The sequence below is a fragment of the Monomorium pharaonis genome, chromosome 6, assembly GCF_013373865.1.
Source record: "Monomorium pharaonis isolate MP-MQ-018 chromosome 6, ASM1337386v2, whole genome shotgun sequence".
In the NCBI taxonomy this organism is placed as follows: domain Eukaryota; kingdom Metazoa; phylum Arthropoda; class Insecta; order Hymenoptera; family Formicidae; genus Monomorium; species Monomorium pharaonis.
Window position 1 is genome coordinate 3,837,413 of NC_050472.1, and position 117,018 is coordinate 3,954,430.

General features: G+C 38.8%; 7 protein-coding genes across 23 annotated transcripts in view; 3 read left to right on the forward strand and 4 right to left on the reverse strand.

Annotated features, from left to right (window-relative positions):
* Positions 1–10,427, reverse strand: part of LOC105828359 — a 16,964-nt gene extending 6,537 nt beyond the window's left edge. The window contains exons 1-3 of one of the 3 annotated variants that reach the window (XR_004963673.1): positions 9,184–10,427; positions 7,020–7,857; positions 2,344–2,600 (exon numbers count right to left, since the gene is read on the reverse strand). Coding sequence is in view for 2 of the 3 variants with exons in the window: in XM_036288286.1 (XP_036144179.1) it covers positions 7,055–7,857; positions 9,184–9,997 (1,617 nt within the window). In the remaining variant the exon portion in view is untranslated. Of the gene's footprint in view, positions 1–1,689; positions 2,601–7,019; positions 7,858–9,183 lie in introns of those variants that run through there. The other 2 variants (XM_012666652.3, XM_036288286.1) reach the window with 2 other exon arrangements.
* Positions 10,428–15,032: 4,605 nt separating this feature from the next.
* Positions 15,033–17,186, reverse strand: LOC105839868. The gene is made up of 5 exons (XM_012686468.2): positions 17,048–17,186; positions 16,461–16,602; positions 16,154–16,297; positions 15,919–16,070; positions 15,033–15,332 (listed from the first exon to the last, which is right to left on the reverse strand). The coding sequence occupies exons 1-5, from the start codon at positions 17,131–17,133 to the stop codon at positions 15,110–15,112; spliced, it is 747 nt and encodes a 248-aa protein (XP_012541922.1). The 5' UTR covers positions 17,134–17,186; the 3' UTR covers positions 15,033–15,109.
* A 390-nt stretch (positions 17,187–17,576) lies between these two features.
* LOC105839867 lies at positions 17,577–21,592 on the reverse strand. 2 transcript variants are annotated; one of them, XM_012686466.3, is made up of 6 exons: positions 21,484–21,592; positions 20,051–20,283; positions 19,725–19,860; positions 18,313–18,483; positions 18,018–18,169; positions 17,577–17,876 (listed from the first exon to the last, which is right to left on the reverse strand). In XM_012686466.3, exons 2-6 carry the CDS (start codon positions 20,110–20,112, stop codon positions 17,642–17,644), a joined length of 756 nt encoding a protein of 251 aa, XP_012541920.1. In that variant the 5' UTR covers positions 20,113–20,283; positions 21,484–21,592; the 3' UTR covers positions 17,577–17,641. The 2 variants fall into 2 exon arrangements, with proteins under 2 accessions (XP_012541920.1, XP_012541921.1); XM_012686467.3 differs by having other exon boundaries at positions 21,511–21,591.
* A 4,500-nt stretch (positions 21,593–26,092) lies between these two features.
* Positions 26,093–45,983, forward strand: LOC105839866 (phosphatidate phosphatase LPIN2). 4 transcript variants are annotated; one of them, XR_001139344.3, is made up of 13 exons: positions 26,093–26,397; positions 36,879–37,858; positions 38,293–39,273; positions 39,354–39,472; positions 39,549–39,757; positions 40,037–40,213; positions 40,643–41,167; positions 41,277–41,358; positions 41,454–41,718; positions 41,793–42,296; positions 42,397–42,500; positions 43,104–43,527; positions 44,280–44,414. XR_001139344.3 is itself a non-coding variant. In XM_012686462.3 (12 exons), exons 2-12 carry the CDS (start codon positions 37,670–37,672, stop codon positions 44,428–44,430), a joined length of 3,306 nt encoding a protein of 1,101 aa, XP_012541916.1. In that variant the 5' UTR covers positions 26,093–26,397; positions 36,879–37,669; the 3' UTR covers positions 44,431–45,983. The 4 variants fall into 4 exon arrangements, 3 of the variants coding, with proteins under 3 accessions (XP_012541916.1, XP_012541918.1, XP_012541919.1); XM_012686462.3 differs by lacking the exon at positions 43,104–43,527 and having other exon boundaries at positions 44,280–45,983; XM_012686464.3 differs by lacking the exon at positions 43,104–43,527 and having other exon boundaries at positions 40,040–40,213; positions 44,280–45,983.
* A 1,519-nt stretch (positions 45,984–47,502) lies between these two features.
* Positions 47,503–48,905, reverse strand: LOC105828693 (mRNA turnover protein 4 homolog). The gene is made up of 4 exons (XM_012667163.3): positions 48,758–48,905; positions 48,181–48,500; positions 47,799–48,035; positions 47,503–47,710 (listed from the first exon to the last, which is right to left on the reverse strand). The coding sequence occupies exons 1-4, from the start codon at positions 48,783–48,785 to the stop codon at positions 47,576–47,578; spliced, it is 720 nt and encodes a 239-aa protein (XP_012522617.1). The 5' UTR covers positions 48,786–48,905; the 3' UTR covers positions 47,503–47,575.
* Positions 48,906–49,380: 475 nt separating this feature from the next.
* On the forward strand, positions 49,381–102,287 carry LOC105836269 (14-3-3 protein zeta). Of its 4 annotated transcripts, XM_036288295.1 has the most exons (6): positions 49,504–49,518; positions 65,989–66,059; positions 84,074–84,381; positions 91,903–92,026; positions 93,257–93,420; positions 95,248–102,287. In XM_036288295.1, the coding sequence occupies exons 3-6, from the start codon at positions 84,082–84,084 to the stop codon at positions 95,401–95,403; spliced, it is 744 nt and encodes a 247-aa protein (XP_036144188.1). In that variant the 5' UTR covers positions 49,504–49,518; positions 65,989–66,059; positions 84,074–84,081; the 3' UTR covers positions 95,404–102,287. The 4 variants fall into 4 exon arrangements, with proteins under 4 accessions (XP_036144187.1, XP_036144188.1, XP_012535656.1 ...); XM_036288294.1 differs by lacking the exon at positions 65,989–66,059 and having other exon boundaries at positions 49,381–49,518; XM_012680202.3 differs by lacking the exons at positions 49,504–49,518; positions 65,989–66,059; positions 93,257–93,420 and adding exons at positions 73,008–73,407; positions 94,267–94,430.
* Positions 102,288–102,525: 238 nt separating this feature from the next.
* LOC105836268 (ATP-dependent 6-phosphofructokinase) lies at positions 102,526–116,459 on the forward strand. Of its 8 annotated transcripts, XM_036288293.1 has the most exons (18): positions 104,980–106,731; positions 107,070–107,195; positions 107,354–107,474; positions 107,791–107,942; positions 108,023–108,212; positions 108,290–108,500; positions 109,646–109,754; positions 110,323–110,511; positions 110,673–110,863; positions 110,965–111,040; positions 111,257–111,283; positions 111,394–111,414; positions 111,639–111,740; positions 111,814–112,020; positions 112,098–112,250; positions 112,326–112,650; positions 112,744–112,966; positions 113,052–116,459. In XM_036288293.1, the coding sequence occupies exons 1-18, from the start codon at positions 106,366–106,368 to the stop codon at positions 113,194–113,196; spliced, it is 2,934 nt and encodes a 977-aa protein (XP_036144186.1). In that variant the 5' UTR covers positions 104,980–106,365; the 3' UTR covers positions 113,197–116,459. The 8 variants fall into 8 exon arrangements, with proteins under 8 accessions (XP_012535650.2, XP_036144184.1, XP_036144185.1 ...); XM_012680196.3 differs by lacking the exons at positions 104,980–106,731; positions 107,070–107,195 and adding an exon at positions 102,526–103,318 and having other exon boundaries at positions 113,052–113,196; XM_036288291.1 differs by lacking the exons at positions 104,980–106,731; positions 107,070–107,195 and adding an exon at positions 104,515–104,624.
* Positions 116,460–117,018: the final 559 nt, after the last annotated feature.

Below are 117,018 nucleotides of genomic sequence, written 5' to 3' on the forward strand. Positions count from 1 at the left end.
AAGTGCAATCAGAGAAACGATCGTCATTACCGAATGCCGCATGAAAATAATATTAAATTGGCCAGTAATTTTCTAAATGGTTTTAATTTTTCGTCGAGAAAAATTGAACAAGGGATTATGAAGCTGCTAAATGATAATGGAAAGTTCTCAACAGCCACCTTCTTGATTAACTTTATTGCCTTTGATTTAAAAAAATCCCTTTTTATTTACGGATAAATTCGCGCAAAATTATTGGTTAACCCAATAAAATTTGCACTGCTTTTTTTTGCGAATGGAGATTGCGTGAGAAGAAAGATCGAAGGGAACGCCCTACGGCATTATCTCGTAATTTCGTTCTTTTACACTGCAAAATCCAACTGTGGAAAAAAATGTGCAAAAATAACAGCAAAACGTGTTTAAATATGTAAATTCGTTTTTTTATGCGACATAAGTGTGTTATTTTTACACCAAAAACAAAATCACACGCCCACGCGAATGAAGCGTTTTTTTAAAAATACATACTTGGGGATTTAGAATGCAATTATTTAATATAAGCGATGTAATATCTACGGTTATTTTGAATAAGCGTCCGAGCTTCGTCATAACGCTGAGCGTTGACAGAATACACCGGTGCCTGTTTGTTTTTTTTTTACACTCGTACGTCATGCGTGGCGTGTGTTGTGTACACTCCGCCGCTGCCGTTACGCAAGGATACGCCGTGTTATCATTCTCGCGGACGACACTGGAGTGAGAAGGTGATCGCGCGAACCACACCATGCATATCGTCGCAGCATTATCCTTTCGAAGCGCGAACGTTTCTTAACGCTTATCCTCTCGAGTGATCGGATATCTATGATTAACACTTTGCGGGAATTCGTGTCGGCCGCTATTTACATGAATACTTTGCGCGACTGGCTGCTCATTTGAAATTAAATTCGATACGATTGAAATTATTAATTGTCGCGTCGTCACGATCGATGTCACTACGTCGACGATTGATTTTCAAACGTAATTCGCATTACGTTATCAGATTAAATATAGCTTCTCTATTTCTGGGCTTTGTCGGGATTAAAGCGACAAGCGAGTTTTGTTGGATCGTATACAGTTACGAAAATCCCCGTGTCGTTTATTAATGTTTCGTTTATTTCACGAGGCTGCGCAAATGTCGTATATGTCGTGCAAACTATTATAATTAATCGTATTTTCGCGATTATGCGTTGTGTGAATATATATGTGTGTGTGTGTGTGTGTGTGTGTGTGTGTGTGTGTGTATGGTACGAGAAAAAGAAGAACGCCTGACAGGCCTTGCGACAAAACAACACAGGTATGTTTTTATTATTTTTTATTATCATTCTTTTATTACGTATCACTCACAAAACTAACCAGTCGTTCCCCCTTATTTAAAAATTGTAATACTTGGAATAATAATTTATCAGCTTAAATTTCCAAGTAATAAAGAAATCTCATTAATTTCTACTCATTAATTTTTCTCAGAGTTTTGAAATTTTATTTTGTTTTAATACTTTATGCTTTTCTTGAAATATTAATTTTGTTCCCTTATTGTTACAATTGCAATCGTTAATTTTTCATGATTTCAAAAATCAATATTTGAAAAATATGCCACTCGTCTTGGGGACACATAATTTGTCATTTCTAAAAGATTATTTCTGCTACCATGTACTTTTTTCTATTTATGGTACAATTTTTTTATTTCAACTTCCTTATTACGTCAATTTCGATTTTGACTATCTACCTGACGATAATGCAATCACGTTCGTATCGTTGAACAAACTGCATGTCGGTCATTGTTCTATCGTAAGACAAATTTGCGAGATTTATTTTGCCAAAAGAGGAGTAGGATAGGTAATATTGAACATGGAGCCTCGGGTCATAGAGGATGAACTCTTTTATGGAACACGCTGGTCTGACACACGGTAGCGGTAGAAAAAGAGAATAGGAAGTGATTGCATTTCACTTTATGATCAAAGTGAATCTTTGTGATGTCCCGTATTCGCTCGTTTTCGTACTTTGTCGGCCGAACCGAAAAGTAAACGTGTTCCTTGTTCGCGATTAATTGTAGTCGACGGAGTTGCCGTTTTTCGCGTAGAACAATTTCAAAGACGAGCTCTTGAAATATTTATAATATGTTAGAGAAACTGGAAAAGATTTATAATCCGACAACTCTAAATTACATATTTTAAAAGTTCAACTTCATTTTTATTCTGCTTTTCGTTTTATTTTATGTCGCCGATATCTCAATCCATTTAAAATTAATAACGTATAAGGTCCTCTCGGACAATTTGTTAGAGGTTGCAAAAAGAAATAGAACGAAGGGTAAGAGGATAAAAAGAAGGGGGTACTTACTAATCTGCTTTAGTAGAGAAAAACTGAGAAAGCGATGCATTAGGCGCGGGCCGGACTTTCGATTAAGCCATTCAAGTCGGTGCAAAATGCCGTGTTACAGTGCATCTCGTCTAGACGGCCGTTCTAGCCGGGCGAAAAGTTACCTCGTCACGTTGTGAATTCTTGCCTTGGAAGGATCAGGAAGGGAACAGAGATGAATGAGTTTGGGATATATAATCCGCGCGGCCCTCTCTCTCTTTCTCTCGGTGGTTCTTTACCTGAAAATTGGAAAAAGAGGATGGTGATAATCGGGATCACGGTAAACGAATAGACGCAAAAAGGGATGGTTTCGCAAAAAGGGATTCGAAATTAAAACCTAATCGTAATTTTATCTACAATCCTTCGCGAGGGACGAAATTTGCCGATTCTACGAACGCCAGGTCTGTATGTCGAACCAGTTCGTCTACCTTCTACCACCTCGACGGCGCGCCGTCGCGCCGTCCCCTTAATAACCTGGTTTAATTAAACTCAAAGGCGCGCGTCGCTTCGATGTTCAATAACCGGCAGCGTTGCAGCCGCACGCGCGCGGCGCAACCACCTCGGAAACTGGTGCAAACTCACTCAGGACTCTCTCCGCGAACGACGTTATCGGGACGGCGCTCGGGCGAGCGGCACGGAGACGGGACGTCGCACAATACGTCGTATTCAGCGGACCCGCGCGCGATGTCAGTGGCATCACGTTGTTACATAGCTCTCACAACAGTCACGGTGCATCGTGGTATATCGCGCGATTCCAGTCAATACGTAGGGCTGCGCGCCTATATAATGGAGCGACAATTCCGCGGCGATGAAGCCGCGGATGCTGCGCGCGCGTTGTTGAGATGAAAAGTTCGCGAACGATACAATTATCGCTCTCACAGCCCGGAACCTAGCGAAATTCCGAGTGTGCATGGAGTTCTGCTAAATTAAGCTCGATTAGATTAATAGGTGGAAGGAGTAGTGAAAAAAACTGTAACAAATTTTTTTATAAAATGAAATAAAATTCCTTGATTTATCAAATCAACGAATGACATATAGTGTTAGTGCGAGACAAGTTCAAAACAAATCTAAAGAGATTTGATTTGGACTTGTCTCGCACTTATACTACATGTCATTCGTTGATTTGATAAATCAAGAAATTTGATTTTTCAACAAATTAAAGCCTATTTTCTAAAAATTTTCAACAGTTTTTTTGGCTACTCCAACCATATAATGTTACAGTTCGTGGAGGTAGCTCTCGTCACAGTTCATAAATAATTTTGGGACAAAATTGCTTAAATCACGAGTGTGAAATTTTCATACTCACATTAATACGAGCGTGGAATTCTCCACACGCACTCTATACATAAGTTGCCGACCATGATCGCTCTCGTGTACAGCAAGTAAAAACACTTGGCGGCAGATTGAACGATCGCCCTACGGACCGGCGCGGCTCGTGAGAATTCTTTTTAAAGTTCAGAAGATTAACTTTTCTCTCTCTCTCTTTCCCCCCCCCCCCCGAGTTCTTTTCTCGAAAGCTCCAGAAGGGTGTTCGTTTCGTTCTTTCGCCATCAATCAGATTGCCTCTCGAGATTCGATACATCAGTTCGATATATAGAAACGTCGTTCGTTTAAGTGATTGCCATATTTTTCGAAGCCTCTCGAGTGTTCTCGTAAAAAAAAAAAAAAAACCTTGCTGGATTCGAGCGACCTGCGTAAGAGTCGTTTATGCCACAATAAAAAATTTGTGAGGATTAATCAGCCGCACGCGATAGAACAACGAGAGCGAGGAATGCCGGATCGGAATACACGCTCGATAGCCTCGCGAGGAGGCACTCGCCGTGATGCAAACGCCGTGATACAGGGGGACAATGCATGCGTGCGTGCGTACACGTGGCCGGTATCAGGGAGCGCATTGCACATGCACTTTGCATCTCGGTGCGGCTTACCCGGCGCGACAACAAAATTAGCGCTTCCATATCGCCCATCCGCCGCAATATCCATCGGCATTATCCGACGGTCGGGGACGATAGTCCAACATAATAACTGTCCATTAACTTGGCGACGACGTCGGTACATAACGCAATTGGATGAAGTATCGCCGTTAATCGAGTTATAAAATTTACGTTAATTGAATCGACGACGGCTTGTTGTAAAATCTCCAGATCCGTAAAGTTTCGGGAGAAAGGATCGTAAAATTAAGCAAATTGTAAATCATCCGCAGTGTAATAAAATATATCTTTTGATATATCGAAACTTCGTTGTCACTTAAATTTCTAAATATATTTAACAATTAATATGAAAATATTGCTGTAAGTCAAGATTCGACCTAAAAATGGCATTTCTCATTTCTTACGTTATTTGTATATCGGTGTAATATCTTCAACCTATTATTGTAAATTTCTAAAAAGTTTGGAAATCTAAAAAAATATTCCTGTAGCAATTTTTATTACATAATTTGATGCCGTTTTTCATTAATTAAAATTCTTTAAACTTAATTAGTAGTTAATACATTAGAACAGTTAATAATTATGTACTTAATAATAATAATATTACTTTTCTTATCAAACTTAATCATCGTTGTGATAAAGTGAGACGTTTTTTTTTTAAACATGATTGATACGCGCTGTTCTAACACGCGTGGCGCATTAAATGATCGATGTTCACCCATCAACACAATCCGGACAGAATTCTGTTTTTCTATTCCACTTGTAACGTGTAGGGTGGAATAATATCGTGACTATATAACGGCCCCATATTTTACTCACAATCAGTTTTCTCTCGTGCGCACCGAAAAAAAATATTCTAACAAATAGTAGGCCATTTATTTTCAGAACGTATTAGTTTGTTTCGATATTAGAAAAATATGATTAGTTCGCTTAAATCAATTTCATTCGAGATATAAATTCCAGAAATAATGCATATTTTGATAATTTTACTACATGAGTTGATCATTTCATATAAAAGATGAAATACCTTTATTTTAATGTACCATAAAGAGTTTAATTTTTACGAAATTCACTTGTATGAAAGCAGCTTATTAGGTTACTGAATGTAAGATTGCAAAAACATTTTCAGCTTTAATTATTAAAAATTCAAAGAAGCAGAAGAGTCGACAAGCAGAGATTTACGAGAAATATGATCTTTTCAGCGCTGTGAGCGGTTTTACAATTCTCGAGAGGTGTCGTAATGGCGCAGATGGGATAATATACTTCTATTCATGTTCCGTACCTCATTAGTCAGTTTTAAAACTCGTCGAAACATCCAGGATCCGTCATGAAAAGGAAGGACGAGTGCACATAACGTGCGCAAGGCTGATCTCTACTGACGTAAATAGGTTAACATGTTCCCTGAATATATTATATAACGTACATAATTTTAATGAGAATTTATCCTTATATGTCAATGTGAAAATCGCTTATTATTATTCAATTTTATCGGCTTATTGATCCATATGCGTGAGATCGAATTTACATATGCACTGAGAAAATTATTAATTTAACAGAGGTGCATTCCAAAATTCACTGTCAGTACTGAAAATCTATATAATATATGTAACATGAATTATCGATTTTCAGCACCGTCAGTGAATTTCGAAACGCAGCCTTTTTATTTCAATAAAATTTCTTCAGTTCAAGCATTTTATGTTCAAGTTAAATGCATAAGCACTTGAACTGAAGAAATTTAATCGACTAATAACTTTTTTTCTCATTATAAGCTGAATGTTGTAAAAATGCTTGAAAAATAATTTATAATAATAATCACGTGCGGTTAAAATATTTACCACTATTTATGTGTGAAAAGAAAGATATTATCTATATGTTTGATATGATCATATTATAGTCGAGCTTAGATATGTCGCTGTACTAACACGGATTAACCAGTTGCGACCACTTGGCGTAGCGACGGGTTAACGAACGTGATGATCAACATTGGTAAATTTGGCCGGCTTATCCTCTCAGATTGCTTTCCCGCGATCAAGGGATCATATATCCTCTCACGTTGCATTCTCTTTATTTAATTGCTGTGCGTGCGTAGGGTAGAATTAGCTTCAGTGACCGTACGGTGACCGGCGCCTTTTAATCACGAAGAGTGAAAAATACGGCAATACGCGAACCGAGAAATCAATTATCACGGTAGAATATAATTAGGTTTGTCTATGACGTAGATAGGCGAGGCGCGCAGGCGCTAATAACACTAATTGGCGACTGGTGCTTCATTAATTAAAAAGCTTGCCCAGCCGGGGACAAAGGTGAAGATATTTTATATCACTTGCGCAACGTGAAAATATATATGTCATTTATTCACTTTTGCGAACTTTTATTTCACGAAAGATTTAATTTCGCGACGAAATGAGAAGTTACAAAAAGAAAAGATATTTAAAAAATTATTATTTTCGTGAGTGAATTTTTCACTCAATGTTAATGTAAAGGAGAAATACGAACATAACATTCCAGGGTGTTAAAAAAGTTGCGTTTTCTTCAATATTTTTAGTAATTCTGTAAATTAAAAAAATTTTACTGTACAGTTAGGGATTGAAATCGAAAATACGAGTTAAAAGGAATCTGTCGGAGGCGGGATCATCACAAGTGGGGATGAGAAGAAAAAGGCGCCATGATCGGGCGAATGTTACTGAAAAAATACCATCGTTTATTCTCTATTAAAATTATAATTCTTACGTTTATTAGCGAATTAAACTGCAAACGGGCTCTCTTCAGCCGAAGAAGGCATCGTCACCGGTGCCCTCGGCCGTGCAGTTCTGCAGCAACGACACAGGATTCGACATATCGCTGACGACGTCGCCACTGACGACGCCGTTGCCGCCGTTACCGGCGCGCGGGGGTTTCACGTCCTGGCCCTGCGAGGAGGCGTCGTAGGTTCCACGGCTCGCGGTCTGCTGCTGTTGGTTCTGCGAATTGATCTCGTTGTAGACCAACTCCTGAATCTTGAGACGAACGAACATCTGCCTGTCGAGCGGCAGGCTTCTCAGAGGATTCCGCACGCTCATGAGGAAGTGGTAGGTGTCGTCCTCATCCTCGGGCCCGATCGCCAGTCGTTTCTGCAGCGACTCGTACCGTTTCCGATCCACCTCCACGCCATAATCGTTGTCGAGCACATCCATTAGCGCCCGTTTCCGGCCGAGTATCTTGTTCATCTTCGGCGGCGGCATCACCTGATGCAGGCCATCGTCGTTGGACAGCAGGGACTGGCAAGAGTCACCGTCCAGGTCGTCGAACTGCGTCTCCTCGTGGCCCTCGAGAATATCGATCTGCGGCTCGATTTGCGTGCCGTCCGGAGACGAGCGCATACCGATCGCGCCAACGCAATTTTGCGACAGGGCGCAGCCGATCACCCTCGAATTCATTTGGTCCCGCAGGAAGAAGAGGCTCTTGAACCAGACCCACTTGGAGTCGTGCTCGGTGCCGCCGATACCGTCGCACTTACCCCGGTAGGTCTTTTTCAGCTCGTTCCGAAAGTTGTCGCGCAGGTGTTTCCATTTGGACTTGGCGACATCCGCTGGAACAGAGCGACGGCCACGTCTTTACGTGACTTAAAGAGAGCGATCGCACGCAAAAAAAAGGAACAGATTTCTAGAACGTTAAAAACTTTGGCAACATTGCTCGTTGCGTTTGAGTATTATTATTTTTTGATGGCCCAATAAAATTATTTTCAAATCTATATCTAATCAAGTTTTTAGCAAAACATTACTGATAAACGTATAATTTACTTCAAAAACTTGAAAGATTCATCCTAAATAATTCCGTTTCCAGAAAATTTATACGTATAGTTGCTACTCGCAAAGCTTTTCTCGAATTTAACAAGATTAGAGACTCGAAAGTCGACTGAATTTACCACATTATTATTTGTAACTAATGAAGACTACTTCGATTCACTTTTGTATCTTTTACTTTAGCATTCGAGGTTTGCGTACAATAAATGGAATAGGGAACAGGGGACAGAGAATGAGAAGCATTCCATGCTTTCTTCATGCAATTCATATCGAGTTGTTATTCTCTGTGATCCTTGTTATTTATTCCATTCATCCTGCGCAGCCCCTTAAACGTAATCTAATTTCTAAAAGGATCTCGGAGAGAGCATACGTGTACCGTAAGAAAAGCGTCCCTCCTCCGCCCCTGGAGCATTATTCCTACGCTCTCGGCATTACTTTCGCTTGTCGTGACAGACGCGTTAGCATTTCCGCGCGCACGTGCTACCACGCAGCAATTGTGTTGTACACGCTCGCGAAAGAAAGAAAGGAAAGAAAGAAAGAAAAGGAAGAAGACCCCTCTCTCCCCCCCCCCCGTGCCAGAGACGTTCGGTCGGCGCGTATTCCTCGCGCGGTGTATCGGCGTGCAACCTGGCGGAGGTCCGTACGAACTAGCGGCCTATGATCTCTCCGCCTCTCCTTTCGTGAGCTATCGACCTTCCAGACGAGCGGGTTCCAGCGAGCGGTTCGGCCGCCCGCCTCCGCGTTCGCGAGAGACTCTCTTGCTCTTTATCGACGCTTCTCTTTCCCTCTCTGCCTCGCGCGCGATCCCGTCTCCGTCTACCGATTCGTATTATTACGTATCGCGACTATCGCGAGATATCTCGCTCGCGAGATCTCAGGGTCGCGATCATACGTACATTACGTACGGTATCTGAGGCCTGATGACGACCAATAGACACGTATCCGAGCGTATCCCACCCATTGAGCGACCAGCCAATCTCGCGAGCAACCACCCACACGTGCACGTGCGTGGCGACACGTACGCAAAACGTATTTTCCGGGGAACGGGGGGTAAGTTTCGGGGGGGAGAGAGGGGGTCGGTCGGTCCGGTCCGGGTCCCCATATATACTCACTCGACACCTCGCACGCCCTCGCGATCTCCCGCCACATCTTCAGTATGACGTCGCGGTTGTGGTAGTTGACGTTCTTCTGGTCCCAGATCGCGGGCCTCGCGTGCACCTCGTTGATCAGCCGCTGCAGGTCCATCGTCATCGCGCTCCTACGTCCGCCGGCGTTGCATCGCCGTGGCGAGCGCTTGCCGGCGCGTCGGTTGAGAAGCGTGGTGACGCCGGCGGTGGTGCCGACGGAGGAGGCGGCCGCCGCGCGCGTGCCGCTTCCTCCGACGCGTACCTGCTGCTGCTGCTGGACTTCCCCGCCGGCCGCGGCGGCCGCGGCGGTGTGCTGCTCGCCGAGGAGGAGGCGGCTCCTCAGTTTATCGACCCGCGCCGCCGCCGGGTCTGTCGTTTCCGCGGCGGTCGCTGCGTTTGCGTCGGGGTCGGCGTCGGCGTCGGTGACAGCGTCAGGCTCGAGGACGACAACGGCGTCGGCGTCGGTTTCGACGGCGGCGGCGGCGGCAGCGTTACTCGTGGTAGCGCTGCGGGAGGCGACCACGACGGGCACGTCGTCGCTGCTTGTAGCGAGCCGCTGACGCCTCCTCTTCTTCCTCTTGCGTCTCGCGACGCGGTGGCAAGTGGCAGCGGCGGCCGAGGAGGTGGTGGAGGTGGTGGTTGTGGCGGCAACGCTGCTGGCAGCGGTGGCAGTGACGGCGGCAGCGGCAGCGGCAGCGGCGGCGGCGGCGGCGGCAGCGGAGCCGAGCCGAGCGGACGAGCGTAAGCGGGACGAATCCAGGGCTATGTCCTCGTCGGCTCGTGCGCGCGTGTCGTCCATGCACGCGCGCGGGCCAGTCGGAAGGGACGCGGCGTACAACACACGCGCGACGAAACGAGAAGGTTGACGGCGATGACGATGACGTTAACAATAACAATGTCGACGAGGCTGGCGAGGCGACGCGCGAAGCTATACGATAACACAACGACGACGGGACTCTCCCGCGGTGTGTGGCCGTTCTCTCGCGGCCGGGTGCGGAGGAGAGCAGCGCGGTGAAGCGGGCACAGGAGCGCGGAGAGCGAGTTGTAAGCGCGGACAGACGCGCGCGCGCGCACACACACGCTCCGGCGCGGTGCTACTCGCTACGCGCGGCGCGACGCGACGCGACGCGACCAACCGCGGGGGCTTTCGGCTCCGCTCGACCCCGGCGGTCGGTCCCGCTCGGCACCGCTCGGCGCGGCTCGCCCCGACTCGATTCGACTCAGCGCGTCTCCGCGCGGCTCCGCGCGGCGCGCGGACTACGCGCTGCTCCGCATCGCACCGCGCGAGAGAAAGAGAGAAGGCGCGCGCGCGCGCGCGGCGAGGGGGCAGGAGTAGAGAGGAGAGGAGAGGAGAGGAGAGCGGCCCGACGCCGCCGAGCCGAGCGAGTAAACCACCACCGGCTCGAGAGAGCGCGGCGGCAGGGGCGGAGGTAAGCGCGAGCCCCGAGCGGATAACGACATTGGGCTATCGGATCCGCTAATTGGACCATTCGCCCGAATCAAACCGGAGTGGTCGAAACTCGCTTTCGCGAGTAGCATTTAATTGTACCGTGAAACGACATGCAATATCCGACAGAGAGAGGTCGTCGACAATTCAACCCCCTAATAATAGCGTGGCTATTTTCTCTAACGGCTACCTTAAGTCTTGTACAGCTTCCAGAACTTAATGAAAAGGACTCTTACGCTACCCTTTACGTATCCCCCTTTCCCCCCTGCTTCCTGTTTACAGCAAGGTCTCTCTCTCTCTCTCTTTATTTTCTAAGGGAGTAAGCTTTTGCTTTGTCCTTTTTCTCGAGACCCTCGGTCGGTTTTGGAGCTCATTGTTAGTTCGTTATGAGGCGAGCTCCAGACGGTAACTCCTCGTTGCAACTTCGCAGCGATCATCTCTGGAAACCTACGGATTTATTAGCGTTTTCAAATTCGATTATCTTTTCAGCGGGTTTCATCTCGATTTTTTTTTCCTCCACGAGCTGGAGAAGCATTTCCGCTTCTGCCGTGTGCCGAAAACGAACGCGTGCGCCTTGGCGTTTAATACACGTCCGCTACTGAATGGGCGTGCAGCTGCAGTCGCGTCACCCGCTGCGAAGCGGCGGCGCATCCGCTCGTCGGCTTTATCGCCGCTCCGCTCGTAGCCGCGCCGCGCCGCGCGCCGCCTCGAAAACGAACGCTCCGTCCGCTCGTTAAAGCTTGTCTCTCCGCTCGGCTCTGCTCGACCCGGCTCGGCACCACTCGGTCGCTCCCGGCCTCGACATGGGCCGTGGCGAGCCGCGCGATGTCCAGCATCAAGCCCACAATTCGGCTGGAATCTCTCCGCCGTGATTTCAGGACCAAAGAGGAAAATCGATACGGACGCGTACGTAGTCGGAATGTCCAAGGAAACCGACTACCACCGGCCACTTGGATTGTATTCCTTAACAGAGGACTGAAGTTGAAATTTGTATAACTGTCAATGTCCTTAATAACGTTGAAAATATGTCAACATTTTATATACGATATGATAATTTAGTTATCGTTCATTAGAGTAGATTAATATCTAAATCACTATTAGCTCGATCACTTAGACCTTAGACGTTCCGATCAAACTGTCACGTCCCATTGTTGGATCAGGTGAATCCTTTGTAATATACATGCGACGTACTGTAACGCTCCGCGGCATATTGCACCTGTACAAATACCTACGATTAATTTTGCTTATTTAATAGGCGCGCACTCGCGAAGTCGAGTCGAGTCGGCAGCGCTCCTTCGGCAACCTTGCCCCATACGATCTCGCTTCGTGATTCGCGTTTCTATTAATAGTCGTCTCAGTCGCGAAGTATTCAAGGATCTGCCGAAGTAAAGGACATCGCGAATTCACGCGTAAGAGAGAGAAAGAGAGAGAGAGAGAGAGAGAGGGGGGAGAGAGAGAAAGAGTACATCGTGTAATGAGGACATCTAGAGAGAGAGATTACGTTGTCAAAAATTCATTAAAAAACATGAGAGCACAAGTCTGCGAAGCCAAACGTATATAAATTCGTGGAATCAAGGATAACCACAATATAAAAAAAGCGTATACGTATAAACTTATTTTTATTTGGAAAGCATTTTTGCGAGGGAAACACCGCGACGTCCGTTACAATACGGCGCATGAAATCAATTTTATTCACGTTCGTGTCAGCAGTGTCACCACGCGAGAGCGATTCGGAGGAAATTAATTTTCGAACGCGGGAGATCGACTTCGAAGAAAATTAATTTCCTCCAAAATCAGCGTTTTCACGGAGAACAATTTGACCGCGCGATTATCTTCGCCGTATAATCTCGACCGATCTCGCCCTGAGCTCCATCTCCGTTTCGTCGCATTTTCTGCATTTCTCCTGCATATGCACTGCGCCACGTGCTAATCAGCGACCAAGTTGGAAGTGTCTAATATGTCGGCGCGTAGTCTCATATCAGTTTCCGCCCGGTCGGCAAATATAATGGGACAAAGGAGGAAAAGAGAAAATTAGTTACGTCTGTCCTCTCGTCGCGGAACATTTCGGATTAATAATACCGCGTCAGGCTGATGTGGCTACAGAAGTTGAAATGGAGTGTGCACACACACACGTGATATTTTCACATAAAATTATCTCCCATCCCCCGAAAGCTGCTGCTATCATATTTGGAAATCTTAAATCAAAAAATAGACAGAAAATAGATTATATCCTAAAACAACTGAGGAGATACTCAATTTGTTTCCGAGCTAATATTTTGAAGAAATTCCAATTTTACAACCGCGAAATTTTTTCTATCGAGCTTCACAAATTTTGTCATTCATAATGAACCAATTTAATGTGTATTATCTTCCAAGTATTCGAAAGATTAGCGATAGTGACGGACGCGATTGAGGAGTCAGCTTTCCGACAGCTTCCGGTAAACCCGTCGAGAAATACGACAAGTCAGCCTCGTCGAGATGCAACAGGGATATTTGCGTGACGCGGTAGCGGCGAATGTAGTTCATAATCCTTCGGTCTGCAGGCATCACGATCAATAATAGGCCAGGATGTTAGATAAGTACTAGTGCGCGTAGACGGACACAATAGCTGCTTTCTCTCGGTTCCCTACATTGAGTATCTGATTCAGTATGCGAGGCCCAAGCCGGATAGGTATGCCTCGTCAACATCGTGAATAACACAGACACGCGATTTTGACATAAATCGCGCGATTTGTCCTTTTGACAGTAGAGATATTGCGGACTGTGTCGAGTCGAGTAAAATAGAACGCGTAAGAATGGCGAGTCTTAACGTATGTGTCATTCAAGTCTGTATCACTTATATGATAAGTCAAATCTGTAGTGAATGTAAAAAGTATTTGTACGAAGGACTTTTTAAACCATTTATTTTTAGAGAGAAAACAATTCATTTATTAACAACGAATACATTAATGTTTATTTTCTAAAAGTAAAGCTTCAAAATATATCATTTATGAAAATATTTTTTACACTCACTCTATAACAGTTGGATAAAAAAATTGTGTAATTTTATTTAAAAAAAGGAAAATGCAAACGTGGTTAAAATTAAATTTATATAAAACAATTTGACACAAAGTAGAGATGTTTTTTTTTCATTTGCTACGAATGTTGAATCCGTATTTGCAGGTGCTATTTCAATAATGCATACGTACATTGATTACGCACGTTGCAAACATTAATTAATTTATATGGGTAAATAGATAGCCTTTGTATCTGTTACACCTGATAACAGGCAACCACCGTCGCATACACGTATTAACGTGTAATGTTCACTAGGGGAAAGGCAATGCTATTAAGAGCTTTAGCTCTTGTAATATTAAATTAATTTTCTTCGTTAATTAATAACAAGAAGAGTAAAGTGAGAACACTGGGTATAATCTATTAAATTAATATCTTAATTAAAACATTTCATTTATATATAACGCTAAACTTTCGCTGCGCTGTATTAACAAATTGGCTTCTATTAGAAGTCTGAAGCCTTGTAATAAAGTCCGAATAAATCAGGAGATCAGGAGGGATAATTCGACGAACGATATTAGGACGGGCATAAAGCGGGGAATGGGCGAAGTGAAGTACACATAATATTAGCGTTAGTATTACACGCAATATTAGCACATCCAGAATCGGACGGCGCTATCGATCGGCGGCTTGTACTCGTGATATCCACAATGTTGTATGTATAAACAAGATTACCGCGTGCACCTCTCGTGATATCCCCGGAGATCACCCCCCGTGGACTTTCATGGAGCTATCTCTATGCAGATTGCGCTATCGCCGTTCGCGAGACCGGGACAACGGCGCCAAGACGCGAAACGTGCCCGGGAAACCCGGCTAAGTTTAATAAGATTAAGCGGCAGGAGTGCGCGCAAAGTTGCGGCTTAACGATGTTGTAAGTAATGCATATTGATCGGCGCTTTAGACAGTTTGACTACTCGCCGTTTGCCCGTCGAAACTATCGTAGTTTACCGTCGCTCACGTGCACGGTATACACCTCACAAAATAGCTTTCAGTACTCTGCGAATTTTACACCTGTCTATCTTCATGTCATCGATAATTACATTATTCATAAAGATAATAGTTTATCTAACTATTATTTATTATTTCACAGCTCTTATCGTCGAAGTGCTGCAGCACTGCTGGATGATAAAAATAATAATTAATGTCTTTTTTTCTGAACTTTTATCAGATAAAAATAATTGTAAAAATATTTATGTATACTTGCGAGTATACTTCATATCGACACAAACCAGTTTAAAAAAGGAAATTATTTAATCTATTCAAACGTAATTTTAGGAATTAAAATATTTTGGATAATGAAATGCTGGAAATCAATCAATGATAAAGTTTATAATTTGTAGAATATTGTAAAATAATGCTATAAGATTTATTTGCATTTTTGACGTATGTACAAAATAACGAATGCAGAAGCTAAGCGGGTATTTTTACAATGTCCAGCCACTCCTGTATTATATATTTACGATTTGCTCGTGGAATCTTTGTGTTCCATTCCTCGATTTTCGCCCCGAAGACAAGCTTGCCATAATCCTCCATGACCGATAATACGGTATTTCGGAAAACTGTCGTGATTATTTTAGTCACGGCATTGACAATAGAATCCAAAATATGGCCTTCTAATTTTATGTCAAATTTCCTACAAAACAAAAATAAAGATAAAACTATTACGAACACAATTTCGTAAAAGCTTGTGATATGCTTATGTTAATTTGTAAATTAAATTAAACTTGTAAGATAAACTTGCGATACGAGTTAAGAATTTAGATTAATATTTCAACAAAAAAAAAAAAGAACAGGGTACTTGTGAGTACACGTGTCAATAACACAATTACGAAAACTGTTGAGATATCTTGATAAAACTATGATAAAGTTTGCTTGCATAGTTTGATTGCAATTTTTTACAAGGTAATTATTGTTTCTTGATTACCTCATTACCGATAATCAATACACTTATCAATCTGTAACTTCATAGATATCGGTCTGTGATTATTATCTACATATTTTTCCGCTACTACGCACCTGTTTATGTGCGTTGCGAAAACAATTCATTGCACGCTATTATCACAATTGATGGAATTTAATTTACGATACTCGAAACTGATAAATATTTAAATTTAAACTTTACGCCGCATTTGATTACATAAAATCAAATGCGGCGTAAAGTTCCTAGAAGTCTTTTATGCACAACAGGTAAATAAAAGAATATAAAAAGTAGTATTTACTGAACATCAGAAAACTTAATGGAGTCGAGACTCAAGTTGTACTCATTCAAGTCGATCGTCATTACGACGTTGACATCTAGTTCGTACAAACGACCGTATACATCACCCTGTCTCTTATACAGCAAATACCGTAGATAATATGAGTAGTCAAACTGAAAATATAAATATAATTTAAAGATGTATTTTCTTATTAATTATTTTAATTTTAATTAGTATCACGTTATCTTGTTCTTACGTCCATAACGTCAAATCCCAAATTCATATCCAACGTCAAACGTTTGTCTTTGTATATCGCAGTTATGTGTTCGGTGCGTTTTATTAGCGATAAATTTTGCATCCATCCTTCCGTGAGATCGATGTTTCCCTTTAATTTCCCAGGCTAAAAGCGTTATTTCAAAAATGATCGGAATGAAACGCATTAACAAGACCTATCTATCATTGGTATCTTATGAAGATAAGCTTTGATTTATCAACCTTTACTTTTTATAAAATTTAAGAAACCCGAGGAGAAACATTTTATTACTGATTTTATTTTTACATACCAAGTGTGGGAAAATGGCCTTAGAAATGTCGGTGATTTTCATAGGGTCCATTCCATATTTCAAAATCAACTTACGTATGGTAGGCAATAAAGCGTCAACTGTGTTATCAAGATCTGCCCTTATTTCTATCTCTTCATCGCCACTGCATTATACAAAAGTATATGTTTCTTGAATTATTGAATTTTTGAATATATTTTATATTTAATTTATATTTTACGTTTATTTCGATTATATTTACAATTATTACGATTATTTTATTACGATTATATTTTACGTTTATACGATTATTTCACTATCTATAATATTCAACAAAACCGTAAGTACATAATTTTTGTAGTTTATATATAATACACATATATAAACATTTTTAATTTAATTTTTCTTTAATTAAAGAAGTATGTCGTATTACTTTTTAGAGTAACGACAATTGCAAACGTTAATTGCAAGTTACAATATTAAAAATGTATAAGAAAGAAATATCTTCTGCTTTGCAAAACATAATGTACGTGGTTTAACAGTACGAAACGTTCAAATAACGTTCGTTTAAAAGAATAAAGTTGGAGAAAAGTGTCAATATACGAACTTACAGATGCTGTATCACTGAAGGAGGTGCACCATATACCATGCACACTACGATTGCAAGGAGGAAAGTCAGTTGTATTTGACCAGCCATGATTGCGTTAACGATTGAACTACAGAGAAGATATGACGATTTCTTCTATATTTATTGATCATCCCTTGTCTGATCATGTTTTATCAATTCGATAATATTCTAAGTGATTAGATATCACGAATCGTTAAAAAACAATCTGAAGAATTTCTTCTGATTGCAACAGCATTTCCGAATAATGCAGTCCAACATGATTCTAATTATATCGATAGAATTCCACTCTACATCCAAATATGAAAAAACGCCTCATGATTTAGTTTTCCGCGTAAAAATAATAGCAAAACGTGTTAAACATGTTTTGCAAATTTATCTTTTTATGTAGTAATGTGTTATTTTTATATGAAAAACTGAATCACAGACATAAATAAGACATTTTTATATATTCTCTCTTGGATTCAGAGTGAATAAATTAATTTAATTTGCACTGATAAATGAGTACACAAATATTTAAAAAATATATAATATATTTATAAAAACGTAAAATATAAAATTATATTTTTAAAACATCGCATTATAAAATCAACATTCGAGTTTGGATCGCGCTAATTAGATTTTTGGTAATTCCGGGATCTTGTATTTGGTTTGCAGCGATTACATGATTTATTTCATCTAAGTAAGTTCGAATTGCATTTGCCGCTTCCTCCTGAACGGCATCCGTAATTGTATTCCTAAAGAATAGAGTTATGAATTTAGCAATGATACTGTTCAACCATTCCAGTCCACCTTCGATGACGATTTTGACGTCACTGTAATATAACGTATCATTAAATAATTAAGCTCCGAAAAATTTCTTCATATGGGTAATATATGTCAGAAACAAATAAATATATCACAAACAAATAATTTTTACGTAATAACGTATTTTACGTGTAATTAACAGACATTACCCTTGAATTTGTAAATTAAACTCGTCGAGAGATAAAGCGGTATTTTTTATGTCGAATCCAATGGCTATTTTAGCGCGTACATCTGCCGCTGTAGAGAAAATGCGGCCGTACAAATTAAAAAAGACCAATTTTACAGTATAATCGTACGTTCCCTGAACATAAAAGGTTTATAAGAGATTATTTGCAGGACAGAATATTATGACATATCGTAGATGTAATTGCTTAGATATAATGCAATTTTATTCAATACGTTTTCTATGTTATTTTTAAGAAATGAAAAAACTAATCAAATTACCTCTAAAAGTTGGAATTCGAACCCAACATCCAGCTTTAATACATTGTCGTCGTAATTTAAGAAAGCGTTGTCATGACGCTTTAAATTGGACAAATATTTTAATATTCCCGAGTGCAAAACAAGATCGGCTTTGTACATCATTGGTGTGATTTTTTGGCTGTTTAGATCATCCTAGTATAACATTCAAATAACAACTCTCGTGTGTCTTCAAAAAATCATAACGTATCATAATTTTGTTATCATGTAAGTAATCAAGTTAAGTGTACTTTATCAAAACCCAAACGAGAATTTACACGGAGGGTAATTAGACGAGATTTATAGGCTACAAGATTTCGTCGCTTATCGTCACTGCATTATCTATATGCACGCTCCAAAGTCGACAATAAAATTCATTGTAATGTGAAACCGAAAACAATGTAAATGCTTTATCAGCAAGATTTTGCAAACACGTCTCTCTCTTTTGCAGCGGCGTAATTACAAATGATCTTATATACACATTTCAAATTAAGTAATCGCTTTGCTTGTAAAAGTGATGTAACTTTTCGCACAAATATCGTAAGCTGATATAAAAAATTTTATAAAATAATAAAATATTATTCTGACAATTATTTTAATTCTGCCATTCTCGCGAGAAAAGCTTTCAAAATCTTTTCCTCTCTGTTTAATATGCAAACTTATTCAATTTCACGTATAGTACTATGATAAGATAAACGGCTTAATTCGCGTACCCGACGATCCGGGAAGAGTTTAAGCACTTGCGCTGAACAACGGCATTGAACTTGAGCCTCGGGCTCGCCTTAATTCTATCTCGGTCTACCGAGTGAAACCTTGGTTTCACTCTCGGCCAAGTTCAAAGTTATTGCGCGTCAGCCTTCGAAGCATCAAAAATGAGATTGGCGAAAACGAGGCGGGGGGATGACCTCGGCGTTCGACCGTGATCCACCTCGGCCCAAGATCAACGTTCGAAAGTGTCATCTCAGGATCCACTCTCGCTCTCGTTCAAAGCCAAACTCTTCGGTTTCGCTTTCTACGGCCCCGAGGTTAAGCGTGCGCTCGCTTTCGCATCGCGGCCCGCTGACCTCGAATCCCAGATCTGACCCCGAAACCCAGCTTTCACCCGATTTTCGAGGCAACCTCTCGGCGATTGTGAACGAATGTGCACGCGTTCGCCATAATAACGCGAGCTCTCTTACGTAAAGGACTGATTCTCCGACGGTATTACTCGATTTACGCTGCACTTGAGTTTACAAATTTTTTCCGAGTCTTCTTATTTCGTGAAGGAAAATTTGTTATAATGTGTTGTGAATATTTGCTGCCATCGAATGTAATAAATAATCAAAGTATTTCGAGGTTTAATTGAATTGCTTTATCTTATATTATAAATTATGTTTCCCAGAACACACATTACTCACTTGCCATAATTTTTTGTTGGTTGTTGGAAGATTGAGCGGATCTAAGCCATTTTTTATAATAAATTGCGAAATTTGGGGAACAAAGCGATCCACAACATTATTTATATTAGCAGACGAATTTTCGTTATTAATATTCCTATAATTATTAAACGTTTAATTTCAATTAAAATGAATTCTACTTTTTTATAATACTACAGAGAAATCAAATTTAAAAGTAAAGCAGATTTGTTTCTAAAAAATACAAAGAAATTAACGTTAAAATGTTAAAAAATAAAAAATTAAAATAGTAATATTTAACAACAGCATTTAAAATGTTGTACACTTACGAAACTTCTAACTCGGCCGAAACCAAAGAGGTAAATATCACAATAACGTAAACGAACTTCATGGTGTTTGCAACGAGACTATATTAAATTCCTATGACCCTATCGCTTTTATAGGTTTCTTAAATAAATCTTGTGTAATTTTATCAAATTCCTCTCATTAATCTTCCCATTAATCTCATCGACAATCATCAATCAAAGAAATGTACATTCTTTTGATTGAATGTCTTTATCACCTGTGATTGAAGAATAAAGAATAAGCGGAAAAATAAAGAATATTATCAGAAATATTTTAAATATAAACAATGAAGAGGAAATATATCAATATAAAACGCAATTTCTGTTTACACAGTAGTATCGTCTGATCTGAATATTATCTGAACGTGAATATAAACCGGTCGTTAAAATTATAAAATAGTTTGAAAACAATTCAAAACAAGAAACAAAAGTGCGTATAAAAAATCTCATTTATAATTTATATTAAATATTATTTATAATTGTACTAAGTCCAATTTTTTTATTTTTCTGGATCATAAATTTGAATCGATAGAATATTTAGAATTACATAGTTTATTGTAACAGAGTGATACATGAAAAGATTTAAAATTCTATGAATGATAGAAATTTTAATTTAGTTATAAAATCTTTCTCTACAAGATTTTGGAGATTATTTAATTTCTGTCATTTTAATATTTAAATTATTATATGCATATGTATTATAATAATTTTGTTTGTTCATTTGCTCATTATTTTTTATTTAATAAGATAAAGTCGATTTCTACCGAAAGATTTTCAATGTTTGTTATCGACACGGAATCAACCTCGTTACGTGGCGCTCTCTATACTGCAAATCTTAATATAACTCACAAGATGAATTGCGTTATACATTGCATATAATTGCACCATTTAATTTAAAAAATATTTTACAATTTTTTTTCTTTAAATATTCGATGTTGACAATAAATTAAAATGCAAAATGCAGTTATGAATATATTGATTTAAAATACTCAAAATTTTATTTTTTGATTTTATTGCAAAACTTTTCATATATTATATTGTCTAACGAAGAAAACAATAATTTTGCAGTTGTCGTTTATGTCAAGTATATTAAGCTGGCTGAGCCACAGTTATCAGAACACATCGATTTCTATATTGGAATTATTTGCTAATTATTTGCTATTTTTTGCTGAAAAAAAAATTTTTTTGCTCCAGCCAAAAAAATACCAGTGGCTAGATAGCTTGATATTGCTCAGCCAGCTTAATATACCTGTTATTCCGAATATTATTTCGAATTCAGTACAAATTTTTATCTGTTTCTAATACATCGACTTTAAAATTCCTGATGTCGCTAAAATATCTATTTCAATAAAAGAATTGAATTATTTATTCCTCATATTCAATCCTCACAATAAAACTTATAGTTATGAACAGCTTACATTAATAATTACTGATATTTGGCAGACCTGAAACTGATCACTTAATATATCGCGTGTATAGTGCACTGAGAGTGAAACTGTCGCTTTAATTCGAATACTTCATTTTTATAGGCTGAACAGGATATTTTATCTTTCTGAAAAATTCTTAGGAAAACATTACTAATCAAAAGAATTTTTAAAGCATATATAATTATGATAAGTACCGATTGTAAAAACGCAATTATCTTTCACTGGTGTTGTAACCCGTTCTTATATTTCAAGATATTTCAAGATCCTAATGTAACATCTCAAGATACTAATATAGCTCTGTGATTAATTTACGATATCTTTACGCTGTATTTGAGGAGGTCTTAAATTAAAAAAATATAAATATTGAGCTCAGTTATCAGGGAATATATTCTCGAAATAGGGATATATGTAGGTGATGATCGTATTGGCATGTACGACGCACCAGGAAGTGGTCACGAGTGAAAAACAATCTTGTTTGTCGGCCCTGGCGGATTTGTCCTCGACTGATCGTTCACGGCGGACCAATCGTAGCGCGAGAAAAAGTGGGTGTACGTCGTGACGTATCTTTACTACTACGCTTTAATTATGAAATCTGATACGCAAGAGCGTGCGCGCGCGCGCGTTTACCACGATATTAGGAGTCAACATAACTGACGCGATTGTAACTTCATGTGCGCACATCGGAGGTCTCTGTTTTACGTCATCGGCATAACGTGACACTTCTCGATTTGATTACGTCGTCATCTCGCTCCGCACTGTCATATTTCAATGGCAGAAAAATAATACTCGCGGTGTAATCAGAATCCACAACTGTTTAATTATTATTTTACTCATTTCTTACTTTCATCAACTTTATTACCCTGATAAACCTTTATTATCAACGCTGAAAGCTTTAATAGGATTATTTATCACAATAAGATTTATGTTAGTCATTATAAGGTAATAATTTGTTTAAAATCTTGAAAAGTGATTTTATCTAAAAATTAATACGTGTTATTAAGTGAAGAGAAAGAGAGGGAAATTCCTAAATTAAAATTAAATTAATTTTAGATAAACATTCCAAATTCCACTTGGAAACAATGAGTCTGGTTTAAGTCTTTCTTTCTCTTTGGACAAAGAGAAATAGTTTTTCGTGCGCTATCGCGGCGTACTACTTAGGAGATAATTGTCCCGGGAGCACGAGAGGAAAATTCGTTTGGGTAATCGAGATCTCTCATTCCACGAATCGCGGATTACCGCAACACGGAGAGGAAGGTGGCAGAAGATGCGCACATTGCTTTCTCCTTCTGTGCGGTTGAACGATCGAGGTCGTTGAAGAGAAACCCGCGGGCGGCGCGCTCATGTTACATACTCCATTTTCGCCTTCGGAGGAATACTCTTGCGCATAAAGACCGCGGATACATGGTGGTTAGTAATTGCACTCGCGATGTCCACAGGGTCGGCGACCTCGCGAACATGACGTAACCCAGACCATCTGCTATCGCGGAAAGGGATAACGCGAGAAAGTTTTGAGGCTGCATTCGCCAACGCGTTCTCGAGGGAACGCGGGTGAGAAATACGGGGACAAACAGGGTAGGTAGGGTTGGAAAGTTATCATTTAACGTCATTATATTTTTATATTAATAAAATTTTATCATCACTTTCGCAGTTATTTTATAAATGTATAATACATATGTTTATGAACCATAATATTAATCAAAATTAAGTTTCGTATTAAACTGGTCAAATAACGACATAGACAATAAAAAATGCTACATTAAAAAAAGTTTGTAAAAGAAAAATTAACGTCGTTAGTTTTTAACAAACGATAACAGTAACATGTTACTTTGACAAAGTAACGTTCCTAAATCTTGCGTATATATGGAACACATTTTGCAGAAACTTATTTAGCGGAGTAACCGAAATTTTAGGGAGATAAAAGATTGGTTTTGCGATATCGAAAAACTGAGCGCTAAATATACAATATCTCTTGCGAGATATTTTGTAAGACGAAAAGATTTAACGTGAGCGAGATAAGGCGAACTATTGTATTTTTGTTCCAATCGATATTTTTGAAAATGGAACTTTGATTTATTCTGCACCACGATTAATGGTCAGGTTGAAATTTTTATCTACATATCAGCCGAAGTGTCATATGACGTCAGAATCATTATAGTTTGATTACAATCAACGGCGTTCTACTATCAGTTATTTTTATGTGTTACGTGCAAACGGTACCTGTTTCATTTATTCATTATTCAACGAATTAATGTTGGTTGCATAAATCTTTAACAGGGAAGAATGAAAGAGAGAAAGAGAAAGAGATTTTTCAGAGTATATCCTGTTTTTCAAACCGGTTTGAAAGCGCTATCGAGCGTGAAGTGCGTATGTACGGCAATGCTTTTTTTTCTACATTACGTGGTTCATAATTACGCAGCAGAAATTATAATGAGATGACAGTAAACAATATTCCCGTATAATTTTCTTGTATTATTAACGGACGAGCGAGACGTAGCTCTTGTTGTGACTGCACAATAGGAGATAACACGCGATTGCTTTGTTCAACTTTGTGCGTCATATCGATAAGTTTAATGTTAACTCTTAACCCTCTATTCCCACTCGTACATTGATAAATGAAGTCAAAGTACTGTCTTAATTAATTATGATAACTATGATTATGATACGTTAATTATAGCATGCAGTATAGACACATTTTTTATGTGATGTTTGCGTGACTCTTTTCATATTTTATTGAGCCAGTATCAATCCTTTTTGACAAACTAGAGTTAATATTTTTCTTAAGTTAACTTACAAATATTCATTTCGATAAACGAAAATAGAAAAAAACTTAGATACATTATCAGCACTTACTTGCGAAATAGTTAACAAGATTCTAATTAGAACAGAATAATAATATGCAAGTATTACAAAATAGTAATTATGCAAAATTGATGTTACATAAATACTCTTGTACAAAAGACATAATTAAAATATGTTTGATCACCGATCGCAAATTTTAAAGATTATCTCTATAATGAAACTTTCACTATTATATAATGTGCATATAATGTGACATTATTGCAATAGTACGTGATGCCCAAGTCTTATCTTTATTGCTTTGCAATAATTATTCTCTTTTCCTATCTCAAACCGAATATTAAAGAATTCGCACGTACTTTTGAAATTCAACGATCGAAAACAGTATTTCACAAGAGTTAACAAATCTTATATCATCTTTATTATGACATCGAAGTGATGGGCAATCCGATATGGAGAGGCAAGAAAATAACAAGTCAGTCCTTGAATATGACTTAATATGAATGAGAAGGAAACGATTTAATTAAACGATTAGCAACATTTTAAAAACTACAGAAGTAATTATTATATATTTTTATTACTTTTCAACATAGGTGCAATAATATTTTATATTTCTGAGAAAAAAAATTGGTCAAGAAAGGACTTTGTATTTAAATTATCTCGTGGCGATAACAGTCTTTAAAAAAAATACTGTGCTACAATAAGTGCATTCACCCGTCCAAAACGTCTTTGAAGGTAACATTAAAAAATTACTCTGATCTTAGGTGAAGAAGAAGCCTAAAGCAACAAGGGGAAGATGGATTTTCGTTGTCGCGTAATAATTGGTTAATCATTGATGGCGTGAGTCTCACCAAAATGTCTCGTGTTTTTTGGCAGCTAATCGCGCGATACGGCTCGGTGCCTCCAGCGATCTAGGCCAACGATCTTTACGCATTTTACTTTCTTTGGCCGCTTATGTCGAAGTGAGAGAGGCTCGCTGGTCCGACCCATTAATGACCAATCGCCAAGCTCCTCCTCATGTGAAACACATCGCGTGGTCTCTCCACCTCGCATGTTCGCACACTCATCAACGCGAATACACGTATGTTTTGTGTGTACACAGAATGACGCGTTATCCGTGAACACACAACTTTATGTTAACTCTGAATAGATAATCTTCAAGAACGTTAGACGAATAATTGAATTTTAAAAAATAGCTTAAAAATGATTTAAATCTTTATTTTCTAGAAAAAAAAAGAAAAAAGAGAGAACTAATAAAAATGAAAAATATACATCATGACATATTAATATTATATAAATATTAATCATTATTAATATTAATACAATAATTTGCATTATATATTTAAGAAAAATCGTTTTACGTCAATTTTAAATTAGATGATTTGTCCATGTGAGAAATTCAAAGTAGTTTTGTATTTATTATATTTATTAAAACGTATTTTATAATAATTTTGAAAATTATTATAAAATAAAAGGTCTATCAATACTGCATCATATATTACAATTAAGTGTTCACGCATCAGTAATTATTTTATAATTACATCTCTCTTTATGATAAATGGAAAACTTAGCGGTAGGAAAGGGGGTGTTAATAATTGCAGTATATAGGTCTTGAATATAGGGTCTCAACATTTGGAGATAAAAACTGATAAAACCAGCTCGTATCTGCACTTGTTTTGATCGGTGGTTATCTCCGATTTTAACAGCTAAATTTCTTTTCGCACACCCTGTACATAGACAGACATATATTCCCAGCTGTTTCCGTCACAACGATAAACTTCGGACCCGCGCTCGCCAGTGGTTTCAGTTAGTTTCAATCGCTCGTATAAGTCGGACGTGTTCACGCACCGCTCGCGCTCCTTCGCACGCAACGCCAGTCACACGTATACACACGTGTTTGTTACGTATGTAGACCGATTCCGCGACTGGTTCGTGACGATAAAACTTTGAAGTCGCTTCTTCAGTCAAGCGCACCCGCTCGAACAAGCCGTAGACGTGTTCTAAAATAAATTCTCGCAAGCCTATTATTGTTTATTCGAATCCCATTGAGCCACGTGCTTGAAGAACATTCACGTGTAACAATTCGATACTTTTTCAATTTTTCTCAAGGTGAGTAACGTAATATTTCAAACAACATAAACTTTATAATTTGACATGGATGGACTGTAGTGTTGCTATTTAATTAGGTCTTAAAAAATCTTAATTGGTTTTATAATAAAGTTCTAAAGGCAGTTTGTAGAATTAAAAGCAATGGAAGAAGTCAAGGTTCGTTGTGTTTGAAGGTAATTCCTTCTTCCTATAGTTCTTTTTCCAGGAAGATGTAGCACAATTGAATTCTAATTAGCTTTAGTTTATGTAAATGAAGACAAATAATAAGTTTTGTTATTTTATGACTTTATCTTACATTTTATGAGTGAAATCATGTACCATCAGGTACCATGTGATGAAAAGAAATTCGCGAAGTTGCTGTTACATAGTATTTGAAGATAATACTATTTACATAGCCATGTCATTTAAATAATTGTACATATATCTACATTATACGTTTTACTCGCGCGCTAAGAAAGAAATGTTGTTAATTTGACTAAATTTTCCAACTGAATTAAATTTTGTCTATTCAAGTATATATATATATATATTTTTTTTTTTTAAATTAACTATATAAATACTTGAATTGAAATTTGTGCATTCAAGTTAAATGCATAAATTCTTAAACTGACAAAATTTTAATTTAGTTGGAAAATTTGGTCAAATCAACTATTTTTTCCTCAGTGCATCGACTACTGACACACAAGCATTGCATTTATTAACTATCCTCAAACCGACAGTCCTTGCAGAATTTTAAAGCTGAAACAACTTATTTAATTACGGCAAAAACTCTCTGAATACATTCATTATTTATGAATATTATAAATGTAATGCAAGATGTTTCTGAGATTTACTTTAAATTTTTCAAGAAAATTTTTTTATAGAGTGTATAAAAGTTAAAAACGCAATACAAAAAATTCTCTCTAAATACCATCAAAATTTTTGAAGTTATGCAAGAGAGACTCGTCGAAGTTATGCTAATGTCCGTGACAGTCTATTCATGGTCACTGTACGCAATTCATCGCGCCGATCTATGCAAGCTTGGAGCTCGAGGAAGCTCATTTTGATGACATTCGAAGCTCGTCGATTCACTAATGAAAAGCATATGAGTCAGTACAAGGGAAAACATGTTTACACTCTGCTGCGTAATCATTAATGTTGACTATCCTGTTGATCATTTTGCCGGCATAATAGATTGCGATGCAAGTTCAGCGAATTGCACGCAATAGAAATATGTTTGTACTTTGCATCCGAGTCGAGGTGCAATAACAATTTTGCGAAATATAATTTGTGCAACGATACGGTAATTAATACTTGGAAAATATTTTTTATCGTTTGAATATCTCGGAACTGAGTCCTGAAATATTCAGATATTTGAGAATGTTATTTTTCCTTGTTAATTAGATTCTGTAGCAGAAAATCTGTTTGTTGATTTGTTACTTAAGTTACACAAACAAAAATGTATTAAATTACTAAAAAGCGATCATTGAATATTTCCGTTCAATTATATTAGCAATTGTAACAAATAAATTGTCTTAAATGTAATTCTTTGAGCATTACACAATTAATTTGATTCAATATGATGATTGTAATTTAATAATGGGATTTCATAATAATAAGATTTATATATAGTTGGAAAGCATGAATAGATAAAGAAATAATTCTTGAAAATTTTCTCACACACTCGTTTTTGCATAATGTCTCCGTTGGCTGGGCATGCAATGATTTAGAGGGAACTAGCTTCGTGTTTCCTGCGCTTTGATCTTATTTCGCTTGAGAAGCGCTGAATCAGCGAAACTCAAGGCTATCATGAGTGACATATTAAACTTTATATTCTGAGAAGTCTGGGCTACGAAAAGGTCTATTTTGTACAAACGAGACGAGTAAAAGATTGATGTACACAAAAGTACAAAGTTTTTCTTTTGTAAGAACAGAATGGAAATTGTTCAGAATGAACTAATACTATTTCTATATACGATCGATGTACTTTGAACAGAAATTAGTTGTCGATAAATATACACATTTCTCGTCGTCTAAAAAAGGTATTTCAAATTCTAGGGTAATATTTGACACAGACTTTTAAACATTCCGAATGAAAAATTTCTTAAATGACTTTCTTGAATAAGAGACCTTAATATCAAACGTTTAGCCTATGTTCGCTCTTCATTTCGAAAGTTAAATTTGGTACCCGTCGCACGCAAAATTAACAATTTGAATGTCTCACTGTGAAGACCAAAAATAAATGTCACCTCGCAATTGTGCATTCAGTGCCAGGTCCATGGTCAAAGAAATTCACCTGGACGAAGGCCAGTCGTCATCGTCTCTGCCTCATCCGTATATTCTACTTTTGAAATCGTAGGTCGGCGATGTCGGTCACGCGAATTCATTTCGATCTCAAAACAACGTGTCACGAGACATTGTTTTCTCTCGCTTTCACGATAGTGTATCGCGGGAGCAACAACAACACGAGGTATATTGATCGTATATCGTAGCGAGAAATATAGCTTCAGCGTATGTAAAGAGGTGAAGTAAGTTGAGAAAGGGAGGTATACATCGAAACTAACGTGGGACTGAACAACCTAGATTACGAGATCGGAAATGTCAGCAAAGAGTTTGAATATAAATGCATTTGCAGATAAATCAACCACCTTCGCGTGAGCTTGATGTCATGTTATTAAAACGAGACATGAGAATTTTAGAGAAAAAACTACTTCTGACACCTTCAATTCCTTCAGGATATGAAGCAAGCAATTCTGCACACTCAATAATTACTCAATATTTAATTGCCGAATATTATTACGGACACGCGATTCATAAACTAGATTTTCGCAACGTTAACGTTGAAAAGTCACATTATCGCTGGTTATTTCGCGAACAAATCCGATGCCAATTTCGCACATACTCGTTACGCCCGCTTATTATTTTCAAAATTTTCGAAATCAATTTCGTCATTTTTGCGCGACGTTTATTGCTAGCGGCGCACGATTTTTTAGCAGTGGGCTGTTTCACGATCAAATTACTTTCGCTGCTAGTAACAGCCCTCTTTGTCTACGCGGGGCGATCGTGGATAGATTGCAAATGCGTGTCAGATAAAGTTACATAACGCGCGTGCCACGAGCAAATCGGGGGAAATCGATGAACTGTCGAAAAAGAAATCGCTTGGTCGACGGTCATCGCTCGCCGATCGGAAAATTAGCCGATGTCGAAAACCCGCTCTGTCTGCCGGCGATAATCTTTCCGCACGCGTACAACACGCGATACGGACGGTGATTAATCGCGAAAGATAACCGACGACACAGTTAGTCAGCGGTGCATGCCTGTCGAGTGATTGCGCGGGGCAACGGTCGATGAAATTAATTTCGCGATCTAGAGGTATCTTAATTAAAGCCACGTTTTGTAACGTGCAAATCGTAATTTATACTTTTTGTTTATTTTAAGTAGCAACAGAACCGCGAATTTTGTTCATAACGATTACCAATAAAATTTCTGCATTTTTCAAATTTCAGGATAAGATGTTTTTCGAGGTCTTGCAAATGATTTAATAAAATTACTATTTCATAAGGTTTTTAAAGTTATATACATTAGGAAGACAAAGGTCGAATTTGAATTTATGTCACTTTGCGATATCTTTTTTTTTAAATCATTATATTCAAGTGTTTTGACTTTGACCAGTTCTGAACAAGCGATGACTCATATTTTTATTTCAAAGATAAAAAATACGTGTATACCACGTATTTGTCATAAAAAATGCAATATCATTCTTCCTTAAAAATCCACCGCAGAAAAACCCGCTTCTTAAACGCTCTCAACTTTTTCTGGAATTCTAAAAACATTAATCTTTCTTTTAATTGCGCTAAACAAAATTAATTTACAAAAAAGTAGTTTTTATATATAGCTATAAATTTATATTTCCTTTTTCATGTCTTAGTTTATAGTGCTATATTTTTTTTTCTTATCAGCGTTACAATAAATAAATAATCGCGACTAAGCAACAAACGGAGTCGTTTGAGAATGACTTTAAGCGGCGATGATTCAACAATAATTTGTCATGTGCGAAATTTTAAGGCTTCGCATTTCTGGATATGTCTGGCGAGAGTTTTGGCCGTTTGCCAAATGCTCGAAAAGTAATCGCAATATATTCGCAGTTTAAGCATACAGATACAGTTATATAATAAAATCGTTTGGGAGGTCAATGTACCGAAGTAATAACTGCAGAGAACGCGGACGGTGTTTGGTATCTGCTGATACCAAGGGGAATTAAAAGTTCGCGTGCTTCCAACAATTGCCGATTCGTTTAACGAGAACAATCGTTCGCCTTCGCCATTTGGCCGCAGACATGACAGCGTATTCTTGTCAGGCGATCGTCCAAATGTCTAAATTTGCATTTCATCTTGTTCCGAGAAGATTGCAAATTGCATTTTTTTTCGATCACGCTTTTAACGCTTTAATTGTTTGCGTTGACGAAACAAAGTGCGCGTATAATCAGTTTCATTATTATTATCTCATTATCTCACTTTGTTATTTAACGAACAGTGGCAAATTTCAATGTATCAAACTTGAGATACGACATCAACTTAAAAGATAAAACGTATATAAGTAATAAATTATGAGAATAATTACACACAATCGTAAATCTTTTCACTGGGTCGATTTCTATCGACGCAGCTTTATGACTGCGTAGATGTTTTCGAGATTAGTAAATATTTTGCAAGTATCTTTTCTATCTATAAATATCCCAAGCAATTTGCGGGGTATCGATTTGGCTCGTTTTCGGACAGATCGATGTCAAGGACATGTGTGTCACATTTTAATTTATTACCAAAAATTTGAAAATTTTATAGATTACCCTATTGTTACGTTTGTAAAATGTATAAAATTTGATTATAATTGTCCTATTAGTTATTAAAAGTTATTTAATTCTTTTGCTGTTGATTCTTATGTAAAGTCGCATTTTGCAGCACTTATTTGCAAATTTGATAAGAAAATAGAATGACTAATTGAATCAAATTTTTGACATGTATTAATAAAACTCTAATATATATTCGTGCAAAAGTGTATTTGGATCGATTCACTCGGTTGAAAATTATTTTCCTAAAACATCAGCAAAATAGGATCATTTATCATTAAATTTTTCTTCTTTCTTTGGTTTCAGGAAAATTCAGATATTGACAAATTTTTTTATATGAAAAAAAAGAATAACTTAAGAAGCTTGTAGCTTTTTAAATTTCGTTTGATTTTTAACGTTGATATTGTAACAACCAAAACATCTTTAAACATTTATTGTTTGCGACTATTAATAAAGGCTTGAGAACCTCAATCGCCGATAAAACGCACGACGTTAACGAGATTCACATCTGTCAAGTCAAAGCCACGAGTGAACGAATACACAGACGTTACATTGAAAGACTTCAAATATATGTTTATATATGTATATATATATATATATAATTTTGCGAAAATATTGTTCAGAGTTTTGAAATTAGTCCAGCTGTCAAGTTGATCTCTTTCCCTCTTTTGCAGTTCTGTCCGTTTCCGATTGCGCAATATTAAATAATCTTGTCAGAAACTTTTTCATAAGGAATGTTCTCGTTTTGATTTCTGACAACGTAAAAATTTCATTTGCGGAGTAATTTCCAATTACTAATTCGAATGTATTCTTCTACGGAGTTTATATGCTAATTACACGTAATCGAGAGAAAAGTAGTTAAATTACTACATAATAATTGCTGAAAACAGCGAGAGTCGTAAAAAAAAATACTACGGCGCGTTGAGAACCTTTGAAACTTTCTTACCTGTCGGTCACAGAGGCAAATCTCTCTCTTTCTCTCGCTGAGAAGACGGGAGGACTATAGCTCGCGCACGAGAGCTTACATATTTCCTGGGAGAGCGTACGATCGTACGATAACTTTTATGGCTCTCCCCCGACGACCCCGAGACTTGAATTGAAATTTTATTTCTCCCAACACTTTTCACAGATGATCGTTACGTAATCTATACAAAAAGCCGATTTAAACTTTAAAACGTATAATAAACGCGAGCACTTACGCAAGGTGATCGTCACATATTCGTATCTCAATGCATTCGATGCATATTAATGCGCTCTGTTTTCCAGCACTTTTTCCGCAGGCGGTCTCTCTAAGGACAGCTTTAAATTAGAATAAAATGTAGTGCGCGAGGGAGAGTCACGTATAATGATACGTTCTTGAGATCGAAACGAATAACAAACTTAAGTATGCAAATGTCAAGCAATACCGTTCTCGTTTCGAATGAACGCCGCTCGATTTTTATTGTTGTTTGTACAGACGACTCGTCGCAAGGGTTCTATTACACTTGTCGTACGCAAATTTTTCATGTGCATCGATTGGCTGCCGGATAGGAGATTTCGAGAGAGACGAGAGAGAAAGAGAGTGTTCCCTGCACAAATGTAATATATTAAAAGCGCATTTCTGACGGCGGAGAGATGGGGCGAAATAATTTGCGGGTTGCGAGCGTGCAGACCGGTCCAGTCGCTGCGTTTCACTCGCGCGTGCAACCTTCTCTTTTACGCAAGTCCCAGGAAAGTGATCGACCTTTTTGCGCCATTATTCGCCGAGATAAACTAGGCTCCTGTGCCTAACGCAATAACGATCATTTTTCCCGCGCTCGATTCCGAGAATAGAATTAATCTCGCTGACAACTGACCGTTCTTTTTTTGGGGGGGGAGTCAAATCGCGTTTTCCTCGCATTGTGTAAATTTTATCAGTGAACTGTATATGCTTAATGAAAATGCCATTGAATTGTCGGATCTGAACGGGATTTTATCGATCGGTGCAATCGCCGTTTATTGCGATTGTGCGCAATAATTACACAGCTAATGACCGCGAGACTCGGATTGAGTCAACTGATACGTCGCATCGCGGAAAATACGGTCAATTAAAGAGAATAATAGAGAGTGATTCGGATTAACGCTACGCGAAAACAAACCGCTGAGGCACGTGGAAAGATAACATCGGCTATCAGGAAAACCGCGTATTGCTAAATAATCGTTGCGCAGCAGCAAAATTATAAACGAATATTTCTCTCTATTAATACCGAAAATTATTATCAATGAATAATAACATATTTTTAATTTACGACTCACCGTACGAAGAGGGATCTGTAAACATCTGGACCGGTTGCACTGCCAACAGCATCGCGAGGGACCTTTGAGCTCTCGTTCCAACAATTGTGTCCACGCCACACGTGGTCGCGCGCACGCACATATTCACACACAACCTGCGCAAAAAGAGAAAAGAAAATGAACAGCACGTCATTAAACCTTGACAATGTTTGGCTACATGCGATGTTGCATCGGCAAACAAAGTGCAACGTTCATTTTCGCATTGTGCACACAGCCGCCTACGTGCGTACAATCTGATGCCGGCCAAGTGAATACGAAATGTTTGCATTGTCTTTCCATTTTAATCACGTAAAATTCTTTAAAGATACATGTTCTCTAAGGACGTTTCTAATTGTTAATTTACAGCAAATTGCCACATATTTTTATTTGTAACTAAAAGTTCGGAATAAATTTAATTTTAATTTTGATTACAATTCTCTTTTTCTCTTTTGAGATTAAGATCTTAAATAATAGATAAATAAAATAATAGATAATAGTAGATAAATAAAAATAATATTAAAATCTGTTTGTATGAAAAAAATGTTAAATCATAATGTCTAATAATCTAAATATTTAAATTAAAATGAGGTTTGTGTTAAAACGTCGATAACATTTTTCAGATATTTTATTGACATATTATTATAACAGATATTAATCTTTCAATATTTTCAATGTTTTTTAATTGGCATTAAAGATTAATGATATTTCTATTTCATCTTTTAATATTTTTTTCTGTATTGAGAATAGAATGTCTCAAATAATTAAAATTCTTTATAAATTTATAAAATCATATAGAAATATATTCTAAAAAATTCTGAAAGTTATTTAAAAATATGAGAAAAAAAATGTTAATCCTGGTGAACATTTTTCTCGGAATTTTTCATATAATTTTTCAAAATTTCTCTCTTATAACTTTTTAAACAATATTCAAATTTCTTTAATATAAATCTGAAAACATTTTTGAATTCACACATATAAAAAATTATGAAAAAGAGTTTTCTTTAATTCTAAAAAATACTCATTTTTATAAAAATTCTGAGAAGAATGTTCACCAGGATAGGACATATGAGAAATGAGAACATAAATACTTTCAAAATAATAATCTAAGCGAGTGTACATCGTTAACCGTGCTGATATTCTATAATAAAGACTCGTGTTATTTTTAACGAATTATATCGAGACAGACGGAATAGATCGCGACGGCGTTTGCTTTGTGTTTTTCCTCAAGTAGGCCGTTGTGCAGTCTGCTGTGTCATTCGCATCGAGTAGACGCGAAAAGAAAACGTGACGTCTGGCGCGAGCGACCCGAAGAAGCTGTCGCAAGGAAAGAAATCACGCGATCACATTAATTCATACGCCTCGTCTTATGCATATTCTAAATACAATCTGACTTATGTAACCTCGGAATTAAAAATACAACGATCAACGTTTCACGTAATAATCTAAGTCCGACTATAATAATAGTTACATGCTATATCTCTTCGATTTACGATAGACGGATGAATCACGAGAAAAAGTTCTCGATGTTACGAATAACGCAATATGGCCGTCTTCGTCCCGATTAGGCCAAAGGCAGAGAACGAGACATTTTTCTCTGCCTTACTCTACGAGTACGACTACGACACCTACGTCTCGTTCTCTGCCTTCAGCCTTAACACGGCCGGTGAAAGAGGGGGGGGGGGGAAGCGCAGGGGCAAGGAGGATAAAAGATGATCGAGCTTCGTGGCCACGTTTGCCAGGATTTTAGATCCTGTCTCGCTATTACTTAACGCGATGAGGCTCTAAACGTCGATCGAACGACAGATCTAAAAACAATAATCTACTATCTTGAACAAAAGAACTGATCATCGGCGTAATAAAATCGATCGTGATAATTCGGCCGCTACTCGGAGATACTTTCGCCTCTCTCCCTATTCGAACGAGAGCGACTCGTCGGGCACGAAAATATCTCGCGATCGCATCGATCGTCGCCGCTTCCGCCTGATTACTTCCCCGACTTCTGCGCGACGAGATAGCCCCGGTCGGGGGCACGACCGAAATAACTTGTGATCTTACCTAATGGCCGTTAATGGCGCGAGCTCGCCCGGCTTCGAGAGCGGTTAGGTTTCCGCGAAGTTCGACCGGTCCGCGTCGGCCGGGCTTCGCTGAACGTTGGGTGATGCGTCACGTCGTCATGCCCTCGTCATCGGGTATCGTCAGATCATCACACGAGAAGGACGAACGTTCGACAGGATTTACGCGCCCGCGTGACGAACCTTCGGTCCCGAAACGCACGGCACAATAGCGCGAAAGCCGTTAACGTCGGTTAACGTCCGATTGGTTCAAATGAATCGAGCGTGAAGTTGGCCGATTTCTCATGTGACCGAAGTTAACGCCGAGCGCGGCCGCGCGGCAAATTCGCGCTGCTCCATTTCGATGGCGCGCGATTTTTTTCAGAGTTCCGCGAGACCGTGCCTAATTATGAGATCAAGATCCGTGAAATCTTATTATGCAGTAAGTCGTGACGCCTCCGGTCTGAATGTTTCTTTCCAGGAGTAGAACAACAAGTCACGATAACATTAAAATGAATCGAAAAGTGACATTTAATAATTACTTTGGAGCCAAGCAGTAAGAAATAAAAGGTCAAGAACGGGCACGAAAGGCTGTAAATTAAAAGATAATTTTTTTTATTTGACAATTATTTAAAAAAAAAAACAATTTTAACTTACGGAGTAAATTCTTTTTATTCTTTTACATTATTACTTTGCAAAATACAAATTGTGAATGCTTATGCATTATTAATGTATGCTGACCTTAAAATGCATTGTAATAATATCGACTCTTGTTCTACTTATTTTACTATTTCATCTTCTTTTGATATTAATTTCATTAGTCATCATTTTGGTATTATTTTGAGGTCACGATGACTTTTCGTCCGTTTGAGTTTCGTGAAGGATCGACCGTATTTTTTGGTCGGCAGGTGGAGAGAATAACGGCGTGAAATATCAAACAAGAGAAACGTATTACTGTTTAAAATTCTATTTTGACCATTATTTTATTTATTCTCGTTGCAGAAAAAATTTTGCAAGATTAATATTAAGATTAATATAATACTGAAGTATTATTAATCTTAATCTTAATATTAATCTTAACAAGTATTTGAGATTATGCATATTCGAGATATTTTTCCATTCTCGCTGTGAAAAAGAAATATCGAAAGATGAATAACAACGCGAAGAATGTCGGAAATTGTCTCGTCAGTGGCCGGATATCGCTCGCGGGTCTCTTCGCACGAGGCGAAGTTGATCGATCGATGCCAGTCGTGCACACGCACGCACCCGAGCAGGCGCACAGGTGGGCATGATGTCACGTTTCTTTGTTCCAGGCGATTCGCGCCGAGCGAGACCTCGAGGTTCGAAACGCGCGCTAACGCCGCCGGCTGATCACGTGGTACGTCATCGTATCGACCAGCGGTGCGGCCGCCGCGCCGATTGGCCCGGCCGGGGGACACGTGACCGCGCTCAACGTCAGTCCGGAGTACCGTCTGCTGGCGGTGTCAGGCTGCACTTGTCAGTGCTTGTTGGTGCTTGTTAGTGTACGTTCCACGAGTGAACAAAGGATACCGTGGGGCAATAAAAGGTGACCCTCTGATTCTCGAATCGTTCGAATTCGTCGGCGTCGCGTTTCCATTTCGCGTCGAGGTATCGGCCGGGATCGTCTCCGCTCGCCTCGCGTCTCGATCCCCGAGCGGAATTCGCGTACAACGTCACGGTGCTGAAGATCGCGTCTGCGGTACAGGCGCTTTTGACAGCTCGCCGTGACGTGCATTGTCGGCGAACCGCCGATCGGTGAGTCGGCTTCGCCGTGACGGTGGTCGATCGTGCTCGAAGGGTTCGAAGGGAGAGCCCGTCGACGAGACGTCACGACTCGAAACAGATCCGTCGAAGCGATAGCCTCGATTCTCCTCCTCCTCGCAGCTCTCTGTAGTCTGTCTCTCTCGCACGCGGGAGACCTTCGGACTGAAGACAACCGCGAGTACGCGTTTTCCTTTCGCCGCGCGCCACGAATTTTCGAACGACACTCCGCCCGATCGCGTGTCTCCTCTTCCTTTCTCTCCCCCCCCCCCTCCCCCTCGTCGATCGAGTTTCCGCGGCCTGTGCTGCGCGAGCTTAGGACATGTACAGCATGAACTATATCGCCAAGATCATCAGCAACTTCCGTCTCTTCTACAACGAGATCAACGCCGCGACTCTCACTGGCGCGATCGACGTCATCGTCGTCGAGCAGCCAGACGGCTCCTACACGTGCTCGCCCTTCCATGTCCGCTTCGGCAAGCTCGGCGTACTCCGTTCTAGAGCGAAAGTGGTAAGTCCCCGAGAACATTCGTACTTATTATCAGCGGTTTATCACCGCTTAAATGTGATAATAATCGATTAAAGATTGTCCTTCGTTGCGTTTGAAAAAAAAATTGTCATTGCTTCGTATCAGTATTTTTTTGAAAATTGTTGAAATTATGGCTTACAATAAATGAACATTTTTTATTGTAATATAACTTGATATTATAATGCTAATTAATGCTCCTTACATTGTTAAAATAATGCATTCTCGTCTTTATTATAAGATATCTATTTCTCAAATGCTTTTTCAAGAATTTTTATACCTTTTTTCTTTCTTGTTTTCTATATTTATATTTTTATATTGAAATAAGAAAGTTATATTTTTTCTAAGATTATGTATAGATAGAGATGAAAGATACATATGAGATTGCATCTTGTTGCATACAAGGAATGTTTTTGTAGGTTGACATTGAGATAAATGGAGAGCCCAGGGAGATTCACATGAAACTTGGAGATTCCGGTGAGGCGTTCTTTGTGGAAGAAGTCAGCTCGAATGGATCTCCAACAGACACCGAAATCCCGCCACATCTGGCCTGCTCGCCAATACCTGACAATTGCTTCCCACCGCAAAAGTTCAATCTGTTATCGGATCTGCCTCAGGAACAGAGAGAGAAGATTCTCATAGACTCAGTACTTTCCATAGAGTGCGAGAAATGGGAGCAGATGTCCGCCTTGCCGCCCGATCAACGGGAGAAGTTTTTGATTGAGCAGTTTTCGGATCTTCCTGCGGAGCATCGTGAGAAATGGCTACAGATTGCTTCACTGACCGCGGAAGAGCGAGACGAAATGTTCAAGGAGAGCTTCGGCACTATATCCCCGGAGCAGAAGCAACAGATGATCAGAGAACAGTATTCCACTTTGAAGATGGAGGACAAGGATAGATTGTTCAAGGAAAATTTTCCTGAGCTCTCAATCGAGCAGCGGCAGAATTTTGAGAAGGCTTTGCTGAGTGACTGGAAGGAGAAAGAGGAAGAGAAACATGACAAAAACGAGGATGAAGAGATATTCGATATGGATGCTCTTGGTGATGAGCAGCCAAAATTGACGATTTCTTGCCCAAAGTCTTTTGTAGCTGTCACTTCATCTGAAAGAATTCGCAAGATCAGCGTGGTGAAGAATGACTTTAGGCCAATTACCGATGATCCCCAGAGCAGTAGTAAGGAGAAATCTAGCGACGAATCAAATGGTTCCTTGAATAAGAAGAATTCGAAGGAAGAGAACGTTGATGAGTGCAAGAGTAACAATTCGATTAAGAGGAAGCGCAAGAGGAAGAGCATTATGAAGAAGAAAGGCTCGCAGAGAAAAAGCAGTAATGGCAGCAGCAGTCAGACAGAATTGAGCGAGACTGATGCAACGTTTACTGAGGAGTCAATTAGCGAATCGGTAAGCAATGTCATTTTAATGTACATTATAATTTTTACTGCTATATCGATACATTTATTTATTGAAAAATAATATTTAAGGGCCCCATTCTGGAAGATGAAAAGAAAAATGTTATCGCGGAATTATTGACATCCTCCCAGGACATAGAAAAACGTCCCGAAACCGATTTCCATTTTTTCAGTGATTCAGAAGTTACCAAGTATGTAATTATATATTTCTTCACGTTAGTATATGCGCGTACATTTAATTATATTAACATGTTATATGTTTAAAAGAAATAAAGAATCCAGATCGTCTTCGCCTGTTCAATCGGATACGGAATTTGAAGTACGTAAAATCACGCAGGAGGGTAGCGAGAGGGAGGATGATAAGGGTCATCAGCAGAGTTGGAGATGGGGCGAACTACCCAGTCCACCCCCGGAGCCAGCGCATATGTCGCATAGGAATTCGTTGAGTTCTTTGGCGACAGCTAATCAACCGAATAGTTAGTATATGATTTTATTGTATTCTCTGTCTATAATCAACATGCCAACACGCCTGTACACACTGTTCATAATTAACATTTTATTGTACAATTCTAAATGAAAAATATTGTAATCGATCATTCATGTTTCAAAAAACTAATATGCCTGTATTTGATACATAAAATTATAACAAAGTTAACCAGTCAATGTTGTAAAATTTTTAATCTTTTTTTTTACGATAATAAGCTAACTCAAATGCTTGATCACTAACCGTTTACTAACCGCTTTTTTAATGGCAGAAGATGCACAACGGTCTATGCTCAGTGGCATGTTCTCCTTTATGAAGAAGACTTCTCGCGTAAGACACAATCCAGAATCTGAGGGGATTTATCTTAGCGATCTTAAAGCCGACGAACTGGACCCCGAAGTTGCGGCTTTGTATTTTCCATCGTCGCATCGAGGCCCGACGGTTAAAGGTACATGGTTCACTTTCGCTTTTGCATATTAAATGCATGTTAAACTAACGCATTTATTTTCCTTTCTATTGCTTCCAATAGAAAGGGCTTTCTTTCTATTCTTTCTTTCTATTCTTTTCTCATATTTCTTGTTACTTTTGAGTTATGGTCATTAAAATACTTTTTGTAATTATTTTTAGTAAAATATTAAAGTATTTAACATGAATATTTCTTATAATTTACGAATTTATCTTTTTGCTTTTTGGGAACGAAAGGATTCAATCTTTATTAATAATAAATGAAGATAAACTCTGACTAACAAAACTGTATACATTTATAAATTTGTCAGATTTTTGTTTTTGTTAACTAATTGGTTGTGATTTTGTTGTTCTGTAATAATTCCTTAATTATATGTAAAAAAACATAATGCACATTATCTCTATATTACAGACAGAAAAGGGGTGGATGAAGAAGATACAGAGTCGGGCAATGGGCCAAGTCTACCTCAGAGTCCGAACAGTGTTGAGGGAGCTATTGGCGGACCAAAGTCTCTGGATAGCGATTTCGAGGAACCAAAGCATCATATTTTCGATAATAACATAGATATAAGTATGTCTTTGTGCGGTGGTTTAGACAGTGAAAATGGACCATCTCAGGAAGTGTTCAATGAAAATTTACTACACTTCGAAGACGTTTGTAATGATCCGAAACTGTACGAGAATCCGAATCTGGTTGTGAAAATCAATGGAAAATTCTACAATTGGACTACGGCTTGTCCGATAGTGTTAACTTATGTTGTTTTTCAAAGATTCTTGCCACAAAGCGCAATCGAAAATCTATACATGTCGTTGCCGGTACATGAAGATAAGAAGCAACAGAACATTGACAAGTCCGAGAGTCGTAGTGGATATAGTTCGTGGTTTTCTTGGAGGCGATCTACTCAACCTTCTAAAAAGCCACAAGACGCTAGTCAAAGTAAGTTCCTTAAACTTTTGATTCCGTTTAACAAACTTCTTATTTACAAATATAATATTAAATTTTATATGAAAAAATTATATTATAAATATAACTTTAATTATTGCAGATGATGAAACTGCTATGCAGGCATCTGAACAGTCTTTGGAAGTTAAGGCTGTGGCAAGTGATGAATTAGCTTCTACTAACAGGTGAGTTTCTCGCCAATTTCTTTTTTAGATTTGAGTTTTCACATAAATAATCACATAAATATTTAATAATAATTCTATTAATTATATCTTTACAGGGAAGTAAAGACTGAGCAAAATACAGATTCGTCAAGCTCAACTGAGATAGAAACTTGTACAAGATTAACAATCACATCCAACGAAACTACACTTGCAAAGACTGAGAAAACACGCGAGGGCGAGGGCGAAGGGTACAGTGGCGGTGAGGATTCTGATAGTAATCACAATGAACCAGCAGGTATCAAGATACCTGTGGAAAGAAGACCGTATTACGAATCTACAGAGAAATATCGTAAAACTTTGCGACTATCGTCTGAACAGATAGTAAGTATTTTCATATATTTTTTTCAATTGCGAAAAGTACGAACAAAAAAACGATTAAATTTGATTTTTTATAGGCAAGTCTCGATCTAAAGGATGGCGCTAACGAAGTAGTTTTTAGCGTTACTACGGCTTATCAGGGTACGAAACGCTGTAAATGCCATATTTATAAGTGGAAGTGGAATGACAAAATCGTCATCTCCGACATCGATGGTACTATTACGAAATCCGATGTGCTGGGTCACATCTTACCGATAGTGGGCAAGGACTGGGCTCAATCCGGAGTTGCTCAACTATTTACAAAGATAAAAAATAACGGTTACAAATTACTGTACCTCTCAGCAAGAGCAATCGGTCAGGCTGGAGGAACTCGGGAATATTTGAGAAATTTGAGACAAGGGGATCTGTCGCTGCCGGAAGGACCGCTATTGTTGAATCCTACAAGCTTAATCTTAGCGTTTCATCGTGAAGTGATAGAGAAGAAGCCAGAAGAATTTAAGATATCCTGTCTGAAAGATATTCAAGCGTTATTCCCTGAAGGATCCGCGCCATTTTATGCTGGATATGGAAATCGCATAAACGTATGAGCAATAAATCTTATTTTTCGATTATTAATTTAATAAATAATTAACTTTTTATCGAAAATTACTAAAATGCTATTAAAACTATTTGTGTGTACAGGACGTATGGGCGTATCGAGCAGTAGGAATTCCTATAATGAGGATATTTACCATAAACCATCGAGGAGAATTAAAACATGAATTGACACAGACATTCCAATCTTCGTAAGTTTTATATTACATTGTTATTGTTTGTTAAAATGTTTTTTTCTGTTGAGAAAGTGTTACGGAGAGAATGAGGAGAATATATAACACCAAAACATCGAGAAATAAAAAAATATTTAATTGTTAATCAAATAGCAATTGTCAATGTATATGTGACTTAATCACTATTTTAATTTTTAACACTCCTAATACACTAAGCTATTTTTGTGCCTTTTTAAAGCATTTTTTTCTATTGTTTTGAATCTTAAAAATGCTATATGCTACTAAATTAATCTTAAGCAACGTGTACTAACTTTAAAGCAATTGTGTTATTTGCAGATGGAATATAATTGCAGCTAACTACAATATGTATTATCTAGCATTTAATATTATTGCTCGTTCTAATTGTTATGTTTAGTGCTTACTAACTATAAAGTTTTATGATCGAAACTATTTTTTTTATTTGCAAGAAGGTTTAAAATTATTAACAAACTGGGACCACCTTTCCTATTAAACTGTGAAAGGGTTTGAGCGTTAAAAATGAAGTTATTGGTTGAAAACAAAAAGAATAGGAATGCAAATTTTCAGAGAGTATTGATAGGTCGGATATTTCTGTGATTACAGTTATACGCGTCAGTGCAATATCGTCAATGACTTGTTCCCGCCACAACCTATGCCAAACGTCTTCTGATAGCACAACCATAAATTTTAACAGACATATTAATTGAATTAATTAAAGTATTAAAGTGTTTTAAATACACACAGTAACACCAGTGGCATATCTGGCTTTAACGCATTGTTGCATTATACATGGAATATTATCATGCATAATTGCGCAATATTTTTTGGTAACAATGGACAAAGTACGAAATTAAAACAAGCACTTTATATATATTGTAAGAACACACGAGTAATATGACAATCAGGAGAACTCATTTCTAATTATAAATTTTTTAATTGTCGAATGTAACCATAATTAGATATGCTAGTATTATATTTTGGAATATATTTGGTTGTGCGACAGCTCCTACTTCTTATAATTTATAGGGTAAGCACTTGTTTTTTGTACACATTTGATTTTTTATCACCGCTTGATATGCTTTGTTTTTTAGCCATTCTAACATCTTGTCATTGGGAGTACATTTTTCATTTGCTACCAACAGCAATGAGAAAGGGGGATGGTTTAAATGGAATTTATAATTCATAACTATTTTCAGACATTGTTATTTGATTGTATGTACAAGTGAAGGAGTTTATCATGCTTCAAACTTTTTATTTGTGCTTATCGTCCATAAATTTTCAACCAACCACTTCATGTTCGCTCTTGCATAAACTGCGATACCACTATTTAAACTTTAATGATATTAATGATTTTTATATAATAATTATATAGTTTATAAATTGTGTGTAAATATTCTGTGCTCTCATTATTTACATACATTCTTCTTTCATCTGCAATTAATTATAATTTACAGAATTATATTTTTTATGTTTATTTTTTTCCTTAATATCATGTCATATGTTTTTTATTAATTTTAGATTTCTTGCATTGTGTGAACTTTCTATTTTAATAACTTATTTAATGTATATACATATTGTCATATTTAGTTAACATTGTATGTTTAACTAGAACTTAGATAAATTCTGATAAAATCATATATTTCAGTTAACATATCAATTAATTTTTTATAAACGAGTTATAGACCAATGAAATATTCATTTTTCAGCCATACTGACGACACGCGGATATGGACACATTTGATACATGCTTTGCAATTCTTGTTTATTTTCTAATTGCAGATATTCGAATATGAGCTTCATCGTCGATCAAGTATTCCCGGCGTGGCGAGAAGATGCGACAGACGAATTCAGCACTTTCGCGTATTGGCGAGAACCGATACCCGAAGTACCGAAACTTGAGGAGCTCTACACTCAAGCTCAAGCTACCTAAGAAATTTTCTTAATTTCGCAACTGAGTCATTTGCTTGGATTACGAATGACGATTATTATATTTAACTAACTTTTATACTCTGTGCGTTAATCGTAGTGACTTTGACAGGTGTGATTATTCTATACGAGAAAGTCTCGCTAATGTGAGCACTCTGTGTATTGAAGATTTGTTGTTTAGATCTTAAGTGATCATGTATAAAAAAATCAGCCAAGAAATTGCTTATATATATATTATATATACATATATTTATATATGCATATATATATATATGTAATATATAAAATTGTAATATTTAACTTATATATACATGTATATGTTTATATCATTCATATATAAGAATAAGTTTATAATGAGAATAAGTATTTTATTATATATATGTAATCTTACTTTGAAAAGTAAATTTTATCGAGATGAATGACAAAACATTCCAGCTTCGTTACATTTAAACAATCTTGTGTTAAATGATATCAAATACATTCTGTATCTCAGTCGAATTTAATCACACCAGTCAATGTACACAGCGTGCCTAGAAACTAGATACAATATAGTTATATGCTTTACAATGTAACGAACAGCAAGCCTTGCATCACGCACTATACTTCAGGAGTCTGCAAGCTGTTCCATCTTTTGTCAGAGTCGATGTAGAATACTCTCTGGGAATTGTTAATTGAGAGTTTCTTAATCTAGTGCGAATCGTCTATGTATTTGTGGCTCCTGCTAGAAAACCTCGCTTGTTACCGCACACGTGCAAATTTTATACGAGCATATATAATTGTCCGCGTCGTCATATATCGTCAGTTTTCTACATTGAGATGCGTTGGAATTTTGCTTAGTAATCGGTGATGAGATATTCTTCTAGAATGTAAGTTGCAGGCGGATAATTAAGTTATCGCTTTTACGTTCCCTATTTTTAGGTAGTTATAATTTCAGAGAGCTATAATTTATTTTTGATTATAAGATCTCGATTAAGTTAGTGAGCTGTGAAATTGCCATATCGTCGAAATAATATACTATCATTTACATTGTGATATTCTGATCAAACTAGGAATTATGAAGTAGATAACGTGTACATGGATTTCCTTTGAATATTTGCGTTAAGGTAGTCGTATAACATACGAGTCTATAATACGTGACCTAATGTTTATTTGCTATTATTCTCTTTTCCTCAAGCATGGTTGTCCTCTAATCAAATACATTCTACCAACTATTGGTCTTTCATATGTTATCTAAAACATTTTTGACGTATAGATTACGTTAGTATCTTTGTAATGTTGACGAATCTACTCCTCGTCCTTCTTGAGTCATTGAAGCAACAAAAAAGTACAACTGTATCCAACCAAAGAGGATAGAGTCATGTTTGCAATAGATTATGTTCTTTATTACGTGATAATACATTCATTATAGGAAAAGACAGAAAAATTATAGTATGGGAATAATTTTAAATGCATCTCGATTTAGATAAATGTAATGGCACAGAATGACAGAGGAATTTATGATAAAAGGAGATATTGTATATTTCGTATTAATTTAGAATAGACTTTAAATTAACTATTTTTAATTAATTATATATAGTACGATGTAATATTACACTGTAAATTTATAATTCTTTAATATTTAATTTGTAGTATTTATATATTTTGTTAAAATTATTCTTGGTACAAATACATTTAGACAAAGTTTATTTATAATATATTTACTTTATTTTTTAAAAATTTGTTTGTGTGTGTGTATATATATTAAACTAACATGGTGTCATTCTCCGTAATAATGAAAAAAATTTTCCATTTTTTAATAAATCTAGGAAACAAATTGGAGATAATGCATAACAATAATGAATATATTAATGTAATTGTAATTACTAAACATCCTTCTACTGAATAATCTAATTTTTGCAAGAAGATAATGCGCAGAAATTATTGCGGGATAGTGTTAAAAATTTATGTTAAATAAGGTGACATATGTTTACTAAGTTCCATGTCTCAGTAATAATATCACATTATCTGTTAAATGATCTCATCATAATGCAACCTGTTTTATTAAATTTAATTTACTCAATTCCTATGTTTTTAAATTCTTAGCAGTATTAGCACGTCCCTAAATTACTATATATAATAATAAATGTATGATATCTGTATCCTTTGGAATCATGGATAATAAAAATTATGAAAATGGCTCTTTGGTCACAATCATAAAGATGATTACTTTGTAAAAATATCACTGTTATTAGTTTCATCACATTATATATATATATATATATATATATATATAACTACATAATAATTCTGTTAATTATATAACTTATGTTTATGTCAAATTGTTTTATTAATTATTTTTCATACTACTGCTATAAGTTTTTTGAAATATGATATATATCAGAATGACCTGTAATATTTTTTTTTTATTGATGTTTCACTTGGCCAACGAGTTTTAATCTGAAATATTTAACATTTTATATCATAAATTTATTTTAGCATTTCACAAATCATATTTACGTTTCAGGATCCTTCAAATGCAAATATTTTAGCATCAACTTAACAGTTATGTACCTCATGCTTTAATCTCCGCATATTTTTTCCTGTCTCTAAATTATATTCTTTTCTTCGACCTTCATTGTCGGAATGTTCTAAAGATTCAATGGAAGATGTACTGTGTCTTCTATTGGAATCAAAATCAAAAACTACTTTGGGTTTACTATTATCAATTTTATTTGAAGACCCATACCAATAATATGTGGCCTAAAAATATCGTTTAAAACATGAATAAAATTTATATAATTAAAAATGTGATAGCACACATGATAAAAATTTCAGGAAAATTTACAGATTAAGTTTCACTCACCCATAATATACCAATCATCCAAAGTATTGTAAAAAAAAATGGGTCCATATTTTATTTTATTAATGTAAATTTTTAAATCTGCATTTTATGAAATTATATTATCTAAAACATTAAAAATTTTGCTTGACAGTTAAAATTATCAATTATTTAGTATTCATTTGTTATATCTCAAGTATTTAAATACAATTTCATGACACATAATATTTGTGTTGGAAATTTAAATAAAATAGGTAATTACAAATAAAGAAATATATTTATGTATAAAATTGTATATACATTTTTTTCCTAAAAACTATACATTTAAATTTCACGTATCATCATCATTTTCTACGTCCATTTCCTCTGAATCATCTGGTACTTTAAGTTTCTTAAAACCATGTTTTTTCGTGTATACTCCCAAAAGCAGCAGTTTAAAAACTGCCAACGGTCTACTTAATAATTTCTACAAAGCATCAAAATTAATAGTTTCAATATTTCAATACCTCATGTTTCAGCATATTTCGCATACTAGAAAAATATAAAATATGTACCAGAATTTGTGCCTGCTCCGGAGTCAGTGTGTCACCTGACCGACAAACTGTGAATGGTTTGAGCAAGGTGATAACTCCTTTTTGCAACGACGTAGGCATACCCAATTGTCTTAACTGTGGTTCCATGCTATGTTGAAACTGTGGCAGAGGTCCTTCAGGTAACTCCACTGTTTCAGGTGTTACAAATCCAGAACGGGCGTACTCCATTTCTTCATATTCATTTGCCCAATCTATTACCTGCACAAATGCATTATTAACAATATGCAATATAAATTTTCTTTGGTTTTATAGAATTTTAAGATATTCTGATAAATATAAAATTCTATACATCAAACTTCAAACTTAGATTTATAGTAGTGTTTGAATATTTTGTGTTGAATACCTGTTTTTTTGGTCTATTGGTAAATAACAGACCACACTGGCCTTTCATAGAGTGATTCTTCATTGCGTTAGCTAACTTATGTATACCTTCAGCAATCTCGGTTTCCTTGGATTTTCCCAGACCCAATGCAATTATTCTGAGCTTTCCGAAGAAAAGTTTACTATCTTTCCATTCAGCACGTAAATCAAGAAGCTTAGTGTTGCGTGTATTTTGAATGGAAATTAGGAATACGCGACTGTATTCTTCCACACATTTCTTAACATCTTCCATAATCCGTTGTTTCAAAACCAAACCTTTTCTATTGGTTTTAGTGAGGGAAACTATGACATAAAATATTTCAAATTTATGTAATTATATGTTTGTATTACATATACTTTTATTCGTTACTACAAATCAGAAAATTTTAATTGTTAATTTATGTAATAAAATTTTACAATAAAATAAAATGTTAAATCGCGAAATTAAATATAAAAATTTGTTTAGAGGTTAGCTACGATCAAGCTAAACACTTCGAAGTAAAATATGCCACTTCGTAGGAAAATATGCCAAGATATATGAAAAAATTTTGGAAAATTACTCTTTTTATCTCTCTTCGATTTTGGCATCTTTGAAACTGGGTTCTTTCACGGATCAAGGAAATACAATAAAATTGATTACGGATCAGAATTTACGCTTGACATTCACGTACTGCCATGTGCTCGCACGTGAATTCGAATGTAGAGAGGGCGTTACACGTAGCAAATTGGAATGTGAAATGCAGTTTCTTTTACGATTTGATTTTTGTGTAAAAAAGAAAATCTTAGATATTTCAAAAGATTTACTTTTAGATACCAACAGAAATCAAAACCTATTATAGAAAAACATTTTTATAAAAACAATTCTTTCTCTCTTCCCTTAAATTATTTATTTACTTGATTAAAAAAAAAAACATTTATTAATAATTTTTACAATTTAAATATAACATCTTTGAGTCTAATTTTTAAATAAGAATTCCTGATTACGGGAACAAGATGGAAAAAAACAAGTAAAATAGTATTTACGAATAAATCTTAATTTATTCACACAATATTTGAAGATTGCCAAGAGTATTACTTCCATTATTCTATCAAACTTAACTATTTTATTTATTTATTTATTTTTCAAGATGTGCGTTTGCTGCCAACCGAGCCAGCCGATTCAAATCGGCGCGCCACGGCGGACCGGAAGCGGGCGCGCGAGCGCCCGGCAAGATGGCGGTTTCCGCTAGTCGCGCCAGTGCATTCAGCGAGAGCGTAGTGAACGGTAGCTGTTGAACACGTCGAGAGCCCGATTTTCCAGGCCACTTACAGCACTCCAAAGGTGAGTCCGTCACGTTTAGCTGCCGTTCGCCTCGCGGTCGCTGCGCCGCGTCGAGGATCACGGTCGTCGCGGACCGCACGGCGGATCTCGCGCGACGTGCGCCGCAACGCGGCCCGTGTGGACCCCGTAGCCATGCCGCCCGACGTCGTCATCATCATCGTCGTCATCGTCATCATCATTCATCACCGTCGCCGGCGGGGCGACCCGTTGTTCTCGGGATCGCCGGCGATGATAGCGTGCCCCCCACCCCCCTCGCGCACGTTTCTCGTCCCCGTGTCTCCGCGGAATCAATGAGATCGAAAGTCACATCTCCCGGGGATCACGCCCGGCGAGATGGTCCACTTCTCGGCGAGATACGACATCGGTGAACGATTCGTTCCTTCTCTTCCCCTCCCCCTTTCCCTCTTTCTCTGTCTTTCTCTCGCGGCTACGTCGCAGCGATCGACGGCCCGGAGGCGGCCCCTTGCCGCACCGATGACGCACGAGAGACCGTGCGAGGAAGAGAGAAGGAGCGAGGAGTGCCAGTCGTCGTAGTCTCGTCCGCCATGTTGCTTTCGCGGCCGGCGACGAAATTCCTCGCACGTTGCCGGGCCATCCTCGTCGAAAATGATACGCCGCGGCGACGTAGCCGCGTGATCGGACGATAAGTAGGGGCGATCGAGAGGTGACGATGACTGACGAGCGGTGTGGCGGGGAGGGAGAAGGGGGGTGGACGGAGTCTTCGCTCTCTCGCTCGCTCGACTATTCGCATCGATCGCCTTTTTTCTATCTCTATTCATCTCCCTCTTCTCTCCTTCTCTTTTCTTTCGGGATTCTTTTAACCCTTATTTACAGAACGGTCATCCGTGAGAGTTATTATTTGCGATGTCGTAATCGTCTTTCGGCGCGGTTTAAAGATGTCCGTCCCTCTCAGAGAGGAAACTCTCTTCTCTCTCTCTCTCTCTCTCTTTCTCTCCCTCTCCTTACGCGCAGGTGGGCAACCGCGCGATAATTGCGCGCCGCGAGAGGACGGTCGGTTCATTTCTTTATCGACGAAAGACTCCGAGAGATTAGCAACGCAAATAAATCGCGGCCTGAGGGGCAGGGGGGGGGGGGCAAGGGGTCCTCGCGGACAAGTCGCGCATGATCCGCCGAGATCACTAGGAGATCCCACTTCGGCGTGTCGCCTTCGCGAGGTTGCCCACCTTTGCTTTTTATGCGCGCGTCCCGCGCAAACGGGCCGATAAAACGCGCGCGCGACTGGCTCAGGTGAACGATGACGGGGGGGAGAGAGGGATCTCGCGCGTTAATTTCCCAGAACACCTGAATCTATTTTGAAAGTCACGGAAGCACGAGAGATAAGATAAAGACCTCAATTTCTATCGCTAAATGCAATTCCGTGGAAAAATTGCCCCCCCTCCCTCTTCTCGTTCGGTTTTTCTTCCCTCCGGAGGAAAATACCGATCTCGAAGCATTTCTTTTCTCCTTCCCCCGTCCCCTCTTTCTTCTCCCGTAAATTATATCCCGCGATAAATTCCTCGGCTCGGAAAAACTCGTCCGCGAGGAACGGGCGATATATATCGCGTAATCGCACGCGGTATCCGCGTTCTCGCACGTTGACATTTGACCAATCGATATTTCGCTCTGTCGTTTCGCTAATTTGCGCGAGCGCGGCGCAGTTGTTTCCCTCGTATTATTAAGATAACGCGAATCTGAACGTGAGTAACGAGCGTAAAGCGGCCCTTCGGGTTCAATATCGAGAGTCTCTCTGATACGCGTCTCGACATCACCTTGGCAAACGAATCCTCCTCTCGTTCCCCTCCCCCTTTCCACGAGGTCTCGCTAATTCGTGATTTAGGTGTGCAATGAACGATATTATCGGGTTACCTGTCCGCAACGTTCCCGCCCACCTCGCCTCTAGGTCATCGAACAGCCGGCGAGGTCTGCTCTTTTCGCCAAGGCCGAAACCCTCCGCCTCATCCTCCTTCTCCTCCTCTGCCGCCTCGTCGTCTTCGTGGATATGAGTATTTGCGTAACGAACGAAGGCCTCCTTTACGCTCTGCGGAGGCCGTCGCGTTCCTCATTCTCGCGACAACTCTCGCGATTACTCGCGACCGTCGCCATTCATCCGTCAACGTTCTTGCTGATCGATCGTAACCTACCTGAGTGTGAGGGAGAAAGAGACGCTCGTATACAAGGCGTCGGGAAATATTCGAGATATTTTTTTGTTAATATTCGTTAATAGTCGCTAAAGTTAGGAATTGTTTAGTTACAAGCGATTGAAAATTAGACAATCCAGAGTTAAGAAATGAATAAAAGAATTTTTTTTATGACAATTTTTTATCAAGGAACGAAGAGTGAGCTTTTAAAACTTTCGAGTCCTTTTTTTCACTGCATTTACAAGGCACTAGTCGATACGCTATTTTTTTTTTTTTTAACACGATGATCAAGGGAATATACCATCTATGTATAGCTGCGATAGAAATAAAAAAAAAAAAAGATGCAGTCGATCGGGTCGGAGAAATGCGTTGTTACTTTGTGAATCTAAGAACAGGATCATTATCGATTCGTGGAAAGCGAGACGTGGGTTAATTGGGATTGGTAAACCGATTGTGGTGCAATTGTAGCAAAGCGATCAGCTGGAAGGTACAGGTGAGAGACACGTTTATCGGCGCATTTCCAGGAACACGATGTAATGGATGACAAAATAACCGAAACTTCCAAGAATTCGTAGATAAATTCTAAAAATTGCAAACTGCACGATTCATGAATTTAAAATCCAACATCGATTTCTAACTCGTTAAATATTTTGATTAAAATCCTACCAACATTTCTGGAGGCCATTTCGGGTAATAATACAGGAGGCTTTCCTACCAGGAAAAATCAGGAAAACCTAAAATTTCTAAGAAATTTTTTTTTATTCCTGAAAATTATGAGTTCATGTAAAATTTTATTGAAATTCGGGGAAAATTGTGGATTTTTACCTTCGAATTTTTATCTTCTTTCTGACAAAATTTTTTTCTTATTTTTTTTATTTTTTATGATATAAATTGTCAACAATTTATTAACAGTAAATACGACGTGTACATTCGTGTACATTTCTATACATTCTCGTGTAAATTGCGAATTTTTATTTAACAATTAGTGACAATAGCAAACAGTTTTAAATTGGCGTTGTGTTTAATCATCTTTCGTATTTTGTGAACTACATTATTGCGTTATATGCTACTCTTATATTTCGTTACGTTTATTTCAAAGCTGCATTAAAAAGTTTCACAATCTTACCTGGAATTTTAAATAAAATTACTAGAGAAATTGACAGATATCATAGACTTTTTAAAATGAAATTTGAGTAAATGCCCTGTATATAAAATTAATCCGGAATAGCGATTCACTATTAAAATTAAATATTAGTTTAAATAATTTGGTTGTCTTCGTTGTACTTGTACATTGTTAATTGACACAAAATCAATGTCTACAATATGTATTGCTTGTGCAACTGTATGTATAGTTGTTTATTATGCTTCAATACTGCGATACACGCGCGTGCACGAAGCTTTCACGTATTCTGGGAATGCTTTGCAGCCATCACCCTACTGCTGCTGCGTACTGCGCCGTAATCGAAGTATCAATTTAATCGGAACGGTGCTCGACGTTCTGGCATCGTGCGAGGGACTTCGTTTGTCCGTTTTAATTGATAAACGCCTGGATTCGCGTCGAGCGAAGTCAGCATTCGATACTTTCGGATTTAATCTGAATTAAATCAGGATCCGTGTCGAGTGCAACGTATGACGATGCGTCGTATAATTCGAGCTGGTCCAGGGGTTGTTTACTTAAACTTAATATAACGCGTCCGCGTCCAAAACCAATTTCGGATCCCGAACGAATGGAGAGCGCGGGCGTTGTCGAAATTGTGTGCCTCTCCTCGTATTATACCTGTCGGCGTATCGTCGGTTTGTTTGCTTGCCCGTCGATATTGCGAACAAAACCGATGTTGTCGATTAAACGTGTCGGTTAGCTTACGCCGTTCGTAAATTAGATTTGCAATTCCGAACGATTTAATCTTGCAAACTTTGAATTAACAATCCTATCTTTCGGCCTTAATTATTATTCGCATACATGACATTATTGGTTTTTATCAATGTCGTCTTTAATTAAGAAACTCGATATCCGCGCGCATATTGATAATTCACAGTTATTCAACTTGTACATTGTTAGGGGTGCTAATGACGAAAAGTCGAAAATTGATGCCCGAACCAATTACGAGGACGTTACGTATAATGTTCCTAATTTTATCGAAGGAGGGCAGGAAAATTACTGACGCAAACTTGATCGATTCGCGCCCGAATAAAATTTTGCAAGCGTGCAATTTCACTTACGAAGCTACTTGCGCGTTGTCAATTAATTATCGAGCCTACCGCAAAGATTGTAAGTTTTCCTAATATGTTTGACGTTATAATACATCAAATTATTATAACTATTATAATATATAATTATTATAATACATGATATTATAATGTAATCGCTGATTCGAATTCAAAACGAATTTATTTTCGCGAGAATTCCTTTTTCTCTCCTCTGTTCTAATAGCGCAGGCAATTACAGATATTCCAAGTATTTGCACGAGATGTCTCGCGAGAGCGATTTCTACTATCGCGGAAATCATCGAATTCGATGTCTCGCGGGCGAGAAGAAGCGGGGCCGGGTTTCTCTTCTATTTCGTTTTCCTTTTAATTCCGGAAAACGCGCTGGCAGCGCGCTAATGAATCTGAAAATCACGTTTTTTGCGCGGTCGGCCGTAATGATTTATTCCATCTGCGGAATTCGACTTGACGCGAGCTCATTTCCTGCCTGGAAACCTGCGTCCGCGTTGATCGGAATCGCGCCCGGCCGGGTCCATTCAAGAAAGTCGCATTCATTCCCGGCGTACCCGTCGCCAACCACGTCACACGTTCCGCCTAAACGCAGCATCTGCCTCCCGGCTCGCGTGACAACGCGTCTCTCGCGTCCCGAATCACGGGACTTCCGGAAACGGTTCGCATATTGACGGATACTTTGTCAAAGCGCTGTCTAAAAATACTCAAAAGCTAAAGCAAACAAAAAATATATTCAACGCTTTTAGTTATTTTTTGTAAATCCAGTTTTTCTAAATCTCTATAGTTTTTTTAAATCTGATAACGTTTTTTCGTTTAAATATTAATTATACATTTAAAAATAGATAAAAAATGCATTTTGATTATTAATTTAACATTATGTAGAACAATCTAACTCGTTAAAATATTCTAATCCATTCATATTTCTAGATTCAAATAACGAAAACTACTAAGGTGATTTGTGTCGGATTTTTTATGTTCGGATTAATTATTTAAATATTAAAGATATTAAAAATAATAACAGATACGTAGTTAAAAAATTAACAACTGATAAAAATATACATTTAATGCCGGTTGTTCCTTTTGTCGTTTTTCCTGTCAAAGAGCAATAGCTATTTAAGTTTTTTTTTTTATGACGATGACTTGATGGTAGCGCTGATTAAACCTGAAAATTAAAAGAAATCCGATACATATATGTAACGTCACTTAAGATTGCAATCGCGCGAACACGTACGTCTATTGGAGATCGATGAATTGCGTTCTATCGGACCGCCGGTGTCCGCCGTTATCTGCCGCTTGGCAGATAAAAGAATTCGACATTCGCTCGTGGCGATCGCGATGCAATTAGCGTCTAGCAGCTACGTTTTATTTGCATGAGCGCACGTACGTACGTCGCGTCACTCTCCGCGCCGCGCGGGAGTGGCGTTAATTATCGCGCGTCAATTAGTCTCGCGCAGCTTTCGTGCAGCAGTTCTGTCATTAACGTTGTGTGTATGTGTGTGCGCACGTCTCTTCCCGCCGTCGAGACGACGAGTGCGGACTGTTTCGGGCGCTCTCGAGTTCGCGCCGTTTTAGGCCGCTGGAAACACGTTCGAATTAATGCGATGTAGATTGCGCAACGCGGTGAACACTCGACCCGAGCACCTTGGGAAAATGTAACTACGTCGCAGCGTCGTCGTCGCATGCGGCGACGTCTCGCCTAAAATTCCGCGTGGCGCCGACACAATTGTTACGTCAGAAACTTCGCAACTCTTGGAGTGCGTAAAACAAAAAATGACCGCACTGAACTTTGCCGCAAACGTCAACGGATCTAGCATTACTTGTTTGTTATATATAAAATATTATATATAAAATAATGATGTAATAATACAATTAAAAGGGAATTATTAAGTTATTAATACTTTAACGTCGAGAATCGCTTCGTTGCTTTATCGAGAAGTTAATTGAAATTCTCTGTGAAAACGTTAAGCACAATCGAACGAGTTTGAAGTCCCTGACGGAGTTTCGGCAAAAACGCGCATCGCGATATTACGACGGGGAGATTAAAAATTGGATTGCTGCGAGTCGTTTGATACGGGTGCAAAAGCATCGCGAGCGAGGTTTGATACGTAAAAGCGACGCGCGACGCTTTAATATGTAAGAGGATTTAAAATCCTGCTGTCAGATATCGTAAATGCAAAAAGGGCCGTTTCGCGAAACGTTACGCGCACGCCTCTTCCACATATTGCGTACGCGAATTACTGGAGCAAGTTGCGAAATTACATATCGCTATACTGCGCATTCTGCGCAGAAAGTGATACCGCGGTGCTGCGTAATTATACATTCCAATCTGTCTTACCAGAAAAAGGAATTCGCGCTGGGTGGTTATCCGATATTGCGATGGAACGAATGTGCAAGGACGTGATAATAGGAATTGCGTAATGGTATGGATAATGATAAAGGAGGAGAGGCATCAATCGGCACGTAACCGGTTGCGTAATACGTCTGTGGCAGAAGAGCATTCTATTAAATTGACATTTCCATCGCGGGCTTTAGAGCTTATCGATTTCGAATTTTTTTTTCACCGATACTATCAAGGTTAAATAAATTGAATATCTTTGGCGATTTTTATAATTTACTGATTTAGAGAAATTAGAAAACTCTACGGAGACCTATACAAATTTGGGGTTTGTGAAATTTAGAGATTTCGTGAAAACTAGGGGATTTCAGGTTTCAAAAGTAATTGTACAAATGTTTTCTCTATCAACAGTTTAAACAGTCAAACCAGATAGAAGAATCAGCTTTAGCTCAATTTTCTCTCGCAGTTACAGGTGACATTCCCCTTTTCCCTTCTCTCTTTTTCAATTAACACGTGCAAAAGCGTACTCGTGAGCCACCCCCTAGCTGGATGATTGCGTAAGCCCCTTCGTATCGTGCGTCCCTCCGGGGATTGCACTGTAAAGGGGCGGCGAGAAGGGGTCTCTCAGCTCCCTTTTAAGAAATACTTATAGCGAGCGCTCAGCATTCGTCTTAAATGAGTTTACTGAGGTAATTAGCTGGTGCTTCGTTGACGCTTTATCACCATTCATACTGCATTTCTCGAGGGATGAGATGAATACCTCCGGCGAGGTATTCATTGATTAAATAACACGACATTGCACGAAGAAAAAAAGAAACAGATATATCTTTCAGAATACAGAGTTTTATTTAGTTCGGAAAGTTTCTAATAATTACAGGTTTTCTTGAGCAACTTTGATGATTTAGAGCTTTAATAGACGTCTTTTTACGAAAACACTGGTTTTGTGATAAAAATATATTTGCAATCACATTTAAATAATAATGAATTCCGTATTAATGGCTTTCCGTGCAATTGATAATTTTAATCCTCTCCGAGTTTCCTCCAGAGGTTTGGCACTCGGCGTCGGTCAAGGTTGCGTCGTAGATCAGACGACTTTACCGTATCGTGAGCCATTACCTCCCGTTAATTAGTACTCCCGGGTGAACGGATTAGGATCGTGTACTTAGGGAATGACAAACCAGTCGCAGTATAAACTAGAGGGTGCGGTATAATTTGGCTGCACTTGGCTGCATAGCGATTTATGTTTCACCCCGTGTAATTCGAAGATCGATATGTCCAACTCTGCGATAAATTTACGCGCCAATCGTATCTCATTGACGTCTGTCCCCAGAAACACGAGATTAGTTTGATTCCTTTGATATTTTTTTATACTTATAAAACTGGCGAATTTAAAGATCCTTCATTTTTCTCCTATTGTTCTTTAGAAGACAAAATCAGTATCCACGAAAATTCAATTCATTGGGTGTTAAATAAATAAATGGCTAAATGGTTAAATGATAAGTTAAAAACATTTTTTAAATTAAAATGCGTCGTTTATTAAAGAGATTTATTTCAATTAGTATTTCGCTTATGCTTTTTTTTTTCCTGCCGTATCACAACCATTCGCCATTTAAATGCGATATTCCCCCGACGCTTTCGACGGTATCTCGAAATAAAATTTGGTGTCACGCGTCTGCCACACGGGAACGGGCGTTATTCGCGCGCGAGTGACGTGTCCGTGACGGCCGAGCGGCCGCGTGCGTGACTCACGTTGAGAAAATACACGGAAACCGCGTACGGAAATAAAATCGCCGAAGAGCGAATTGTCGCGAGTGAGTGCCGCGCCGGTACTCGCCATAATCCATAATTAGCTCCGGACGAGCATCACGATTGTGACAGAGCGCGCGCATTTCTCTTCTCCGTCGCCGTCGGAAATAATCAGCGTTACGCCTCTCGCAGTTTTCTTAGATGAATCTGAGAATCGCGCGTGCCGCCAAGTGTTACAACAATTCTGTCGCCCGTGAATAATCGAATATACGAATTCGCGAACAGCAAATTTTCTTTTGTTTCTTGCCTTACTTTTTATTTCTGTTTGTTATCAGTTTTGCTTATGCAATTTTTTATTTTACATTTTTCTACTGAATTAAAATTTTGTCAATTCAAGAATTTATGCATTTAACTTAAATACTACAGATTGCAATTCAAATATTTGCATAGTTAATTGAAATATATATATAAATACTTGAAAGGACAAAATTTAATTCTGTTGGAAAATTTAGTCAAATTAACAACCATTTTTATTTCCTCGGCGTATATAAAATATTTATTCTTAGAGGACTTGCCCGCTAAAACGTTAATAAAGGTTCCGTCTGTCTGTTTCGAAAGTAACACCGCGCGTCTGAAAATGCGTGTCGCATCGTGCGTGCGCAGAGATGCGCTCGAAGACGTGAGTGTAAGTGCACGGGGCTTGACATCAGCCGCTATTCCAAGCCGGGTGACGCACTACTATATCTTTCGCCGGGGATCCGGCCGACGTGCCTCGTGTCCACGTACGTGGCCCGCCCGTCGCGTACGGCGCGCCGGTGTGCGTGCACGTGCGTAACATGAAGGTTCTCGCGTGCAGCCTCTTTTTCCGGTCGGTTCCCTCGGCGAGGGACGCGTCGCCGAAGTTACCGGTACGATCGCTCGCAAACGCCCGACATCGTACGTATCTCACGTAGCACGCGATGTTGCGCGGGATATCGCGCTTTAATCCTCACGATCCTAATTTCCTAAAGAACCTCGGGAAGTATCTTTGAGATACGTCCGGCGCGACTACGAAAACGATTATCAAAACAAATTGATCAATAAACCTCATATTTCTGTATATAAAAATTCAGCATGTAATGTTATATTTATACCAAAAGGAAATTTTATCTTCGGATTCAAGCTATATCAAGCTACTTTGGTCAAATAGAAAATATTAAATGTAGGCCACTCTTATATTTTTTTTTACAAAATTATTTTTTATCGAATTATTTTTAAGACGTTCTTTTAACAACGTCATAAATGCGCGTTTCAGATCTTTTATTCTCTCGTATTCAATGAGCGAACAATGCGGGCTTGTTGAAGCACAAAAGAATAGTATTTTGTACAAACGGTGTAATTTTTTCCGCTCTCGCGCATTTTCGCTTGAATCCGCGCGTGATGTCTGCCTGAATGGCAAGTGTATAAAGGCGAAACGAATCGAATGAATGGCCAACGGTGGTGGCCTTTACGCGTGAGTTACGTTAGGTAACTGCTAACTCGTATAAGTTTGCCGAAGAAAATAGTTCTTATCGCGGTCTAGAAAAACGTAGCAACAACGTCACCACGAATAATCGCGATGTAGGACCCGCGAAAACAACTTTAGCAAGAAATTAGATAACGAGTATAATGTAAATTAGAACGAAATATAACATTATTAATTATAATTATTTGATAGTAAACTACGAGCTGACTTTGCGTAACAAAAAACGATAAGAAATGTTTTTTTCTAATTTTTTTTATTTTAGCAATTTCAATTTCAAGAAAATTTCCTAATATAAAAGTATCTTGTTAAATGATTCCTTAATTTTTTAGAAATATTGGTATAATGAGCTTAAAAGAATCATTCTCTATATAAACGGCCAAAAAGAGCAATTTTTTAGGAATTTTTTAAAATAAAAGTTACAACAAATGTTTTGAAACTATACAGTATTATTATTTAACATTTATATTGTATAAAAAAATTTTGTTGTAAAATAATTGATATATATATATATATATATATATATATATCTTTAATAAATATAATATTTATTTATTCACGTACTTCTAACTTTTTTTTCTAAAAGCTGCCATGGATTTAGAAATCTATTCAAAAGACTGTTTTAAATAAGTTCCTTTTTTTCAATAAAATAACAGTTATCTTTATTTTTCTTATTACCTTAATTTAAACACAATAGAAACATTCTTTGCCTCTCCCGGTCTCTCCCGGTCTCACCCCGTCTCTCCCGGTCTCTCCCCGTCTCTCCCGGTCTCTCCCCATCTCTTCTGGTCTCCCTCCGTCTCTCCCCGTCTCTCCCAATAACAACACTCACGGTTACGAATGCAACGTATCAAAATTTCAAAGCAATCGGTGAATAACTTACGGAGATCTTAGATGAGGAACAAACATTTTACATTTATATATATATATATATATATATATATATATATATATATCGATTATTTTACAACAAAAAAAATTTTTTGTATAATATTAATGTCGAGTAATAATAATGTACAGTTTCAAAACATCCGGTGTAATATTTTTATTTTAAAAAATTCCTAAAAGATTGCTTTTTTGGCCGTTTATAAGGAATGTGTGTGTGGACCCCCTTAATGCGCTTCTTCTATTTGTTTAGTATTTTTTGTTTTTTCTTGCTTTTTAAATATAAAATTTTGTTTAAATTTATATGCATGTTCTTAAAACTGACAGATAATAGAACAATCAATAATACATTATATGTAGTTAATAACCATTCAGGTATTTTACGCAAAAAATAAGGTGATTATCCTCAGATTAACAAATGTCTGGTAAAGATATTATAATATTAGTTTTTACAACGCGCCGTACGTGTAATGGACGTTATCTTTCCAAGAGATTGATGAAATCTGGCATTCACGTATCCGTAACCATCTCGGTTGCGCGTTTCACACGGCGACGTGTGATAACGCGTATGATAACGTCCGGCGTGCATATCGCAACTCGCGCATGTGGATATTCTGCATATTGCGCGATGGGCGTCCATTGTATCCGCGGAGCGAGAGAGCGAATTGTAATTCGTGTACTCTCTACTCCACGAGAAGCCCCCTGTTTTGTGTGTACGTGTGCTACCCGACGCATCGGGAACGTTTTAAGATTCAAGTAACTTCGCGGGGTATTGCCGCTACTGCGTTCGTTGATTCCGCCTCGCAAGCCCGCAAGCCCCTCGAATGGAAGTAATAGAATTAGCCTTTTTCTTCCCCTCGCATTTTCTAGCGATAGTATTAATTCGAGAGAGCTTCGGGCTTTGGGGGGAGGATTACCGAGTTCAACGTTATGTGAAATGCAATCTGATTTCGCTAACGGAGGAGGAGCTGCTGCACGACGTGACTCGTTTAATAATAGCGTTTGGGTACTTCCCCCGTCACGTATTAATTCGGTAGAATTAATTCCGCGAGGCGCAGCTTAAGAGATGTGAAATCTCAAGTTCGCAAACGCGCCGGAAGCTCGATGCCCTTTAATTATTATTGCTGTCTCAAAGACACTTGGATTGCCGGTGAATTTATCGTAGATTGCGAAACTCGACGGTAGAGAGAAATTTGGAATATCTTTCGTACAGCTTTACGTGGAATATTTACGACGTCGCGTTAATTTTTATCGAACGGAAGTGCCGTTGACAAGGTCGGGGTAAAATTCTCCACTGCGCCTCCTCTTCTCCGAGCTGTTGCACTCGTTCGACGGGAAAACAGCCGGCGAGAAGGAGAAAAAGAGGAGCTGAAAAGCGCACGAGTACTAATTGCAGTTTTTTTTTTTTTTTTTTTCCCCATCGACCGGCGATGAAAGGGAGGAAGGTGGTGAACCTTTATCTCACTTTTTTTTTTTTTAATTCGACCTCCGTTTGCACGACAAAGCCCTTAGGCTGAAGTGGCGGCGGCGGCGGCTGCGTACACACGTACACAATGCCCGTGTATACGCGTTTACACAGTGCCACCTGTGGCTTGTCGACCCGCGCGACGACGACGACGACGATTTCGAGTAGATTTCACTGCTGCCAATCTGGACCAGTTTCGTGTCCCGGAACTATCGGAGAAAGTTCCCGAATAGCTTCTCGCGGAGAGCCAGGCAGAAATATACATCTCGCTGTTCTCGCACTCTCGTACGGAGGAATTCCTGAATTATGTACAATTAGAAAACGCCGGGAGAGGAGAAGCTGACGCGTTACACGTACGTACTACATCTCGCGTGACGGCTTTCGTTTCACGCGAGATTCCGATCGGACGTCTGCGCGACTCGAAAAAGCTTTTGTTTATATTTCTGATTAATGCAACGATATTTTTTTCCTCGCTGTGAGCCTCCAAGTGCTTCGTACATGCCAGATTATATCAAAGCAATCAACACGTCATATTTTAAATAAGAATTTCATATGGAAAACTTATTAATTGCTAATAATTTCAAATCTTTCTTTTTTTTTTTAATTAGAGTTCTAAACAGCGGGAAAATTACAAGATTGCTATTCATGAGGCACAGTTTGACGTCGATATCTCGAATCAAGGTGCGAAATAAATTCATAGTCTGAGATTAATCGGAGGATAAAATTTTATCGTCTCCGCTTGCGGTTTCCAAAGCGTGACGCGTCGGACGATCGGTTACGAGATCTATTCGTCGTTTCTTCAAGGTAAAGATCGTTTAGTTGGGAAATGTCGAGCGTGCGTAAAATTCAATCTATTATCGGACGCCTCGGTAAACTTGGAAAAGGACTCAAACGACTCGAAGAGGTCAACGAGCTTCCGATTGGCCCCGCGTTTTCCCATTCTTTCATGGAGATCGCGATAACCGCGACTGGCGTGTTCGCCACACGGTGCAATTTAATGCATATATAATTATCGATTTACGTAGCTGCAGTCGCTAGGGCGACTGGCTCGGACCGATCCGTCGGCGACGTCGTATTTTCTGTCGAGAGCAGTTGCGGGACGAAATTGCTCTCTCTTTCTCGCTGGCCGTTTCGTCGCCGTTAAATCCGCATTTCCGGTCGTTTTTTTGATATTTTCGACGGGCGATACATCGATCGACGTTATTTTTAAGTCTCCCACGCGATGTGTTGTTTTTTTTTTGCGTCCCCTTTTTACTCGCCTCCGCATATTTGTCGAGATTCGAATCCGACGAAATCTTTTTGGGGATTAAAAATCGGCTTGCGTCGATTTTAAAATCTCCAGCCGTCGCCCGCGCTTTCACATTTTATAATAAATATTTCGTTTCACCGTCCTCTTGAGTCTAAGTCGGGCTCTTTATTTCAAATTTCTATCTAACGCGCTATCTTATCTGCTCGCTCATATTTTCTTTCCGCTCCATTTTCTTTTTACGACGACGAGAAATCTTTTTTTTTTCCACGTCAACGTAATTTGTACGCGACGTTGAATGACGAAGTCAGTCGCCTCGTTTGCGTACGAACGCTAGAAAAAGCCTTTATCGCCTAGCATTGTGTCGGTCGCGATAAGTGGTCTATGTTTCTCCTTCGAGTACAAGTGCCTAGGTATTCATCGACCTCGACGTCGCAAACAAATATAAAGACGCTTCGCAATATATTATTTTTTTCCCTTGTAGTAGTGTGGTGAAACAAGTGCATAAAAATTTTACGGAGATCCCATTTCTTAGTTCGTAGTAATGTAACCCATAAGACGTTTACAATATGGTTCAATCATGGAAATCTCACGTCCAATTTTTTTTTCTGTTTGAAGTGTTTGAGGAAGTCTTTAAAAAATTCATGAGCATGAATAATAAAAAATTCATAAGTACTTTGAAGTTTCTAGAACAAATATTTGTATTTACTTCTGGAAAAAATAAACTATAATATTTAATTAGGTTTCGAGAAATTTTTATGGATCAAAATTGATCCGACATGGACCTTGGGGACCCTGTAAAGAGAAATTTTGGATTTTATTTCAAGAAACTCATATATACGATTGTTAATTAAGTCCTCTCCCCTCGACCGCTCCAAAGATCAATTGTTGCGCGATTAAGTTTTAATCGAGCAGGACATTACGTGGTATTATTGTGACGGGAGAGGTATATCCTGAACATGACATTTTGAAAAAAAAGGTAAGAACACGTAGGTCGCAGTGGAAAATAGAACGTAAGAGGTGACGCTGTTTATTCCGAGCGACGTGACACAAATCGAACGCGGCGCCACGCTAAAAGCAACCCATTGTACACGGCCACACGGATGAAAGAATAAAATCTCAATTGATTTAATCTCAATTGTGGTATTGACACGAGCAGCAAATACACCGATATCGCACACGTTACGTCGAGGTGCCGAAGATAGAAAAGTAGATCTCGTTTTCGGACGGTCGAACGTAACTTGAGACATAACGCTCGTGCGTTATCGCTCGAAAGACTCTCCGCGGGATAATTCCGCAAATGAATGGGGAAATTCTCCGACCGAATGGGCAAGGTCAGTGTCGTGCATTAAACGGCCCGTCCTCGATTCGTGTGTCGTCCGGCGGTTTATGGCGGATTCGCGCCACAGCTTCGCGAGAAAAGCGCATTCACGCTGCTTCGCGGCGCGAAACGGCCTGTCGTCGGCCGTTTGCCAATTAAAAACGAACCCGTCGCTTTTCTCGCGGTCGACGATTTTAAAAAAAAGGAAATGGGGAGGGGGGAAGGAGCGACTCGTCTGTTTTCTATCGCACTTACGCGTGTATCGATCTTGTTTCCGGCGGGGCGCGTTCAAACGAGGCACGTGCAGCGTCGGCGAGGAGAATTCACGGCGGTGATTCATGCGGGAATTAGCAATTGTGCATCCGCGGAACCCACGTCGGGCGGCTGCGAAAATTCACGATTCTGCATAATACGGTAAGGGACGCTTTATCTCTGCGACGTGGGTATAGATAATGCATCGTAAAATCGTGGGCTGCGCATTTGCGCCTCGATTACGTGAATCCGGAAATGAAACTCAGGTACCCTGAAAGATCGATGGATTTAAAGATTCACGTCGCTTTTCGATACCCGAGCTGGATCGGAAGATTAAAGGCGGATTAATCAGTTGTTCACCGATAGAAAACTGTTGTGTTGTAAAATAATTATATTTAGAAGTGTTATTTTTATATAATAATTATTACTATAATGTTAGTAATAATAATCATATGCTATATATTTTAAAGCTGTATAATTAATAGTACAATTTTTTCATAGTTAACATCCACTATAAATATGATTATTATTACTAAATATTATTGCAATAGTTATAAAAATAATACTTCCGATTATAATTATTTTGCTATCCGATTATAATAACAAATTACTATATATTTTTGTGTCGGTATTCGTCTGAATTCTAGGAAGGAAAATGAACTTGAATAATTCTCTTCTGCATTCGCTTCTGTTTTCGCTCAGAGAATTCGCGGAAGTCGAAGGATCCGGCTTAGACCTAAACGTCAACATTTGCTTTTTTTGAAAAACGTCGAAAAACGATTTTGCTCGAAAACATTCCGCGATCGGCGATGGCCCGGCGGAAATGAGTTATACGCGGCCCGATGCGTCACACGCAAACCACGAGCCAATATTGATCTATTTGTTACTAACCTAGTGTATACGCTGGTCTCCGTGCGGAGCGTTAAAGGCTCGCCCACACCGACGAGAATTTCCGTCAAACGCCAGACGCGAGACGACCGTACTTATTAAATTACCGATTCGCGCAAACGTACAGATGTGTGTGTGTGTGTATGTGTGTGTTCTCATCGGGGACTGACGCTTTTAGAGAGAGAATCTTTTTTTTACATTAATCTTAGCGCGCGATAACACGACGTGTTTTTCTTCACGATTTGAAGTATCGGTAAAAAGAGAAAAACGCGGCTGGCGGATGCTTCGTAGCCAGCGCGCGACATTGCACGATTTTCCAATATCAAATTTATATTTAACTGCTAACAATCCCGGGGGAGAATAATATAGCTGCTACAATCGGAGAAAGATTATGGATGACGGAGAATGGGGGGATGGAGATCTCGCGCGTCGAGTTTTCTACTTATGCTTAAACACGTTGTTATTTCTTTTTGCAGGTAAGTCCACCAACCCTCCCGTCTACGTCGTCGTCGTGAAGGAGACACACGGTGTATCGCCGCAGAAATTGGTTCGTAAAACCACCACTTTATCGATTTTCGTTAGCCGACCGTGCCGCATACCGTCGCAAGTTTCTCGCATGTTTCCCCCCTTCGTCCCCCTTCCTCGCACACAGACACACGGCTACACGCTCGCGCGAGCTTTTCATACGGCGCGCTACAGCTTTCCCAGGTAGCCAAGCCATTTTTTCCCACGTGGGTATATTCATCCGCGGAGATTTACCATCCGATATTGATACGTCTGGATGCCTGCCGCGGAAACCGGACGGGTATACAAGCGAGTTCTCTCCAACTGCAGAGCGCGCGACGGTTCAGCGGGTGTTTCTGGGAGTGTACTGTACCGGCGAAATTACATCGCATTGAACACAAGAATATCGAAACTTACGTAATCCGGGATTACGCGAGAGAGGCCACAGGTTTCAAACGAGCGTTTATCGTCTGGAAGGTTTGCGAATCCGAGGATCAAATAGAGTTTGGTTTAATGCCCACAAATTTGGGGAGGAAACGGGACGCGCCGAGACGAATTAGAGGTCACAAATCCAAGGGTCCGTCATTAAATCGGCAAACTTTTCGGTAGCTGTGTAAATTTGTGCAATCGGGTCCCTTTTAATCGCGTCACTTTCGATTCACTTGGTACGTCGCACGTGTTATCGTGGACGCGTCCGAATGACAGAGATTTTCATTTCGGGCCGTATGCTCGCGCGTGCATTTTCACGTCGCATCGACAGATATTGGATCGAGATACGTTCGGCGGGGGATGACAATCGCTCAGATAGAAACGTCATTAATTGTCGCCGCGCGAAATTGCGCGCGTGAACAGCAATTCGCAGCCGTATTGTTTTTCCCTTTTTTTCCCCCCCCTGTGAATTGATATGTTGTCTCGCGCTCAGTAGATTTCTATTTCGCCTGTCATCAGGTGTGTGTGTGTGTGTGTGTGTGTGTGTGTGTATGTGTGTTTCATTTGACCTTTACCGATAAATTTTTCTTTGCTCGCACATTAAAGTCGCGCGTGCAGAAAGTTCAGCGCATTTGCTCCTCTACGTCGTGCGACTTTACGAAAATGGACTTGTTGTTGCGGAAAATTGTCCTCCACGCCAGGGTTGCGTGCTCACTCAGACAACACTATGTCCAAATTTGTTCGAAATCGTAGCTTGAGGTGTCTCTTACGTTTCAATTTTGAAGTAATAAACTTCTCGATAAAGGACAGAAAGGGAGAAGGGTGAATGATAAAAGATCGGAAGATTCGAATATCTCATGGTTATAAAATTCTGATATCGCGTTGAAATCGCTAAATAGATCAACAGATCACTTATCGTGTGCACATTGTAATTCCGGATAAGATAAGATTGCAAAACCAATCTAGGCTCCCATATACAAATATCGTGTTGAAAAAGTTTCTTCGTTTAATTTATTTTATGACGCAAATTTCTTCTGCAAGCTTTATCTTTTCGATCCCTTTTGTCACTCAGTAATAACGATAATAACGGAAAGAGCGAGCGAGGAAGAGGGGAGGGGGAGAGGTGTCGATCGAGAGTTACGGGCGACGATTTGCGAGAGATCTCGTAAAAATCGGCAGGATTTTCGGTGGCGTTCACAACGGCGAGAGAGAGGGAGAGAGATCGGCGGAAAATGGTGGACAAGGGCGGGTCGGCTGCAGGGGTTGCGCGCGCCTCCACAGATCAATATTTCATTTCAGCCTCGGCAACCTCCGACCGCCACCCATCCCCCGGCGCACCTCACCATCCCCCTTTTTCCACTCTTCGTCTTCTGCCGCTTTCCTCGCGACCTCGTGTAGCCGCTGCGTCTCTCGCTTCAGTCATCCTTCACCCCCGTGTGTTTTTCCTTGTTTCCGAGCTTTCCTCCCTCACTCACACCCCATGGGCGCTTTTGTCGCTCGCTCCTTCTCATTCTCCCTCGTTCTTCATTAGCCTTCTTGCTTCGATGACTTTGCCGCCGTACGACCGGACCGTTGCGAGACATTGTTATTCGAATCAATCGTCTGATCGATCGTGGATTAAAAAAAAAATAATCTTGCCTTTTCAACAAAAATTATATATGTGTAAGAATTAGCTAAGATAGATGAGATTAGCAAATGTCGTCATATGTATATGTATTGTACTTAATTAATCTTACTGATAAAAGAATTTATAAATTTTATACGTGACAGCTAAAATTCCAGCAAAAAAAATTACCGATACATTTTGGTTGTGACATCATAAAATCTGTCTATCAGCAAGAAATTCGTTTGGATGATGACTAGTCGCGCTTCGTAGAGGGAAAATGAAACGTTTTAAATTATCCTTGTCAGTCGAATTTTATCCCACCCACACATAGTTTCGAAGTTGGAGAAAACCGTGGCCGCTCTCAGAGAGAGTGGCTCGTACCGTGAAATGGAATTTTCTTTACGAGATAAGCACGATTATTAGATTGCTGACTAATTGTTTTCAGCGCCCGTATTTTCCGTAATAGAGAGATGATACACAATAAGCTTCAGAGGGACGAAAACGGATGGGGCTTTTTTATTTTATCGCTTTTGTCTTTATCGACCAAAAGTATATCTTGCCCATTCTGAAAACAATCGGGGAAAACGGACTCGGAGATTGGAAAACCCCCGAGGCCGCGATAAGAAGAGCGCGCCTCTCTCTTCGGTAGAATTTGGCGGTGTGTCGGTTGATCCGGGTTCCACCTCCGGGTCCTTAGCGCCTCGTCGCCGAGACAGGCGACGCCGGCTTTAACCCAATTGTAATCTTACGATCGATGTTACGAGAGCGCCACGAAGTATTGCGCCTCGCTTTCGCTCCGCATTGTTTCAGTTATTCATTCGATGCGGTGCCCGCGCACGGGCCTCCTGGCGTGCGCGTCGAGAGAGACGAGGAGGAGGAGGAGGAGGAGGAGGAGACGGACAAAAGTGCTCTCGTTCGCACTTCTCGCAACTCCGACGCGAGAGTTGCGCGCCCCATACCGGTCGCTCTGCGGTTTTTCAGCAAAACAGTCCCAACGTTGTTTCCGTACCTTTGATAATAGCTCCTTGACATATCGCAGCCGACGGCACGGGACGGCGAGTTTCCGTCATGTCGTGAGTTCTCGTGTGTAATTAAAAATTACACACGAGATGCGCCTCCGCCTGATGTTTGCACACCATTGGGACACCAGCAGTTCTGTAGTTTTTACAGTTGTACAAACGCCAATCGACCGTAGTTCGTACCCGAGAGCTAGTACGCATATTTGCTTTATGATATATTTGTTAATTTTATTTTCGTGATGGATATGTAATGTTACAATGGAAAGATTATAGATTAATATTGATAAAGAGATTATATATTAATATTAATTGATGCATATTAAAAGAATTGCGATGGAAACACGAGCGCCTCTCTCTGAATATGCAGAATTTACGATCTTGTAAATGCGGAAATGAATATCGTTACTAAAATAATTACGCGAAGCTTCGAGCCAGCGCGAGAAAGTTTTAATTAATGATTTGTGTATATTTCGAAGCGTGAATAAATGGTAGGATTAGAAGGATTTATGCAAAATTTATAGATACACGCGATATATGTTCACGTTTGAATAAACAAAACCGTTTAATTCGATACTCGGAGTAATAGGTTTTTTTAGAAAAAAAAAATTTGATGAATGACCTTTTGTGGGAGTTGCAGATCTTTCGGTACGTAAATACACGCGTGCCAACGCACGTGTACTTGTTTCAACAAATATGCAGGCAAGAATCACAAAGCAAAATTTATCGAGGAAATATTCCATACAATACAGTTACCTCTCGACACAAATGAAATACGTATGACGTTAATATGGAAGATATTAACGTAAAGTACGTCAATTATAAATAATAACACAAAATACATATATCACGTTCACAGAATAATGAAAGAACGAACTATTAATTATCAAGTGAAAATATCGCGGGCAGGGAGAGGAGCAGCGCTCTGAAATTAGAAACAGTAGAGTGAAAGCAAAGATATTTAATTTAATAAACGAAAATGAGACGAACATTCGGCGCAAGGGAAAGAGGATGAATATACGCGCGGGAAATTGCGAGAGGTTGAAACGCGAAGTACATTAAGAGATTCGTCAGCTAATTACGACTAAAGGGCCATAACATGTGTAATTTTCGGAGGTACTCGTCAAAGTCCGATTATGACTTTCCAGATAAACATTTACATAATGAATAAGGGCTTCTCGTTTCGTTTACGAAGAGGACCCAATTCGTCTCACGGACGGCGGAATTATGTTGCCAGTTGAAATTTTACGAGACGCGAGATCGAATTTGTCACTAATGCATACCGATGTCGGCATAGGATCGGGCCGGGAAATAACACAGAATGTACGCATATACGTCCCACGACTCATTTACGCGGCCGTTTATCCGGCGCCGGGACGAGTAAACGAGATACACGTCCCATTTAAGTTTTCACGAGAGGGAACGTAATGTCACACCTCGCGCCCGTGTCGGGGGATCGTTGTCCGCACGACCCAAAATTGCCGATGTTACGAGCGGATTCGAGCGTATTTAACGTTGACACGGAGAACGATTAGGTCGATAGTACTTGATCAAAGGGTTCGCGGATCTGTCCGCTTGTTTCGCTAAATTTAAAATTTATTGTAAACGGAGTAAATTCTTTAAGCTGATAGGGGAAATTTGCCGAAATTGCACCGACTGTTAACTGCTATACTTGTACAATTTCTATATGCGATTATTTGAGAACTATATAAATAGTATTACCATGATGCTTTGCTACACGCGGAGCATTAGGTACGGTAAGAATTTTCTTATTTACAATCATAAATATGTATATTTAATATTGCCATATATATATACATTTAATATTTCTTATTTACGTTCCTAGAAAAATTATAGCTGTTTTTCGATTATTTTTGAAGCGAAATTGCATGAAAGGTAAAATAAATACGGCCTACGTTTTGTAACACAATATTATTAGACTTAAATTAATAATCTTTCTAGTTTTCTTTTCGCTCTCGCTTAGAAATTAGATAAACAAAGTTTTACGGAATATTCTAGTTTCTTAAATCACATTATGACATTGTAATTTTATCCGTAATATAAATAGGTTTTTTATGGAAAATGACCTGAAGAGAACAGAATGTAATATTCACAGAACATATTATGTGGATTCTCAAAGAGAATTCTAAGATTCAAGTAGAATAGAAATATGGCATGCAAAAAATATTTTAGTGACATTATCAAAGTGAAGTTTTATATAGAATGGAACCACTTAATGTAGATTGTATGAATGGTAGAGAATCACTAGTTTAGCAACTTTTGCTATCCTGAAAGAAGACTTATCCAAAGTGCCCTTATTTTAAAAAAATTTAAAATGATGCAAAAAATTATGAGACAATTACATAAGAAAGGAAGAGGATGTACTTTATTACATAAAAAATTTCAGAATATTAAAATTATAATTCATAATTTTGTAGTGTAAGTCTTTGTGCGAAAAAATATTGCAATTTTGACCACCTTTCCTTACTAATGATAACTATCACATTCGTCGTAATTAGATGCAAAGTAGATATATCAAATCAGATATAAAGTAGGACAATTATATTTGCCGTTTGAAACGTGGCAGAATGAATGAAAGCGTCGGGCTTTCTTGAATTTGATATATTTGTGTATTCTTAGGTTCCTGAAGTCTCGCGGATTCTTGGGATTTACAAATACCTTTGGTCACACGTTCTTGGCGTGTCGTGAATCGCAACGTCCAACAAGTTAAATATTTTCATTCATAAATCCCTCGATTTTCAATCGTGAATTAAATTAAATTCGAGACACGCGCGTCTCTATATCTATTCAGAAGCGCTGCTGCTTTACTTTATGAAGGTAGACGTAGTGAAAATGTAATAATTCTTAAAAATTCTCTCTTTTCACGGACCTCGAGACGCTAGTCGTTGACGACAGCGAGAAACTTCCCCCGCTTCGTGGAATCTTTTTGATTTACCGCGAAAGAGATACACGGTTCAACGATCGCGAAAAGGGCGAAAGGGCTTTTATGGTAATCTGGAGATCTTTCCACCCAACGCACTTATTTTATATCGTTCCTCCGTTCTTTAAGTAGAAAATTGTCTTCATCTCCACTTCGAACACCCTGTACAATGTACAATTTATGTGAAATTTTTGTTTGCTTTAATGTTGTAGGTTGTAATAAAAAATATAAGCATTACAAGAGAGATAGGAAAAATACTGGCACAATTTATTCGCAAAATAGCAAGCGACTTCCTAAGGAAATTACACCGTATTTCCGTAACAATTGGCCGTGGCATTTCACGGAAATTCATCGGGAACGAGAAAAAATGCCCCTAGAGGAGGATGAAAAAAAAGATTGCTTTTTTTCCGAGGTTAATTTTCGCATGAAATTACGCAAACAGCGACGGACACGGGTAGAGTAGAGCAGGAAGGTAGAAGTGCAGAATGATAAGCGGCTCGTAGGATCGGCGGGACACGCGTAATAGACATTTAGTAACGGGTCGGGGAAAGAAGTCGGACAGAGAAAGAGAAAAAGACAAGGTGTAACACTACTATTTTCAACGGCGAAGGAAAGAAAACGAGAAGTGAATCGGATAGGCGGTTTCGTGGCGATTAAGACGAGGGAGACGGAAGGTGTGGGCGATCGCAAGAGCGAGTGAGGTCCTAGAAGAGCAAAGAAGGAGATAGAAAAGGAAAAGGAGGAAAGAGAAAAAAAAAGGAGAGAGAGAGAGAACCATCGCCTCGTCGTCGTCGTCGCCGTGTAGCGTGGCGCGACGCCGCACGTCGGATCGGGATCCCGGGACACGGCCGTGCGCCGTTCCGCTGCCCCACCCAGCCTCGTCGACGGGGCGGCCATGCCGGGGCCGCCGCGAGCCGATCAATACCTCGGGTCGGGCACGAGGCGCGGCGGACGCGGCCGAGCCCCGGCACGAGGCGACCCGAGTGCCCTCGCCATGGGCGGCGTTGCCGGTTCAGTCGTCGTGCGGGAGTGGTCGTCGAGGGATGTGTGGCATCGTAACCGCGAGTGTGGCCGAGGAATAAAAGAGCCGGCGTTTTAGTTTTCACGTTCGCGCTTAGCCCACGCTCTCCTCGTTCGTCCGTCTCGCGCGCGCGTGCTTCGGAGGCTGTAGAGGAAAAAGGAAAGACGAAAACAGCAGAGAGAGAGAGAGGAAAAGGAAAAAGGGGGGAAAAAACATCCCCGGGTAATTGGATCGTGTAGTAGTCGCAGTCTGTCTTTATCGCGGCACGCAACGTTCCTACTACGCCGCTGCTCGTCCGACTCGAGCCGGTGCACAGATCCACGCACAGACCGTGTGATTTACTTGATTATTTATTGTACAAAGGACTGTAAGCCATAGGTAGGTGCCAAAAGTCCGGCGATTCTGCGTCGCAATTTGTGGCTCCAATTCTTTTTTTTTTTTTTTATCCTTCTCGCGTTTATCTCCGTCCTCGTCGTTCTCGCCTCCGCGCCCTCTCCGTCCCGCTCGCTCCCTCTCGGTCGCATGCTATAAGCGCGCAGGTCGCGCTCGCTCGGGGCCGCTGCCGCTGCCGCCGCCGCCGTTGCTTCTTCCACGCACTCGTCACTTCCTGCGTGACTGAATAGCCGCCAGCAACCGTCGACGCTTCTAGATCGCTTTACGCTCGTCGCTTATCGTTACGCGCTCGTGGGGAAACTCGATTCCGTCTGCTCGAACGCGAGCGAGAGAACCGGAGCGAGCTAGCCGGCTATCGATCTCGCGGCGTCGTTGTCGTCGTCGTTGTCGTCGTTACTGCGTCGTAGAACGGACTCTGATACGCGTATCTCCGCATTGACGCGAATAACGAATCTCGTCCGTTCGTCAAGGTGCGAAGATCGATCTCGCACCAACCATCTATCTATCTATTTGGCTAGCTCGCTCGGCCAGTTTCTCCGCCGATCGATCGATCGGCGATTCGCGACAATCGTCGGCGTCGGAAGGCGTCGCCGTCTGAGAATGCGGCCGGGAATTTCGCTCTCTCTCGCCCCTCGTGAAAGTAACGCCGTGGCGCTACTACTCTACGGCTGGCTCCCTCTCGAAAAGGCGGCCGCTTTTGCTCGCTCGCTCGCTCGCTCACTCGCTCGTTCGCCTCCGCGGCCATAACCTCAACCTGGACAGCGGTTGACACATCGACATATAGAATGGACTGAGCATTGCGATGGGCAAGCGCGCGCCTGCTTTAGAGTGAGAGGTACTACACCTGAGGCCTATGTTTGTCTCTCTTGCAAGCTTCTGATTTGTTATTTCGTCCTCTTCCGTGAATGGAGGGGGACGAAATAACAAATCAGAAGCTTGCAAAAGAGACAAATATAGGCCTCAGGTGTAGTACCTCTCACTCTAAAGCAGGCGCGCGCTAACCTATCGCAATGCTCAGTCCATTCTATATGTCGATGGGTTGACAGTACATTCGCTCGTTCGACACCATGGACACGTTTCCGCGACGACGTTCACGGTGCTCGTCCGCCTCCCACGGGAGAGCTGCTTTGCATGGCTAAATATGTCTCTTTTCGCGGAGAACGTCCGACAACCCGAGTTCCTCACTAGCTTCTCTCTATGAGGCGGTCCCATTATTATCGGGCGTGACGTTCGCTTCTCGATGAAGTAGTGGAAGCGTCAGGGGTCATTGGCACACGTGGCAAATCCCCTGCCTTTTGTAATTTTCGACACCGATTTGTCTGGGCGATTTTGAAATAAAATTTGTTGCTGAAATTTATTCGAAATTTAAGATTTGTATCGGTATAACTTTCGGTTTAGCTCACTTTTTTTTATTCGATGAGATTTTATTTGCATTCGCACAGTTCGTACGTCTCTATTTTAGAAAAAGATTTAAATAAGTTAAACCGAGATTAAAACTAATTTTCATTAATGCAAACTAGTCTAAAAGATCTTATTAATTCCATGTCGATTTATCGATCGGTCAGCATTAGTGAATGTTCTTCCCTACCCCCCTCTTTTTTTTTTTTAAGAACGCGCAGATCCTACTTTGATCGATCGATCAATCGATCGTTGGCCTTGAGATTTTGTTAAATGTGAAGATCGTGTTCTTGTTTCCTAGATGTTATTTATAGCCACGGTTCAATGATATTTTATGCTTTCATTTCACGCGATTGTATTTATGGCGACAAGCGCTGACGGTCGATATCAACGAAGAAATTGCCAGGCAATCTCTTGGGCCGAGGATAAAGTTTGAATTTTAATGCCGTGATTGATCCGCGAAACTTCTTCGAGCACGTTCTCTCGCATCCGATCCGAATTCGTCTCGTCCATGTGACACAACGATCGATACGTATCAATTACGGCCGATTATTTTTGGGACGACGGTCTGAATTGAGAGAAAACTCCGTGATTCTTTTTTTTTTTTTTCCCTTAACATCCCAATTTTTCAAATACAAACGACAACGGGGCTTTTTCACGAGATATATCACACACCCGTACATACGATAGGAATAAAAAACGAGAGGTAACATCGCCGGGTGTACGGATATAGATATTAATTTTATCAGTTACCGCGCCAGTTTATCTGCGCCTACATCACGTCATGTTATACTTCGCTGATAACGCCGTCTGCCCGCTCCGCCCCTCGCGTATTATTTGCGTAAAGCGGGGAGTTTGCGCAAAAAAAAAAAAAAAAAAATCGCGATGAACCGTCCGGCCTTACCACCGGACATTCCCGCCTCGCTGAAAAAGAGTTCGCGGGCACGCCGACGATCCGTGGCTCGGTCGGACGATAATCCGCGAAATGTTACGCACAAACGCGTGCGTTGCGAGAGGAAATTTTGCGTAGTTAATTTTAGCGTGTATCTTTTACGTGTAATTTTACAATTTTTATTAATAACGCAAACGCATTGTGCGTTTCCCTTGAATAATTTCTTTTCTAGTTAATTTTTTTTTTCTTGTAATTACATTGTCAAATGCTGCACTGTCTGACGATCCTTGTCGAGCCAGGGTATCCTGGAATCGGATTTTAATTTTAATAACGGGGTCGGTGACCGAGTGATCGACGAGAGATGAATAAACATTTACGATCAATACAGTTACTTTCTTATATCTCTCATGCGACATAATGTTAATAGCTGACGAGTGAAAAAATTGTAAGGTTATCGTTTAAGAATGCACGTTTAGTCGGGCGATTATTCTTCGATTAATTTTATTTTTCGAGAAATCTCTTTCTTCATTAATATTTACATGTGTCTCATTATATTTTCTATTAATAATTTCATTGGCATGCGGGAAAAAGAGTCGGTTTACGACGCACTCGTTCGATATTAATGAACGCGATTGCGTGCGTATGGCAATCGTGATGGTCTTACTCGGAATCGCCAGCCACGTTCGCCAGGTTTGCCAGGCATTCATGAAAGCTTGCAAAAGCGCCGATTACCCACGCGTGACGCCAGCCGCATTCTTCCCGCGCCGAGGCGGAATAGGAAAAAGTGCGTTTACTTTCAGGATTGTGTGTCGACCCAGCGTTTCGCCGCAGGGGGGGGCCGACGAAACAGGAAAATCCGCTTTCCGTAAAAAGTACTTGGAAAAACTCTCGAAAGATTTTGTCCAAAACGTCCGTTAAAATTTCTAATTCCTCGAAACCAACGAGAAGAATTCTCCGAAGACAATAAAATGTCCAGTACTTTTCCGGTTTTTTTTTTGTTTTACATAACAAAAGCTAATTTATTATATCGGGCTTGCGAATATAAAATTCAAGAAATTCTGCTCGATCGTAAAATTCATTTTAGCGAAGCTCTCTTTCGGAAATCCGATTACTCTTATCGCGTTTTGGAACCCGCTTTGGTATCTTCATCGTGAGGATCAGGCAGAATTGCATGTGGGAAGCGATCTCTCGGGGGGGGGGGGGGGGGGAGGGAGAGATAACTTGGTGGGAATTGGAACGCACTCGCGCGCGGGTATCGCATGAGATGCGTTCCGCTCGCGCGGGCAGCTCCGCGCCGCGAGTTCTTCGTGCCAGAAATATTTCGACGGCGACGCGGGGTGCCTCGTCGTCGTCGCCGCCGTCGTTAAACCAGGTGATCGCGCGCGATTAAATATAGGACGCCGAATACACCTATTCGCGCTCGCCCAATAATTTCTGTTCGGGTTTCTTCGCGCGACACGAGCGAGACGCGCTTCCGGCGGTTTGATTATCGTCGGATCGATTCGGCTTCAATTGAAAGTCACCGGTCGTCTTCCGGTCGGGAACTGACGCGCGAAACGTCGTAAGAAGTAAATTCTGCAATTAAGAAACGCTCCGGTATCTGGCGCGATCGTTTACCTCGCGAGAAATCGCGCGTATCACGTACACGCATCTTCACGCATATCTTTACGTGTAACATGCTCCTCGCGTTCTCACGGGTGGTAATTCGCACTTTTTGTTACTTCCATTTCGCGTGTACAACGTTACATGTCAGGTGTTCATTCTTTCCTTAATAAACTGCTGTTTTTTTTCCACTTAATGAAACTTTGTGGAGAATCTATCTTGATCGTTTAATGATAGACTGGAGATTCTATCTCCCTTCCTCTCCCTTAGAATACCACGAATGAAAACGAAATTGAGAAACATAATCGCTCATGTAATTCCTCAAACAGGAAAATAATAATGATCAATTGAACAAAGTCAAGAGAAAAGGAAAGTTTATTCTGCCAAACACAAAATACATCAAGTATGATAATTGTCTCAAATTATAACAAATATTGTTGACCATCTGTTATTTTTTTTACGACATGTCCGAACTTTTATTTCGGAATTTCGGGTCCTCGACTGCATCTTGAGAGAGCGACGAATGCCACCGGAACCGGAAGCGTATTAATGAAACCGGATCTGGGACCTTTCCGTTGTTCGTGATCTGGAATTCTTTCGCTTTTTCGAGTCGCACTCGGCCTACAAAGAAGTCGCCGCTTAAATGTGGAACGCAAACGTTGATACTCCATTCGATGTTAATCCGAATTTATTGCGCCATCGTGGATTTATTACGGCGGGAAGGATTTATGGATCGCGACGCCGAGCATCGGCACGATTTCCGGAATGAAAATTTCTCGGTCGCAGTGAGTTCCGAACGGTGACATCAGAGAATCTAGGGAATCGCGAAATTTTTGGGACAAATCGAAATGCAAACGCTGAGAATTCGTGATCTCGATTAATCTTCTGCGTTAAAAATTTTAAACGCGTACGCAAAAAAAAAAGAGTGAATGAAATTTATGAAATTTAAGATTTATTGCGGGACACAAGCTCCGTGACATTTCATATCTGTGAAACGTACTGATTCGTCGAGGATTTAATCCGTGGGACAAATAAATGCACCACGATGCCAAGAATTTCTAGAATGTGGGTTCGCAAAGCCGCACTTGAAGCCGGGATCTACGGATCCGTACAATTTGTAAATTTAAGACTTGTGAAACGGTGTCGCGTATGTCCAAAGCGATTTATCCTGGAAAGATCATGGAATTTATAAAATGATACTTTTACAGTGAACGGTGATGCATTTGCAGAATTATGATACGACGCACATTCTAAGCGGAGATCGTCGTAGATGAATTTCATTGTAATTTTTTTTTTTTTTTTTCTTTAACGTTAAACTCGCGATTCGTCGTTACGAGGAAAATATTGCATGCGCGATAACGATCGACGTGTTAACGTCGCCTATTTTTTTTCCATTCTTTCGCGCGACAGGTGACACGGCTGGTATTACTTCCGGCATTCTCCGACTCGGCTATCCTTGACAACAATTATCCGGATCACCGAGGAAGAAATGCTCTTAGTCACATGCGATTAGGTGCAATTGCACTTTGACTCGTTACTCATCGCATTATTTTAACGCCAAACAACTCGCCGTTTCCCCCGTATCGCTCCTCTTCGTTAGGTAAACATCCGTTCATGCACACATTCTGCATTCTTGCCGATATTCAGCGTCGTTTAACTTCGCGCGCAGAACTTCACGCCAGCTTCTCCCGCTATTTTGAGGAAGTTAAATCCTTCGACAAGCTCGAAAAGATATTTCAAAACAAACGCGAGAAATACATGTGATTTTGAGTAATTTAATATCGTGTAAGTTTAATAAATGTGTTTTGCAAACTTGATTTTTTAGTCTTTTAAAGAATTAAAGAAGATAGATTATAAATAAATGTATAGAGAAAAAGAGAAAATAAGTGGCAATGTCGAAAACATTGTGAAGCTTCCGTTAATAACCGCGAGTTTTTGTAATTCTTTGATATTTATAAGGAAGCTTCTTAAGAAAACAGAGAAAGAGAGGAGGCCATCTATGTTCTTCAGGGTTAAGTGGCTCTTAGAGCTCTCGTGGGTTTTTTGATGGCATCGACCAGCCTCAAAGCAATGAGTCATCGTTACCACGTGATACCCCTCTCGTTTTACTCCGGATTATCTGCGCATATTATATAGGGTGTTTTTTGCCAACCTCACTTCCTTTCAATGACAGATATCATTGTTGCAGTTCGTAGAATATTGCAGAATGTTATATATTGTGAGACTAAATCAACAATTTAAGCGCGATCGTGCATTAAAGGTGTCATCTCTTATTTATCTCTAGCTTCTCAAATAATTATATGTACATGAATATCTTAAATTATTCTATTTTTAATATTATATTTTTACTAACATTTTTCCAAATAACTTTGTTCTGCTACCTCTCTGTTTTATATTTATAAATCGTTAGTTGTGTGGTGATTTCTATTATTATCTGTTATTAAAAGTGAGTTTAATCGAACGCATTCTGTATACGAGAAGTCAGTGTGCACCGAGAAACTTTTGCACTGCAACGTGATCACGTAACGTATTTAATTTACAAGCTATTTTTATGAAGGAACCTATCGTGCGCCACGATGTATTTTTAATTACCCTTCCTATGGACGCACACCTCGAAGATCTCCCTCAGGAAATCTCCCGAATCATCGTCGGTCTTCGTGTTTCGAGCTTATCCGCGATGTCACCTCGCCTTTACCTGCACGTTAAACTTAACGAGAAAAAAGTTTTTAATTTTCAAGAGAAATTCTATCCCGCAAATTTTTATCTTTACCAAAAATGTGTTTGCTTAGAGGAACCAGTGAATTGATTTGCATTTTTTTACAATTATATCTTACGATGGAAAAAATATTAACCAATTTATTAAACAAATATTATTTTCTTGGTTAGACTATATAAAATTTTGCAATAAATCTTTATTTAGGTAAATCTTTGATTTAACGCGATATAATCTCATTTCAAGATTTCCGTTTTGAAACTGGAGATATTGTCGAAACAAGAATATTCTTTTTTTCTGTGCATTTATGTAAGGTCGCTGTTCCGTTGCTGTGATGATTCTTGAATTTTCTTTCTTACATGACTTACGTGCGTTCACGTGTTACTCGATATATGTAGTTCATGAATGCGTTGGACTCGCTTCCCAGTCCGAGATGTAATTCGTTCTTTCAATTCTACGGTATGAATCACCGTCGTTTCCTCTCTCGCGTACTACGACGACACAACATTCCGGTATAGCGGACGTATTACGACATCCCGTTGCTCGTGTTCTAAGCAGACCTACAAACTTAACCGTTTCAGAATGTACGATGGTCTTCTTGATTTTTTTTCTGAAATTACTGATTTTTTTTTTTAAGTTCGAAGATTTAACAATTTACAATCAATCTGATCTGATCGGCTACGAGACAAAAGTATTTCGCGCAAACTCGAAAGAATTTAATTTTTCAAAAACTTTGGCCCAGAAGTTGCATCTCTGGAAAAAATGCTATATCACTTAAATTTATTTCAATACTGATGACTGGTTTGCGCTTTTCCCTGTAACTTATTATTAATGTATTTTTGATTCGACGATGACAGAATCATCCGCCTCTTCGTGGTGCATCGAATGTACATCCGTTCATTCGTTTGGTTTTATCAGACAGACGGCTGATTCTCTTATCGGCTCACAGATTCACATGCACGTGCAATCCGTTGACGAGAGGACTATCCGCCTGACCGGGTCGTTCGTGATTTATCATGTCCGATGCTAGTCGAACTAATAAAAAGAGATAAAAAAGACAACGATTGTTGTCTGTGCCCTGAATCTATCATAAATGATCAAACGCTACTTGGGAACTGTTTAAAAATAAGATTTACAGGAGTCTTGCGCTAGAGAGTACAAGTTAAATTTTTGTTTCTTTGATAAAATTATGTCGAGTTTATTATTAATTGTTTTTAAGTAATATACTGAAAATACTGAAAGAATGACAAATAAAGATAAGGCTTGAGTAATCGTTGCGTAAACTGGATAATCTCATACGGTTATGCTTGTCGAAGTCCGTTAGACGTCCGGTGATAATCTGTGTGGTAGATTCAAATGACAGATTAGAGATAAAAGGAAAAAGGGGGGAGGATAAATCGTAATTTTTTGCATCATTATTTGTGATAAAATCGTAAAAAGAAATTAGATAGGTCGTCAATACTGGCATACCATTTTGTTTTTGAATAGGTTTTTTTAAACAAAAGCTAAACCAAACATAAACTAGAAAATATCTTCTATAATCTATGATACAGCAGTTTTTATAATAATGCTATATAATAATTAATATTTTCGCGCAAAAAAATGAACATCTGCGAAATGGTCCCCAAAACTGTTATAGTAGGCCGCAGTTTTCTTTCCTTTTTATTTAACGTGAATTATTTATACAAAATATATGAGTTAACGTGTATGAGGATTCCTAGAAGCCTTTCACTTTGAATATTTTTTTATAAAGCATTTTTTGTCGATTATATAAATATCTTAGGCTGTTGTACGAGATGCAATATGTAGCGTGACTAATACGGAAGGTTATACTCGTTTTCAGATTTTATATAGAAAAAGTCATGAATGTATAAACTACGCATTTTTATTTCTTCAATTATCTAAGCAGATCATGTTTTTATCAGTATTAATATGCAATGTTTAATTTCCGTGAAATAATGAGGTACTGCTTTAAGAGTGATATGCCAATACTGGTGACCTTTCCATTTAATAATATTTTTTTATAAAAAAGTGTTATTAATCCTATGGCTTGAATGGATTGGTGCTGAATAAAAATTTTTGGTATTGTGATTCTTTGAAAGAGAGAGAAGTACAAATCAGAATTATTATATTTATCTAGAAAAAGAGATTAAAAATTAATAATTTAAAAGGAATTTGCATATGTTGTGTTGCGTATTGAAAATAAAATTGAACAAATGTGATCATCGTTATTTATTAAATTTATAAAATATTTTGTATTGAGTCGTCATTAATGTCATTTAATATTGCAATATTCACAGGCTTTACGTAACGTACTTTTACTAGATAGCAGTGTATCCGCATCGATCGTCGATGCCCAAAGGGCACCTGATATTCTATTTCATGACAAATCTCTCTTTCATGTCGGAAATAGACCTTTTTGCACGGGTTTCCATGGAAATGCGATTTTCCACGTGCGAGTGCAGCATTCTTGTAACGTAGGCTTTTGTTGCAGGTTTTATCAAGTCATGTACATGTACTATATCGATTGAGCACTTATTCGACTCAATTGAGAAAAACACTTCACTCTTGATAACTCCGATAGATTTTTCTTCTTTTTTTTTTCCCTATAATCTTGACCACTTTTTCTTTCGCAGCATTAAAAGCGCAGAATTAATTATAAATGCAATAATCACATAGCTATACTATAATTGCATTGCAGACTGCGCTATTACTATGACAATAACGAACAAAAAAGAAATAGATGTCACGCGTTTCTTAATAGAAAAGAAATTTTAATCTCTTCTCTTCGTATCCCGCCATCTTGTTGAAGGTTTAGGATCTATTTTTTCTTATTGTCCAGGAAAACCTGACAATACGAAGAAAAAATACATTTACCTGAATGTTTCCGCAAGACAAGACTAGCAGCTGGTCAATTCGAAAATGCGTTGTTGTATACCAGGAATGTTTGTTTTTCTCTCAAAATGACATGGAGTTTCTCTAAAGAAAATCCACGGGATAAAAAAAGCTTAATGATTTCTTAAGAGTTTTGAAGAGAAACAGAAAAAGGGAAATTCTTTCGTTTGCTCTCTTTTCTCGGAGGAGGAGGGGGAGGTCAAGGGTATCGTTCCGTTAGTTACCGGATGCTGTACCCTGCTCTTCTCGGAACATTCCCAAGGATAAAAGCACTTTAGTCGCGCGCACGTGACTCGGAAAGGGAAAAGGTCGTCCTGTCTCCGGAACAGACGTGTCGATCCGAGGCGAACGAGGCCAGTCGCGTTTCGTGAGTGGATACGCAATATCGTGTAATCATCGTCGTCAACGTTGGTGTCGTCGTCGTCGTAGTATCTGGCTTCTAAACGCGCGTCGGTGTGCGAGACCTATTCTTCCCGACCTCTCTCCGGGGACACGCGACAAAGGGAACCGGGCGACATTGAAATGCGCCGCAGTTGGCCGTGCTTTGTGCATCGCGTGTTGCATCCTCCCTCGGTGTATCGTGTCTCAACTTGTCCCCACTCGACGACCGCTCTGACCCGCTCAACACCGACGCTAGTTTCCCGTTTTTTTTCTTATCACCGTTATCTTCCGCATTAAAAAAAAAAAAAACGTGAAAGTTATCGCCGAAATTGTCGCGTAAGCCCGAGAGAAACACTTTGTTGCATCGCGCGATTTTATATTTTGGAAACTACGGCGCGACATTTCGAGAGGCATCTAAGACACATGGCTAAATGATCATAAGAACCCTTCGAACCTTATACCCTTTCGAAAACTTGGAGTATAAATTGCATTTGTCAAGATAAGCAATTTTAGAACGTTGTATCTTCGGGATGGAAAAATTTTTATCTTGAAGGATTTCACTTCAAACTTTGGATCTTGCAATCTATAACGTAAACAATTTTGGAGATTTGCAATCTTTATCTTTTATAGTTTGCTCCTCCCTTTTTTCGAACTTTTGATAAACACATTTGAGATTACGCTCGCGTACCGAAAGCGCGAAAAAGCTTTCGCGAACATTCCAAACTTGGGGCCCGACGCTTCCCTGACGTCGCATTCTTTTCTGATTCCAGCCGACACAATGTCCGTGGATAAGGAGGAATTAGTGCAGCGTGCGAAGCTTGCCGAGCAGGCGGAAAGGTACGACGACATGGCGTCCGCGATGAAGGCGGTCACCGAGACGGGAGTCGAGCTGTCGAACGAGGAGAGGAACCTGCTCTCGGTGGCGTACAAGAATGTCGTAGGGGCGAGACGTAGTTCGTGGCGGGTAATCTCCTCCATCGAGCAGAAGACCGAAGGCTCCGAACGTAAACAGCAGATGGCCAAGGAATACCGGGAAAAGGTCGAGAAGGAATTGCGCGAGATCTGCTACGATGTATTGGTAAGTGAATAATACACCCTGGCCGCTTTCTCCCGTCCTAAAACCCAACCGAGCACCGGTTCGCCCTTTTCTTTTCTCGCTTCGGCGAGTATTGTAATACGCCTGAAGGGAACAACGGTTAGACGGAAAAAAGACGTTCGGTCTTGTATTCAGAAAGTGATACGTTAATTTTATCTATGAAAACGCGCGCTCGTCATCGCGATATTTATTAATGGAAGAATATTAATTACTCCATCGATTCGTTTGGCGAGGTAATCTCATTTTACCGTCGCGACGCATTTGTATTATAATAATGAATTGAATGTTTGCATCTCTGATTAAATTTGCTTTCCCTTGGGGTGTAGATATGCGTTTGTTTGAAAAGAAAGCGAAGAATTTGCATTTCTCTCTTTGCTCTGATCGTGACGTTCTCGTTACGTCGTATGCGCAATTCGCGTGTGTCGCCCGGCTTATTGTGTCGTTCGTCAGGGTATTGATCGAAGTAGCTTTAGACAAGAAAACCGAGGCTTGGGCGATAGGAGATGAGACGAGCATTGAAATGGAGGAAAAGCATCGCGTTCTCTCGGAAAAGTAGGAGGGGAAAAAACCTGCGAATTGTGTTTGCCGAAGAGTAAACGTGTTTGAACAAATGTCTTGGCGCAACCCAGATGATGGAAGACTGGCTTTTAACGTTCCTCTCCGATAATTCATCGATGAAATTTTGAGGACGCGCGAGAAACGAGACGAATGGAGTCTCATTTTTGTACTGAAAAGGGAATTAACGATTTCCATTGTTTTTCAATACTGTTTTTTTTTTCTCTGATTTTTCTTTGCGTATTAAAATCTCGTTGTTGCGTATCGGAACGATTTTCTCGATGTTCTCGCTACGCGAATTGACGGACAATCGAGTCGAGAGTTATTTTTGGACAATACTTTGACGCTGGCCATCACGCTCGCGATTAAAGTAATAAGGTTAATTGAGTCGACTCGGTGGTCTTGATGAGGCAAACTTCAGCGCAACAGTTTAGGCAGATCTCTCTCCTTTGAGCTGCTCCATAGCTTTTGTATTTGATTCAACGTTTACGATAAACAGTCCGTTAATAGTGCATGAGTCACAATTTTTAAGTTGCCTTTACGTATTGATTGTCATTCTTCATATCTCTTGAGAAAACATTCCGATAAGAATTTTAGGCTCATTAGAAGATCTCGAGTAAATAGATAACATGATTGTCCTGTGACGAAATAAGCTTGGAGTAATATAAAATTTTAGTGTAAAAGTAAACGTTAAGAATACGAGAAGATGTATTTGATTTTTAACTGTTAATTTGTATTGTATGAATTTACTTTAGTAATTTACATGTTATATTACAATTCGCATTTTGTGTTAGGCAGCCCTGGTTGACAACAATTCTCAATTTCTTCTATCTTTGTGTATTTTTATCGCATATTAATTTCACGTAATAATTTCGATCTTCGATCCCACAATGAATGATCAACACTCATGCATTTGTGGGAGCTCGGCTTGTTCATTCGTTTATCTGGGAACGTTAATTTACGAAAGAATCGGATTCCTGCTCGTACGTTGCTCGAAATTAATTTCGCGGAGGCGCGCGCACGTGTTTTCTCACACGAATTCGCAATATCGTATTTCAGACGGTTGGCACTATCGCAAGCTTCCGCACCGGGTAGTGCGGGCTCTATATCGTGACGATGTGTCAGTTTTATCGCGCATTCTTGTCCCGTGGCTAATAACGGTGTAAATCAATTCTCAGGATGAGGAAAATCGCGAAAATAACGCACGCTACGCACAAACACACACACACATTTATTTGCCATTAAGTTATTTTAAATAAAAGATTTAATGTCATTTTAAATTTTATAATTTTTATATGTAAAATTATTATACAACGTTTATTGCAAGGATATTTTTTAGTGTTACTATTAAAATATTTTAGATTTTAAATAATTAAATTTTATTTCTAGCGATTAGATTTTAATATAAATAGCTGGAGTGTGTGAAGAAAGCTTAAGATTGCGAGACTAATCTCTATATTACGTATCTTTATATAGGTAGAAAGTTAACTCGCAAAGTAGTATTTATGCTAATGTTTCTTGCTGTATATTTAAGATAATCGGTCTACGCGCATTGAATCTTTGACAGTTTTATCACGCTATTAGATATCTTTCACCACGGTGCAGCTAATGGACACTTATTCATATACATCAACATTCGTATTTACCTTAAATAAATGTAATCTTAATTTTTATGTATATGTACACACGATATGTATATTTTTTAAAAATATTAAAAATTTTAAAATATTGATAGTGATATACAAATATCTTTATTACGTTAGCGAATAAGAACATTTAAATATTTATTTGTATATTATAAGCTTTTCAAATTAAAATTTTCAAAAGATATCGATCGTTTGGTTTCATCTTTTACTATCTTCGCGTCATTAATTTCGAACTTTATAATACTTAGGGATTTTCTACTTAGAATTTTATAATTGCTCGAGGCTTTTCCTTTTATTTATATCAATAAAAAAGACAAAATAAAACTGCGTAGACACTGGCGAGTCTGCTGTCGCCTCTTCCACCTTTGAACGTGCTGCGGGGCCAAGTCTACAGATCTTGAAGTAGAGGCCATTCTACAGTAGTGTAAACATGATTGTAAGTGATTGTGAAGTATTGTAAGGCGCACTTGTATTATTTATCTCTAAGGTAAATTAACTTTAATCTTTATTTCTCTTATTTAAAAAAATAAAGAATACGAAAAACTTAAATCGAAATTAAAGTTAATTTGGCAGGAATGTTGATAGAAAAATGAATGTACAGTCCGCCTTACAATATTTTATGAATACGCAAGTGCTATTGCAGAATGTCCTTGAGAGATTGGACACGTCTGAAATTTCACGGATAAACGCTTAAATTAAAACAAGACAGACACATGCGTCTGTCGCATTTTATCCTGAGAACCGCGTCTTGAATAACAGATCAATCAAAAGTTGCGTCTAAAAACGGCGTGCAATTTTTTTACTCGATTATCTCTGAGCGAAGCGCCGAGGATATTCCGTTCCCCTTTCCGCGCCGGTGCAGCCGTCGCGATGTTTCCTGTTCTCCATACATAGACGACAAGAGCCCCGGAAAGGTGACGGAGAGAAAATTTATGTGCCGTTGAGTAACCGGCGCTCGTCCAAAGGGGGTCGCGCTCCGAGAATTGCGATGGGCGGGAATCGATAAACAAGTAATTTCGCATAATTACGTACGATGATTTCATCCTCACGTGAGTTCTTTATCCTGGAACGTTCTCCTACGCGCATAGAATTCCATAATACACCCGATACTTGGATACTTATTGTCTTTCCCTGCTGCTCGCACTTCTTTCTGCGACAATTTTATTTTACGGTACTGTCTTACAAATTAAAAAAGTGTATGAAACACATGACCTAAATACGTCCAAGTGATTGTGTTATTTGTAACAAATAAATAAGATCAACAATAACTTGAGAGAGTAAAAGAAAAGATTAAATTTATAATGAAAAGCTGCCGTCGATTTACAGGGAGCAACTGCTCTTTCACATCGGGATTTGACGTGATTCCAATCGTCAGAAAGTTTCTTCGACTTTTTAACAAGCGCCTTTGTCGAAGAAATCGGAAGCGTTAACTTTGCCCGAAACATACTTAACTGTGTTCGTTAGCGATTTATTACTGCGCCGTCGTCCAGCGACGCGATAACGAAGCGAGGAAATGCAACTACGAAAATAACCGCTTTATGCATTGCGAAGTCATTAGCATAGCGTGTTTCATCGAAAGCATTGACACGAATTTCTCCAGCCCTGTTAGACCTCCTCCCTATTGAAGCGTTAATTTATTCCAAGTAACAACGCAAAATAATTTGACTTGTAGAAAGCGTTACAGTTATTATAGAAAATATTTCCAACTTTGACTAGTCCACTTTGCAACGTGTTGCAAAGTATTTTCCATTCAACAAAAAGAATCGCGTCGTAACTTGTACATGGAAGTTTCCAAGCGTTAGATTAATACGGGAGTCAGACTTTTTTTTCCGTTCCATTCGTGTAAAACGTTCGCTAAACAAAATGTCTTTATTTTTTTATTATTTTCAGCAATTAAATTTCCGAAATATTAAATTTTCGCGGAATGCAATTCTGTTCGAGTTAATTGGAAAGCGTTCTCGTTGCTTATTGCGATTCTTAGCGCGTTAAACGATGACGCATTTAAGGCGACTTCCTTCCTAACATGATAAAGGAATTAATTTGGTTGCGGGCAGGCATCCCGTTATAATAAAGTGTCAACGCGAAGGGAACGAGATGAGATTTCGTACACCTCGGGGTGCCTCGCGTCTCGAGCGTCGAAACTCGTTTTGCGTGCAATACCCGTTTTGTCCTCCGCGCCCGGGATCGCCTTACGATTCTTAGTTGACAACCTTCCACACGCACGCACGTTTTCTTGCTCTGGATCTCCGGAAGGTGAAGACCATCCTCCGGATTGGATTTCACACGGGTCAATTACGGGTTACCTGCGCGCCTCGTGTATTTTTATATCTGCACTCGTGTAAAAGCGACGAAAGTCCTCTCGTTTCCTTTTTTCCCCCGTAAAATAATCCACGCGTCGTCACGTAATTCTTCAGCCTTTGAAATAATTGGTCCTCATTCGATTAAGCTGTCCGCGACTTATTTACGAGCGATGTGAATAAAAGTCGGTTAAAAGGTAACCTCGTTACGCTTTTCGTTTTAAAGTCTAGTAAAAAAATAACCTGTTTTTCCGTTTTATTGATAATCATTTAGGAATTGTTTAATTTCTTTTAACTTTCATCGTTCCTCGAGTCTCAATCTGCCCCTTGGGACACTTTTTATTCTCATAGAGACTCACGGTGAGATATTAAAGCACGACCTTTTCGAAACTTCGTCGCTCGAAAGCTCATGAAACTCATTAAACTCTGCGAATTATAATCTACCTGACGCTTTTTGCGACACGCGCCTCGAGATTCCATTCGATCTCCGTTCTCGTTACGTGGGTGATATTTTCCAGTATCCGGAAATAAGCGGAAACGGAAGAGGAAGTGCCGGGCACGCCTGTTCAGACGAACGTACCACGGGCCACCGGAAATGGCCTGTTCCGCCGCCGTAATAGGGAGACCCTTTTTCTTCAAAGGAATTAAATTCGCCCGAGGCTGCTTTCTTTATGGAAAGAGGAAAAAAAGCACCGTCTTGTTTCGATGTTTGAATAACACGGTGACACGGTGATATATAACAAGTGACCCATTTGTTTCTCGTTGGGTAACTTTAAATCTCGTGTTGTTCTCAGATTTCTTGACGGAAGAAATAATTATTGCGTTTTAAACATGTATTAGAGAAAGAAGCATTCGCAATTGTTCGTTAAATACGTATACGATATGTTCGGTTGTTTGGAATTAAACGAGTTTGTGTTTCCTCTTGTAACGTTGCATACGTAAGTCGACAGACGTGTCCGGATTGCTTTTAATTGAAGAGCTGTTTAGGGTTCTCCATTAATTTGCTGGGCGCGCGAAGGTCCATTCGAAGGCAAGCGCGCGCTAATTGCAAACGGGGAAAGGGGGCCTCGTGATTTGAGGAGCCGCACGTCAAACGGCGAAACTGGAGCAAGGCTCCAGCTGAAACATAATCGCCGGACGATCGGGGTCCCGTTCTCGTGCTCCTATACACGTCACCGTGAACGTGGCACTATTGTATTGCACCTTGACGTAGCCGCACGCCGCCGGTTTCGCTGCGGTTTTAATAAAGCCAAGTTATTTCTAACTCGATGGACGCAGAGGAGAGGAGGAGAACGCGTGAAAGTCAGTTGTCGTCGTTGTCGCCGCCGTCGTCGTTTCAAATATATAATTGTCGTGAAACAAAACGGCTTTAAAGATAAACCGGAGATAGCGCGAAGGGGAGGGGAGGGGCAACAAATGGGATAAAAAAAAAGAATATGCAGAAATAATGTACAGAGAATATCGAGAGCGAATGCAATTCAGTGCAAGAATTTCCGAAGTGGTATACGCTTCAAGAGCGAAACGATCGATTTAAGAGCAGGAATTTAGATCGAAATCGCGACGTTTGCTGCGAACAGTCGATTTCACTGACGACGACGCGGTTTCTCGTTGAGCTTCCGAAGAAGAAACGCATCTCGATAATTTACAGCCGCGATTTTGTCGTAAAGTCGCCGAGGCGCTTGATTAAAATTAATAAACGCGTAGGAATAAATGAGAGAGAACTTCGAGAGCGACTCGCAAACCGGTCTCTCTTGTTGACGAAGTTCGCGATACGTGAGAGAGAGAGAGAAAGAGAAAGCCGGTGAAACCCGATGACGTACGGTCGCGGCTATCTCCTTTTTTTTTTCCTCCACCTTCATTGCAACGCGGGTCGCGCGCTTGATTGTGCGGCGTAACTTATGATGATGAACGGCGCGTCCGCGCATCGAAAGGCAACGATTTGAGGTGACGGCTTTTCGAGGCTCGTCACGCGCGACGATAAGATAACCGTAGCTGTTAAATTAGAATCTTGAGGCCCCGAGCGCGTTCGTTTACCTCACTCGAAGCGCGCGACAGCGAAAACGGCATCTATTTCCAAAAATATACGTGCAGTCGTTATATAACTTGCGTTCTTTTTAAAATTTTTTTTTTTTTTTTAGGGGGGGGGTGTTGTATCGTTTACCGGCTATTGTCGAAAGTCGGCAAGTTACAACGGTGACGTAACAGCAATCGGGGGCGAATTCTCGTTTGTCTCCCTTCGCCGATCGCGACGGTCGATGTGCGTTAAGTTTGCGTTAAGACGCAATAAATATCGCCGCGCTATTTGCACGCGAGTTTTGCGCATGCAAAGTTGGTCGGCCAATACTGCTCTTACGTCATTAGTAGACACTCGGTTGGGATGAATGTGCGTAGCGTGAAACAACTCGTCATTGACCGGCGCATTGCGCATCAATTCCACGCTATTGTCTACATTAATGCGATCACGCTTGTAGAGACGCTTCATTGACCGATGGCAATTAATAATTTATTTATTAGTCTAAATTGTAATCTTACAAAATTTATTTTTGAAAATATCTTAGTTATAAATGTACATATATAATTACATATGTATAATATAATGTAATTTATGCATTCTTTTATTTTGATTGCGTGAAGCTTGAGATTTCTGTTTTGCCGTGTATGGATCGGGGATCGTGAATCACATCGCGAGAATAAGTTAATTCATCATGAAATATGATCTAATCGCAATAGCGTGATTTGGATAAGAGAATTATTTGATTAGTGGAGTAAGATATACGCGAAAGATATGACACAATTTCGCTATCTCGAAAATTATTTCCTTTGTGACACTATACGTTCCATTTTTGTTTAGTCATCTGTCAAAGTACACGAAGCACGGGAGAGTAAGTTGAAAGTTAAGCAAAAGCCAACTCGACTTCCCTCTCTTTGCATCAATTTTATTTATTTTCTTTTTTTAAATCTCTGAGCTGCTTTTATTTATTTGTTGTGTATTTACGTCTTTACAGGGACTCCTGGATAAGTTCCTGATCTCCAAGGCTAGCAATGCCGAGAGCAAAGTATTCTACCTCAAGATGAAGGGTGACTACTACAGGTATCTCGCAGAAGTCGCCACCGGTGAAACCAGAAATAGTACGTATCGATCCCCCACGTTACTATGCGGACGGAGATCCCGGGGACCTCGAAACGGGAGAGAGGGACTCTCGAGATTATCTTTTGTAGCGATGCAAATCGTGACTTCTCGTCCGATATTGACGCAGCGATGTCCAAAATTAATCGTTGCCGCATTGGGTGCATGTAAAATTACCGAAAGTCGTCACTTCTCTCGCTTCGATCGCCTCCTCGACATGATCGATGCAACTGCGTCTGAGTTATGCAAGTGCCCGAGATACGGGATATATTCTCTCGAACTGGAGCACTTGTGACACTCTTGTTGTGACGCAGCTGCATCGACAGCTGCTTCGTTTTGACGTATGGGCGGATCCCTGGACTTTTGTATCGGAAACGGAGTCAGTTGCAGTCGCAGTCGCTTGCAGTGAAAGTCGGTTGCAACGTCCGCGAGTGAAACTTCAGCCGTACAAATTTCAGTCGCGAGAACCTGCAGAGAATGGCCGACTACGAATACATAATTATTAACTATTAATTTAGATATATTTATCTTTTTATATAATTATTTAACATTATATATTAGAGGCTGATCACGGGTTAAAGATGAATTCGAAGATTCTATTTGTTATATTAGAATTTTGAATATGGTTATTTTTATTTTTACTGTGTCAGTTGGAATGTTATAAAGTTTTTATGAAATTTATATAATATGTGAAGTTTATATATAAAGTCCAGGGAATTGCAAATACTTAGTTTACATTAAACTAAATTTAGATTAAAATAAATAACAAATTTTGGAGCGAATGCAAGCACGGTATTCGCGCTAAGTGAAAAATGCTTTTATGTGCTGCTGATCCAGTGATTTTAACGTCGAATTACATTTTCTCTGCGGAGATTTTTGTGCGAATTAAATACAAAATATTAAATGTTACAATTACATTCAGGAAAAATATTAATGTCTTTCTTCGCGGGAAAAAGCTTAAAAGTACATAAGAGCAGTCGAACTATTTAGAACAAAAATAGAGCAAATCTTTAAAAAGTTAAATAAATTTTAGTAAAAAAAGTCAGACATTAAAAGCCTTTCAAGTTAATGCTACTGCAAAGATTTAATTCTCTCATGTTGAGACGCGATAAATTCACTACGTGGCTCTAGTTCTAAGTAGCTCTCAAATCGATTTGATACGAAGCACTCGAAGCGTGTTAGTTCACGCAGAAAAATGAGACAGACATGTTGATGATCCACGTAATATCCAGCCGTGGTAGACGACAGCCAGAAGGCATACCAGGATGCCTTCGAAATCAGCAAGTCAAAGATGCAGCCTACCCATCCGATCAGGCTAGGTCTCGCTCTCAACTTTTCTGTCTTCTATTACGAGATTCTCAACTCACCAGACAAGGCCTGTCAACTGGCCAAACAGGTACACGATCAGAGGACTAATCGTTATTTTTTTTCTAGCGATTCAATGGGAAAGAGAGCTCGATGACGAGGTGGTGATGGTGCACAGTGGTGACGGAAGTTATCTCATACAAACCGATTCTATCAACTAGCTTACTTCTATCCTACAAAGATCGATACTCCTTCCAGTTTGCTACTTCAAAACGCGTTATCGAGTCTCGCAGCGATTGTCCCGAAATATGGCACATTTGTAGCTGTAAACGTTACGGCGATGTTAAAAATCCATGATACGAAAACTTGCGTGCATAGTAAAACATTTGGCTGGAGATAAAGAAGCTAAACAAGCGTAATGTTACATGTAGACAAACGTTAGAAAGGAACTTTTTAATTCATAGAAATAAAATTATTACTCACGCGTTACAAGTTTTAGCGGCTATCGACTAATTTACTTACGACACACGTCCTATGAATAGCACGTGTAAATTATCTGATATGCTGAAATAAGCGTTCGCATTTAAATTTTTACTACTCGCTCTCGACACTAAGACACGCGATGACTCAGGACGGAGATGTACACGTCCCGTGCTGGGTCACATCATGGAAGATTGTTGACGATTTATGGATACAGCCCGTCCAAGGCCGACGAAGTTCCGAGTAAAACTACATGCGCGATCTTTGTAGGACAGACGCGAGGCGAATCGTTGAAATTTGCTTGCATTTTCCTTCCTTCTATCCAGCTTTCGTTCGTCTTTCCTTGTCCTCGCGTTCCTCTCTCGACGATAACGACAATTTATTACTTCAATGGTCGCGGCACAAAAATGAGGTCGTGGAAGGTGTAATCTGAATAGAGGCTGATTTGCATTTGCAGCGGTAGTCGAGGATTCGCAGAAGGCGTACCAGGAGGCGTTTGACATTGCGAAGGCGAAAATGCAGCCTACGCACCCGATCAGGCTCGGCCTTGCCCTCAACTTCTCCGTTTTTTATTACGAAATTATCAATTCCCCGGCTAGAGCCTGTCACTTAGCCAAGCAGGTTAGAAGGAGAATTGTGTGGAGAGTTTGCGCTTGGCGCTACCGCGTGACAGTTTTCTCTAATAAATTCCCTGCTGTGTGCATTAACGCGTTCGTAGTCGAACTGGATACGTGATAAGACTGCTGATAAGAAACACAGGCGAGAATTAGAACTATGTATTCTGATTAAAGCACTCCTGCTAAAATCTCAGCCTTTCTTCGTGATTTGAGCAATGAAGAAAGAATAAAACATTTATTTAGATAATTAAAGACAAATATATATTTTTTTTGTCACGGGAAATCAGCAGTCTTACTATAAAAATTGATATTGTTTGTCGTGTGAATTTATCCTATCTATCCTCTAATGATCAAAACCCCTAATTTGATTTTCATAATTTTAACATGAATTTTTATGTGAATGTTGTGCCCTTTAAGCCTCTTTCCAATTACTAATACATAATTTATAAACTGAGATAAATCTCCACTGGTACTGCACTTAACCATCCCGCATCATGTTCTCTATCTATTATTAAATAACAGTTTATGTAATTATGAATATGGATATATTGATAAAATTGATATAATTACACTTATAGACTAATTTTTATTTCTTTATTTAAAAATACATTACAACATGCACTTTGGAATGCTATAATCCCATCATGTTATCTGAAAGTTAATTTTTTTAATTAAAAAATAACAAAATAAATTTGAGATTTCTACAGTATGTAATAAAGTGATTATTAAAAAGGCTAGATAAAAAGAATCCGACGCATTTATTATTTTTGCAGGCGTTCGACGATACTATTGCGGAGCTGACGCATTTATTATATTTACAGGCGTTCGACGATGCGATCGCGGAGCTGGACACACTTAATGAAGACAGCTACAAAGATTCCACATTGATCATGCAGCTGCTGCGCGACAACCTCACTCTGTGGACCAGTGACACGCAGGGCGACGGGGACGAGCCACAGGAGGGCGGCGACAACTAACCTTCCTAAGCTTAAGTCCTTTCTAAACCTAATAAGAACATCCTATTCTCTATCGTCCCCCCCGTCCCCCTGAAGTGCTCACCCATAATGTCCATTCTATCCGGATCCATCCATCCCACGTCCACCTGACCTCTCGTCCCTCGCGTACCCTGTTTCCTTCTTTCCTTCCTTTTAATCGCAGGCCTCCCCTTTCCTTAAATCTCTCTCCTTTACAAAAAAGTGATTCTTCTCTCTTTCTCTTTTTTCTCTTTTTTTATCCTGACATAACCGCACACTCTGCTGCCGATACCACCGCCACAGCTACTACGTCCAATTTGAAAAATTCGTACGTTGAGAATATCCGAATTGTTCATTTATATGCTTGATCGTGTCTTGTTGGCCAATGATGGCAAGAGAAAGATCTTAAAGATCAAACGTTGAACCTTGGTACAGGATACCTTGAAAAGACAAGTATATTGATGAAGCGTATATCGAGTCGAACTAACACGCTAAAAAAACCATCATGAGTGAGGAGGGACGATTGAGCGGTGCGTGGATTATTCGGTTTCTCGACACGAAATTTCTTGGACAAAACAAATTCCGTTTATCGATCCGTTTATATGGAGGAACAGGAAGGAGCGAATTATGGATGAATAGAGGAAAGGACAGGAGGAGACACACACACACACACACACAACACACACTCACACTACCTCGCATACCTTGTCTCGTCAACGCGAAAGCAGTTAAGGCGTGCGCGCATGCGTGCACCTTATTATCGATAACGCACAGATAAAAAAGAAAGCAAACATTAGATTATTGATTAAAAGGTGAAAGTGATGTACCGCTAAAGGGTAAGTCACACACATTAGGACGAGACATGGAATGCGGAGGATCAATCACTGTCATTAATTCCAAAATTTGTTCGCTACTTACCATCTTAAAAGAACATAAAAGAAACATAAAGTTAGAACGAAAAAAGAAACGAAACAGAAGAAGCGTAAAGAAATAGCGCGGAGGTACGAGAAGAAACGAAGAGAAAAAGTAAAAAAGCACGCATGAATCTACTACATTATATCCAGTTGTCATTTAAATTAAATTTCACATTGTCTAGCAAGTAACGAATATTATTATACGAAGGGAAGAACGCAGGAGAAGAAAGGAGAGTAAAAACAAATACATTAAGTTATTAAGTTCCAAAACAAACATTAGTGGTGACTTGATTTTTCAAACACTCCATTTTTATTTTATTTTTTTTCTCCTCTCCTTACGACATTACCATCATGATTATGCACACGATTTGCATGCAATTTGATATATCTCTTCCCACGTGGGCTCTTCTCCCCTTTCCTTTCGTCACGACTGAAATCTTGCGGATTCGCCCGAAAACCTGAAGTCGCGCGGCCCGATCTATGAATCTAGGATTAATTTCCTTGAATTCCTCTCATCGCGTTTCAATCTTTACACATAATTACACGCGGAGAGAAAAGATTGAATCGGTCAGGGTCATCGGCATAGTGCTCTATTATTTTCATTGTTACAATCGCGTTATAACGCAAGAGAAGGAGAGGATGTTTCTTGCCGTCGTTCAGCTCGTCGTCGCGGTCGTTCGCACAAGTTCTCCCCAAGTTTCGCGTAATCGTGGAACGGAATGCGGAAAAAGGAGGACGGGGATCTTGAACAAGAGTCACTCGGAGAGTTTCCATTGTCATCGAGCGCAGAAATTATACACGTACGACACGTTATTAAGAAATTATACTCTAGCGTGTCCGGACCTTCGACTTTCACTCGCTCTTTCTATTCGACCGCTCCTCATCTCTTTCTCTCTCTCTCTCTCTCTCTCTCCTCTATTATAATATACGCAATTATATAATATATACACTACAAAAAATATATATATTTATCACTCATAGTGAACTTGTAGCGCGGTCGAGAAGAATGGAGAGAGAACGAATTATACGCACACAACATACACACGAATATAGATATGTAGCCATGTATTTACTTTTGTTTTGTTTATTTCTGAGAATTTTGTGAGAAAATTACGTGTTGCGAATTACGGTAATTGCTTCTCAAAGATAACGTTGTGTAAGGTAGATTACCGAAGTCAGACTCTCTCGAGGAAAATGAAGCTCGCAATGCTTGATCCTCTCGATCGAGATGTACACATCGAAGAAAGTCACGGGGAAAAATTGCACATGCAATTACTGATTGGTTAAACAGAGGCGATGCGTTAAATAATAAATAATAAATGCAACGTATTTAAATTAATTGAGCTAACAACTTATATATATGTAAAGACTTTGTTCGATGTGTATTACATGTTTTGAAAAGCGATGTAAGTATTTCGTTCACGTTAAGAGAAAGATATTCTATATTGGAGGGAAAACTGCAAGATTCTAACAGGAGGTCAAAGACTATCCAAATCATGCTTTCTGATCGCGTTCGTCATCCGACGCGAAAAGAAGAATAAATGACGCGCAGAAGTAGGAGAAAAAGACGTGAAACGAGAAGTAGAATGCATCCTCTTCTCGTATATATATATATATATATGCGTACTTTTCTCGTATATATATGTATAATTAAGTATATGTATATACGCGCGTGTACTGTCAGCACATATATATTCATATACATTCACACATATACACATTTATATCACGCATATGTAATATCGCTATGGGAGACAGCCAGTTTCAGCAAATTAGTCGCTAATTACACGTGAATGGGTAAACGTTTTCCTGTTATCGCGTTGATATTTCTCAATGTATAATCGGTGTCTTTATCGCAACAAAATCATTCGTAATTGCTGGGAAGGGAAAGACACGCGGAAACATCGTTCGGTTGCTAGGAAGGAAGGAAGAGAAAGAAATGAAACGAAACGAGAGTGAGACGAACGTAGAGTCGAAGAGACGATGAGCAGTGATTCTAAACGGCGATTCTTATCCACCCTTTTCCTTCCATCGAACAGGAGTGAAAATGAAATGTGTATAAATGAAGCCTCGTATTATAATTTTATCAATTTCACTTCTGTCGCAATGTGTGAGTGCAAGATATAAAAATTAAACCTGAATTTTGACAAAAGTATCTTGCGATTTACGTCTGTTATAGAAGTCTTTTAATGTCAAGATGGAGTAAGATGAAGATTAGATACAGATGAGAGAGAGAGAGAGAGAGAGAGGGAGAGAGAAGTTTAAATGCAACAATTTAATGTTTGCGCGAATATCGCGATTTGATAAAGTATGGAGATTTTTATGCTTGTTTCTTGTCGCCTAATCTTGTTCTCGCAATTTATTCTGCTATCGAAGAGATTCGAGATCAAAGAGTTAAACGATTACAGATAAGTATTGTCATCTCCCCATATTCATTTCTTCCGAAAAATCCTTAATGAACGTTCAACGAGGGCTGGCTGGGCGAAACTGGGTATGTGTATGTGCGTGTGTTGTGTGTGCGTGTTAGTGTAATTAGAAATGGCAAAATGCAAAGATCATAATGATGCTTCGGAGGGTAATATTGACTTCGATCTTGCACAGCGAGCCTTCGGATAAACGTTTTTTCCACTCCTATCTCTCGTCGCAAATCCTCTTAAAGGTTCTCTTTCACCTCCGAGTACACTGTTCCTCCTTTCGCTCCTTTCTCTCGAATATACTCTTTAGGGATGTGTTTTCTAACTTTATCTCAGCCGCCCACCATCCGATTCAGCAAATCGAACATTAACATCTTGTGTTCTTTTCATTTTCTGGATATTATGAATTTTCTAAAATAAACGTTGTTTTTTTAATAAAAATCCTGGCAGTGACTTTACTCTCGGTCGGAAGAGATTTCATCTTCATTATCCATCATTATTAGCATCAACACCATCTCATCATCATCAGCAGCATCATCATCATCATAATCATAATCATCATCATCATTATCATTATCATTATCATCATCATTATCATCATCGTCATTGGTCATAACGATCGTAATCTCTCTACATTTTCATCTTCATTGTCATCGATATTGTCATCGTCAACGTCATCATTAAAAATCATCATTATCATTATCATCAGCAGTTCCTTGGCACATCATTTCTCCGACCTTTGTCATGTATGTGTATGTTTTTTAATCGAATCAAAAATTTGAATTTTTTTTATTAAAACATTTTGTGCGTACGTTGGCGATTGCGAGAGGAGCAACGACGATACGGCTCTTTATTCTATTACGAGTTCGATCACACAAATTCACACGATTTATTGTTTACATCCTGCTCTCACCTTTTTCTTCATCCAGAAAACTATAGGCCATCCACCGATTATCTCGCAAAATTAATATTTTCCAACCATCCAATTCTCTTCGCCTTTTCTTCCCTTTTTCTCCCTTCTATTTTATCCGTTTTCTTCCTGTCCCAAATTACGTTGTTCTATTTGTATTTATCATCAACCCATCGTAATTGTAAATTATAATTATTATAAACGTTTACACGAAATAATAAATTCTGATAAAATGTCTAAGAAAAAAAAAATTAAAACCACGGTTGTGTCTTGCTTTGTGACGACGATTACCATCGTGTCGGAGATGTTTGCACACGCTCGATGATGTTCCTCGGGAACAAAAGTCGAGATTACATAACATGTGGACTTCATTGCGAATCGTTTTAAACTCTAAAGGATTCCCGCAATGTTCTCTTGTCAACAAGATTTCTCATTGGATTGGAATGACTGCTTTTTTCTCGGAATCCACGATTCGCTACGTTTTGAATCGATTCCGTGTTTTTTAAAAGTCGCATAATCTACGAAACTCCAAGTAATTTGAGTAAACGTCTGAAACATTTTGATAATGTGTATAAGATGATTACTCATCGAATTTTGTATCAACGCTGAACGTCATAAGCATGTTAATTACTTATCACATTCCTAGAAACGCGTTTTCATTGAAATCTTATATCGCAAAGTCCTATATGTAAGTTTATTTCAATTTCACAAAACGATATATTTTATGTAACTTTTACTCTGCCGCGTTTTATTAAAAAAAAGTGTGTGTGCGTGTGTGTGGGGGGGGGGGGATTTAACATTATAAATGATTGGTTTCTTTTGCGGCAAATTGTCGCATTGGCATAAAAAGAAAAAGAGAGAGAGAGAAAATAGAGTGTTAGAAGACAACACTCGCATAAGGGTGTGTTTGGCATAAAGATTAGCAATATCGATAAAATCGAGAGTATGCAGGAGCTATGAAGACTTTTTCATGTATTTAAAACGCAAAGAGATATTTATTATGATTGCCATTATGGGTATCGTTGTGCTAGATGTATATCCCTCACTCTTTTACATCCCCTTCGTCCTATCCTACTCTACCCTGCCCTTTCCTCCCCTCCCATTTTTCTTGTCGATGGTATATCTACACATGTACTTGTATACACGACTTGCGTATTATGTATACATACATAATATATATGCATATGCATACAGAGGAAATACGATAAAAAAGAAAAAAAAACGACGCGAGATATACATATATGTACGCGTGCCTTTTCCGACAAGAAAGGCCTACCTACGGTTAATCATGCTAAATTTTTTGCACAATTTATACGTGTAGCCGATACGAGATAACGGTTTTTGCTAAATGAGAGTAGCGAATTACCACTTAAATGCGCGAGTGACAGGACGCGAAGTGGTCGCGCATTGGTGAGGAATAAATTCGCGAGTTAAAAAGAAAAACGGGGAAACAAGAGGAGAAATTCCGAGCGTGCGAGCGACGTTTTCCACCTCATTTCGTCCGCCGCGAAATCGCTCGATATTGGCGCAGCCACTTGTCGCGAGACTAGATAGAGAGACGTGTAGATCCAGGGGAATCTCAACCCTCGTGGGTCGCGCGACGCGTCCTTCGACAGCCCGGGAGTCGGTACGGACGAGGATTGAAATCCGAAAAAGAAATCTCGGATTTCCGTTTCCGAGAAAGGGAGAGAAAGAAAGAGAGACCTCTCGTCCAGGACGGGGTTGAGAGTCTCCGCGTTTAGTAGGTGTAGAATACCATTTTTGTGCGGTAGACGAGCTCCGCAGTAGACATTCCTAAGGACACCGGGGCGGCAAAACTCGAAGGGATTGCTACTTTAGCTTAACACGACTTCGTTTTCGCGTTAACCAGATTTGTACTGAGGATTTTTTATTCAGATCACACGGAAACGCGTTAGTGATTTAAGTGAACGACGAGAAGAAAATTAACTTCCATTCACATAGATATATGAAAGCTTAAAGGGGTACTTAAATCTAGAGCGTCACTTTTCGAGACCTTTCTTGTAAAAGTAGAATAAGGTCTTTTAAAATAAAAAATTTTCTATTAAAAAAAAATATATATATATAAATATTTTTGAATTTTTATCTTTCAACAATCGTCAAAATGACAGTACCACAATTTACATCACATGCTGACTTTACGGTCATTTGAAAAAATCTTATACTTTCAAAAAAAAAAATCAGAACACTTGTCGCTCTAGGTATATGTTCCTTAATGAAATTACTTTGACTCGATCATATTTTGTAATGTATGAATATTTTTACGAGTTTACAGGAATATATCAAAACCTTTTGTTTTGCATCACATTGCCATGGCGCTTTGGTGTATTGCATCAGGTGTATACGCTTGATGCAATGTTGCGTCAATTCGCCTTTGATTTTCGTCGCCGCGCGAGTCTCGCTAGAACGAAGTTTTTTCCTCGGTTTTGCTCTTCTACGATTGTAGCCTGTTTTTAGCTGTCATCCCAAGAAAGAAAAACCCTCGCTCCTCACCCGTTCCCCCGCCCCTCCCTCATTATAAATCAATGCCGTTTCAATCGAATATAATACACGTTAAATGGATTAACAAAGAAACAAGATGACGCTGATACTTGGCGGGGTGGTGTTTGTAAATAAAAGCTGTAAAAGCGATACGAAACGGTGCAATCATTTCCACCCACATCAATCCGCTGCATCGAGAATTCAGGTCTCGTAATGAAATCCTCGTTTATTCTTGTACCATTAATGGAAATTGAAAGCCACGGAATTACATGTATTATACGTAGCGCCGATAAAATATCCGATGTTAACACTCGTCACGTTTTTATAGGAATATATATTTGATATTTTATTTATCAGTCGAAATATGTTTTCATCAAGCGCTAGCTATCTCTACATGCGTCAATCCTTAAAGCGGATTTGCTGTTAAAAGTGGAATCATCCTACGCTTTCTATATTAACTTAATTACATATCGGAAATGTGTTTCCGATATTGATTACTTTCGTTTCACCCGAGAAGTCTTCAATATTTCAAAGATCATAAGCTAAAAATCATCCGAGAATTGTCATTAATCTCGAGGATATATCTGACCGAGGTTATATCTCTATACAATTATTCATTATTATATTTACGTAACAAAAACATGGCGGGACGCACGATTGCGGCGTGCAAAGTGACGTTTCAGCGATCTTGTGGGTTTTGTATCCGCTGCGTTTACGAGTTCCTTAGGTACAAACATCGCGGGTTTTTGTACCCGCCAGACTTTGCTCGGAAAGCATCGCGGATTGCGTCATCGTCGGTAGGCCGTCGGGATCCCGTCCTGGAAAGAAGCGCTTACTATTTAAGCCGGTCCCTGCGCTCCAGTCGTCACGTAGAAGTCGTTCCGTCCAAGTGGAAATGACGACGTTCAATAGCGACATAAGAAATAAGAAACGTTAGTTTTTTCGAGCAAGATCGACGAAACAATCGTAAAGTTATTCTTAATGGAAGGACAAATATATTTTTGACGCTACTGCATCTCTTGATAACGATATATGCACAATGATAGTGAAAATGATTACATCTTCGAGTTTTGCATGGATGGACACGTTTTAATTTATTCAGAGTTTTAAAAGTGTTATCTGCGTCCTCTGCATCCGAAATGGAATTTGCGACAATGGACTGCTATCAGAATTGTCATCAGGTAAGTTGATCATTTTTTAAAATAAATAAAAAAACCTGGGAAACGAACGACTATAAAATAAGAGATCGATCAGATTTATCGCGCGATGTCATCTACTTTTCTTATCTTTTCTTCTATCTTAATCGGTTTTCGCAATATTCCATTTAAAACTGCAGTGAATGTTGATTGATTGTACATTAGCTCCTGTTTCGATATCAATTATGATATCAAGTGTATAATGAATATCCATTTTGAACACGAAATTTTCGCTTCTACGCTGATAAATAATGGCTGGCAGTATATAAATATTTGTTATTTATTCTTACACATTAATATATCATTGCATACGCGGAGTTTATATGAAAAACTAAAAATATGCTTCATATATCGATTGTCTGTATCGAGAATCATCATGATTTTACAATTTTCGGAAATACCCAGTGTTGTTAGACGGGACGGTTTTTCTCACGCATGCGCGTCAAATATAACATTATTAAGTATAAAAATCTGATTTATATAGGTTTTTTAGGAGCTCTACATTTTGACTATATATTTAAACATTATATTAAATTTTTTTTTAAAGTCAAGATTGTATAAAATCAAATAAAATAATAGTCAATTATGCTGCGAATTCTTGCGCATGCACGAGAAAAACCGTCTCGTCTAACAGCATTGGAAGTACCTATGCAAAAAAAGTAAAATATATTTTTATATATTTTCTCTTTATTATCTACATTTATCGATCGTAGCGTCTAATGTATTTTACGTAGATAGAATTATTAATTTTTTAGAGAAGGGTCGTCAATACCAAAATAAGAGATGTCATTTTATCATATCTCTTGAAAGTTAAAAATGTATAAAACTTTAGAGACAAATACTAACTAGAAAGTGTCTTCTGTCAAACGTTATAGCAAATTTTATAATATCGTTTTCGAATTTTGCCATAATTAAGTGTTCTATTTTCCACGTTGATATTTACGATTTTCCTCTATTAAGTATTTAATGAACACGAGTTGTTGGCACACGACAACAGTGTTGACAGAGTTAACCCCCGATTAAAAGTGCTCGGAATTAATTAAAGCGAGGCTACCGGCGCACTTCAGTTCTATATTTCGAATCTTCCGCGCGTCGCGCGCGATCGCCGAAATCGCGCGCGGCGATTGGCTCGATTGGCCTCGGTGGTGGCAGCGATGGTGGGGGGTGGTGCGCGGGCCAGCCCAAAGGTCACCTTCAGTTGGCCGGACGTGGCTGTGGCGGTGGCAGATGTGTGTCAGAGGAGCGTCGGTAACGGAGGGACATCGTCGTCGTCGTCAGTCGCGTTTCTCTGGTGAGTTGAATCGCTTGTAGTCGATCGGTCGGCGATCGTCGATCGGTCGGCGATCGTCGATCGGTCGCGTCGATTTTCGAGCGCGCGGCGCCCGTCATCGCCAACGTCATCGTCGCCGTCGCGACGCCTGACACTTGCTTGCACCTTGCACGCGACTGTCAATTGATCGGTCAGCGCGTGCGGGTCTCGTCGATTCGCGCTTCCCCGCGTCGCGTTCGGCCGAATGTTATTTGCCGCCGAGTCGCCGAGTCCAGTGATATTTGCTCGCTGTTTTATCTTCCCTCATGTGGACCGAGGGATGCTTTTAGGTTAACCTCTCTCAGGTAGGCAAGCACACGTTCGCTCGCTGTGACAGAATAAACGGGTAGCGATTCAACGTGACGCTTTTGAATCGATTTCAATGAACGCCAGACAATACGAGGAGCGAGAGATGATACGGGATCAGGGGATTATCGTGATTAATTGCGATTGTCCGCGAACAATCGATTTTCGTCGCTCGGTGTACTTTGGGGGAGTGTGTGTGTTGCTCCAACGAGAGCGTTACAGAAGATCTCGTCGTCGTCGTCGTCGTCGTTGTTGTTGGCATCCGTCGTACGCGCGGAGCATATATTATATTCGCCCGATGACACAACTGCATTTTTCTGCACGCGGAATGCAGCTGTGTTTATTATCTATTATCGCGCGTCGCAGAGGAGCGGGAGATTTGTGCCCCTGGTGACTCCGATCGCGCGATTTCGCTCTCTCACTCGCCGGACGAAAAAATTCTATACAAGCACCGCGTGAATTAGAACGCGCCGTTCTCGTCACGCGACTCACTGGACGAAAAAAGCTCCTCGCAAGCTGGCGAACGGCGATAACTTTGCAGCTGCGAAGACGTTAATGTGTTGTTGTCTCCCCTCGCTTTGAACCGCAGCCAGATTACGTTCGCGCGCACGTGTCGTTTAATTTTAAAACGCAGAACGTATGTATACTCGCGTGTCGCAACAGGCAGTTCCGATAGGTTCGATCTGGATTTTTCCGCACTGTGATTCTTCCTTCTGCTTTCGAAACTCTTTCAGCATTTAAATCCATTATCGAGCCCTTTCATACTATTTGCTGCCAATTGAGATGCTACGACACTCGTGTATTCTCTTCTCCTCTGTATATATATTTTTTATCATTTTTTATTATTATACGCGAATTGGAGTATAATATAAAATTAATTGTTTTTGTTATTGTTGTCTTGTTGAAATACTGTAATTTGTATATAAAATGAATGTAAAAAATACTAGTTCGTATAGGAGATTCTCTGTACAACTTTATTATTAGAATAGAATAATTAACAGTCCATTAATAAAGAACATAATAGATCATATATATATGTATATATATATATATATATTTGCTTTCTAAAGTATCAAAAATTGGATATATTAAACCTTTAAATTGTCGGAAAAGTCACTTTCGTGGTTCTGAACAAAGTTCGAAATCTCGCGTAACGTGTATATTATTTATACAAATAAATTTTTGGGAAGAAATTCATTATTTTAATGAAAAAATGCCGGCAGCGTAAAAGCTAAATGTACGAGTATCTTTTATACTCACTATGCATTTCTCTTTTATGTTTTTTATTATGCGCGAATTAGAATATAATAAATTGAAGTATGTACATAAATCTAAAGATCGATCTTTACGTACCTGAGTGACTATCAAAGCTGTTCAGTGCACTTTTTTTTTACGAAATGATCAGAACAGCTGCGATATGTATCTCGAATTGATCGAAATAAGATTAAAATTTTGGATCAACGCAAGAATTATCGTGTGGAGGAAAATGTTGGAGAGTCACGGAACCGCTCGATGTTGTTGCGCGAATGCGATTTATTCGCGAGGCTATGCGAAAAGCGACAGCGATCCGGACGATGCTCCAGACGCGCCCGGAAGCAGTGCGGGAGTGCAGGATGTAGACGTGGCGAGGAGAAATTCGACGAATTCCACTAAAATTGAATCGTCGCTGTCGAGGGAATCCTCGCAAAAGTCTATCGCAGTCGAGATACTGAGGAAGATCGACCCCGATAGAATGAGCAGGATCAGCATGCAAAATTTAAAGCTCTCCTCATTATTTCCGGAGGCAAGCTCGCGTTAATAACATCACGCGCAATTCCGTTTCTTTTTTCCGGCATACCCAGAAAAAACACGATTTTGCTGAAATATCTAAAAATTTAGATCGATACAGGTCTAACAGTAATTTTGTTGAACCATTGAAATGGATTATGAAAGAATGTTGAAGGATGTGATGAGCAATATTACAAAAAGCTTTGACATTGTAGCAAACAATTAATTATTTTCATATCTAACTAAACTTTTAGATATTTCAACAAAATCGTTCTTTTCATGTAGAAATTCATGCACAATAAAAGAAAAGAAATTAGAAAATGAAAAGAAATTAGAAAATTCACTTTCGGGCAGATGTTCTGGGGACGCAGCTACGAATCGATTGAACGGTTACCAACTGGCTCTTCGTTTGAGATAAACTTTGACGTGTCTGAGGAAGATTACGCCAGGAGTCTACGTTTCCCACGTTTTTTAAGAAAAGTTATGATCCTTTATCAAGCTTCTATTTGTATCTGTTCGTTGTAAAATATACAGAAATTGTTACATCATCGTCGCGTCTGATGTAAAATAAGGGAGATTTGAAAAGAAACAACGAATATAGCTTCTAAAAAATATCATAACTTTAAATTGCATTACAGAGTTACAAGGAATACTGCGATACAGTCATGGCCGAAGACACGTCGGCTCAGAAGTTTATAAAACCTGGGAGTCACAAGGGCAAGGGCATCGCTGTGTTCACCAGTGGAGGCGACTCTCAGGGTATATCGGAATAATCATATAAATTAAAGCAGTTCTACAATAGTGTAAACGTAGTGTAAATGATCATGAGGCGCTGTTTACTACTCTTACCAGTACTAATTAGTTTTAATTATCTTGGTTTATAATTTTCTTTTCATCTTATTCTCATTTTAAGAATAAAATCGAGATTAAAATTAATTTATGTTGATAGAAATGGATTTAATAGCTACGCCTCCTTCAATTTTGTACAATCACTTACAACAACGTTCACATTATAGTAAAATGGCTTTATATATTTGTAGTAACTTAAACTAACTTTTGATCTTTTATTTTTCAGGAATGAATGCCGCCGTACGGGCGGTCGTGAGAATGGGCATCTATCTCGGGTGCAGGGTGTACTTTATCAAGGAAGGCTATCAAGGTATGGTGGACGGTGGAAAATACATCGAGGAAGCTACATGGTCGTCCGTATCTTGCATCATTCACAAAGTAGGCATTACAAAGCTGAAAGTGGTGCGTAATCATTCATTTATGCATTATTAACGCATGTATTTCTTTTACTTTTTAAGGGTGGTACAGTAATCGGTTCCGCCCGATGCCAAGATTTCAGGGAGCGTCCCGGTCGCTTAAAAGCCGCCAAGAACTTGGTTAACTTGGGAATAACTAATTTAGTGGTAATCGGCGGAGACGGCTCCCTTACGGGTGCCAATCTCTTTAAAGAGGAGTGGTCCTCGCTTCTGAAGGCGCTAGTCGAATCTGGTGAATAAGAAACGTCGCTTTAGAAAATCGCTTTATCCTTGCGTTCTATCGAAATTAATGCGCTTATTTCTCATCAGGTGACATAACTGCCGAACAGTGCGAAAAATACAAGCACTTGCATATTGTCGGTCTAGTAGGTTCCATCGATAACGATTTTTGCGGCACGGATATGACGATTGGTACCGATTCCGCGCTGCATCGTATCATTGAAAGTATCGATGCTATAGCTAGCACAGCCTACTCGCATCAGAGAACGTTTATAATGGAAGTCATGGGTCGTCATTGCGGGTAAGACTATTATTGATTTTATTATCGAGAGAATAATTCAAAATTTATATCGGTAAATGATTTTATATAGAGTCATAATAGTTTTCTAACATAGAAAAGTATCATTTCATTGACGGAAATCTAGAGCACAAGAGATTAAGGTCTATATATAATTATCGCCCGAAACAATCTGTTGACTTTGGAAGTGAAACATAGATAAATAAACGACTTTCGATTAGGTATCTGGCTATCGTGGGTGCTTTAGCTGCTGAGGCAGACTATGTTTTCTTCCCAGAATGTCCGCCTCCCGTCGACTGGCCTGAAAAATTATGTAAAAAATTGGAGCAGGCATGTCTGATAGACTTACTCAAATTTTACAGATTTTGCATTGCTAATTTTTTACTAACTTAACTAAATGTGAGGATTGAGTTTTTATGTATGTCGGTTTTTTTGGTTGCTTAAATGTTCTGATTTAAAATCGGATTACGTGACATCCTTGAATGTATATTCCTCTAAATACAATGACATAAAGAGGAATACGAAAAATGTATTTACATTTCATCCCCTCGTTAATTAATATAAAATCAGATATAATATGTCGGATGGTACTGAAGATAATTAGATGGCAGAGCCTTTCAGGTACCTGACATTAGCGTCAAGTTTGTCTACTGAAGCCACTTATTGCTTTATTCCTGAGTCTCCGACAAGTGGTGACTGGGTCGAGGAGCTATGCCAAGGTTTGCGACAGGCACGTTTCTCAACCAGTCGTTACTTTAAAATATTATTTAATATATGTTCTAATGAAATGAGCGATTTAATCAGTAATTTAAAGATATACGCGAGAAAGCTTAAATTCGCGTTTATTTTTGGTACTTTTAAACGCGGTACAACTTCTCTGAGATAGATAATTAATTACAATCGGATCACGTATTTTGTATGTATGAAATTTTCTTGTTTTTTGCCATTCGTCCCGTTAGCGCTTACGTGAAAATTTACCGTGGATGTATTAATTTTTATCCACATGTTTCGATCAAGCGTAACCTTATAAATTCATAATCACGTGATGATTGATTAATGTGACGTGCAACATTATTTTATATAATATATTAAAATATCGCATTGTAAGAGAAAAGTTGTAGTTAGGTTTATTACAATATACATTACAGTTATCTAGCTCTGGTGGCAGCTATATGTTGTGAGGCTGATTATGTTTTCATCCCAGAATGGCCACCCGAGCGAGATTGGCCCAACAAGCTGTGCAAAAAATTATTGCAGGTTCGACAAATTTTTTTTTAATTTTTTAGAACAAGTATATTTATATTTCTTATGATTTACAACCTGCAAGATAAACTGCACATTGCTTGCTGCATAATTCACGCTTTGTTATTTTAATATTACAAATGATAGCAATTATTTTAATTGCTTATTTTTATTTGATTATTTTTTTGTATGATAAAATATTTGTGCAATATGCTTTGAAAGCATTTTTTTTCTCAGCATAGAAAGTAAAGTAATATTATTTAACAAGGTCAAATGTGCATGTTATGTTAAATTTATAATATTATGTATGTGTATGTGTATTATTTTAACATAAAGTATATAAAATTCTGCTAACTTTAATTAATCCCCTTAATTGTGCTGCTAATACAATTCAAAGATTTATATTTTTAATATTGTATATACATCTTTTTTATATTATTATTATCAGTGTATCTATTACACTATTGAGTTAATTTCCTATATTTCTTTGTCTTTTTATAGCTACTTTTTTTAGATCTATTTAAGCAAAACTTGAACTTTAAACATATACAATAGATTTTTGTTATTGTGCAACTTTTTTCAGGAAAGACTTACTGGTCAACGGCTTAATATTATTATCGTGGCTGAAGGAGCTGTCGACAGAAACGGCGATCCAATCACTACTGATAAAGTGCATAAAGTTGTCGTGGATAAATTACAGCAGGATACGAGAGTCACTGTTCTAGGTCACGTACAAAGAGGTGGCAATCCTTCAGCGTTTGATAGAGTTTTGGTAAGGTATTACAATTTAGGATTTTTATTATCGGGACACATAATAAACACATATCATTTTTTAATGCAATGCAACTTTTTAATATACATTTACTTTTTTCTTTACAATGTTTTAAAATATAATACTTGTGTTATACTTTTAAGAAATAATATGCATTACAGGGATGCCGGATGGGAGCTGAAGCTGTGATGGCTTTAATGGAAGCAACTCCCGATACGGAAGCCTGCGTCGTTACGTTGGACGGTAACCAAGCTGTAAGATTACCACTTATGGAATGTGTTCGTCGTACGAAGGCCGTATCGCAGGCTATGGCTGATAAAAACTGGGATCTTGCTGTTCAGCTTCGAGGAAAGTGAGTAAATCAATATGAAATGTTATACCAATATGCAAAATATAAAGTACTAAATATAAATATAATTAATAAATGTGTATGCATCTATTTATTTTTTCTAGAGGTTTCGAACGCAACTTAGAAACTTACAAAATGCTGACTCGTTTGAAAGCGCCACATTTGATGGATATTAATAAGGTATGATCATTTTCCGTTTACAGCTAAATTTATTCTAATGAAAACCCGAAAAACTCCGTTGTATTTAACACGATATTAATACAGCATTAATATCGTCAAAAAAGCAGAAGTATTTCGTGAGAATTTTGGGTCTCTAACATGTAAAATAAATAAAAAATATAATGAATAATGAAACATAGATTTTATATACATATATATTATTTACTATTGCTTCAGGAAGTTAATGGCCGTACATTACCAAAGGTAAATCAAGCCTATGAGTTAAAAGCCTACAAGCATACATTCCTCTCAGATTTTGTACATAATATGTCAATACAAATCTCCCTAATAATAGCACATTTTTCCCTTCATAGCAATACACTTTATGTGGACAAGTGAGTTAATCCTTTGGAGTAGAGAATGTGTGCCTTGTGTTAGAAATACATATCATTTACCGTATCGTCTCACGACCATCCTCCCATAGGCAGACGAAACGAAAGCATTGTGCGCTATTTAATATTCAATTTCATATATAAAATGCGGTTTTTCAGCTTCTTGTGCACGTTGCATGATGCATTATATCGGCTTTTATTCTCGTTTATCTATGGTTTTATTACAGGATCATTATACGTTGGCGGTTATGCATATAGGATCGCCGTCTTGTGGCATGAATGCAGCGGTTCGTTCCTTTGTGAGGAATTGTATCTATCGAGGTGACAAGGTACATGTCTAAAAATTCTGAATGCTGTCTTGTATATTTGTAATAATTCTCAATTTTATGTCTCGATTTGTAGGTATACGGTATCGGCGATGGAGTGCTAGGTCTGATAGCTGGTAGATTCAAACTAATGGATTGGCCATCGGTTACCGGCTGGGTCTCAGAAGGTGGCGCAAAATTGGGAACGAAGCGTGCACCACCCACAGAGGATCAGTTACCACAAATCGCTCAAAAGCTCAAAGAATTTGAAATACAGGCGTTGCTCATCATAGGTGGATTCGAGGTAACAATTTTGTTATGTGATTTTTGTACATTTACGTCCAAAGATAGTGGCGATAAAAGTATATTACTCTTCCTCAGGGTTATTTGACTGGCCTCACATTTGTCAAAGCGAGAGATAAGTACGATGAGTTTAAAATTCCTATCGCTATGATTCCTGCGACTATTAGCAACAATGTACCAGGTACCGAGTTTTCATTAGGCTGCGATACAGCTTCAAATGAAATTACGGAGGTAAGATCTGTGATACTTCTAAATTAATTTGAAGCGATTTAAGGTTTAATAGTTACTAATCATTTTATCCATTAGATCTGTGATCGCATTCGGCAATCGGCACAAGGTACTAAACGTCGCGTATTCATTATCGAGACGATGGGTGGTTACTGCGGATATTTAGCGACCGTTGCTGGTCTAGCCGGTGGTGCCGACGCGGCGTACATTTATGAGGAGAAATTTAACATCAAAGATTTGAATCAAGATGTCATCGCAATGGCGGCAAAAATGTCGGAAGGCGTCGAGAGGGGTCTCATTATTAGAAACGAGAATGCCAACGAAAATTACGATACTGAGTTTATGTTTAGACTTTTTAGCGAAGAAGGAAAGGGCTTATTCAGTTGTAGAAGGAATATACTCGGTACACATTTTTTCACTCGGTCTTTTAAATGAAAGCCCAATATTTCCTTTAATATGCAATTAATTTTTAATTTTGTTGTGAAATATTTTTTAGGTCACATGCAGCAAGGAGGCTCGCCGACGCCTTTTGATCGTAACTTGGGTACAAAGATGGGCTCTAAGGCAGTAGAATGGTTCACCGACCAATTAAGAAAATATACTAGTCCTGATGGCAAAACGTTCACTCCGTCAGCGGATAGCGCGGTGATGCTCGGTATCGTCAGACGCCAGTACAGATACACGCCATTTACGGAACTTGACGAGGTTACCGACTTTGAGTATGTATCCTAATGAATTCAACGAATCGTATTAATTCTCGCCGATGCATAACATAATATTTTACGAATATTTTACGGTTATTAGACATCGCATTCCGACGTATCAATGGTGGATGAAGTTGCGTCCGTTGCTAAAAGTATTGGCGAAGCACGAGTCGACGTACGAAGAGGAAGGTCTCTACATGACTGTCGAAGAGATGGATCAACAAAAGGATCCGCCTCTCGTATAAATCATGAAATTAATATTTTAAAAAGCGCCGGTAGATTAAAAAACGCCTGAAGAGTAGGTGCCGATTAAAAATATTGCAGTATTGTATAAATTATATTATGATAATTTTATTGTTGCTCTTGACAAGAAACGAATCTTACGAATGTTTATATATTTGAAAAATTTAATTATGTATACTACATTTATTTATTTAAGATCTGCAAACGAATTTTCAATTCATATAATTCGGGCAACTAGCAGGTATGATTGGAAATTATATCGAGAAAGGAAGTTCTTTTATATTCTTTCAGATACGTTTGTATGTTAAAACGTTTTTCGAGCTCAGGTAAGAAATGGGTACAAAAGCAGTACCTGAAGTATAAAGGTATAAAGTAATCATAACGTATAATATCTATCGGTGCAGTTTACTGATAAAAGCGATATCCTCCGTTGGCAACGAGACACGGAATTACGAAATATAATATTGTTATCTTAATAATATTGAATTTGCATTGATGTATAGTATTGAAGGTAAATTAGAAATTGATATATGCAAAATCTAGTGTAGTAAGATATATCAAATTCAAGCGCTAAAAAAAATAATGGGGCAGAAAATTATTTTTACGAAATATGTAAAGACACGTGACTAAATTGGAGACGTGCTAAACTTATATTTGATATGCTACTCGAACCTAATATAAACAATTTTGGCACGTATATTTAATTGGATTCAACAACAAAACAATTCAACGTTTATTAGCGTTATTAGCAAATAATGATATTATTTGTGCATTTTTGATGCTTTGGACGTTTCGGATATTTTATAAATTAAAAACAACAGCCTCAAATTTGATTTTTCATTCAATTCTTTAGTATAATCAAATTTATTGGAACGCTTAATTATCATTTTTCAGTTATAGCACGGATCGAGCAGTAAATTAGATTGAGAGAAATTGCAAGAGTTTCACAAGTTAAACATTTTGAACCCGTATTTGTGGTCTACTAAGGCATAGGATTAAAAAATAATGCGGTATTTTGCGTCGGTGAAAGTGTTTATCTTTCGGTTTAGTGTTTACTCGAAGCTATAAAAGGCTATTGGAGAATATACCTGTCTACCTCAAAACATAATTTTGCAACGATAAACGAACGACTCGTAGGAAAGAAATTGACCTGAGTCGACGCGTTAGTTGCACATAACGTTAAAAAAATTTTTGCTAAAATTTAAGGCTTGTGACCACAAAAGTATTTAGATTTAATTCTTTCTCTCTCTCTCTCTCTCTCTCTCTCTCTCTCTCTCTCTCTCTCTCCCCTCTCTCTCTTTGTCTCTCTTTCTCTTTCTCTCTCTATACTCGTATATTTAACTTTCAAGAAAGTCATGCAAGTATTAATCTCATAATTGTTTTTGGCGTATAAGATAGCGTTCGTCGTGTTCTTACGAGATTTTAGAACCGGATAGAATTACATTCTGATATCCATTGAAAATTGTGTCTTGTGTAAACTCTTACTCGTGTGAGTTCATTTAAATGTCAGAATAAAATTGCCGACTCGTGATTTTAACGGGAATACGCGTAAGGCAATAAAACTTGTGTGCGATAGCGTATAATTTTTTTCAATGTAGTTGGACACAATTTGAGGGTTGTGGAGTGCTTAATGATTTTTATTTCAATGCTATTTAGCACTCGCAATGCTACGTTTAAGATTGGCTTAGTGGATAGCAATTAATGCATGCTGCGAAAAAACGAAAATCTTAAATCTTCGAAAGTACAATAATATGCGCATACATTGCAATTTATTCGAATTAGAGTAATAATACGAAAATAATACATATATATTTATTCGACAAATTGTTCGTTTAAAATTGTTTCGAAGTATATGATATCTACTAGAGTATACGACAGATAAAATAGCTTTCATTGAAAAGCAACAATAATATCGCTAATGACACTTGTTTAAATGACCACGCAAAATGATCCTGGTTTGATTTAATATTTTATCAAGAAGGTAAATTTTTGAATGAAACAAAAGTGGACAGTACGGGAATTACAAAGGCTCTCATCAATATTATTTGTGTATAAAATTGTAATTTGTAATTGGTATTGTTTATTACATTTTTCGTACATTTCGATAGATTTTTATTTGATAACAAATACATTTTATAAATTATAATTAAGAATATTAATGTTTATAAAAGTTTTTTTAATTTTAATTTATAAGTAAATTTTAAGGCAGAATGCCTAATTATAGAATTTGATACAAATTGGATATATATCGAGCTTTTATTGGTACAAACAAATCATGTTGATGCTTAATATCATTTAATATCCTAAATATCCATTTGATTGGCATACGTTAACGAAAATACATGTGTGTGTATATATACATATATATATATATATATAATTATCTAGCGCTGTATATCATATACTACACTATTCTAATTATATACACAAAAATGTACAAATAGTACTTGCATAGTGTAAAACTGTTAGCTGCCCGTCACTAGCGCAATAAGAATATGAAAAATGAAAAGATATTATTTTTAAGATTTTCAGAGATATATTTTTGACCCATTGTTGATCAATGAATTTACATCCTACCCGCAGCATATATAGAGTATTAGAATTACTGTATTTATTTTTCTTCCGACATTGAATTATCGACATCATTGCGTGCTCGACGGTGCGATACACATGAAATTGTAATTCGCCAACAATTTGAAATGTCCCATAAATTGATTGTTGCGACGAAATGTCTAAATTTAGGAAAAACTGCTATATATTACGCATGATGTTGTATCCATGTCGTGAAATAAACTATATCTTCTAAATGTGTTACCCAACATATCACCTAAACAAATAAATATATTTTTTCCTTGTAAATATAAAAATACTGTTGCGCTAAATATTGTACCATAATTATATATTCTTTATATTTAAATACTCTTTTTTTCATTAGGTAATGATATATAATAATGATGTAAATTTTATGCTCTTGAAAGGATTTGAAAAAAGTAAACTATATTCTTTTACTCTTTTTTTTTATATAATATAATAAAATGCGATATAAAATATTTTTTTAATTTCAGCTGAAGCGAGAAACAAAAATATCAAAAAATCGAGAAATGGTTGTCTATTCCGAAAAACTAAGCAAACCAATTAATTCTGATTTATCTTTCTCTATTAAAAAAAAAAAACACATTGTTATCTTTATAAGTTTTGAGTTCAAGGTGATATGTATAATAAAATTACAATAATAAAATAACTTGTAATTAATTTATCAATTAAATTTAATTGTAGTTTTATTCTTAATGTAAACAAAATAAAATTTAAAATTGTTAAAAATATCTTGGTATTTATAGAAATTTTTTGTTCTTCCTCATTTTCTATTTAAGATTCTTCTTAACTCAACATTTGCTCCGATTATGTTCTTCTGATATTTTGTCGATTTTTAAGATAATTGATATTTTGCGGTTTGACATTCCGAATTCTAGGAATCTATATCTTGAAAATTTAGTATATTTTCAAGAGAGTATAAGCAAGAGATATAAGAAAAAAAGGATGATGAAAAAATAAGTCCTTTAAACATTATATTTTAAAGAATTTAATATTATTATTTTTTCTCAATATATTTTTATATTATACGTACAATACGAGTACACTACAATTTGACAGACTGACAAATTATAAAGAATTTTTTAAAATCCTATTAAATTAAATTAATTAAATTCTATTGAATTATATAAAACTTTTTATTGTCAACTGTAATTTCTTGCATGTATCTCTCGTAGAAGGAATTATTCTATGGAAAATGAGACTTGTAATCAAAGCTATGCCTTTTTGAACGA

What these genes read in the sequence shown, in the direction of transcription:
- LOC105839868 (XM_012686468.2), bottom strand. Translation starts at nt 17,133, where the DNA reads ATGGCTGGTCAAATACAACTGACTTTCCTCCTTGCAATCGTAGTGTGC. An exon ending in CCTTCAGTGATACAGCATCT is followed by an intron (nt 16,603 to 17,047) that starts GTAAGTTCGTAT and finishes TGTATAATGCAG; the next exon opens with TGGCGATGAAGAGATAGAAA. An exon ending in AGGCCATTTTCCCACACTTG is followed by an intron (nt 16,298 to 16,460) that starts GTATGTAAAAAT and finishes TAACGCTTTTAG; the next exon opens with CCTGGGAAATTAAAGGGAAA.
- LOC105839867 (XM_012686466.3), bottom strand. Translation starts at nt 20,112, where the DNA reads ATGAAGTTCGTTTACGTTATTGTGATATTTACCTCTTTGGTTTCGGCC. An exon ending in CCAACAAAAAATTATGGCAA is followed by an intron (nt 18,484 to 19,724) that starts GTGAGTAATGTG and finishes ATGTTATACTAG; the next exon opens with GATGATCTAAACAGCCAAAA. An exon ending in TCGAATTCCAACTTTTAGAG is followed by an intron (nt 18,170 to 18,312) that starts GTAATTTGATTA and finishes TTTTATGTTCAG; the next exon opens with GGAACGTACGATTATACTGT.
- LOC105839866 (XM_012686462.3), top strand. Translation starts at nt 37,670, where the DNA reads ATGTACAGCATGAACTATATCGCCAAGATCATCAGCAACTTCCGTCTC. An exon ending in GAATTAGCTTCTACTAACAG is followed by an intron (nt 41,359 to 41,453) that starts GTGAGTTTCTCG and finishes ATATCTTTACAG; the next exon opens with GGAAGTAAAGACTGAGCAAA. An exon ending in ACACAGACATTCCAATCTTC is followed by an intron (nt 42,501 to 44,279) that starts GTAAGTTTTATA and finishes TTCTAATTGCAG; the next exon opens with ATATTCGAATATGAGCTTCA.
- LOC105828693 (XM_012667163.3), bottom strand. Translation starts at nt 48,785, where the DNA reads ATGCCAAAATCGAAGAGAGATAAAAAGA. An exon ending in ATCGAAGAGAGATAAAAAGA is followed by an intron (nt 48,501 to 48,757) that starts GTAATTTTCCAA and finishes TTTATGTCATAG; the next exon opens with TTTCCCTCACTAAAACCAAT. An exon ending in CGGAGCAGGCACAAATTCTG is followed by an intron (nt 47,711 to 47,798) that starts GTACATATTTTA and finishes GATGCTTTGTAG; the next exon opens with AAATTATTAAGTAGACCGTT.
- LOC105836269 (XM_036288294.1), top strand. Translation starts at nt 84,082, where the DNA reads ATGTCCGTGGATAAGGAGGAATTAGTGCAGCGTGCGAAGCTTGCCGAG. An exon ending in AGATCTGCTACGATGTATTG is followed by an intron (nt 84,382 to 91,902) that starts GTAAGTGAATAA and finishes ACGTCTTTACAG; the next exon opens with GGACTCCTGGATAAGTTCCT. An exon ending in CCTGTCAACTGGCCAAACAG is followed by an intron (nt 93,421 to 95,247) that starts GTACACGATCAG and finishes TTATATTTACAG; the next exon opens with GCGTTCGACGATGCGATCGC.
- LOC105836268 (XM_036288293.1), top strand. Translation starts at nt 106,366, where the DNA reads ATGTATCTCGAATTGATCGAAATAAGATTAAAATTTTGGATCAACGCA. An exon ending in CAGCGTTTGATAGAGTTTTG is followed by an intron (nt 110,512 to 110,672) that starts GTAAGGTATTAC and finishes TATGCATTACAG; the next exon opens with GGATGCCGGATGGGAGCTGA. An exon ending in AATACACTTTATGTGGACAA is followed by an intron (nt 111,415 to 111,638) that starts GTGAGTTAATCC and finishes GTTTTATTACAG; the next exon opens with GATCATTATACGTTGGCGGT.